The sequence below is a fragment of the Mytilus edulis genome, chromosome 4, assembly GCF_963676685.1.
Source record: "Mytilus edulis chromosome 4, xbMytEdul2.2, whole genome shotgun sequence".
Lineage (NCBI taxonomy): Eukaryota > Metazoa > Mollusca > Bivalvia > Mytilida > Mytilidae > Mytilus > Mytilus edulis.
The window spans coordinates 40,588,256-40,732,434 of NC_092347.1; the positions used below are offsets into that span (position 1 = coordinate 40,588,256).

The 144,179-nt window shown below is 31.4% G+C and overlaps 4 protein-coding genes across 7 annotated transcripts; 3 read left to right on the forward strand and 1 right to left on the reverse strand.

The window, feature by feature from the left end:
* The first annotated feature begins 2,320 nt into the window (after positions 1-2,320).
* On the forward strand, positions 2,321-7,731 carry LOC139521866 (uncharacterized). The gene is made up of 9 exons (XM_071315527.1): positions 2,321-2,706; positions 2,982-3,231; positions 4,134-4,248; positions 4,479-4,584; positions 4,969-5,198; positions 5,735-5,841; positions 6,141-6,258; positions 6,509-6,658; positions 6,951-7,731. Exons 5-9 carry the CDS (start codon positions 5,160-5,162, stop codon positions 6,969-6,971), a joined length of 435 nt encoding a protein of 144 aa, XP_071171628.1. The 5' UTR covers positions 2,321-2,706; positions 2,982-3,231; positions 4,134-4,248; positions 4,479-4,584; positions 4,969-5,159; the 3' UTR covers positions 6,972-7,731.
* A 9,265-nt stretch (positions 7,732-16,996) lies between these two features.
* LOC139521867 (anaphase-promoting complex subunit 4-like) lies at positions 16,997-96,490 on the reverse strand. Of its 2 annotated transcripts, none has more exons than XM_071315531.1 (27): positions 96,424-96,490; positions 93,076-93,221; positions 91,738-91,837; positions 90,989-91,196; positions 89,572-89,604; positions 88,942-88,986; positions 87,374-87,479; positions 86,662-86,769; positions 84,660-84,743; positions 79,752-79,847; positions 78,674-78,735; positions 77,352-77,394; positions 76,455-76,531; positions 74,891-75,043; positions 74,239-74,294; positions 73,501-73,547; positions 71,920-71,985; positions 71,167-71,235; positions 69,379-69,466; positions 64,871-64,968; positions 61,574-61,635; positions 60,700-60,729; positions 59,263-59,364; positions 57,733-57,825; positions 18,833-19,006; positions 17,867-17,975; positions 16,997-17,222 (listed from the first exon to the last, which is right to left on the reverse strand). In XM_071315531.1, the coding sequence occupies exons 2-27, from the start codon at positions 93,190-93,192 to the stop codon at positions 17,013-17,015; spliced, it is 2,436 nt and encodes an 811-aa protein (XP_071171632.1). In that variant the 5' UTR covers positions 93,193-93,221; positions 96,424-96,490; the 3' UTR covers positions 16,997-17,012. The 2 variants fall into 2 exon arrangements, with proteins under 2 accessions (XP_071171632.1, XP_071171629.1); XM_071315528.1 differs by having other exon boundaries at positions 96,351-96,479.
* On the forward strand, positions 33,062-53,511 carry LOC139521869 (uncharacterized). Its single transcript, XM_071315535.1, has 3 exons — positions 33,062-33,585; positions 48,405-48,918; positions 49,448-53,511. The coding sequence occupies exons 1-3, from the start codon at positions 33,520-33,522 to the stop codon at positions 49,801-49,803; spliced, it is 936 nt and encodes a 311-aa protein (XP_071171636.1). The 5' UTR covers positions 33,062-33,519; the 3' UTR covers positions 49,804-53,511.
* Positions 96,491-96,502: 12 nt separating the features above from the next.
* LOC139521868 (rho GTPase-activating protein 19-like) lies at positions 96,503-120,796 on the forward strand. 3 transcript variants are annotated; one of them, XM_071315534.1, is made up of 13 exons: positions 96,503-96,595; positions 112,767-113,000; positions 113,429-113,521; positions 114,021-114,230; positions 115,075-115,295; positions 115,840-115,926; positions 116,299-116,403; positions 116,892-117,056; positions 117,459-117,542; positions 117,895-117,975; positions 118,475-118,558; positions 118,998-119,303; positions 119,721-120,796. In XM_071315534.1, the coding sequence occupies exons 2-13, from the start codon at positions 112,775-112,777 to the stop codon at positions 119,805-119,807; spliced, it is 1,749 nt and encodes a 582-aa protein (XP_071171635.1). In that variant the 5' UTR covers positions 96,503-96,595; positions 112,767-112,774; the 3' UTR covers positions 119,808-120,796. The 3 variants fall into 3 exon arrangements, with proteins under 3 accessions (XP_071171635.1, XP_071171634.1, XP_071171633.1); XM_071315533.1 differs by lacking the exon at positions 96,503-96,595 and adding an exon at positions 105,133-105,288 and having other exon boundaries at positions 117,898-117,975; positions 119,721-119,944; XM_071315532.1 differs by lacking the exon at positions 96,503-96,595 and adding an exon at positions 105,134-105,288 and having other exon boundaries at positions 119,721-119,944.
* Positions 120,797-144,179: the final 23,383 nt, after the last annotated feature.

The window sequence follows — 144,179 nt, forward strand, 5'->3', positions numbered from 1 at the left end:
CGGAGTTTCACGTTGATTTTTAAACTTCTAGAAATGTGAAGTTTATAGAACTCTGAAGCGTGATGGTGCTTTGATCCATGTTGGTTAAACACCGAAGTGCGTATTTGATCACGCTGCAATACGATGGTGGCATAGTGACGATACCTGTTTAAAGTTATGCGTTGATGGTAACACTAAAGTGTATTGGGTTGCATAAACTATATTTTCCATGTTTTTCCATATTTTTCCATCTTTACATGTCGAAGTCAACTTCTTTGTTAGAAGCAGCTTTTCATGTTTTAAGGTAATCATCATGAATGCAACCCGTTTTAATAGTTCAGTAAAAAAAAAATCAAGAGTCGTAAAAAGGTCAAAGGTAGATCAACTCAATAAAGATAACCATTGGCGTGAACAAAGAAAACACCCACATTATTTACTTACAGTTGTATACTAGTATACAGTAAACAAAAACATTCAATATTTTTGTTAGAATATTTGTAAAATCTCTCGTCGCGATAAACCCTTTTTTAGTTACAACATATTTATTTATAGTGGATTGGGAAACAAGTTATTGCAATTTATATCAAACCCTTTCCACCTTGCGGGTGCGAGTGCTGCCTTGTAGCGGCATTAGCCTCCTCTTTTCCGAAATCTACCAGGGTGTATTTTACGTGCAAGAGATAAGACGTTATTTTCTAATGAGGTGAAAACGAATGCAAATTTTTACATTTTTGTTTTATAAGAATGCAGAGCAAACTGTTCTAAAAAAAATATTTGTGTTAACCTCATCGGAAAATAAAAATGAGCCTGAATCATATTTTGACAAAATAAAAACAAAAACTTGAAACATTTCTATACATCTTATGGTATTTATTTCATAAAAATCGGTCATAAATAACGTAGCATTTTTTTTTTTTATTACTGGATTTTAGTTGAAATGATTTTTTAAGATTAAACTCCCGTTTGTCCAATACATTTTATCTTCATGCATGTGTTTGTTTGAGTTTTCAGACTTTTTGGAAGGCTCTTTCTCTGTGTTTTAGCACTTATGCTTTTTTATACAAAACAAAAATTTTATTCTATAATTGTTTAAAATTTATTTTTCATTCAATGTCATCTACTAGTTCGTGTAGTTACTAATTAATTAATTATACATTATACACGGCAAACGAAAATACTTTCGAAATTTATAGTAATTAACATCTCGGAAGATCTCCTTTGAAAAGCTAAAGACACTTACATGTCAGACCGTTGTACCTCGGATTCTAATCTATAAAGGTTTTTTTTAAATTTGCGTGAAAACTTTTGTCCATAAGAAATTATTCCTAGGCTGAGTAAGCCCCTCCCCTCCCCTTTCCCCCGCATCTATATAAAGGGTCGATTATTGATGTGTGTGGTTTTGTTTTAACTGAGTGTTATTTTGATTCACCAGACCTTTTTTGAAGGAACATTTTCCAGCAAAATGTTAACTGCCTAGACGGAAAAGTATTCATATAAAAGACGTCATTTTGCAGAAACGTTTAATTGACGCCCTTGGAAATAATGGCTAGACATAGGGAATGCTTTCTTAAAAAAAATTAAAGGTCAAGATATTTGTGAAAACAGCCGACTCATTTAGTTTTGTAGGAACTTATAGTGTGTTGGCTTAAAATATGTTAATTTTGTATTATAAATGCACAATTTCTATTAATATCACATATTTCAACTTAGGAATTGGAAAAAAATAACGTTTGGACATAGTGGATAGTGTAATTTATTAAAATTCTACTTTATGAAATAGTTTGTTTTACATTTGAAACTTTAAAATTCTTGGGTTTGTTCAGAACTTTCTATTGAGTATAGTTTTGATACGATTTGATTATATTATAGTGATATTAATCAAATTCGAAATTTAGATTTACTTCCTCATAACACATAAAGACGGGTTCCTCTGCTGAATATTTCGTTGAGGACTTGCTTCAAATTTCAACCAACGCCAAAAAATCGGGTACGACGTCAGAATATAATTCTAGGTTGATGTACAAAATTTCGCAGATTAATGTTCAAAATTACAACGGATCATAGGAAAAAGCTTTTTATTCAATCTGAAAATGTTGCGCCAGACAAGGATTAATACCGTAAAAGTGAGTTTTGTGTGATCAATAAACTAAATGTAGGGTACAAAAATGTATATAATTTAAAAGTTAAAATAAGAAAAGGACGTCAAGGCCTTTCTGTGGATATATGCATGTTGATGGAATTTTTGTTGTATATGCGAATGATTGCTGTACTTAAATCATATTATTATATAATTTTAATCCGAACGCACTACCGTGCGTAACGTCTATGATAACTGATAAATTATAGCTATCAATTAAACAATTACTAAATAAATTAAAATTGGCTCATCATTCATCCATATGTGTCAGATATAAATACATATTCGTCTAACGGGATCAAAATGTACAGAGAAAACTCGTGCTCATGCATGGACCATTTGTTCAGAGCATACGCAGCGGGAAAAGATAATGGAAGAATCGGAAAAGTCCAAGAGACGACGAGCAACATCCGAATGTCAACGACGTTGTCCAGCTGAGGTACCTTGGCGACGTTCAGTAGAGTTGTCGCTTTAGTAGTAAAGAAGACGTGTATAGTGGAACTTAAAAAAAATCAAAAAAATAAACTATTCATAAAAATGGAGAATATTTCAATTTCAAGACTTGACTTAATCTTGAAGCAGTTTATTAGGTATGTATTTAGTTGTCATTATTTTGTGGATATTAACTTTATAAGTTTGTATTTTATTATACTGTTCTTCAAAGACTAAAAGCGATAAAAAAATGAACGTAGTTTGGCATGGTTTTCGAAGAAAAATGTACCAGAGGCTTCAGACAAGATTATAATGTTTTACTCGCTCGAAAATAAAAAAAAATTAGTATTATTGATAGTTTTACAGCTTTTCTTCAGTATAACTTTATTTTATTTATCACCAATTATTGATTATGATAATTATTTTCGTTTAGAATTGACCAGTATAAATGGTACTGTAGGCTTCTGAAGGAATATGCAATGGAAGCATTTACAGAGCTTTAAAACTGCTCTCGCGAAACGTCAATAAATCGACGGCGCCTTCACTCCCGTTGTAAAAAAAAAGCCAGAATTGGTAGCTACGACGTACCCATACAGATACAGATACAGATACAGTAAATGGAATGCCAGCACCAATATATGTAGCGAAGAGAATGGCATATTCCCAGGAAAATGACAATTTCGGTATTCTTGTTTATCATTGTAAGGTTACAAATATTGTTTCGAATCTAATAAGTTAATAATTTTCACCTTAGAGCATATATCTTTGAAATAATTCAAATATAATGAATTCGAAATGTGACCAAAAAAAGTATAAGTGATGATGAAATTGAGAATGGAAATGGGAAATGTGTCTTGAGAGACAACAACCCGACCATAGAATAGACAACAGCAGAAGGTCACCAATAGGATTTCAATGCAGCGAGAAATTCCTACACCCTTAAATTTAACATTTTTGAGCCTTTATGGCTAAAACCCGTTTGTAGTACTAAAGAAATTGTCCGTCTTATGTTTGGAATCACTTAACTTATATATTTATTTGTATGCTCATATATGATTTGGAGATGATTTCTAATCTTTGATTGTATAAACATAGTTTTTCTTTGGCTATCCACACTGATGTGTGTCCACACTTGTTCAGTTCATTGTATAAAGATCTATAAAATAAAGATAAAGAAAAAGAAACAGAAACAGAACATTGCTATAATTGAATATGTAGACAGCTCTGCAGTCTTTAAAATTATTTCATATCTTTTGTTTGGACTCTGGATTATTGATAGCTTGTGTATGTATATTTGAGGAATGACTGTAATATTTTTTCTGTCTATGAAGAAATAACATAAAAAATTTGGTGCACACTGAATAACCCGTGTATGTTATTTCGATTAGACAGAAAAAATATTACAGTCATTTCTTATCATTTAATTCTAAATTACATTTTAAACCGTAGAAAACCATGAAAAAACGTTGATGACGTCACGGTCACATGACAAAATTATGTCTATGGGCTGATAACAAAATAATGTCAGCCAATCAGAAGACGCGTTACATCCAAAATAAAATTATTATATATTATTATTTGACAGTTATGGTTGAAATGAAGGACTTGTTGGTGCCACTTTGTAATACCGCCTATCTTCTACACTGTCAGACACCAGAAATTGCTGACATGAAAGAAAAGAAACCAGACTTTGACGTGACGTGAGTACATGTGTAAGATGGATATACACCACAAATGGTATATTGTTAACGTGTTTGATTGAATATTATTTGATGTTATATATTAGCTAGCTTAAATGTTGTCAGAACTTTGCTTTAACAACACATTCAAGAAAAATATTTCAAATAATATAAAAAAAAATTAGATACTGATCGCAAAATATCATTGAAATCACCAAATTATTCTAACCCGCATTTCATTTTTCTTTCAGATTTGATACTAGTATTTGTCAAGATATTACAAACATGGAGAAGGAAGTGGGTCGTAAAATAAGGAGTCATATCATATGTCTTGAAGGACTCAGGGCTTTACAGAAAGTAAGTTACAAGAACTATACATGTAAATAAAATTAAAAAAATGAAAACACTAGACTGGACATAGTACGATTATATATTCGGTCATTATAAAACATTAAATGATTACATTTATAGTTTTTAAGCAAGTTGTCATCATTTAACTAACTCACCTTTAAAAAATGGACTTATGATCAGTATTGAGGAATCTGACACTTTATCGGAAATTTTTAAATGTATCATAAAGAGAAATATTGTGGGAAAAAAGTCCTGATGATGACGTCATCAAAACGAGCTTGGAAAATGTAATTGAAATTGCAATGTTTTTTAATATGCATGTAGTAAATATTTTAATGGAAACCTTTATTTCTTAAACTTATTTACAGTGTTTGATTTTTATTCTTCAAGGATTGTTGGTCCTGGGAAAAAAACGCCTGAAACACAGGAATAATAGATTGGACACTTTCTTGAAGAAAAACACAGATGAAGGACAAGCTGTTACTAATAAACGTCAACGCAAATATGATAAGCTACTATTAAAGCAAAGTGAGGCAGCAAAACGTTACAGAGCTATAATACTGGTTTGCTTCCAAGAAAAAATGGAAGATGAGAAGAAACTGAGGACTGCTATTTTGCAGGTAAAATGTGTTTAATATGCTCTAAACTATGTCCATCAATTTTCTGTTCACAGATAACGTTATTTTTCTTTAATGACTGATGGAAATCCTATTTATTCAGGTTGTCAAAATGAACACCAGACAATGAATTTAGTGTTGCCATTTAAAATTTGTTGTGCAAGTTTTTACTTACTACTTGTAAAAAATAAAATTTTAGTTACTAGTAACTAATCAAAGTTCAAAGGCGAAAGCAAAATCGTTAGTAAACCTTGACTCGTATTGACTTAGTGGAGGATCTTTAGGATAAATTCTTCCGTTATTCCACTGTCTGTACCAGTGCTATCGAAGAGGGATTTGGAAGGAGATGGAGGCCATCGAAAACAAATGCCAATAATTAATGGACCTGCAGCAGTCAACACACATTTTTGGCCAGAAGGAGCCTAACCAACTATTTGTTGCAATTCTTGTTCGTTAGTTACTATCAGGTTTCTTAGGTTATATTTATCATTTTTTTTGTTTGCAAATCACACATTTTCAAACTCATTATTTTCTTATAGAAAGTGGCTTCCATCCGAGAAAAATTGTCATCTGCCATGAAAGAAAGCTTATCCCATGTCTACAGTGACATGATACAGGCTGCATACATGGCAAAGGAACAAGACGGGTATGAACTTTCATTGTTTTTGTAATAATTTCCTCTAGAATAGTATGTGACAGTGGTAGAACTCATCTTATATTGATCTATATCTAGTATGCTTAAATATCTTGTTTAATAGTTGAATGTATTGCCCAATGGACAAATGTCTCAACTCGATGATTTCTATGAACCGTTAAACATATCAGGTCACTCTACAATGTTGCTTGACATAAATTTAAAGAGTACAATAGAATCAGTAAGACCTCCAGTTTTATGCGTGGAACTGTAAATAAATTTGATCTTATGCGATGATTTTTTTTTTCCAGATTTAACTTGGTTGATCAACAACTAACAGTAGTTAACATTGATGGCATCGTTGAGAAGTTATATGAGATAACATCAGCCACCTACAACACACCAGTACCTGAGGTTTGTATACTTCAAGTAAGACTCCGCGGAGTACTTATCTTTACATAAACATTATCATTCACACAGATACAAAGTAAGTTCAATAACGTCCGCATTTTTTTTTAAATAGGCGGATCCAGGGGGCTGGGGCCCCAACACCCTCTTTTTGTGGGAAACACATCAAATTCTTACAAAACTTTAACTGTAAAATAACTTCTATACTTATGTAATTTTCTCATCAGTTTTCAGTTGGAATGGAAGATAATTTGCAAGATTTGTTTTGTAGGATTTTATCCAAGCCACTGGATCCGACGAAAAGTTATCCGAGATATACTACAAGGAGTGTGATTATGAAGTACTGGGAATGAAAAATGGTATTTCAGAAAATCAAAGACTGAGAAAAAATCTTTGTTTGACAAAACGGAGAGTCGTAAAGGTAACTCTTCTTTCTTGTATATTTACAATATTTTTGGTTTTGGTTTTATTTATATCTTATGTATATGTTAGATTGTAAGTAACTGTTAATGAAGATAATTCGTCCAAATATTTCGAACTGTCGTTTAAGAGTAACTACATATGAAATTTACATAGTAGTATATGTTGGTTGTTATAACCAGATGAATACAGCTAGATTTAAAGTGCAGAGATATTCAAGCTGTTCAAAGAGAGTAAACATTTCAACTACAATTTAGTTTCATTTATTTAATATTTCATTTTAATTATTTTAGAAGGCTGTTTCTTCCACATAAATGGCGGAATTCGAACAAATCTAGTAACACGTGATGAAAAAAGAAGAGGGATTATCAACATCAAAACAGGTTGAAGGACGCCTCCGGGTGCGGGAATTTCTCGCTACATTGAAGACCTTTTGGTGACCCTCTGCTGTTGTTTTTTATTTGGTCGGGTTGTTGTCACTTTGACACATTCCCCATTTCTATTCTCAAATTTATTGTTAAGTATTTACCATCAGGATGGAATGCTCCAACCGAACGATTTTGAATTATATCCCGAACAAAATCGAATTGTTAAATCATTTTTTTTTAAAACTGAGAAAGAATTGTTCAGTTCTGATCACACAAATTACCTATAATAGCATCTTGATTCTTCTTACAGAAGAATACGCCATAAAAAAAACACAATCTTTTTTTAGTTCAATATGCAGAACCAAGAGTTTGGAAAAAAAATTGAGAATGGAAATGGGGAATGTGCCAAAGAGACAACAACCCGACCATAGAAAAAAACAACAGCAGAAGGTCACCTACATTTGAAGTAAAATTAATCAACGATTTTCCTCCTTTTAGGTTAAAGATTGCCAAATTATAAATCATGTAAGATTAAGAAGATTTGGTAAATATATAAGAAGATGTGTTATATGTATTTTGAAGGAGATGTGGTATATAAGTAAGGAGATGTGGCATGATTGCCAATTTTACAACTCTAATTACTTTATGCTTGTCAGTAAATGAACATTTTAGTTTGAAGTATGCATCTTATGGTTTTTTTTTTTTATTACAACAGGTTACCAAGTCAAATTAAAGTTGTCTTTAATGAACGAAAAGATTGGTTTTGGTTGGGTTAGACAAAATACACTCTTTAGACGGAAGACATGGGGGTTTTATTTCCTGACATCAGAAGATTTAACAACAACATCAACAATAGATGTGCCATCAGTATCATCACTAAAAGCTATTCCAACAATTGAATTTACCGACTGTTCTGACGATTTTAGAGGACAGGGGGATAATCCATGTGTTATAGCCGAGGAAAACGATAAGCACGAAAACACAGAAAAGAAAGAACAAGAAGATGCAGTTGTAGTGCCTATGATCGAGAAAAGTATTGCTTAATGTATTCACGAGATTAAAAAATATTGGTAGTTTGAATAGGAAAAAAACAATTATAAGCCACACGAATGTTTAAATTGAACATATAATTTTTAATTTTAATTAATCTAATAAAATATTGAAAAAAAGAACGATTGCGTTACTGTTAATGTAATCTTAGATTTACATATAAGAATTAGGAGATGTGATACGATTGTCAATGAGACAGCAGTTGGACCAAAGAATCAACCAAAGACCAAAGGACAATGATGTAAACAACAACAGATCAATGTACGCTTTCAACAATTAGAAAACGCATACCGTAACCGTATACTAGTATAGTAAGCAAAACAAGACCGTACCATCTTCAACAGCAAGCAAAATCATTCCGCATAGTATGCAATAAAAGGGCAAAAATAAGAATCTCCGGCAACAAGCGTTCAAAGCACAGTTAGCATGGTTAGTATCTTTGATTTTTTTGTCTCTGTTCAATATGTAGTTTTTTTTTTTAAAGTATAAGGCAAAAATGAGTTTCCGACAGTTTCCCAACACGAGATACTCAGCATACAGATAAGGAGATGTACATGTGGTATGATAGGCAATAAGGCCTATCATTTATCGTCCCCTTCCCGTTCCGACGAACCATCATCATTTCTTCCAGACCATACTCGCAAATGGTGTCAAGGAAGACCCGGGGATTTTTTGGGCTGATGCGGCGTAAAAAGTACATAAATCATTGAATTCACATGTTTAAAAATCTTACTTAAACTAGTTTAAAAACTAGAATTCATAACGTTGAAAAGCGGAATACAAACATACTGTTTTGTCAAGAGATATTATATTGGGTGACATTTAATAACAGATAATTTGACATTTAAAGTATCAATGAAGTAATAACATACAGTTTTTAAAAGGCGGTAATTATGTCGTTTTCTGCAGGTGTGTATACTTCTCTTGCAATGCTACCTTCTGATTGGTTGTTATGAACACGCGACTGATCTGTGACTTGAAATATTTTTTTACCATTGTTAACTGTCGTAACTGTATAAATATTAGCAACTGACTATACCGCTATATATTTTTGACATTTTTGACACTTCTGTACCAAACAGTATTCAGTGTTTACATTTGCTACATCAAGATATCTCAACTTTGTACTGTATCAGTACAATGCTCTGAATAATACTTCCGGTCAACAACATAGCAACCAAAAGAAGTCAATAAGAACCTAGAGGTCAACATATGATCTTTAACACTAGAAAAGTATTTATATAATACAATGTTTCAATCGAAATTGCTTACATCTCTATAAAACTAAGTAATGCATGTATTTTATTTTATTTTATTTCATGTGAATTGAATAGAGACTAACTTAGCCTGGTAAGAAAGAGGTGTCCGCCGCTGATCCGCCATCAATATAAAATTCTCTGAATGACAAAATATTTCGACTATGAGGCTCATATACATTTGGCTTGATTCAAATATTTTCTTAAAGCCAAATCCTCCACCCTCTTTAATATAACCTTATTGTGCTGGTACGGTTTAAAGCATTCACTAATTAACTCATGCCTTTTTTTTAATTTTATATAGATTAGACCGTTGGTTTTCCCGTTTGAATGGTTGTACACTAGTAATTTTGGTGCCCTTTATAGCTTGTTGTTCGGTGTGAGCCAAGGCTCCGTGTTGAAGGCCGTACATTGACCTATAATGGTTTACTTTTTTTTTAAATGTTATTTGGATGGAGAGTTGTCTCATTGGCACTCACACCACATCTTCATATACCTACTTAACCGTGGTCAGTGGAATAATAAAACATTTTATGTTATAAACTATGCCATATAAAGATAATATAGAATACTGAACGTCATTGGAAGAACATTGATACACTGTCACGCAATTAGATTTATAAGACAGCATCTTTACTGTCAGTTACATTGTAATTTTCAACCGAGCAGACAGTATACAAGTGTTTTCTCAAACATTTTATATTGAGTTTATTTTCTGAAATCAAATGTCTTGATTAAAACCTTTGATCAAAACTTTTTATGAACATGACTCTGTGTTATTCACTGTTTTCTTGTTTTGTAAAATGAAGAGTTGAGAGTTAAATAAAATGTTGTCTTGTCTTGCTTTTTTCCAGCTTGTATTTTATTTTATTTCAGTACCTAAGCGGCCAGCCAAAGCACGCCTACGGGTACGGGATTTTCTCGCTGTGTTGACCCATTGGTGGCCTTCGACTGTTTTAGCTCTTTGATCGTGTTGCTGTCTCTTTGACCCATTCCCCATTTTCAATGTTATCCTTTGTGTAATGTAGTCTTTCGTCTCAGATTTTTTTTAGGACACCTAACATGTTACGGCTTAAAATCGTCCAGTTCCCTTTTATTGTTAGGCGCAAAATATATTTGATTCACGATTCCCTCACATAGTTTTAAAGGTTAACTTACACATATAGCAGCTACATGTATTTAAAAGATTTTGACGAAACATTCATTAACATACCGAAATATAATGGAGTGCAGATTTAATTGATATATGTGATAGATTTAAATATGGTTGCAATTCAATATGCACATAAAATGTTTATTCAGTTAACCTTACAAAACATGATATATATTTCATACGAATGACAAATTCGTGATGTATAGGATAATATTGTGGTTTATTTAGATGAAATATAACACCACATGCACAAGTCTGGCACGAGTTGTTTATACATATACTTAAAATTCAAATAATTCATTACCAAATACTTTTACCTACTTTGAACCTATTATCATGCATTTAAAAAACATAAATATTTGTAAAAGGCTTATTTTTAATTATGGTATTGACATCCTCTCCTGAAGAGGTCTATTAAATATACTTTCGTTTATACTTTGATGGTTAATTCATCCAAATAGACTATGCTGTCGGGAATATTTATTTGAATATAAAAACGAAAACATTTTTCATTTAAATTAAGAAGTTGAACTATATCCCACTGTGTATATAGATATAATAAGATGTGGTATGAGTGCCAATGAGACAACTCTCCATCCAAGTCACAAGTAAAAGTAAACCATTATAGGTCAAAGTACGGTATTCAACACAGAGCCTTTACTCTCACCAAACAGCAAGCTATAAAGGGCCCCAAAAATATCTAGTGTAAAACCATTCGAACGGGGAAACCAACGTCTATGCCTATTGAAATACTTTAATAAGCGACTGTGTTTGATTGTATTCTCTCTTTATTTATGCCACGACGATAATTGTCCGGAGTTATTCTGAATTTCCGTCTTTCAAAGGTCGAACAATTTTTCGGATTGTTTTACACTACTAGTATGTCTGTAGATAATGAGCTGATATGTATGGGTCATATACCTCACGTATAATAATGAGTAAAAGTGTAAAATTTAGTAAAATATCCAGTCACCACTGTCTTCAAAGGGATATACTGGTCAATAGAGGGTGCAATTATTACTAACGTTAAATGGCGAGTTACAGATCGCATTCGAATATCATTCCATTGACATGCAGTAATAAATAATGTGTAGGCCTTAGGGAGCTACCATTTGATTTTTATGGGGGGGGGGGGGGGGGGGGGGGGGGTTGCTAGGATGAAATTTGAAAAAAATAGGCAGGACAGGAGTTTTGAGTAAAAAAAATGCAGGATGTGACACTTGCAAAAAAACAAAAAGTCAGGACGACAATTTAGGTAAAAAAAAATGCAGGACAAAATTTTTCATCCTAGCCCCCCCCCCCCCTAAAAATCAAATGATAGCTACCTTACGATTTTGGCAGCAGGCAAGGCGTTTGCATCTGTTTTCATTTTTTAATTCACGTTAGTGCCTGCGAAGTTTTATTACAAAACAAATGTTTTCATGTTATTCAAATGCTGTATTAACTTTATGTTTTCATTCGAATGTTTAGGACCGATGTAGGAAATATTCAGAACATATTCCATCCAGAAATTCTATAAGCACCTAACTGCTCATTGCAAAGGAAGGTTTTTTAAAATCATGTATGCGTAAAACGGTTAAAATGTAAAACAATGTATTCATTACACAGGGCTTTAAGAAAGAGATAATTTACAGATAAAAGATCATATTCTCTAAAAAGAGAATAGCAATTCTATCAGCAAAAACTCAACCTAAAGATTAGATCAGTATGCATGCAGGTGCTCCGAAAGAGGAATCCTGCATTGCATTCGATACCCGGATATAGAAATCTACAACAGATGGCAACAGCGAAAATCTGATTTAAAAAGGAAGACAAAATATTATCCAATTTCCAGTAAATCTTTATGAAGGAAGACCAGATATTATCCCAATCTATAAATCTTAAGACGAAACAGTACAAAGACAAGTTAAAAAAAATGTTGAAGAAATTTAGCATATACCATTTTCATTTTATTATTGGTTCAAACTAAAGGCGACAAAGAAGTAGCGTAAACTTAGCTGAAACAGATATATAACATTTAAGTAGAGACTGTTATCTCAACTTACTAGTATTCTTATTCAAAAATATAATGCAATACATCTGCCGAGAAGTTAGACTACTTCAACCACTGAGTCTTCTTAATTAAAACGAAAATTTTGAATTATTATTAATAAAGGTAAACTAACATTTTTTATATTATCTCATGAATCGGAGAGCTAAATGATACTATCTCTTTTATTTTAATTTGATCATAGTCACAAAATGACTGTATTGTAATTCTAGACAGCAATGTACCATCAGAAAATTTTATAAGCACATAGTTTTTTATAACATATTTTTTTGTGGTGTGATTTTTAAATACTAGTAAATGTAGCTTGATACAAAAAAAAATCAGAATACAAAGCTACAAGAATCCTCCAGCAGTCGAGTCGAGTCGAGCAAGCGAGACGGTTATTAATGATCGAAGACTTATGGTATACTGTATGTTTCCAAGTATGTTTTTCTGATAATACTGAACCCATTCTTTAACCCTTACTAGAAATATTGAATTGTCTTTATTCAAATGGTGTTTTTTTTGTAATGTATTCTTTCAAATGATTTCCCCTACCCTTCTAATTCATATTCATTTTCTCAATGATTTTGTATTACCTCTTTCATGCTTTGTTCTCTTTGTTCGTGCAAATAATATTAAATAAAATCAAGGTCTTTGCACTGTATTTACTCGTTAGTTCGTTGAAAAGAAAATTATATACTTTACAAGATAAAGAAAACTGATTGTCCAACATCTTACGATAAAAAATAAATGGGTATTCATATCTTTCATTACCCTGTCAGGAATTGAAAATTGGGACTAAATGATCCTGAAAAAGGTTCACTACCTATTGATCTTTTTAATGTTAATAAGCATTAAGAAAGTTCAGTATCTATCGATACATCTAAAGTGAATTAATATCTTTTCAAAGACGCTCTAAATTATATTTTTGTCGCGTTTCAATTATACATACCACCACGACTTTTTAATTAATTTAAAATGGTATGTTTCTTGTGCTATTTAATATAACTACCGTTGAGATTTTACAAGATAACGCGATCCTTGATCAAAAGTAATGAAACAGAAATACCCTTTAATTTTGTTAGATTCTTTTTTGTCGCTTGGTTGTTGTCATATATTAATGTTCATTTAGATATAAGTTGTTGTCATATAAATGTTTCCTGCTTTGTACATGTACCAACCAAACCGATACGTTGGGTCGTTTTTGCTTTACCTTTCTTAGCTCTCGTGGTAACACTGCCACTCCGTTATGACTCAAGCCTAAACAGTTTTGATCATACTTTACAGTGGTTCGCGGAGAAGAGTCAGTTCTCATTTTAAGGTTTCAGATTTAACACGGACGGGAATGAAACCAGCAATGTTGCGCATGTATGCCGAGCAAGAACCATAGGCAGTTTAGGCATGCTACTATTCTGTACAATCCCACAGGTCCTTTATCGTCGGATTCGGTACGTTCTATGTCCAACTTGATACTTGCTATTTCGTACGAAAACTGTGACAATTGTAGTATTATTCCCTGTCGAAACGCCTGGTCACAGTTAATTTGTAGTTAATTAAGTAATAGTTATTCCTAGGTTTCACTTTGTATGTCTATTTGTATCTGAACATGTAGACTGCCGAGACGTGTAGTTACTTCAGTAAATCTAAGTGAATGTCACACCAAAAAAAAACATCTGTGAGTTCCATATTTTATAGAATTTCAGATACTAGTACAATGATTCATTTTATTTTAGTTTCATTTGTTACGATTTTATGTTTGGTCCAGTGACAGGAGTCCAAGTTTTGACCAGAATCCCAGGTCTCTTCGAATGGTAATGGGTTTAAGAAGCTAGTATTTTAATACAGCCCCGAGGATGAGTACTTACATAATAATATATCATAAACTTTTAACCGAAAACGAGAAATTGTCAAGTATATAAAAAAGAAGATGTGGTGTGATTGCCAATGAGACAACTATCCACAAAAGACCAAAATGACACAGACATTAACAACTATAGGTCACCGTATGGCCTTCAACAATGAGCAAAGCCCATACCGCATAGTCAGATATAATAGGTCCCGATAAGACAATGTAAAACAATTCAAACGAGAAAACTAACGGCCTTATTTATGTAAAAAAAATGAACGAAAAACAAATATGTAACGCATAAACAAACGACAACCACTGAATTACAGGCTCCTGACTTGGGACAGGCACATACATAAATAATGTGGCGGGGTTAAACATGTTAGCGGGATCCCTTAAAATACATTTTATTTTAATTTAACTTAGTTCTGTCGGTTTTATTATAAGATCAAAGTAATAATGTTGAGCATAAATATTTGTAAAACTCATTTTAAAAAGTGAATTTAAAAACATTAAAAGCGTAAAATTTGTTCTTTTGAAGAAGAAAAATGAAAGATTATTAGATTTATAAATTATTTGTATACACTTGGTAAAAGTTACTACCAACACAAGCCTGGCACAAGTTATTTGTTTAAATGTACTATAAAAGTGTTATACACTCCCACATACCTGTCAGGTTCATTTGCACAAAAATGAATGTAATTCAATTTAAAAATCAAATTTTCTAGTATTTTTAGATAATATATAGCACTATCAATGACCTCCTTATAAAATGTGTTTGAAAGAAGACCGATCGTCAATGCATACCGTTCTACAGTTGTAATATCAAGGACATCAAAACTCAATTTATCAACTCGACGTAATCGTGCGCTGAAATACTTCTAAAAATTTTGCGTATTTGGTGTCCCAAACTATTTGAGTCAGTCATAAGATGTAGTATGATTGCCAATGAGACAACTGTTCACAAGAGGCGAAATGACACAGAAATTAACAACTATAGGTCACCATACGGTCATCATCAATGCTTAAAGCCCTTACCGCAAAGTCAGCAATGAAAGTTACAAAAATTACAAATGTAAAACGAGAAAACTAACGGTCCAATTAATGTACAAAAAAATGAACGAAAAACAAATACATTGTATGTAACATAGCAACGCACGACACACACTGAATCACTGACTCCTGACTTGGGACAGGCGCATACAGACGTAATGTGGCGTGTTTAAACATGTTAGCGGGATTCAAAACCCTCCCTTAACACGGGACAGTGGTGTAACAGTATATATATACAACATAATAACGAACTATAAAAATCAGTTGGAAAAGGCTGAACTCATCAAATGGATACAAATATAAAAATACATGTACATGTACAAAATATTCAGAGTGGGCGTGGCCGTGTACTTGTACATCCCAACAACAAAAAGACACTAAGTAAAGATATGACCTAACCTACTTAACCTGAAGTTGTCAATGTCTATTTCTAACTATGTACGTCATTCACGACATTGTTCGGCAGCACCTCTCCGACAAAAGCACCACATAGCGGATCATCCATATATACAACAGTTCCTTATTTTTCATATAACTTTTTTATATAAGTTTTATTTTCCGGATTTGTAAGGGAAAGGATGAAAGCAAATATTCATATGTTTATTTAACATACCAATGGTGGTAGACTTTTATTGTTACATGCTTTATTGTCTTGTATGTTGATATAGGAAATATAAAACTGTATTCATGATACTGTTACATGGTTAGATGTACTAGCTTGTACGAGTCACATTTAAACATATGTCTGCCATGGAAGCTGACACTGCATCTCAAATTCTGACACACTATAAATGGCAATGAAAGCGTCATATTGCATATAGAAAACTAGACGGGATCATCTCATTTTAAGACAAACTAAATATATATTCGTACTTATTGACTTGTGAGGTAAAGGCAACAGGTGGTGAAAAACTGAGGTATGGTATCAGTCCAAAAAACGGTACGGTGACTCAAATACTGATGCTCTAAAAATGGCAATTAAAGTGTCAGACTCGGGTTGCATAAAGATAACTAAACTTAACCATCTCATTTTTCAAACAAACTATAAATAAATAGCAAAACATATGCGTACTTATTGACTTATTAGGTAATAACAACAGCTGGTAGACTGTCACTTAGGTATGGTATCATCCAAAACGATGGTACTTCATGTACAAGTGACAACACTCTTCACTTTATTAGATGCAACTTAATGGAAATCAATGTTGATTGATTGAACAAACATGGATATTCTTAACTTCTCGTATTTACTTACATGAGCTTCTTCTCTTGCTCATAAATTATCAAATATACTACTTTTTACTCGATTTATCCTAGCATCACTAATGAGCTATTCAAAGAGAAAACGTGCGTTAGCCGTAAACAATTTGAATTCTGGTATCTATGTATATTGTGTTTATTATTATGTTTCACGTATCATAAGCAACACATACAATGTATGAACTGGAACTGGAAACTTTCAAGTCTCACATTTCAGGATCCCGAGTTCACACAAAGTTCAGTGGAGTCGTGGATTTCCTGCTCTGTGTATGATTTTATTGTATGAAACATATTTCGAAGTACAGTCGAGTAATAACTATATACAACGTTTTTATTACTAACTAAGTGGGCTAGAGAAACTTGTATTTTCCTTATTAGCCTCAGCCTCCATATCAGTGTCCTCGGGGGTGTCATCTAATGTCCTTTCCTGGCTAATGAGATTACCTCCCTCCTCTATACCACTACCATCAATCTCGTCATCTTCATCTTCTTCCTCTTCCTCAGCATCCATCCAGAATATCCTTACTCTTCGTCTTGATGAAAACAACTGGAAACAGAAAAGATCGATTTTCAACATTTCCTGTTAATTATATTACCTCTAGACTATTCATTAAGTGTAATATAACCAAGTTTGGTTCTTCAAGATTCTTGTATTTATTCCAAAATGCAGAAAATAAGCTTTACCTTACTTGGTATAAAAACAAAAACATAAGACAATATGGCAATATTTAATAGCTTGGTACCCCCAAGCTAAAAACCCCCCAATTACATACATGCCCCCAATCTTATGACAAGCATTGAAGTAGTATAAAGTCCCATGAGCAGTTACTGAGAAAGCATGGTCCAAACTGAAACGAGGCTGGGTATTTGGGGTCTGCAAGACCAAGCGGGAGCGCGCCAAATTTAAACCTTCGTGCTAAAAACAAATTTACAAATAAATTGAACACATTTAAATTCATTATTTGTCATAAGTCATCGTATCATTTAAGTGATCTACATGCAGTATTTATTGTCTGATATATTGCCTTCTCTTCTTTTAACAAGTAATTTTACCTACAAGAAATGTTAAACAGAACAAGAGTTACGAGATATAAATTCAGTTCAGAACTATCATGTACAAAAAGCGATAAGTGATATGGTATTGTTACACAATTCTAAACCATCCAAATCAGAACTTCAAAACAAACTTACCACAGTGGCTGTTTTCCGAGTTCCACTGACAGCAAAGCCGCATGCCTTCATATTCTCTAATTTTCTGAAGCAGTTACTTTCTATTGCACTTCCTACATCTATACAATTACTGTAATATAAATAATTCTAATACACAAAAAGACCACCTTATGTATTGTTTTACTTGCAAGTGGCAAGAAATCATCTAATACTATATCAGGTACTGTATTTGTTAAAACAAGTGTTGTTATAGTGAAACCATTTGAAAAGGCAACTAAAATTTACCCATTGTCCGTCACTGCAATACTGTTCTCAACAACACAATCAGTTTTGGAAATAGCTAATCTTACAATCTAAAAGTTGTAATCAAACGTTAAGTATATAGGTTGAAGAATTTCCACAGCAAAATCATAAATACTACTAAAACTACCTACTAGTTAAATTATAATAATTTAATTTTGGATGTTACATGTCTTCTGATTGGATGACGTTATTTTGTTATCAGCCCATAGACATAATTTAGTCATGTGACCGTGATGTCATCAACGTTTTTTCATGGTTTTCTACGGTTTAAAATAGATTTTATTATTAAATTATAATGATAAATGACTGTAATATTTTTTCTGTCTATTCGAAATAACATAAAAAATGTGGTGCACACTGTTAAATAACCCGCTACGCTCGTTATTCAGTGGGCACCATATTTTTTTTTTTATTTCTTCATAGACAGAAAAAATTATTAGTCATTCCTTAAATAAATAAATAGATTTGTTCAAACAAATATCCTGAAACTCAATTTCACCTAAACCATATTGTCTTCGTCTCGTCTCGTATGCTGAAAGCATGTACATTAGACTAAAACTTTAACCTTGGACGGAAGAACGAACAGACGATTATACTGGAAGACGTAATGAATGCCTCCTCTTACTACCTATCATGGGTTAGGTATGGAAATATCTTTACTAAAACTAGTCTGTTAGTACATACACTTGTGATTGGATGTCTCCATTTGTTCCTAGCACGGTGTACACGTCATCAGTGATGACAGACAGGGCTAGCTGAACAAGGACAGGCAGCTGGTCAGTTGTATCTTCTACCAATAACAAGGACAATGTCTTCTCGTCATAATAAGCTAAGTCCAAGATTTTATGATTGTTGCATCTGAAATCATACATGAAATATTCAAATCACAGGTAATTATCTTCTTTTTTTTTACTGTATTCCTCAATTAAGCCCTGGTCACAACGAACCCACGACATGAAATTTGGTCAAATCGCGGGTCATCTGTGATCGTCGTACGACAGTTGCACGACAGTCGCACGATATTTTCAGCATCGTGGCGCTGTCGTGTCGTGGGACGAAAATTGAACATGCACCTTTTTTGCTCTACGATTTTTTTGTCGTGTCACTGTCTTGTGGCTGTCATGAGAGTGTCTTTCCATAGTTGTGCGACTGTCGTGCGATAAATACATTGTCGTGGGAACCAAAATAAACCATTTAAATAAAAACAATTGTACGACTGTCGCACGACTGTCATACGATAATCTCACGACTTTCGGAAGACACTCGTTATACAGTCGCACGATTGTCTCAAGATTACCAAATTTCGTACGATGCTCGCACAATATTGATTGTTTGTCGTACGACAGTGGTACAATCTTCGTGCAACATATTTTCGTTTTATTTAAAAAAATACAATTCGGCGGGAATGTCCGTAGACTACTCCCCGTCCCCCGTCACAGTGACGACTTTAACAGCAGGGTCGTCTCCAGTAGTTTCCGAATAGCCATTTGTTTCAGCTTGTGCTAGGGGGTCCTCCGTCTGGTCAACATCACCCACGTTTACTGCAACCACATTTCTTTTCTGAGTTTTTCTTTTCGGGGTATCCTGGTTTACATTCGCTGTACAGTTATAATATAAACTAATATAACTAATACGAAAAACGTCGTTTATTTAGAACGAACTTATAATGACACTGAACAATATTGAAAGAAAATGGCAAATGCAACGCAATAAATCTAGCCTTCTTTAAATGCTAGTAGTTCGGAGTCAAACGCGCGAGTGACCCACGACTGTATTGCGACAGTCGTTCGACAGTGGCACGACAGTGACACGACAGTAACACGCGCGTTCCATGGCATGAAAACCTGAAAAATAGCCCCTAACAACTCACAATTGTCGTACGACTGTCACACGACTGTCGCACGACTCACTTTCGACAAACCCACGATAGTACAATTATAAGTCTTTTTTTCTGTACTTTACCCATCGTGGAACCATCGACATCGTGGACATGTCGTAGCTGATGTGACCACTCGAAATAATGTTTTGACATTTTGCACGACAGTACCACGACAACTATTTTATAGATCTTCCACGACAAAAAATCATACGATCTGTTGTGACCGGGGCTTTAAATGAAATATTGCGCATTCATACCAACTGAACGTGCTCACGACAAAAAGTGCACAGAAAAAAAAACGGAAGGTGAGTGAAAGAACGACGTCTCTTTCTCAGTTAAAAGTGGAGAAAAGTGATTTTTTTTAATTCTCATGAGATGCTTTCTTTTGATCATGATAATCTTTAGTTCAAGTTTCATTAACAAAAATCCCTAAAGGTTAAACAAAGAAATATATGTCTTAACAAACATCATTCCCTTATACAGAAACTGAGTGGTCGCTTTTTGTTTTACTATTCTATATTAAGGTAGTTGTTTCAGCGTTTATTATTTGACCCTCCCCCCTCAAAATTTTTTAAATATTTAACAGGGTACAGCTAGTAACAAAGAAATCCTTGACCATTACAAAAAAATGAAGAAAATCTGCCGCGAAACTAACGAATAAAGACTGACTTCCAATATAAAGTTACTTGGCCTGGTTGGCCTGGTCACTTCTATTGTTATGGTGTGAAAATTAAAAAAAATCGCTTGAATTTCATATCTCTTGCCATAAAAAGAGGTATTTTCACATAATAAAATAGGACCAATTATGTTTTTATGTGTTGGTCAACCTGTCTTGATTAACGTATTTCTCATATTCTTCTTTATAAAAGCAAATTAAATTCCTCGGTTTCCGGCATTTTTGTTATCAAACCAGCAGTTTAAGTATCAATTTTAATTTTTTACATAACAAAAAAAAACAAAACAAAGCACGCAAACAAAAAAGTTAAACAGTCAATTGCAAACACTAAATTCGAAGAAATGAGCCGGTGAAAACAGCAGTCCTTAAAGCACTCACGTAAAACACTAAATATTGACCAATTAGAACAACGAGACCAGATGACAATCCCGTGTGCATCAGGACAGTTAGTAGGCAGATTCTGCGCCACATGTGACAACCGTTGTCATGTGTCGCTCATGATAAATGAAAATTCGGATCAACTTCGTACACGTAATTCACATCCAAAAACGAGTTCACTTCTTCTTGTTGTGTACTTGTAACGCATATACCACATTTGTTCCGTGTACGAACATATATTATTTTACAGCCTAATTGCTGACACCTTTAACAGACATGAAATGTCAATGATAAGGTGTTTTCTGTGATAAGAATTACAAATTTGAAACTTTTCCCTGTATTAATTTCTCTTTCAGTCAGTTATTACATAATACCTACAGTGATGGTTCACTTTTGAGTTCAGACATCGTTTAATGATGCTGTAGGTAATACTAGTAAATGTATACTGAATTTATACGCAAGTTCGTAATCCCCTTTTCGACTTGAATACAACCTGCAGTCATTCGATTGCAAGACAATGAGGTGAAATGTAGATTTAATTTCTGTTTGGGTTGCAGTTCATATATAAAGTTTGTAACATCTCACTATATTGCACTTTTGCGATGGTCCCCTATTTAGAGTGGTTGTTTCAGAAGTGATAGGTTATTTTTAAAGGCAACTTGCAAACACTGTCGCATACACTACGATATAATATGAAAACGCCGATAAAAGCCATTCAGGTACACAGGAGCATGAGTGAAAGGTATCTATAACATATAGCATTTGTTCGGACAACACTTTATTGAAATGTGTATACAATGCACATTTATATAAAAAGTTATGTACAATTTTGTGCCCCCAATCCTCTAAAAAAAATCTGAAGGATATAGGAAAATGGAAGAAATCCGTACAACTCAAACATAGCGCATTACAAACTTAATAAAAGAAAGAAAATTAAGACTTAAACGAAAATCATAAAATAAAAATACAACCTAGAGGGGCATTATATAATTATTTTCGCCAATTTTGCATGATCACAATGTTCATATCAATATATTTTAACCATTCAATATTTATAACTGAACTTTCCGTGTGTAGCAAATAAAGAAACTTTTTATTATTGATTCAAAACAGCTGTCTCAGCAAATAAAGAATATATGGTTGGAACTGACCATATGCAAACTGACCGCGGAGATTATATTACTCCCATTGGTCACCTATATTGTCCAGATGTGAGAAATAAAAAAATATGTTCACAACATTTTCACATATTTTTAACATTAAATTACTATTTTCAAGTAAAAATTGGATCAATTACTTTTTATTCTAAGGTCAACCTGGCTAAAATGACCCTATGTGACTTATTCGACTGACCAGTACAATACTATAATTCGATATTGGAAGTTGGAGGTAATAAATCATATTGAATAGCGTTAGTAACAAAAGACTAAATTTCCATAAAAATATCCGTCGACATCAGATGGTCGAATATCTTAATTAACACGAAGATATACATGGTAAAATAATTTATGTCTTTAGAGATAATGGTCAAACATTCATCGTACACTAGGCTACAACAAATCACGAAAGATAAGAATATTCAGATGCAACATCTGTTTGTAAAACATCATAAGAAACAACAGAGGTCATTGAAAATATATAGCCTCAAACTCTTAAATACATGTATATTGAGATGCAGCCATATTTTTGCCCCGTCTAAACATTCAGTTCTTGCTAGGCCACTATGATTGGCGATTCTTGTTTATTGTTGTATCTATTAACGCTTTTGTCTTATCTACTTAATTAGGGTGTATACATGTTAAAAATGCAATATTTTGGGGAAATGTTTGTTTTTTTGGAGTATTTATTTCATATAATGAGATTTCATCAAGAGCCTTTTCAACTTCTTTCCTAGAGAAAATCCCAAATGTATCTGGAAAATTGGCAAGATAAGTTTTATTATTCATAGTTTTGTGTTTGTATTTGCCAAAGTGATACTAAAACTAGCAATAGTTTTACGTCTTAGGGCCTGACTTCATTGGTAATAGAAAACATAGAAAAATAACAATAAAGAACTTATCTATAATTCAGAATCCTACATAAAACGATGAATTTATTTTCAAATGTTTGTTTTATAACGTAGCTAGTTTCAGTGATTTACGGCCTTTCGCTAATCTGTGAAGCAGACCCAACGGTATCTTCTTTGTCAAGCATTGTTTTTAAACAATGAGTGAACATAGGCACAACAAAAAAACCTGAAAAGTTATATATTTCTAACTCCTTATACATTATATATCAATTCATAGCATATGACCCATGTTTTCAGAAAAGATTGAAAAGAAATTATGCCATTTCCTTCCTCTGAAAGCTTGTTTTAAGGTATTCTATCTACAAATTTTCGCACTCAGTCAACACGTTTGTTAACAAAATGTATGTGTCTTATTCATTTATTATTATTTTATCAAGGACTTAAAGGGTCAGGTCAACATGTATCATGGTGGAAATTCCAAATAAATCAGGCCGGGCGTTGGCAGGTTTGCCTAAGAGTAAGGAAATATTAGTATTTCGCCAATGAAGACAAAACACAAAGCAAAGATAGGAATAAGCTGACCATCAAAAAAAGTGGTAGAAATATTGACTATTAGCCTCTGCACTTCAGCTGTGTTAAATATGAATCTCTATTATCACAGAAACGTTTTCACGAGAAAACTAATCGCGAATACTTTATAGAATGCAAATTATGCTGTTCATACATAAATAATTAAGTCAGGAGTCAAAAAGTCGAGTTTGATTATTAGCATTTGTTTAAAATCAAAAATCATACATGTCCGGTGTCAAACATTAGAATATAATTAAATATTTGTTTTATATACACACACATGAATTGAAAAAATTATCGTAAGCCAATATTTATATGACCAGCAGTCAAAGTAAAACAAACATCGGCGGTTGGTAGATTTTCCTAGAAAGCATTCCACCCAAGGGATAACATATTTGTGCATTTAAAATCTTCAGTCAGCCATAAAAGCCATTCAAACCAGGAAACAACGTGACATACACCTTTTGTTAAAATTTTGATAGCGTTATACCTAGAAAATAAATTTTGACTTTTCTATGGAATGTTCTCGTATAACATATGCATAATAATTTATGAAACCATATCATAGGTACCATAATAAACATTACACTATGACTCAAAGTAGAAAGGTTCAAACATTTATCGCATTTTACTTTACACCATTGAATATATGAGCTTCTGCGCATCGAATAAAAATCGATCTAATGCAAGTGCCAATCAACATAGATATAAGAAGATGTGGTATGAGTGCCAATGAGACAACTCTCCATCCAAATAACAATTTTAAAAAAGTAAACCATTTCTGCTGTTGTTTTTTTCTATGGTCGGGTTGTTGTCTCTTTGGCACAATCCCCATTTCCATTCTCAATTTCATTATAGGTCAATGTACGGCCTTCAACACGGAACCTTGGCTCACACCGAACAACAAGCTATAAAGGTACATTTGTAAGTTTTTGACTTATTTTGGAACATTCAAATACAAAATAACAGATGAACTTTGGTCTGTTTTGTTGGGTTCTTAAATCTACTTAATTTTCAAACAGTTACAACCTTTGCATAGAGTTTTTGTCAACCCAAAAATTGTTCACAGTTATATTGGCATTAATTTGCATGCGACCGATTTATATTCGACGCAGATCGTATTTAGTATGCTGCTATTTTGTTTTGCATGACAGTGTGTGCGATAAATATCATAAGAATACAGGTGCTAAAAATATGTCTAATAAACGCGGTATTTATCACAATTGTATACCAAGTGTATACCATTCACAAACAAATAATTTTGTAATCATCGTAGTAAACAAATCCGTTCAACAGTTGTGAAAAACCTCCAAGATTTATTGCTTTTTAGGGGCTAATTAAATGCCCGTGATTGGCCAATTTTATGCAAATTAGAGAACAATCAAAAACAGCTGCATACGGTATGAGATCAATTTCGTTTAACAATGTCGTTTGCGTAAAACGATAGTTTCAATCCGATTACGGAACAATGAATCGTGAAAAATAATAACACACGTTCACAAGTCGTTAGATAGGATTTTTAATAAATTAGTATTTTTCACACCCGTTTATTTTTCGGCAGAATGAAGCTTTATGGTGATTAATACCATAGTGCGATTTACTGGTCATTATTTTTTTCCTTTTGAATTAGTAATAACTGTTACAGTTGTTTGTATTACTATAATTGCAGTTATTATTATCATTATCAATACCTTACTTTTTATCTTACCTCGGTTTTACCTCAAATTCAGAAATCACAAAAAAATGATATTTTTACACTTTCCTTAATTAAAAAATCAACATAAATATAGTTTAAACTATGGATGAACTTTACAAATATGAAATAACTAACAAACGCTCTCGTAATGAGAAAAAAGGTTAAACCAATGAAATGATCAAGAACAAAAAACAAAAAAAATATGCAAAACTTTTGGTGCCAAGACTATTATTTCACCCAAGAAAAACACTCGTTTATATTATGCATGAATTGCTTATACATAATATATATTCCTATTCATAAACATAGCTTCTAAAAAAATACTTCTGCATATGGTAATATTCTTCAAGTAATTGCTTATAAAGTAATATATTTCCCCTTCAATCATTTAATATCAAAATTATTTCTGCATATGGCATTATTCTTCAAGTAATTGCTTATTATGTAATATATTTCCTAATATATTTCCCCTTCAATCATTTAATATCAAAATTATTTCTGCATATGCTTATCACAGCCGTTCTGCCATTTAACCTTTCGTTGAATTTACCCACCGCAAATATTTCAAATTACATTACCTGATGCATATTTTAAGTGCAGTAAGTAATTTTCAAGTTTTATTGCATTATAATATGTTGTTCTCCGTATATAATATTTAATTCAATTCTGTGCAGTTTTTTTCTCTTCAGGTCAAAATCATATGTTCGCGAGTTATTTTGATTTTTTTTCTCCAAACAACTTATTGTACATATCATATATATTAGTAGCGCATCACTGCAATGTAATTTTCAGACTCGCTCAGCTCATCTAAAACTAATACAAAGTCAAAATCAAACGAACAGAATTGTTTTGCGTTTTTATCGCTATTTTCCCTTCTTCTAAAGTTAATAACCATAAACAATACGAGTTCTGAATATAAAAAGGAACGCCAAAAAAGCTAAGACGGTCCAAGTCAACTTTCGTAAGCTGATAAATTGGGCAAGTGGACCTCGATCTAAACTGTTAGAAACAAAGCGACAAAGCCAACTTTGCAAGAAGGGGAAGTTGCCAAGGTACAATATACATCAATGGTACTATATATATCTATTCGGATTTGTGTACTAGTGTGCAAAATATATCATAAATAAATATATACTTAATACTATACAATAAAAATATTGACAATAAAGTGTTATGGTAACGTATTTTCTTTATTTACATGTACAATGCAGAACATCATGGCAAAAAAAAAAAGGAAAAAAACAACAACACTGGGACAGTTGGGTATAAAGGTCCTACAGGAACGAAGGATTTTCGTGAAACCAATGATTTCGTAAACAAACTATTCTGCATATTCTGCATATTCACTAAACAATATAATCGTCCGATGAGCAACCCATGCTTATGTCGGATATTAAATATCAATGTATATTCTGCTACTGAAAAAAAATGATGGAAAGGGGCAGAAACTTGGTCTTGCAAAGGGCCACCACCTGTACCCTCGTATAGTTTGCTGCAAGGATATTTTTTTTTAACAAGACACTAGCCCAGCATATCATTATGATCAGACGTGGCTGCGTATTTATACACTCCGCAATCCAACAGGTCAGTCACAGAGGAGACAGAATCGATGCTTATAAGAAACTAGTTTAGCACCACTACACCTGCATTTGTCTGTCTTAAGATGGGAACATTGTCATTGATTTTAGATTCATATTAAACAAATGAATTTAAAAAAAAACGACAATATGTCTAAATGACTTATTGAAAATGTGTTGTTTTCAATCATACGTGATGGGTTTTTTTTTTGAGAATCTAAGAAAAAATAGATTTATAGTTAACCGTTATGTTACAAATAAACTTCCAAATAGTAGCCTTGTAGTTCCCTATGTTTTGTACATAGGAAAGAAAATATAAAAACAAAATTACAATTTATCAAAGTATACCCAATTTCTACATCGTTTTCGGGTACGCTAGCTGGTCTGCTTATTCTTAGCGAATTATTCGTGAATTTGACAATATAAAGTTGTGTTTGTGTTGAGTATGTTTTTTATTTTTTTTTATTAGATATATAGATTGATGTTTACCTCCAGTGGCGAAAAATGACAGGCATATATGTAGGTGAACATTTGAAGGAGACTGAAACGTTTAGCAGGATTTTGAATATGTTAATAAGTAACAGTCAACAAGAAGTCAGAAGCCTGTATTTCAGTGGTTGTCGTTTGTTTATGTTTTACATATTTGTTTTTCTTTCATTTTTTTACATAAATAAGGTCGTTAGCTTTCTCGTTTGAATTTTTTACATCGTCATTTCGGGGCCTTTTATAGCTGACTATTGGTATGGGCTTTGCTCATTGTTGAAGGCCGTACGGTGACCTATAGTTGTTAAACTTTGTGTCATTTTGGTCTCTTGTGAAGAGTTTTCTCATTGGCAATTATACCACATCTTCTTTTATTATATGGCAGTGTTTCTCTGCTTTGGCTAATTATTCTCCTCTTAATCCTAAGTGACACATGCTTAGCGGATAGTCATTTGTTTGACACTGCCGCGATTGGAACCAACGACCTCCAGCACTTGAGACAAGCACGGTGCCACAAGATCACCGAGACGTTATTGTTTAATAAGAACAAACACATGTAAGATTTTTAAAAACTGTCACTTGAATCATTATAAACAAACTTAATTAAATGCATCTAGGATAGTAACAGCTAGTTAAACCTGTGTTTACATGTACCAGGTGTTCAAAACATGGAAATATGTGCATGTTAGTAATATAAGTACTTTTAATTAAATTGAACATGTAAATGGAAGTTATTTTGCTGAATAATTAAATTAAAAAAAAATGAATATTATGCAATTGCAAAACGCATTTTTGTCAAATCTATTAATATTTTCCTCTGTTCTCAAATAAGGAATGTTTAGGTTAAAATTCCAAGTTTTCACGACCAATATTTCGCTTCAGGAGATACTATGAATATGTAGCTTCAAATCTTACAGTCTATTTTCAATAAGCTGTTGCTATGAAAGCAATGGTATGATATAGGATGTGTTAAAACCACACAACATCAGCGGGTTGTCAAAGTAGACATGAATTCAGATTGTACGGTAACACATATTTAGTCGTCGAAAAAGTAATCAGGTTCCAAACAAGTCGAAAAGAAGCCCAAGAGCAATGCAGACTTTTGAATTTGATTAAGTGTTGGTTTCAGTCATTCTTTTCCACAATCTTTTTCAATTATTTTTTTAAGTTAAAACTTCTCCCTCATTATATATAAGTTCCTTTAAAACTATCATGTTAGACAAAGAGACCCGTAAAGGTAATAGGCTGAGGTTAATATGCTCTGGAATAGAAAAATTTGAGAAAAGGAATCTGAAATCATGTCACAGTCCCTAACTTGGACTTGCAAGATGTGGTATGATGCAAATAAAAACAACTCTCCACAAGAGACAAAAATGACGTAGACATTAACAATTATAAGTCACCGAACGGCCTTCAAACCGTCTCTTCACAGAAACACATTTCTGCCTCATTGAAGTATACCGAAAATATCTTCTTTTATTCTCGTTCACCTAAGCGCCTTTATCCTGTACTTCACTAAGGTCGATACCTCTCAAGATTTGTATCGTCTATTGCCTCGCAAATTTTCCGAATTGAGAAAATGAATAAACTCTTTTCAAAAGATAACCTATTGAAAACCTGTCCAAGCTTAAAAGTGTAGTACTTTACACTTGTAAAGGAAGAGAAAAAAATCACTTAAAGATATGACTATAGTTATTTATTACCGTTGCATAACCATGTCTCCATAATATTCATGTAATATCCAATGAAACGATAGCAGACGTCGACAGATGTTCCTCAACTAACATCTTAACTAGGACATTTTAATGACTAATTCCGACAGATGCATCGGTAATGCCATTGTCTTTTCTTATGTTGTACAATTTGAAATATGTTTTAGTAAGTAGTGTTACATGGTTACACTAAAGTTGTGAATACGGATATGAAACCAGAAGTTATTCGCCATCTGAAGGTTGAATTAAGGAGTAGATTTATGTCTATTATCATATGTATAACTTGTTTGTAGTGTTGACATTTCCTTGGCGTATAATTCACAGTTTTGTGCCTGCATGTATGCGTGTATATCTCAGAAGTTTTTTTTCTCTCATTGAGACCTTTAACACACGTACTAATATAAATCTATGAAAGGACTCTGCGACAAAACTTAACAGCACACTTATCTAAAATAAACATGTTTATGATTATAATTGTTTTCTGAGCTCATAAAATTGTTCGAGTCTTCATATTCTGCTCAAACTGCACAAAACATATACAGTGATGTAAAATAAACCTTCCTTATACCTCCTGGAACGGTCATATCAATACTCTGTACGCATTTGCATGTAGAATGCTTAAGCATAAGAATTTACGCCCCCATGCATTCAGATCAGACGTGGCTGCGTATTTATACATCCCGTATAGCTCACGGTACTGACGCCCCTCTCGGCTTGTAAAAACTTAACCTTAACTATTCATAAAAGCCTTTTTTTGTATGTAACTTTGATACAGGTTAAATACTATAATAATCCTAACACCGACAGCTTATCCTAAGTCTACCTTATTAACCACATGAGGGATCTCGTGGGTTGTCAGCGGTCAAGTTTGGAAGGGCGTGGTTTCCATTTCTGTTTGTAACGAAAACAACACTTTATAAAGTTTATGCGTCCGAAGCGCTTGTCAGGATTTTACCGCGCTTGTCAGGATTTTACCTTCAGGCCACAATTAAAAATATTTTGGTTTGCCCAAACCCTACCCAAAGGTTGAGACAGTGGGTAGGTAGGTAGGCATTTTCTTTTTTTTTTTTTTTGAAAAAGAGAAATTGAAGTATCGGGTGTCTATTAGTCTTAATGCCTATCTGATAAAAAAAAACCTTCTTCAAATCAGGACAAAAAGAAGAATTGAGTAGGCAGCTTTTTTCTGGGTAGGTAGCGTTTGGGCAAACATACCTATTCTTTTTTATGGCCTCACCAGAAACACTCACAGCCGAATATATGAAAGCCAAGAATGTATAACAGAAACAGTTGAAGAAAAGATGCCTACAATAACGGCTTTACAAATAGCAGTTTTATTGGAACAACTTCCAGTTGAAGTCTAAATCAAACTATGAATTCAAAGATAAAAAATAAATCCAATATCTGGTCACTTGTCGCAGAGTTTTCTAATTATTGTATTTCTATTATCAGTACGGTGAATTGCAATAAGTATAATTTAATTCTTATCATTACAGTGGAATTTGCAACTCAATGACTAATGTATAAATTGATTAAGGTTATCAACAACTAAATTTTATCTATCTTTAATAGTTATTCAATTCTGCTTAGCGTCAGACAATCTAAGCTTAACGATAATTTGATTGATTGATTGATTTATTTATTGCAGTTTGCTTAATGTGCATTGAAGAATTTTTCATGAATATTCATGACGATAACTCATAAAACAATACAACAAATGGGTTGGTAAACTGGATTCCTGTTGTGTTCACTTGTCGCTACCTTCGTTGCATAGATTTAGATGGAATAGAAGCAGTGGCGGATCCAGGGGGGGGGGGGGGGTTCCGGGGGTGCGCACCCCCCTTTATTTTTGCCGATCAATGCATTTGTATCGGGACATATGTTTTGCACCCCCCCCCCCCTTTGCCCTGGGTGCCCTGGGTTAGCACCCCCCTTTCGAAAATTCCTGCATCCGCCCCTGAGAAGACCAGTTTAGTGGGTTGGTTCCTTACATTAGCTGAACCGAGATGAAGTGCGGGAAACTTTTACTGTTATCACAAAATGAGGGTATGCTGGACTGGGCAGAATTTAAGCCTTGCAACAGGTTTTCTTTGACAGGCAAAAATAATTGTAGCAATGGTTCTTATGTGTACAGAGAGAATTGTACTCTCTCAACACAAGTCATGGGGTAATTATTTACAAGTTATAAATGCTGCACAGCCAAACGGGTTGTATTGAAGCATACTTTTTATTGCTAGAAATGGCAAGTTCAGAGTACCATGACTTTATATACCACCAGATACCAGCACACCTCTGCAGCGACAATTTGGCATGACACATGATAGAACAGCTATCTGTGTACACCACAACCAGGCGGCGTATAATACGACTCTTACAAAGACAGTATGCTTTACTTTTCTTTTTAAACTTCAAAAGATAACTGCTATACTTACTAATACATGCTTCATCAGTTTCCGACAAATAAAGCAGAGACATAAATGTAACACCAAGCTCAGTAAGCATGCATCTTAATTGTCGATGTTCAATGCCGCATCTATTTATGTTTAGACTGTTTGAGACAAATTTTAAACATGCAGCTTCTAATTCGAATTAAATAAATGAATACTCTTTCGGAGCACCTAACACCACCCACAGTTTTTGGTCAGGTTCGTGTTGCTTTATTTGTCTATGTTTTGTTTTGTGTACTATTGTTTGTCCGTTAGTATTTTTCTTGTTTACGCATGGCGTTTTCAGATTATTTTTGAGTGAAAGTCCCTTTGGTATCTTTCGCTTCTCTTTTCAAAACTGGTCAAACTGGTTGTAAATTTGTACTCAAACATGACATGGGTGTTATTTTGGCAATTGGCCTTGGGTATAACTCTAACTCAAAAACTGAATTCGACTGAAAAATTGATGTAGGTCAATGTAAAACAAGAGTGCCGATTTCGCGAAATTGCTTAGAAATTCTAGAAAATGTTCACAACGGACTTTTTTTTATATATCGATGCTCCCTCCAGCATTCAGGATAGCCACAAAATCAAGAACCCCGTACAGTATTTGCACATTTAGTAAGTGTTTTAAATCTTGTTCTTAAGTAAACGATTTTCAACGACTACTTTTAACTCGTTTATACAGTTAAAAGTTTCACCTAGTCATTTGTGAACTACAGAGAGGCTGTTCTCAAAACATGACACTCATTTTCATGATGTTATCTGTAACATGCTGTTGAAGTCATTGAAGCAATTTACATCAATTTTTAACTTTCCAACACACATTTTTTTCAATAGGTACAAACAAATTCAAATATTTGATACGTTGCATACAGTTTATTAGAAAACAATGATTTACAGGGCGTTATCATGTTACTTCCTGTATAAAAACAAGGAAATTGTACAAGACTGCCATTGAGACAACACAGATTCCAATTGACGCTGATTTAAGCATAATTTTATATTGGTAATATTATACATGTAATGGTGTTTTACAAATAGATAAATACTAAGATTGGACACATACAAGTGCGTTCTTCAAAAAATTTGAATTTTAATTCCAATTCAATAATGACACGCAATTAAATATCACTTCTTAAGTTAACGATAATTTTATAACATATAAGGATAATTAAGTACCCTGCCCCCTGCCCCCTCCCGAATTCCTGAACGACGCAATGTACAGCTAAGGGTTTGTATAGTGTACAAATCTTTTGTACATTTAAGAGTTGCAAACCTATGGTATATAAATAGACACCGATTTCTCTTCTTCGTATAATACATAATAAACATATTTTTCTTCATCATATTCAATAACACTTATTACGCTATACTACTACTACTATTGCTGTTTTAAGCCCCGCCTATATTCTTTCATTTCATTTAATCCATACACGGTTGTAAGTAGTTGATTGACAGAAGGACAGAATTCACACCTGAACACACAGTTTAAATCGCAAAATGGCTCCACCTACTAATTATAATTTGTTGTAAAGTTCGGTTCAATCTTATGATAAAAATTACCTGGCTTATAAAGTAATACATGAAGGGGAAAACCAGGGATAAAGCTGGAAAAGCAAGTTCGTCATCTTAGGATCTAATAGATTACTGTTTATCATTTAAATATAGGACATCAAGTGCTTATCAACAGGTTAAACAACGTTTATAAAAGTGGGACATCTAATATTTAAGATAAACTAAACGAAATTGGGATTACCTTGTGTATATGAGATTGGTAAAAACACCACGTGAAATAGCACAAACTCTAAGAAATACATGCATGCTGCTCACGCATAGGCCATGGGAAAGGAACCAATTTCACCGCAAGACAAGATAACTTAAGACTTGCGAATGCTTTGAAGTTTATAGAAATGTAGTCAGTGACTTTCTAAAGAATTGGACATACTAAAAGGGATTTATAATAATTATGAAATCGGACATAGTGTCAGCATGTTTATTACTACTGGGAATGGCCTCTTGTGTAAGAGCTCTGGTAAGAATATATACTCGCGTATTGTATCAAGTACTGCAATTCTTTTGAAGAAAATCAGATTTTTCTACAATGTTTCAAATATTTAAAAAACGTAACTGGTGCAAAACTAGTGTCGGGTTTCACATTCGATGAAAGTTAACACCATTGAAATCGCCTATGCTGATTGCATATACGATCTTTGAAGTTTACTACTAGATATATTTTGCAGTTAGACCATTGTAACAGATAATTTGATGATAATTTGAAACCAAGCTATCAGTCGTATTGTTTGAATCATAAAATTAAGAATGGAAATGGGGAATGTGTCAAAGAGACAACAACCCGACCATAGAACAGACAACAGCAGAAGGTCAACAATATGTCTTCAATGCAGCGAGAAACTCCCACACCTAGAGGCGTCCTTCGGCTGGCCCCTAAACAAATATATATACTAGTTCAGTGATACTGGATGTCATACTAAACTCCAAATTTTAAATAATTTTATCTTTAGTAACAGCCTCCAAGGACATGACATGATAGAGCTAATGATGTCGAACATCGCATTAAGAGAATGTGACAGAAACATCTTCCCTTAGAACCCCCTGTGTGCATTGGTTGATTGTTTGTTGTCTTAAAGTCCAGTGGCAAATATTTTAATGTATATTTGGGAAGCCCCCTTTCTGTTGATGGAAATTATAGCGTAGACACACACGAAGTAGCGCCCAACAAGCAGCCTTGTCATACAACGGAACATGTTATAGTTGCTCGGTATTGTCACGCACAAAATAAACTGACTGACTAGACAGAATCTTGCATAGTTTAAAACAAATTGATAAAAACACGTACGCTTGTAAAGTACAGGAACAATGGTATTTTTATACAACTAATTTCATCCTGACAGACTTCTTTCAATTGGCAATAAAAACTCGAAATTGCACAAAATTACCCAATATCGTCAACTGTAATCCGACCCATAATCTATTAAGTAAAATACAAACACTTAAAAAGGAAGACCGCATCCAATTTCATTACACCAATGTCCTTCCAATAAATCGGGATAAAATTATACGCTTCACCCAAAATTCTCACGAATTAATCGTAAAAAATGTAATGATAAAAAGTAAATCTTAAGAAAAATGTTTAATGGGAAATATTTGCATTTCGTTAGATGTTATGATGTGAGTTTGTAAAAAACGAAGGTCACAGGTAAAAAATATGTTGTTAACATCAGGTAACCTGAGCAATTGCACCTAGCTTTTGATGGGACAATTGAAGTTACCTAATAATCCCACCTGCTTCCACAGTAAATTTCAAATTTTATACATTCAAAGAGAATCTTTAGTAACAGCTACTGTGCAGAAATACGTAATTAGGACTTCTTAATCTCGAAAAAGTATTATATTATGAAGCGCTATTCGTAAAGAAGTGAAAGACAGCTTTTGTATATTTGTTACGATATGCAAAGTCGTGTGTTTCTGTCTATGACAAATTCACGCATCTCTGTCGCAACCCAAAAGACAACAAACCTTCCATTTCATGTGCAAACAGTATCGTAAAAGGTAATAGTAGAGCACTACATGCCCTAGATATTTCAAAATTTAGTTTCACGCCATACTAGTCACATGTGCAGTGTTACATCATAAAAACCTGTACATTAAATTAAAATTCTCATTAAAATTTCCGTTCCATATCATTCACCACAAATTGACATGACGTCTTATGCATTAAGGTGGTATGGGTGTCTTCCTCCATCTTGGATTGTAAAAAACAGAGAATCAAAGGTCCAGATTTTCCATTAAGTTAGCAAAATTTGATACAGGAATGCAGATGTTTAATGTACATTTTCATTTAAAAGTACCAATTTACAAGAATATAACTTCTAAATATTGATATTTTTGCAAATGTTAATTATTTTTGGTTGTTTTTTTTGGTTTTTTTTAATGGCATTTTAAGGGGAGGTAACTCTAAAAAAGTGCATTTTCTGAAGGATTCTGTATGGAATTTTCCTATTTTGTATTTTAGCTGGAAAAACGTACGGTGACCCTATCTTTTCTTTTGATATTCTCAAAGCAGTGTCTGAATGCTATCTTTTCCTGAAGTATTTAACAATTCTATCATTTTGTTTAGTTTCTAATCACAAAATGGTGTTTTTTCCTGTATAATCCATACAAAATGTGTCATTTTGTCCCGTCCTGTAGCTTGAGAAAATGCGCGGTGACCTATCATTTTTATTATATTTTTCAACATGTATCAATAGATACAACGTTTTGGCAAAGTATGAACAAATTCTATCATTTTTATTTTAGACTCCCATACCACCTTAAATATCTTGTGTAATACTCTCATTAAAACAGCTTCAATAGTACTATAAAGTTGAAGGGAAAGAATCTTCAATGAAAAGTGTTCATGATTGCTTGGGATTAAAAGCCTTTGGGCTGGAACGACCTGATACCGTATAGGATGTCCTGTTTTCACTACTGGTTTATTCAATACTAACAATGCATAGGATATGACATCATAAATTTATTTACGTTTTCAGGAAAAAACGTCAAAACTCGTATTCGAATCTTTAATAAAGCAGGGACTGTCATAAATCCTTTCATGGCCACTGGAGAACGATGGAATCCATTGTTATCGTTGTATGCCGATATTGTAATGGCAATGAATTATTACATCAAACTTATCTTGCATTTTTTAAGGAGTTAACCTTACAAATGAACTAAAAACGTAAAATTTATGAACAAGATTGACGCGCGAGAAAAATATGTGTTTTTTTTTCATGTAATAATTCAAATCAAATACACAACAAAATGGAATCATAAAATAATAATTTTCCTTCAGTGTCAAGACTGATAATGCAACGTATGATACTCAGTGTACAATTTAAAGCTACTCGACTGTCTAATACAATATATAAACCTCTCTTTTCAAAATATTTATAATGCTCTCAGACCAGTTATACAAACGTTCGTGCCTATACATAATGTTTAAACGGCAAAGATTAACAACATAATGCGATTTAATTGATCAGCAAACATATGCAAAAAAAAACTCTTCTTACTATTTAAAAGGAAATGTTAATTCTATCTACCCTGCTTAAAGGCAATACACCAAAACATACATAGCCTTACAATTAATAGAAAAGTGAAATCTTTAAACTAGATATGTAGAAAAATTCACTCTGCAAACCAGAATAGAAAAGTGAAACTTTTAAACCAGGTATGTAGAAATGTACAATGAAATACATTTCACTCTACAAACCAGAAAATTCGTATCACAAAACATTAACTCGAATAATTCAGCGCCCTCTATCCAATACCATTTCTCGAGAATCTCCGTGATTGGAATATAACGACTGGATTATTAGGGTTAAACACAAAACATCTGTGAAAATGTAATAAAAAGTTGTGTTCCATGTTCATATCATATAGTTACCGAACACACAACAAGAAACGTTTAATATCTGAATGATTTGGTATAATGGTAAACTTGAAATCCTATCTTAAAGTTATTCAGATTGAAAAAAAACATAACCAGCTTGGGTTGAAGAGATTTACGTTAAATGTTAAACCCTTCGAATTTCTTGTAAACGATCATGTTCAATAGCAATTAAATAGAAAACAGAAGTTGCAAACTGAATTAAAAACCACTCAAGAAAGAAATCAGAATTTCCAAACGTTATAAAAGTATCGCTCCAAACAGTTTAAAGTGTTTTACAACAATGGCGGTTCACCCTTGACACACGAAACCCGAGAAGGAGATATCCGTTTGTGATATATATCGGTGGTCCTGATTTATCTTTTAGATACCTAGTGATTATGGTAAGATAGGTAACAGTCGCAAAATTGTTTTCTTTGTCCCCTTCTGGATCATTTACTCGCTTCAAACATCCGAATCCATTGTACAGTACGTTACAGCCATTCTTAACTAATTGGTTGTTGAATATTCACTAGCATTATGCTTGATATTGTTTGCGTTTGTCATCCTAACACAAAAGTAATTTATACACTTCAAAGCTATTATCCATACTTAAACTCAGTAAGCCTGTAGTGATATTTCACTTAGTATCCCGATATAAACACTGAAATGTTTTGTATATAAGGACTTTCACCGAAATAAATAATTTAAAAACAGCTAATACATGCCATGGTACATTTGTACATCAAAAGTATTCTGAACAAAGACTCTTGTCATAGTAAACACAGAACTTGAAAAAAAAGACACCTTATACATTAAAAGTACAAGTGGAATGCATATGTATGAAGATGTTTAAATAAGGGTATATAACGATTTGTTGTTACTTTTTAAAATGTTTTTCTTTTATTTCAAATTTTGTAATTATTTAAATAACTGGTACGAATTTGGAATAAAAATGTTTAAGATGATGGTATTACTGAGCAACTATAATAGCTGACCCATTTAAAATCGAATAATGTATTTTTAACTGCAATCGAAGGCACGTTAGTTTTTAAAAATCACAAATGAAACATTGCTTAATAAAAATACACTGTTGCAACTAGGAACGAGACACGGTTTTAAGAATGAAAAAAAAAAAAGAAGTTTTGATGTTTAAAACTTCAATCAATATATTTTATCTTTCAAGTTGTTTAGATGTATAAAACAAATCATCTCAATGTAAAAACATCTAAAAGATCAAACGCTTTCGGTATTTGAAAATAACTTTCATGGTTCCTAAAAAGTCATTATGACAGCTGAACAACTTTAAGAATTTTAACGGGAAATTCTTACACACGCAAAAACGACTATCACAACAAGGATCAAGAGCTCTTTCGTCACTCTTAAAATGTTTAGATAATATTTACATTTCTACAAAGCAACAATGTCTTCTTTATGACAGTATGGTTGGATCGGTACTGAACTATTCTTCCGAAATATGGGGTTTTCACCGTGCCAACGACATAGAAATTATTCATAACCGTTTTTGTAGGTTTGTTTTAAAAGTAGGTAAACGTGCTCCTATTAGTTTTCTTTGTGGCGAGCTTGGTCATCTACCTATGTATGTTTTGAGAAAACAATTAATCTTAAAATATTGGTTACGTATTGTTATGTATAAACCAGCTTTTGTATATGATGTATATAAAATTTTGTATGACGATGCAAATCATGGTAAAATTAATTGGGCATCTAATGTGCGTGATTTTTTATTTAGTCTTGGAATGAACCATATTTGGATTGATCAAAATAATATTGATATATCGTTTGATGTTATAAAGACACGCATTAAAGATCAATATCTACAAAAATGGTCAGCAGATATTTGTGACTGTGAGAAATTAAGTGTGTATAGAAGTATAAAGTTTGATTTTTGTCTTGAGAATTATTTTAGCTACATTAATAATATTAACATTCTTACAAAACTACGAAGTGGTACATTGAAACTTAATGTTGAAGTTGGTCGCTTCTCTGATATACCAAGAGAAATGCGTCTTTGTGTATGTTGTAACATGCAATGTGTTGAGAATGAATTCCATTTTGTATTGGTATGTCCAGCATATAGGGCAATTAGAATATTGTTTTTGCCACGCTATTATTGTTCATGGCCTACTATTTTTAAACTATCTTGTTTGTTGAAAGCTAATTCTAGATCTTTAACAATTAAGCTCTGTAACTATTTGAAGAGTGCATGGAAAGTTAGATCTGATATTATTGGTTAGCTACAACATGTATGTTATTATTGTATTGTTCTCTGTTACCAGTCTTTTGTCACATTATGTATATATTATGTATTGCCATAGCATGTTCTATATGCTTTTGCAAATAAAATATTCAATTCAATACCGTTGTATTTACTGTGTAATACAAAATCGCTTATCTGTTATATAATCCGCTTGGACTTATTGACAGTGCCATATGTTACTTAAAATAAAAATCTATGTTAAAACATATCTGTTTTAAGATTTTTACATGTTAAAATATGTGTAAAGTAATTCATCACACTGTATAAAAGATGCATTCGAAGTGAAAAGTCGTTATTTTGGACTGTAAACAATTTAGAGCTGGTCATATTGGTTGGGCGATTGATATATAAATGCTAGTCAACTTCTATCTACTATCCATACTAAACCTTTCTTGATTGATCGATCTAAAATAGGGAAAGAAAATAACAAAGAGAAAAAAAATGTCACATTAACCCTCTTCTTTTCTTTCTCTCCAATGTAAACACCTCACTATGAGACGTGTTTTCCTTTTTATATGCAATACTCATTTTGAATAAACGTTGTGCTAACAGGATATCAAATGCATATTGAATACTAGTATAAACTACTGCAACATGATACTAGTGTATTTATTAAATGCCGAATTGTAGGTTAGAAAAGATAAATGAGAAATTTACGCATTTCGATATCAACTTTTTGTACTTAAAAAAATATAAATAAATATGAACTGGTTAAAAATAGTGTACGATGATAATGTTGTGTCTAGCCTTTTTATTAGTACGACCATGGAAGTATAGTGACTATAATACTTCCATGGTACAACCTATCAGCCAAGATGCATCAAATTAGGTTTAAAATTTCATCTACTTTTTTTAAGTCTGACAGTAATTTCATTACTCAAATGAACAAAATATTTGTAATCGGAAAAGGTTAAAGTTTTAGTGGAAAGTCTGATTAATGAACCTGAAGAAATGACTCTAAAATAAATAAATAAAATAATAAAGGCACATTTAAGATAATATCTGTGAAAGATTAAGACATTATGGATACAAATGATTATTATTCACATCGCTTTAAGCAAAAAATATAACGCTGGGTCTTTATATATTTTGGCATTTATTTGAATTTTCATTTGCGTAGGCTACCTTGTTTAAACCGAATACAGGTTCAATGTTGTCATAATCTTACTTCAAACATTTAGTTTTGTGTTCTTTTAGGTTTTGTATTACTTATTTATTTTTCAAATTATCTAATCATTTATGAAAGAAATACTTTTGTACACCTACATGAAACAATATACGTCTAAAGTGTGCCACTGCAACTACTACTACTAAAAGTACATCTGAAATTTAATTTGCCGTCAAATCAAGGATTTAAATAGTTTGTTCATTTGAACTTCGCTTGTGAGCATTATTGAGCGAACATTAAAATGTCCTTGATTAATAGGAACACATGTACTGTCTGGTACTCTAGTAAAAATTGCCCATACAATTGTCTAGAAATTCAGACAGGGAAAAGGTGCGCAGAGCATCATAAGGACAACATTTTTTTCTTCTAAAATCATTAAACAGGAAAAGTTGAGATTCACGCTCTACCCACTGATTATAAATATAGGGAATGTGTAAATTCGGTTGTTGGTGAACATTTCAAAACGGGCTACTCATGATAAATATTATCTATTTGCAAGTCTTAAATAAGCACTGAAGAGTACATTTGTATCTACACCTTTGCAATAAACACTTTTTGGTCAAGGTCATAAACAGTTTTGTCTTATTAAAAACACAGACTTTTAAAATGGGGGAAAAAAATCACTAAACATCTTTTCAGACATGTTAAAGACGTTTCATCTTTTTAACGTCTTATGTCAAATAAAGAATTACAAATATTAGGAAATCAACACAACATAACGTACAGCTGTTACTAATGTTGAAATGAACACCATTGTCACTGGTCCACTCATCTCACACAGATGCATTTACATGCGACTAATTAGTTTCTAGACAATCATCTTTCAGTGGTGGATATCATTATCATTGTCCGATTGAAGATGGCTAAGTTGTCAACTATTCAATTATGGACCTTTAATGTGGTCAAAGATCGTTGTGATAAGCGACATTACCTAAATGACTAGTCTGCACTAGTCGACGGCTAACGCTATCAGCACTGTTGTTTCTTAAGGCGAAAATATCACTACCTCACGAAACCAACACAATGAAAAATTGAAAATTGGAAGGCGTTGACAAATAAAGTGAAATGGACTTCATTTTGTCGTTATTTAGTTTGGATTATCATCCTATTGTTAACTTGTCAATAAATATTTGTACTCTCAAATTTACGTTCGGGATGACTACTAATTATTGAGCAAAACATAACCTAAATACATTTAAACATAAAAATGAATGGCTGAGCATGCCTGACTGAGCTGATACTGTCGTTGTATCGGCTATTATTTCTGATTAGATGCACAACAAATTATGCGTTCATAATGAAAGGTCGAATCAGCCCAAGGACCTTTGTTAAGTAACGTAAATAGCAGATGGGTCAGCCTATTATGAAAATGTATCGACACTTGTATAACTAGTGATTATTTTTCTCTTCAATGTATTCAAATCTATCATTACAAGTGTCATGATACATTTGATAATTTCCACTTAAAAGTTTCCGAATCTATTTCTCAAAATGGTAAACTGATATATGTACTGAACACTGGTTTTTAAATTCCAAGTCATTTTGCTAGACAATGACTCGTTTTTTTAAGTCTCCCACTGCCTTTAACAAAGCTCACATATATTAATGTATACATCAAAGTACTCAAGAACAAAATTCAGCGCCTATACTTATTTTTAATTTCCTTCTATTGTAACGCGAATATTCTCAACCTTTCAGGACACCTGATATCTTATCCGGTTTGATTCTGACCCTTCCAGAGCACATGATATCATACCCGGTTTGATTCTAGCCCTTCCAAAGCACCTGATATCAAACTAAAGACATACCAGGTTTGATTCTAACCCTTCCAGGGCACCTAATATCATACCCGGTTTAGTATTGATGTAGTAGATAACATCCCCAATATGTTGCATTGGCTGTGCATTTATGACACTGATGATATTTTATCTATGGAACCAGTTGCTATGTCACTAGTCTAGTCCCTATACAAAGATTTGTTTACACTTGAATATCATTTATCTAAGTCAACTAATTTATAAAGCATATGTATTTGTTGGGGTCAAAGAGCACCATTTTACAACCAACTGTTACCCACTTTAATAAAACTTTTATAGAATTTGATTAACTATCTTGTCATTGAAAAGCTTTATAATACATATTTACTCACTATATATAAATCATTAAAAACTAAGGACAGGACAACGTCTTCAGGGAAGAAACTGACATTTTGTTAAAAATATTATGTATTGAAATATGTTGTTATTAACTTTTCCCAACTAAATCATCACATAATGACAAGGCATAAACAGTACTTAACAATTTGTATATTTCTCTACACATTAATTCATAATCGAATTTCAATTATTCAATAAAGTATTTAACCCAGTAAAATTAAAGAAATAAAAAATTCAATTAATTTGTAATAAAAGTAAATGCACGTACTAAAACCCTATAATTTTCTAATTCATTTGAACACTATTAAAATTCTTTCTATCATACAAGGAGTATATTTGAATAAACTATAAACACATCTTTTAATCCTCCTGTCAAAACTTTACATGAATGAACTTCCTGAAAGATATAGAATGACTTAGATATCTTTTAACATATTTTATCAACAGAGTCTCCTTGTTCTATTGTATATCATATGTAACTGTATAATTTATATTCTACATTAGTATCATTAAGTAATATCCTTTCCATTGAATTAGTCTTATTTTTAGGCTTATCTAAATTATTATGACATTGGCATATGCTTTTTTATACTATATTGAGTTTAGTCAGTTTTTAAAATCATGAGAATTTGAATATTTTTTATTTCATCTATCCTTTTTTTTTTTATAAAGTATAATGAAAATCAGTCCTGTTCATCACCAATATAAAAGAGCTACATGACCCTGCTTGAAACACCAGTAGTGAAGTTATTCCAAGGCCCATCATCTAAACAAGGACATTTCCCATAATTAAAAAAAAAAATCTTCGAAAATACCAGACTTGGACAGCAAATTTGCACAGGTTTAGGTCTTGAGTATTCATCATTAGTGATGCTGAATTGAAAAAAAGTATACAGGAAAATATTTTTAAAAAGAAAAACAAATCAACAGTTGTTACTTATTTGTAGGGAAACAAAATCAAATATTGGTTTACTTTAAGTGTTAAATAGTGCTATAATTCTTCATTTGACAAATATATATAGCAAAATTATGTTCATATTTTAATAAAGAAAAATTGTAACGATGCAACATTCATGACATAATATTTATACCATAAGAAAATCAACTGGCAGAAAATTCTAGAGCAATAAGTCAAATAAATAGTTTAATGAAAATATGAGCATCATTTTGGCATGTTGTCATAATTACCAAGATAGAAATCAAAACATCTAGATGGTAGCTACCTCTTTCTTCATATTATAGGAAACAATCCTCAGAGCCTATTGTTATAAGTATCAGATGACTTGAACAATTAAATTTATGAGCCAAAAAAAGACAATTGAAAAAATTTATCAGCTATAACGATTAATATTTTCTTCATACATAAGAAACAATGTCAGAGCCTAGTGTGGCTTGGTCAATTAAAGTTATGAGCCAAAATAAGACAATTGCAAAAAATTATCAGTTATGACTATTAATGTCAAACAATGATACAACAATGCATAAAGGAATTTCAATATGGATTACCTGTGAGAAATTCTAGATATTATATTTCACATTGTTGTAACTTTATTTTGAAATAAGATAGGGACATTGTTCTATTTGATATTAAACATATCAAAATTATAGTGATGATAAAATGTTGGCTGGCAAAATGTTCTTGTGCTATTATAATAAAGTATAGTAAACTGAACTGTGTTATTGATAGTCATATAATATCAAAAAACAATCTGTACATGGAAACATCTGTTTTATCAAAGATACTTAAGTTTTGAATTCAGAAGTTCATGCACTTAACAAGAGGCTGTCACAACGACAGCAAACCGGATTTATTAATATTTATTTGTGTCCTGGCAATATCACAAGAACCATTACTGATGAATGGTGAAAGTGAAAATCGTCAATATCAAATTTGACCTCCATTTTGTCATTAGTATCAACATATTAAGATTTGAAAAGCTTAGATTGAATGGTTCATGAGTAAATGCAACAACGTGAATGGAAATGCCATTTTACAATCTTTCAAGAACCATAACTCCTGAACGGTAAAAGTCAAAATCGTCATTATTGAACTTGACCTCTATTTTGCCATCAGTAACAACATATTAAAATTTGGGAAGCTTTGGTAGAACAGTTCATGCGTAAATGCACGGACACAACTGGAAACTTCATTTTTCAATCTTTCAAGAACCATAACTCCTAAACGGTAAAAGTCAAAACCGTCATTATTAAACTTGACCTCCATTTTGTCATCAGTAACAACATATAAAAATTTCAAAAGCTTTGGTTGAATGGTTCATGAGAAAATGCATGGACACGACTTGAAACACCATTTTTCAATCTTTCAAGAACCATAACTCCTGAACGGTATAATTCAAAATCGTCTTTATTGAACTTGACCTCTATTTTGTCATCAGTAACAACATATTAAAATTTGGGAAGCTTTGGTAGAACAGTTCATACATAAATGCACGGACACGACTGGAAACTCCATTTTTCAATCTTTCAAGAACCATAACTCCTGAACGGTAAAAGTCAAAATCGTCTTTATTAAACATGACCTCCATTTGGTCATCAGTAACAACATATTAAAATTTGGGAAGCTTTAGTAGAACAGTTCATGCTTAAATGCACGGACACAACTGGAAACTGCATTTTTCAATCTTTCAAGAACCATAACTCCTGAACGGTAAAAGTCAAAATCGCCATTATTGAACTTGACCTTCATTTAGTTGTCAGTAACAACATATTAAAATTTTAAAAGCTTTGATTGAACGGTTCATGAGTTAATGAACGGACAACATTTGATTGCCGCCCGCCCGCCCGCCCGCCCGCCCGCCCGACTGCCCGACCGCCCGCCCGCCCGCCCGCCCGCCGTACATCCCCAAATCAATAACCGACATTTTTGTCACAAAAATCCGGTTAAAAATGATTTAGGTTAGAATTTGCCTAGGTTTAGGACAAAGGTCATGTAAGGCAAGGTTTAAAGAAAATGTCCTGTTTTGACAAAGTTTAGAGCTAAAGTATAGTCATAGAATGACAATTATTATGTATTCGTGCTAATGCATCCTTGGCTTTCAAATAATCAAATTTGAGATGAAGACAAATTCAGAAAGGTGCTTTGAATGCATGAAAATTATCACATGTTATTTTCGTTTTTTATAAGTAATTTTTATCCTAAAAAAGAGGATTTTCCCCTTCAGTTTGTAACTTGATCTGTTTTCTCTTAATCGATTTATGACTTTTGAACAGGGGTATAATACTGTTGCCTTTATGTATGCTATACCAAATGGATATTAAACTATCATAAGTTGATGAAAATACTATTGGCAAAATAAGACTGAGCAAAACGAAACAATCAAATACTGGAGGCAATGTGTAAGAAAGATTCCATTAGGTGTTGAATTCCTCATATTGACTATTACACATGACTCATCAAACAGATTAGAGTGATACCTTCCAACAAGATAAGGGTGCTCCCTTTGATTAAATATTTGTTAAATTTGTACAAACACACTATAATTAATCAGAGGAATCTGGGCATACAAAGCCCACCATTTAAATCCTTTGTTTACAGAACAAATTTATTACCTACATACATGTCTGTATCATAAGGCAGGTTTAGACCACAGTTCAGAAGGAACCCAAATTGATCTTTCTAACCTTATACATTAATGACATACCAAGAACGATGATTTATTACTAATGGCAGTTGTGACTATGAAGAATGAAAATATTTGGATCTCTAGCTACACTTATAAATGTATGTGGCTCTATGAAGTGTTACCACCAACCCAGCAGTTAATACTCCTTTGTTGATTGAATGCTGACAGGAAATATCATTGATGATATCATTTTCATGATTAAGATATCAACCCAATGTTGACTGCTGTACCCTTATTTTTGACATATTTACTTATTATGTCTGTTAGTTTTGTTCACACATCTTTGTCATTATAATGGAGTTTTATGCAACTGTCATACCAGTGAGAGGTTTAGCTAGCTATAACACAAGATTTAATACACTATTTTTTACATAAGAAAATGCCTGTACCAAATAAGGAATATGACAGTTGATATCTATTCTTTTGATGTGTTTGAGCTTTTGAGTTTGCCATTTGTTAAGAACTTTCATTTTATAATTGCCTCAGAGTTATATTTGACTTTTATTCAAATTATTAAAAACAATATAGGTTTTCTACCAAATGCATTCAGAGTCTTGGTTAGATTTGGCAGATTTTTTTGGTCTTCAATCTTCAACTTCATAACCCATGTTGCTTTCAGTCTACTCTGATTTGAGTGCCAATAATGAATTGAATATAGATGAATGTTCATTCAGTGTTATTTAAAAATAATATGCCTGGTAAGAGTTTTGTTACCTTAAATAAAATAGAAACTCAAATCTTTGTATGAATTAACTTTTTGTCTGAATACAGATATGTCTATTAATGAGCACATTTATATTATCATGAATTATATAGAAACTATCAAATATTGTTTTGTGTTGACATTAACACCTGACCAATTTCATGTAATATTTCTATGGGAAAAACATAAAACACAAGACTAAAGTTAAAAAAACATTATCTTGAAATTGTTGCTGTATAACTTTTCAATTTATTTCAAAAGTGTTTTTCCTTTAATCTTGTGTGACAAATGTTTTTTTGTAAGCAACATATTTTCCCAGCCCATAGTTTGCAAGTATGCTAAATTGACCCTTTTGTCATGCTTTCTCAAGCTCAAGATATGAACATGATATTGAGACAAATATTTGACTGCACAATAAGCTTAACAAATTACTAAAAATATCTAAATCTCCTTAGAAACATGTCGATATGAACATGTGCTTTATCATTCTACCTCCTTTTGGCTTAGCGTGGAAAATACAAATATTAACCTCTGTACCCTGTATAAGCCCTGAAATATCAACAACATCTTGCAACTGCTACCAGACTGCACAATTGGCTTATAAATGACATCAATATTTGAATCTCCATGTACATGATTTATCTGACTTTGTGCTTTATCACCATAGTTTGTTTAATAAATGTTGATATAATTTGATTGTTTACATTAACTTACATTAAACGAACATTGATTGGAAGATCTCAATGTCATATAGGCCCAGATTTGGTTTAATAAGAGAATAAAATCTATATGAAGACTTGTGAAAAAGTTTATTGAAGTTTTTTCATCACTAGCTATTGTCAATAAACTATTCTTTGATCAAAACAAGTACTTGAATAAGTGTTCACATATAGAAGTCAGAGGGTACACAGTTTAGAAGGTTCAACCTGCTTATGTTTAACTTAAGAATTATTTTCATAAAGTATTTTTTGTCCCATTGATATTTTGTAACTCCTCTTTTCTGTTTGTTGTTCCCTTATATTTGTGTTAACTGTATTTCAATATACCAAATCTCTCTTTTTCTACAACTTTTTTACCTCATCCATTCATATGACTTCATTCCTTTCATTTGTGACTATTCAAGTATATGTTTTTTCCACTCAATTTTAAGATAAAAAATTGTGTTTTACCTAGATATTTTTAGATAATAAACTTTTTTTAATGTGTCAGCACATTTCCGTTCCCAAACAGATATATTTCCCTAAAGAGCAATCCAAAAGGAAACCATACACAATCAAACACACTGGATAAATCCTTAGCAAAGCTATGATGTGATCCTTTTTCCATCCCTTCCAATCTAGCATTTGTTTTAATACTGGCATGTCTATATATAAGCACACAGGTCGAAATACACAGCTGTTTTTTTTTTTGTAATTTTATGTCACAATATGTAAATGCTGTATATGATATATGTATTTTTGAATATTTCCAGATACCATTACCATCATTTACCAAGATGAAGGAACATTATCCAGGCTACAAACATGCAGGAGGTAGATACCACAACAATCATCTCATCGACATGATTGGATGTAAGCGTAAATTGTTATTACATGATACAAGTGCACTGAGACTATCATATTCCTTCAATAAAGTCGGTGGTGAACATTCATTAGGACATGACTTAATTCATTTATCTAGGAATGGAATAGACAGTGTAGTAGGCACTGATGGACTACAATATATTTACCACCCTATAGCATATGGACCTTTCCTAGCGGACAAATATGGCTATCCAACCATTTCAAAATTACACCAGTTTGATCCTGTCAGCACAAAGAAGAACTTTTGGGGGAAGCAAGGAATACTTAGAGTGATAACATATCGTAAAATTAAAAACTTGCCAGTTGGACATGTTGCATTGTGGGACTGTGATCATTTTCATGAAACAAAAGATTGGATTTCAGGGCATAGTTTGATAACAGTTGAATTCTGGGAGTCTCCAGGTAAGACTCAAGCTTTTCTGCATTGTAGTTCTTTAAATCAAGGAAAGTAACAGAACTTGTAGGATATTAAAAGTATAGTTTACATATAGACAATGGTTTAGTAATTTAAAAGTAATTATAACAACTCAGTTACAAAGATCAGAACACAATTTAAATGAAATGAAATGACAACAGTCTTCAACATCAATATACAGATAAATTACCTACAAAGATGAACTGAATGAAAGTGTTAAGAGTAAGGAAAACACCTTTAAACCAGGATTTTTATTGAAATTTTTACCATGAATAAATAAGTCAAGATACCACCACAAATATGAACAAATCAAGATGCTAATGTTTTGGTAAATAAAAAAAAAAGCTTATGGTAATTACCAGTACAAACAAAATCATATCATGCAATTAAGGAATTACTTACTTTTATTTAAAAATAAGATAAAGCAAATGATTTGAAATATTTTCATTGTAATGTTCTTTCTTTATAAAATAAATAATCTGTCATAGAACTAAATGTATCAATTCTTTCTTACAGATTCCAATTGTTCCAGTTCTACAACTAGATATCTTCATCAAATACCAGTTAAACATATCAAACAAGCACCAACACCACCATTAACTAGTGTGAATCATCAAATTCCACCCAATCGACTTCTTGGACAATCAAACCATCCACTTCCAGCAACATCAGAACATTCATCATTGAAAAACAATCCGCCTTTCAACCAGGGTAACCAAGCTCTTGCTCCAAATTCACAAATAGATTTGAAAACATTAATGAAAGATAAAACTTTTCGAAGGAAGTTCATTAAAAAGTATTATGTAAGTAATGGGCATTTACGTCATGCAAAACATAGAGGACTGTCATTGTCTAAAGAACAACTATCATAATCCAGACTATACTAACTGCTTTTTTTTTCTTGGGAAAGCAGAACTTGTGAGCATTTACATACATAATTGTCATTTAAACCAATACAATTTATGTGAAGATAACATTGACAACGAATTTCATCAACTTCAACCATGCTCAATCTAGTTTATGGCCAGTTAAGTTCCAGTCACTGATATAGTTTATCTACAAACTCAAACTATTGGATTATAATTGAAAGATACTTCTGAATATTTCAATGGTGAAACGTTTCAACAGGATATACTTTGATAAATTTGTATTCAATAAAGGATAAAAAAAAAAACGTTTTCAAAATACAAATTATTAAACTGAGTTTTACATATGATATGCATTTGGACAAAAAAAGGATTATTATAGTGATGAAATAATTTATACAGTACATCATCAGCTGCATTTGTGTGTTTTTTTAATTTTGTGTTCATTCCAGTAGCATTTATGAATTGTGATTTGGTATTGATGTTGTTAGCCATGACATAACAATATAAATGATAAAAAAGTACTAGTCATAAATTGTCAGTTTGTGAAAATGTTTATATATATTTAAAAGACATAAAAAGTGCTAATTTTACTTGTTATGAATATTGTCATTTTGTTATTGATCTCCATGTGCTTTTCTATATGTGTTTAATCATTATTTTAAATCTCCTTGTTTACAAATACACTGGACACTTGTTAGCATAAGGTGACCAAATTCGTTAAAATAAGTACCTTAAATTTGGTGGAAACTTGTCGAAACAGCTAAATGAAATTAGTTGGAAAATATTTTTCTTTGATTTTGAATCATTAGTTTAAAATAATTCTTTGTCATTATACAATGATACATAAATATACATCTAGCTTATGAGACATTTTTTGATACTTTGTATTATCTGTCATTCAAATTTCTATTTATATTTGGAAATTAAATCAGGATAAGTCACATAAGAAGCAAGGATGCTTTACATGTAGATTATGAAAAATTAAAGTGATCCAGTTGGAAATACCAACTCATCATTCGTTTCAGTTTTTACTTTTTTTTTTGTTTGCTCAATTTGTGTAGTTGTGTTAGTAACATTTGCATTGGGTTTAGCTAAATCCATTTACTTACCAAATGTGTTTAGTATTAAAATATTCATATCAAAAGTCTTCTTTCCAGAATGAAACCGTAAGAAGTTCAAACTTTTTGAAGTTTACTTATTTAATAAATTTTCAGGACAGTGTACTTTTCAAACTTTCTGCCCCCTTAAAATCAATGAAAGGATATGCACCTAAGTGAGGGTTATGTATTTATAAATTCTGATTTGTATGATGAAAGTTTGCTTGGGGAAAAAAAATATTAATTTATCTCATATCTCATTCTCAATTCATAATTTTTTTCATTTGAAAGCAAACACTTTGCTCATGACAGTTTAATACTGTCTTCATTTGAATTATAATACATATTTTTCTCGATTTTATGCATGATGAGTTTCTTTTCAAGTTCAAATCACTCAAAATTGTGACTGTCACCTTTAAAAAATAACATACTTTCAATAATTCACTCATACCAAATATGTAAATTTTTCAAATGAGAACACTTTAATGATGTTTGCATTCATATATACAATATTTAAATATATGAGGGGGTAAAGTACTATGTTAGCCATAAATTTGAACTACTTTGCCATATAAAGAAGAAATAAGATACACTATCCCTTACTTTAAATGAATTTAATGACATTTACTCAGCATTTTTCACAATTATACTGACAACCAATGTCCTTGGTTCTTTTCTGAATTGCATAAATGTTACACTTCAAAGAGGGGAGGCACAGCTTGAAAAATTGTTGAAGATAAAATGTAAATAAACTGAAGGAAAAACAGTCACTTGCAAGTTCATCTAAATGCTTTTGACATAAATTAAAAATTTCATTTACTTTTGTTAAATGTAATGTATAAAATAACTTACAATTAAATTTTATGTTCAAGGCATTTAAAATCGTGCATTGTGTTTTGGTCTTATGTGCATTAAAATGGAATAATCTTATTCAAATATTCCATCAACCACCCTATATTTAATCAGATAAGGTTTTAATCCATTTTAAATTGGTTCTTAAACAACACACCTTGTTTTGAAAGACACTTGTCACCATTTTTTTGCACCGCATGTAAAATTGTATAATTTTAAAGTATATTTCCAGGTGTTCCCTCTTTTACTCATTGTCTGAAGTTCATCAAAGAATTCTATTTAAAGGTTTGGTTTACAGTAGCTCCTTTGTGTCGACACTAATAAAAATATCCCTATAACTTGATAAATATCCATTGTGTATATATATCTTATCAATAATCTTGGAGTTTTTTTGGGTAAGAAAAAGAAACCATTTTTTTTTATGAATGAACCAATCTAAAACAAACTAAACAGAGGGAGAATAAAGTTTCAGCTTTCATATATACTTATTGTATAAACAATCCTATAAGGCTGAGTTTTTTTTTTAAATTTTCACAAAAAAAAACAGGATATATGCTGTACATCAATTTACTTTTGCAACTAGAAAAAATCGTGAATATGTAAAACAGGATCTTCCTTCAGAAAAATCACGATATTAAATTGCTCTGAAGTTGTGCTAAAGGGTTAAAGCAAAATAAAGTTTACACGATAATAAGCTGTTTTACAGTATACATTATTTTGATTTCGAGCTAGTTCTAATTATGTCCTAATTGCAAGTTTAGATGATGATTATTTCTCTTTTTACATTCATTACATTCTGGTAGCAGCATCTTTACCCTTAAGCTCTTATTCCCTTGAAAAAAGAACACACATTTTCAAAAATGACATTTGATATTTTCGAGCATATCATACTGCAAAATATAATCTATCATTTTGTTAAAAGTTATTTAATGGGGTATTTTTATGGCAGCTTTGTTTTAAATTTTTACACTTGTTATTTATCAGAATTCACATTTGATAGCAAGTCCTGCTCTATGTTTTCAACTTTGAACAGTAAAATAATGTTTATACAAAATATATCAGGTCTGTGTGAGAAATTATGGTATCTGCTAGTATCAGGAATACCTTTTACTCACAAAGGGTGTTTGTACAATTGCAACATTTTTTTCCCACTTTTACAAATGCATAGCTTTATAAAGTAATATGGAGAAAAAAATCCATCTTGAAATTTGCCAGAACCCAGTACTTGCATCTAATGCAATGAAGACATGAACAAAAAATTGTTTTTAATTTCCAACTCTAGAAATTCTTCAATACTTTATAAGTCAAGTTTATGGTATGATTAAATTTTGCTTTGAAATTTATATTATTGTGAAGAATTCTTCTATTTTAATTGATGTTTTTCTTTCAATGACTAATTTATGTTGGATCATCTAAATACAGGATTTACTTTTCTGTGAGAATATATCAGATAATAATTACTTTTATTTTTTAAATAAACTAATTGTTGTATGTTGACTATCAAATGAAACAAAACTTGTAAATTTAAATTGTTGTATATTGACCATCAAATGAAACAAAACTTGTAAATTTAAATTGTTGTATATTGACCATCAAATGAAACCAAACTTGTGAATTTTAATTGTTGTATATTGACCATCAAATGAAAACCAAAACTTGTAAATTTTGATTGTTGTTTATAATTTATATTGCTGTTGATTTGTATGTTTTGTGTTGTGAAATTGAATTTGATTAAATCAAAATAAAATGAATTTGAAATGAATCTGACATTTCACTTAAGCCTGACAGTAACCTAATAGCAATTGTCCAAGATTTAATGACTTCTCAGAAAAAAAAATCTCATCTGTTCATACCAATTATTAATCTGTTAGCTCCTATGGCAGTTTTTCATTTCTTTGCACTTCAAATAATATTGAAGATATAAGAAAAAGTGGTTGTCTCATTCAAGAATCTAATCATCATAACTTAACATTGATCCCTCAGCATGAAAATGTGGTCAATGACAATGAACATATTCCAGATGGATTGATTGATCTAATTATTGGTTGGTGTTTAAAGCCACTTTCATCCCTATTGCACTATTTCGTGGCGTTCAGTTTTCACTGGTGGAGGAAGACTACAGAAAGAAAACTGTGATCCTAGTCAATAAAGATTTGAGTCTAACACACCTGCCAAGTGCAGGATTTTAACTCTCAAACTAAGAGTTGACAGCTAGGCTAGTGATACATTATTTTAATTTAAGGCTACAAAGGTCCCGATTTTAGCTAGAAATATCAGTCTATAAGCCAAAGTATAGTAGACATGGATTATTGAGCACCATCTTAACAACTGTACATGCATATGGTTGGATCTTTTTTATGTATCCTTGTCATCTTTTGGAATGGGTTTCTAGAATACAAAGTCATATCCATTGTCCATTATCTAAATATCAATTCCAAAGAAAAAGAGGCTAAACTGTAGAATATCTGAAACTATTGGTAATGGAACTATAAATAGAAATTTCAAATAAAATGAGACAAAATATATACAAGTAAACAGTTTTGACATCTTAACAGTTAATTCTTTTCTTATACTACTCTTATTAAAATGGTAGTGACAAGAATTTTGATTTGATTAGCAGAGGTGGAACAAGATGTTTAGAATTCAGACAGTTTCAATAACAACTGGTCCAATAAGCTATGTTACTGTAGAGAAAAATATACTGTTTACAGCATAAACGATTTCTGAAAGGCAGGTCTTTGACACAATTAAAGACACAGCTGCCAGTTTATGAATGTATTGTATGCAATGATGAAAATGAAAAGACAGAGGTATCAAGACAATCTTATTGAGAGGCTTTTTTACTTTCATACATTTGGATTACAAGATGTGCATGGAAAAAGACATTATTTCCATGAACAATGATTCAAACTCTAAAGCTGCAAAATATCAAAAAGGAAAAACATCTTTTAATCACTGAACCTAATCAAAGTGCTGAATAGCTCTGAGGGGAAAGACGGCCATTGTTTCTAATTTTATTTTTATTTATTTTTTTGGGTGGGGGTGGGGTCTTTTGATAGTCTTCATATATAGAATGAAAAAAAGAAAAAAAAGAACAGATAGAACATGTAGAAAGGTTGACAATATTGAAATCAATTGTTGTTTCATGTAATTTCATTTTCTTAGTTTAGGATTCAATTTGGACCAATGGAAGAGATCTGCATCTTCTAAATCTAAACATTCGATTAAAGTTGATAGTTAATTATCTAAAATTCAACTGAATTCTGTTATTTAGCAACTACTACAACATTTTTTGAAATCTTAATTGTGTACCACTGAACAGCAGGCTAGAGCCATTTTCCATTTTTTGTGTACTCTTAAGATTTTTCATTTTTTTCTTAAAGTGAGGACTGAAAAATCTATTCATTTTTAAATTTCCATTGATAAAGTTCCCAGATACAACTCTCATCACAAGGATACAGGTATTAATAAAAACCAATATGATTGATGTAAACTGTGTGAAGCTTGTTTCCAGATCCTACATTTTGAAATATTTGTAAATTTCATGAATAAATAGGTTTAAACTACAAAATGCAACATTTTTAATTTAAATTTTTTTCCCATTACAATGATTATGTTGGTACACAAAATTTAGTTTTAATGGAAGACTACTAATCATATACTAAATGTCACATTTTAAGTGTTCAGATACATGAACTTTTATTTTAGTGGATAATAAATCATTAATTGAGGTGCTCCTGATTTGGAGGAAGATTCTCAAAACAGAGTTTTACAGAAAAAATGAAAAAAATTGTTTCTCTCCCCAATCTCATGTATCCCCAAGGCCTTTGTTTACAGTTGACCTACAAATTAAAGCATTGCATGTTGATGTTTGAATCACCTAGTATTCTACAGCAAACATAATTATGTTTAAATTTAAAAAATACCAATTTTTAATTTGTGCACGGACTCTGAGAATGATTTAAATAATCAGTGAAGGATATCCTCGCTTCTACGTAGTGTGGCTGTCCAACAATAACGTCGCTTTAATAATAAAATATAATGTAGGTTGGATATATTTAGAATATCTCGTCATACTGATTTTCCCGGATTGTAAAAGAAACGTAAAAAGTGTAAAGGAGAGCTCAAGATACGATAATTTGGCGAGAAACAGAAGGGAAATGTGTAAAAAAAAGTGTTTAAAGTCAATCTATTCATTTGTGTGTCTCCTTCTCATCAATCTCAGTCAGATTTGTTGGGGTGTTTCCACACTATAATAACACAAGAGTGCACACACTGAAATGTCTCGCCTTCTATACTAATCATTGATATTATGTTGATAGTCCTAAGTATAAAGCTAAGCTTTAATACAACTGTCACATAAACTTAACATTTACCAAGTCCAAGATAACTAAACAAAGACCAATGAACCTTGAAAATGAGGTCAAGGTCAGATGAACCATGCCAGGCAGACATGTACAGCTAACAATGCTTCTATACAACATATATAGTTGACCTATTACTTATAGTTTAAGAAAAATAGACCAAAACACAAAAACTTAACACTGTGCAATGAACCATGAAAATGAGGTCACGGTCAAATAAAACCTGCGCGACTGACATAAAGATCATAAAATATTTCCATACACCAAATATAGATGACCTATGGCATATAGTATTAGATAAAAAGACCAAAACTCAAAAACTTAACTTCGACCACTGAACCATGAAAATGAGGTCAAGGTCACATGACATCTGCCCGCTAGATAGGTACACCTTACAATCATTCCATACAACAAATATAGTAGACCTATTGCATATAGTATGAGAAAAACAGACCAAAACACAAAAATTTAACTATAACCACTGAACCATGAAAATGAGGTCAAGGTCAGATGACACCTGCCATTTGGACATGTACACCTTACAGTCCTTCCATACACCGAATATACTAGCCCTATTGCTTGTAGTATCTGAGATATGGACTTGACCACCAAAACTTAACCTTGTTCACTGATCCATGAAATGAGGTCGAGGTCAAGTGAAAACTGTCTGACAGACATGAGGACCTTTCAAGGTACGCACATATCAAATATAGTTATCCTATTACTTATAATAAGAGAGAATTCAACATTACAAAAAATCTGAACTTTTTTTTCAAGTGGTCACTGAACCATGAAAATGAGGTCAAGGACATTGGACATGTGACTGACGGAAACTTTGTAACATGAGGCATCTATATACAAAGTATGAAGCATCAAGGTCTTCCACCTTCTAAAATATAAAGCTTTTAAGAAGTTAGCTAACACCGCCGCTGCCGCCGCCGCCGTAGCCGCCGCCGGATCACTATCCCTATGTCGAGCTTTCTGCAACAAAAGTTGCAGGCTCGACAAAAATGAGTGACATGAGGGGATGTCACTCTGGTCAATCACATAGAAGCCGTCTTTCCCCAAAATATGAACCTTAAAAATAGTAACACAGACATGAAAATAAATGTCCATAGGACAACAAGCCCAACTTGCACTATTATATCCTCATGTTGAGAAAACTCTTAAATCTGGATTAAAACTTCTTTTTTGGCATTTACTAATGGATTATATCATAAAAAACATTTGATGTAAAAAGAACAATCACAAAATGAACTCCAACAAAAATTCAAAATAGAAATTCTGTAAGTTTCAAGTTGATTTAACCTTTCTAAATCCAAAATTTTGACTTGATCAATAAACTGTGAAATGTAGTGTCAAAACCCTCATTTGGTTAATAGTTTTAATTATTCGTATCATAATAAACATGCATACTAAGTTTAAAGTTGATGCAAGGGCAATTTCATGGAAATTACCATAACATTTACCTGAAAAAAAATGCAGACAGACACACAGACTAGAAAACATAATATCCCAAGCATTATTGTAAGAAAGTAGAATTAAGAAGATGTAGTATGAGTGCCAATGAGACAACTCTCAATCCAAGGTATAGAAATAAATGATGAAATACAACTTACGGCTGAAAGGTTTGATCAGAGCTGTCATTATGGTTAGTGTCATGTGTAAGTTGTCCTATTCTCACCGCTACACCTTCTGTCTGTAATGATGCACTAAACAAAACAAAAACAAATACTATACTAGAAAATGTACAGTGACAATTCTTCTTAAAACGAACATCAACACGTTTTTTTTTACATCATAAAAAAAAAGTCTTTTACACTAATGTATATACATTTTCACTCAATCAGAACTTGTCCTTCATAAATCATGCAATGCAATCCATTTTGAGATATTCCTCTTTAAAGTCAAGGAAAAACACAAGTTCATGATTATTTATAAGGTTATATATTGGAGTTAATATCTCTTGCTGATATACTTGAATTTCCAAGAATCTTACTCCTATAAAGTAACCTGCTATTTTCCTTTTTTTATTAACAAGATATTGCTGCTCATACAAATTTAATGTAAAATTATGCTGTGAAAGCACTTACATTCTCTTTTTGTAATATTATTATGATTCAAGAAATGTAAGCACTTGAAGCATTTATTATTTTTTTCTACATCATTTACATTCCTAAAGGGCATAATTTCTAACCAAAATAATTGATCTAGGCATATAATATGAAATATCTAGTTCCCTTTCAAAGAAGCTTAGAAAGCTTGATGAAAATTTTCCTTGTACAATGAAAGTTGTAAAATTTCAAACTATCTGCGGCCAAAATAGTTGCACTGCTAATATAAAAATTGCTTATATATAACTCAATATTATCAACCTCCAGACCTGTAAAAAAATTATGTTGTTCTATAAAAGCCAGGAACAGCTTGAAAATGTTTTCTATCAAAGGTCTTTTGAAAGGACGGATGGCTTGGGCAGCTGAGTTACAGAGCTGCTTGGCAATTCAATTAATGATAAGATTGTAATATCTATACACTTCAAACGTTACTATCACATCATAAACATGTAGAATCTTAAAAAAATTGACTAAATATGGCTATATATACCTATATTTTGCGTACAATTAGGTGTCAATGCCTTACCAATAATGATTAGTTTATACACATACATATTTGTATTCAGCATCTTGTAGCCAATTTTTTGGTTAGGCCTTTGCTAATAACAGGATATCAAATGAGGCTGTTATGGCAGTTTGGATTAAAATTAAGACCTTAACCAAATATGTAAAGTAAAAGTTAAACTAAATGACAGTAGAATAAATGTTTTGTTACATCAACATTGTAAAATGTATAAAGGGTGATAACTCCAAAATGGTTTGAGTGAAAAAGTCTTATCCATGTTTAATAGAGAAACAAAATATCAAAATTTGAATGGATTCTCAATTTATCCCATGGAATGAACATAAAGTGACATCTTCCAATCAATCAAGTACCACAACTCTTGAACGGAGTTGAAGTGAAAAATGTCAATATTGATCTTGACCTCCAATATAGGAACAATGGATAATTCCACTTCTTATACATTCTATCACCTGTTTTACAATTTCAACACAATTTTTTTCAACATGATCAATAATCTATTTATAACTTACCCTTTGGTACAAGTAGGCTGTCGCAGGATATAAAACTTGTCGCATGGTGCAGGACTGGAGGTAAATACTGTATAAACAACTTTCTTTTCATTGCATGTAAACCTAGAACAGATATCAGTCTGGGTTAACTGAGGACACAATTAATTAAACAGTGTTTAACTTCCATATACGCAATACCCGATTATGTGCAGTAAGATTACACAAAGCAGTATCTTCCTCTTATGACTTAAGGATTGCAGAATTTCTTCATTAAATACTGTGGATTCATTATTTTCATAGATTAAAGAAAACTTACAAGTTCGTGGATATTTAATTTTGTAGTTTTGCTGTAATCTGCAAACAGAACTATAGAAAAATTGTTATTCGTTGATTATAGCATTTCGTCGTTCACCTTCACCCAAAAAGTCCATAAAAATTATTATCCAACAAATAATAATGAATCCACAGTATACCAATAAATAAAATTACTTCAGTGAGAAAATCTACAATCAGTTTATGATGAGGGCTACCCAGAAAAAAATGTATGGGGGGGTTGGAAGGCACATTATATTAATAATACATGGGTGATGGGTATCAGAGCAACTTTTCACACTATAATGAATTATAAGTCTCAATTACAATTGTCTGGGTGGCGGGTGCTGACAAAAAGTGCCTTCCAACCCCCCTACATTTTTTTCTGGAATAGCCCTGAGTAATTAATCTGTTATGTACGCTGAAAACCAGTGTACAACCAGTTTAATTTTTATTTATGCTAGTTTTGCAAATGATCACTGTTATACACAAAAACACAATGGTTAAAGGATTAAATTATATTAATGAGGTTTTGAATACATTATAACTGTGAAATATTTCAGATTTGTAGGGCTAAAACAGTTACTATAACTTATTAAACCAACTCCTTTGCATGCTAGTAATATCAAAGCATGAATGTTCTTTATCTTCAGTACAATACTTAGTTTGAACTTTCCACAGAACTTTTACTTGAAAGTTTCTACCTGTTCAGAGAACCCAAGTTTGTGTTTAAGTGACATTTTTAAGGTGCTATTTTTTTAGTTTTTCAATGTCGTATTTTGTGATATTTATTTTTCAATTGTCTGAGTTGCTTCTGCAAGTAATAGTCTTGTTTGTCCTTTGACTGGAAAACTTTAATCATTTTTATTTTAAAGGGAATAACTAATGAAGCAGGAACTGATTTTCCCCCAGTTCTGTTGACTTGATTATTTACTTGGAACATTATTTTGTCAATTCTTTGTCAACAGATTTTACCTTTTAATTGTTTATGTGAATGAATGTCCAATTATGCAAGATGTGTCTTACAAATGCTGTGTGAAATGGTACCAAGTTTATAATACTAAATAACTTGGATTCTAAGCATGATGCTTTGTGATAAAGGCATACACTGTACATGCACAATGAAACAAGTTAACTATTACTCACTGGCAAGACTTCATCTTGAAATTTTCTTCACTGGAAAAAAAGGACAAAAACATGAATTAACTTGAAGAAGCTATTATATTTCAATAACAAGAAACAAGTAAGTAATGTCACAGATTAAGATATGTATTGATGCCATATTTATCATTTTATGTCTCGTTTTCAATAATGGGAGATAACTGTCTTCTCTAATACTTAATTTAGATACATTTAATTTTGTGGAATTGATTTTTCTTGGTTTTCAGCATTTGCCCCTATCAAAAAAGGTCAAATTATAGTTTTCCATTGAATGCATTTATAGTAATTCAAGCAGCTGTTAATAATAAGTTTTGGCAAAATTAATGATTTTATATACGAAAACTGAATTTGAAAAAAAATTGATGTTCATTCAGGAAACTGATATTGCAAAAATGTCTGTACATTTGAAGACATAGATTATTTCTCTGATGCTTTATGCATTGAAGCCTATTTTGAACCTATGAAACTAGGTTGAATCCACCATTTTTTTTGTTGAAAATACCTGTTCTAAGTCGGGAATGTTGTTTTCCATACATGTTCCATAAGTGTTTCATTTTGTCAGATTTTATGGACTCCAAGTTGAATTTGACTTGAAGTTTGGTATTTTTCGTCATTACTCTTTTAGATGAATTTTGTTAAATTGCAAGTTGAACCAGCATATGATTTTTCCACCAATTTTTATTTTGTAGTATAATATTCCTCATTTCTTTCTATAAAGAAACAGATCTATCACTTATAATATCCCTATTGGTTAAAGTATTTCTGCACTACCATCAGTTAAACTACCATCTCAAGTATCAAAACTAATGGTGTGTTTTGGTAGGATTCATAAATAAAAGCTTATTCTAGGTAAATCTACCTTTTATCCTTTGTAAACAGATCTATTGATGATATACAGGATAGGGACTGTCCTATAACTATCTGAAATGAAAAATTAGAAAATAATCAGTTTTTTTAAAGTCTGCTATTCATTCTAAATTCTAAATCAACATAGAAAATTTCCTGATGCGAAAAATTGTGACTGTATCAGGTTCACATTCATAATTTCAATAGTGATTTTCCTTTATTATATTTTTTAGATCACATTAATCTAATTTAATTTCACATATTGGTGAGTGGTCCAGAATTCCCAATAATAAATGCACGCATTTATTTCCAAAATTTTAGTAATCCTTGTACACTTTTGTTAAAAACCCAAATTATAACAGTTTGTTTCATGTTCTTTCCTTGTGTAAATAATTGCGACAAAGATAATACAATTAATATAACTAATTTATGTAATTCGAAAGTTTACAGATGTATCATTTAAGGTTCATATTTTATTGCATGCATGCACAAACATATGCATATTTAGAGAATGTAGCTCAATCAATTATTTCCTCAAAAACATATGCTAAATTCATTTATTATTTGACCAGTAAAACATGAAAACAAGTCTATTTATCTTGTAAACCTCAGCTGTCCAACAACCAATTTCAGAATGTTCTGTAAGTAAATGATTTGATTTCATAGAATTCAATTAAGACTTGTTCATATACTCATTTCTCTTTCTGTCACTTTTATGACAAAAACATGTGCCTGCATTAGGGAACAAAGTTTTCTCTAGTCGTTAGTCACATTACTCAGGGCCCAGTTGTTCAAAAGTGTCGTTAATTAATTACACGAAATGTTAAATACTGTCAATTTCAATGAAATTCTATCCAGCATGTTTTGACTTCACAAAACTTGAGATTTTCAGCAATTGTTGAAAAAAAATTCTTGCATAAATAATTTGAGATCATTCAAAGGGAGATAATTCAAACCAAGAAAATGAAATTCAAATCTAAAAATTTACTTATTCAATTTAATGAAATTTATATCTTAAAGTATATAAGAGGCACTTTACTAAAGTACAGTCGACTCTCGTTATCTCGAAGTCAGTCGGACCAGAGAATTATTTCGAGATACACGTAGTTCGACTCAAACGAAAACTGGAAGTTTGACAGACCAAGCTAAAATAAATCCTGATGAATATGGGAAGGGGATCGATATTCTGGTATCAGATCGATGGTCTTTCATTATTATGATAAAATTATTTTTACTTATTCAATTGTTTAAGCTACAATTTTTTCTATCCAAGAGAGTACTTTCCAATCGATCTTAGAGTTATTTAGGTTGTTAAAAGTTGACAAAAATTTTTATTCTCGATAGAAGAGATTTTAGAAAATTTAGATTTCTCTTCATTTTGTTTCATCTCACTCTTTCTTTTCAATAGAAAATACAAGATAAAAGATGCCGATTGAGTAGTTTTTAGGTGATCATCAACAGAAGTCTTAATCCTCACTTTTTACATCCCAGCTCCTTTGTTCTAACTGGGGTGATCTGACCCGGATCACCCCTACCAGATCACCCCAGTTTGAGTTTCTTTGTTATGCATGCTTTCCTTTGTTCTGTAACATTTTGGCGGGAATGTCAAATCCACTATAAAACTTATAATCAATTATACGGAAAAGACTATCTATCAAAATTCACGTAGAAAAAATCCAGTGTATATGCTGGGACCTTTAGCATATCAAGCCACAACACATCCCACTACACCAGGACGACTGGATACGAATTAATAGTTATTTGACATACTTAAAGGAAGAAAGATCTTTTTAAAAGTGGGGCGAGTTGTCAAACCTTTATTTAGTCACTGAGGTTTAAACCTTTTTCGTTAATAACATGAATAAGTGACTGATTGTTCAATTTGATTTTACATTTTTTCAAAAGTGGGGCGAGTCGGTAAACAAGAGTGGGGCGATTTTTTTATAAAGTGGCGATATAGTGTGGGCCGATTGGCAAGTGGGGCGAGTTGACATTATTTGATATCTACTCATCGTGTTTGAGGGGTATACATCATATAGTAATATATAAAGTATATTATAATGGTTGTGTGGCATTCTAAACTAGATTTTATGAATTGTAAATGGTTTTTCGTCTAATCTAAAACAGCTGGGATGTAAAATAGTTATCCCATTCGGACTTGGTGTGTCAGTGTTAGATCACCCTCTGGCCTCCGGCCATCGGGGTGATCTTACACTGACAAACCGCGTCCTTGTGGGATAACTATTAAATAAACACCCAAGCTCATTAGTGTAAATCACGATTAATTGTTTTGTAAACATTTTAAATACTTTGTCATGAACATTAACAATGTATCGCTAATTATTTATGAAAATTCTATAAAAGATAATCTCAGGTAAACACTCGTGGAAAATAGCATGTCATAAATCAATTACAGTGGTCATTGACTGGAAACCTATTTACACGTGTATTGTCAGATTAAGTCTTCAATCCATTTAAATCCCGGAGGTCATGCTTTGACATATTTGTATTAGTTCGAGATAAATAATGAATTTTGAATCCTTTGTTAACTTTGGGATCGTAAATTTAGTTCGACTCAACCGAAATTTCGACTCATCCAATTTCGACTCATCAAGAGTCGAAATACATACATTTATATGGAACAAAGTTCGGGACCACGTGAAAACTTCGACTCAACCGAAATTTCGAGTCAACCGAGTTCGAGACAACGAGAGTTAACTGTATAAACCAAAGTATAACTGATGCAATACTTTTACCATCTATTTGGGTTTTTTAAGAAAGTAACCAAGTTCAATTACCTCCCTTTTGATATGCTGGACTGATCAATATTCATTCAGTCTGTTAAAAGGGATTGGAATGGGACAGACAGACATATACAGCATTTCATTTACCTCCAAAAACATCTTTTTGGCAAAGTACTCCATGAATAATACTAAAAAAATCATTTAAATAATCCTCTATGGGGCTACTGCAAGGCCATTTTGCAAAAACTATGTCCAAAGACTCCAAACATAGGGTGTTTTAATTTCTCAAGATAACTTTATTGGTCTACAAGGATTTAATTTTTTTTAATTGCACCTCAAGTATAACTGTCCCAAACTTTCAAAGGAAAGTGTTTTTTTGTTGGGGTCTTCACAAAAACCTTCTGGAAAACCATGTTGTACAGCGCTGACTTTTTCAGTCCTAGGCAGGGATATTGTTTACAAGTTAACCACTGGGATATTCATGACTAGATTTTAAACATAGAACACAATTTTAATTAGAATTTAGTCTATTGATAACATCCCTGTTTTACTAGTAACAAACCTACAGATGGTTGAGTTAAAGCTGACTTGATGATTTCTTCTACTGATTCCTGAAGCTGAACCAGTGAACTTGAACTTTTAACAGGATAAACAATATCTGAATCTGCAAAATTACAAATAACAACTATTAGTTTATAGACTCTCAGCATTTATAATATCATTTCTCATTTTTTTTGCCATGTCAGTTTGTGTTAAATATCCCTTTGATATCTTTCATTTCCCTTTTCTTCACAAATAGGTGTAACAATGTAAAGAATAAAGTATAAATGTTTAGGTTTCCCTCAAATCTCTTTTATAATATTGCCTTGTTCAATACACTTCTTGATTTCCAATTTCTCTTTAAATATTATCTCTTGTAAAATATCTGTTTAATATATTTTCTGTGCTTAGTAGTATAGCTGAAAAGCATTGTCTGAAAGTTTAGACAGTATGGTTTATAGGCCAATGATGTATGATAGTAGTTATCAAAGGTACAATGATTATAATTTAGTACGCCAGATGTGCGTTTCGTCTAAATAAGACTCATCAGTGACGCTCATGTCAAAATATTTATAAAGCCAAACAAGTATGATTTGGAAGGTCTGCTGACTGGATGTTTTGTTATGGTCTAAATTGTCTAAGTTGTCATTCTAACTGCAGACATTGTAGTCAAAACTTCCTTTTCATATTGACTTTTATATTGTCATACTAAAATTAAGATTTATTTTATTAAAGTGTCACCATCCATTACAATATCAATATATATATATACACATAGTCATAAGAACCCAACATTTATGTAAAAGGATGCCAGCCGAAAACGACTTATGAGACACTATCATTAAAACAAACATCTAATACATACATAAAAGGACAGCTTTGATACATTTAAAATGTATTTCGTAAATTAAAAAAATAAATTAAAAATAACAAAACATATATAATTTCTAGATGACATGTTTTCGTCGATAAAACATATGATAAAGGGAACTAGCTAAAAGAGGAACCATATTCTCATTACACATAAGATAACGAAGTTTTTCAACATCACATAAATTCTCAAAATCAACATTTAAAAGACAGGCTTTGGCATATAATTCATGTCTGATATCAGAGTAAAAACAACAATTAAAAAGAAAGTGTTTTTCATCTTCAATTTGGCTACTATCACAAAAAATACATAAACGGTCTTGTAGAGGTTCTGGTGGTCTAGCATATCGACCTGTTTCAACTTTAAGTTGTAACGAACCAGCTCTGAATAGTGACAAAATACGTCGGTGGCATCTATTATTAACTATCTTTACATAAGGCTCCGTACCAATACAAGTTTTAAACAATCTATAAAATCTTAATTTATTACCATTGACATTATTTTTATCATTCCATACTTCATGGTGCCAATATTTTTTTTCAAAAGTTTGTATAGAGTCCCATACATTACTCATATTAATTTCATCTTCTACATTTATAATCAAACTATATTTACGAGCTAACTGTACAACTCTATAATCCCATGACGATTTTCTTCTAATCGCCCAGGTATGAACCTTTTTACATATATTACTAGTATTGTCACATTTTAGACGATTCCAAAGTTTAAAAACTTCAACTTTTAGTAGTGCATCGCCTGATAAAAAACCCATATCACCTCTAGCAGCTAAGTTGCTGCTTCTTTTGCTTAACCCTAAGAAAAATTTACAAGCATTGTTTTGCAAATTATTTATACAATTATGTATATTAATGCCCCATACACCGGAAGCATATGTAAAAATGGGTTTGACTAAAGTGTCATATAATTTAGTAAATACATCAAAATTCATACCACCAGTTTTACAAAATTTTGCTTTGATAACACCAAGAGCTCTATTAGCTGATTTATACAATTCTTTGGCAATTATAGAATAATCTGAAAATTCATTCAAAAGTACACCAAGATATTTATAACAAGCTGCATATTCAAGACAAAGTTCGCCACATTTGAACTGAGAATTACTTCTTAGTACAGATTTATTTCTAAAATGAACAATTTTGGTTTTGTTTTTATTTAGAGTTAATCTCCACTTTTTTCACCACTTATTTAAAATGTCCAACTGCTTTTGCAGTTTCTCTGCATCAGGTGCAATCAATGCAATATCATCAGCATATAATAACATAGAGACCATTATGTCATCTATTTGAATACCATAATTTGCTTCTTTAATATCTGAGACTAAATCATTTACATAGATAGAAAATAAAGTCGGCGATAAAACACAGCCTTGTTTTACACCAAGAGCAACAGGAAAAAAGGATGTCATAAAGTTATTTACTCTGACTGCACAATTGACATTACTGTATAAAGAAGTAATACAATTTAAAAATATACCGCTAATACCAATTTTTCTCAATTTAAATAGTAGACAGTCTCTATCAACGGTATCAAATGCTTTCTTTGCGTCAACAAAACATACAAATGTATCCTTTTTTGCATTTTTTCTACTTTTAACAATATTATCTAATACATAAACATGATCTGTACAGTTTCTACCTTTTCGAAAACCGTTCTGTTCATCACATAAAATTTCATTTTCATTAAGCCATTTATTCAAACGCTTATTTAAAATGTCAGCAAAAATTTTACATGGGATAGATAAAATAGTTATACCTCTATATGACATAGGATCGAATTTACAACCACTATCATTTTTTGGAATAGGATTAATAATTCCATTTAGCCATAAATCAGGCACTTTACCATTTTGAAAGCAGAATGAAATAAGTTTAAATAACAGGTCTATACATATGCTATTGCGTAAACTTTCCGCAGGAATATAATCAAAACCGACTGCTTTATTCAATCTAGTCCTATTTACAGCGTCAATGACATCTTGTTTTGTAACAGGGCAGTTCAAAGTGTCACAGTTCCTAGTCGGGAAAACATGATTATTTCCCTTTACCCAGTCTAAATGATTGTTATCAAAATTGCCATTATCACCAGAATTAAATAGTTTTTCATAATCTGTTTTCCATTTGTCCAGGACAACATCAACATCACTACTAAAGCCTTCATCTGTTTTTACTTTGAATGGAATGTTTTGGCGACGTTCATTCGCAATACCAATATTACCAATGTATTTCCAAAAGTCAGAGTGTTACTACTTTGAAACAGTTTAGACAAATTATCCTGCTCCTTTAATTGAAAGTTACGTTTAGTATTTCTATTTAGCTTATCGAACTGATTACGAATATTGCAAAATTCCTGTTTAAGTTGACGTCTCAGATTAGTGCAGTTTTTGCATTTCAACCACTGCTTTTCTTTAAAACACACTTTATTCCATAATGAGGTAAGTTCTTCAGTCCAATATGGTTTTCGAAGAGATTTCTTCCTTTTATTCGAACTTGGTCCTGTTGGGGTCTTCAATACGGGAACTGTGTCTTTCATCTCTTTTTCTATTAAAGTAACAAACTCTGTATATGCACTATTTATGTCTTTATTTGTGACAATGATACTCATGATGAGGTTCAAAATCGTTACTCAGAAATAGTTATTGCATTTCTCCGTGCTGCAGGTTATCAAATATTTGGTTTTTCCTTGTCAGCCAGTGTTCCTTGATCGCAGGTATTCATAATGAGATATATAATATTTGGTTTTTTTTCTAAAGTTAATAAATACGTACTGTTCCTAGATGCATATTTTGTTGTGTAATTTACTTTTATTAGATACTATCATTGTGGTAAAATTATATTTGCATATTTTGAGACAACTTATTGTTGCATTGTAAATGACATTAAATTTGATACAGTCTGTCTGCACAGTAAAATACATATTTTTAATTGAGTCTAATTTAGTTGCCCAAAAATACTAGTGTAGTTAAGACTGATATCCTTTACACACTTTAATTTGAAATCCTTCATAATGATTTCAGCTATTCTTTTTACAAATTTGTCCTCCATACTATGATTGGAAGCTTCTCTGATGTTTTTTTTTATCACATGAACAGTTAAGAACCGGGGGGGTTACTTCCTATATTTTTAGTGGTACGAGTGTGCCGCAAAACAGGGTCGCTTTTTCATGCTCTGCTGGTTAGAACAGGGTCCCTTTTTCATCTCCTGCTGGTTTGAACAGGGTTGCTTTTTCATGCCCTGGTAGTGAGAACAGGGTCTTTTTTTTAAACAAAGTATTTGTTTAGAACAGGATCGCATATTAAACAGTTAAAGGTACAGTCTAGAACCTAGGTCTAGAACAGCATCTATTTCATACAGTCTAGAACAGGTATACTTTTGCTGAGCGTATCTAGAACAGGGTATGCATTTTCTGAGCGTGTCTAGAACAGCGTACGTTTTTCAATATTTCTGTTTAGAACAGGGTATGTTTTTCAATGTTTTCTGGTTAGAACAGGGTGTGATTTGGCAAGTGCTGTCGGCACAATTATACCCGAAAAGATAGCCAGTAACTTGATGTGCTGATACCATGTAAAGTAATCATAAATCAATTGATAAATCATTAAAGAATGATAACACTACTTTTGACTCTGCTGAGCTACGAAAATGTTACCTCTGATATGAAGACTTGACCTCATGACCTGTATCCAGGGATTAGCCGATATGTGTGGTGGATAATGCAAATCTTCTTTTTTCAGGTACTACAACAATAAATCAACACATATAAATAAAATTGTTTAGAATATAACGGAATTTAATCGAAAAGTCTCCTGTTTACATTAACCTTTCAATAATTCATTTTCTTTCAATGTTTAATTTTTTAAAATTTTATCGAGGCCATAAAAAAGAATTTGTTTGCCCTAACCCTACCTACCCAGAAAAAAGCTGCCTACTCAAAATCTTGTATTGTCCTGATTTGAAGAAGTTTTGTTTTAATCAAATAGCCATGAAGACTTATAAACCATCGATACTACAATTTCTTTTTGTTGAAAAAAAAAAAATGCCTACCTACCTACCCACTGTCCCAACCTTCCGGTAGGGTTTGGGCAAACCAAAATATTTTTAAGTGTGGCCTGAATGATAATACATGTATCACTATTATCAATCTTCACATCATAGAAACATCTGCTCAAGCCAATAAAGGTTCTAAATAAATGGCCAATGTACCCATGGGACAAAGATGATGACCACACTTGCATATAACATTATATATAAAATTGATTAATAGATTTGAAATTTATTCATAAAATTATTCGTACATAAATGACAGTGCATCATAAGCCTCTAAAGGCTGGTTGGTATAATTACACATGTTTATTGAATGTTTATGTTTAAAACTGCAATATATTGTATTTCATGTATATGTACCAAGTTGTACTTTAATAATAAAAATATCTATCTATCTATCTATAGGGACACATTTCCCAAAGAAAAAGTGATGCTACCCAAATTCTAACTTGATCTAAGTTTTTCATAATCAAAGTGCCTTTACACATATTAGGGTATTGATTGCATTCATTTTGCAATGGGTACTCAAAATTAAACATTGCATTGGAAAATAATTTTATGAATTGGTTCAAATGCAATTATGAAAAAAGGAAGACAACTCCAATTTTATTTCACTTTAACGCTAATTTCCAAATGCATGTAGATTTAGACTTTTGTTAGCTTGCTTGAATTTATTGTATATTGTACAATAGTATTTGGGATGATGTCCAATCAAATTTAAATATAATATATACAGGTTTAACAATGCCTAAGTATATTGTTTGCAGATGTCAATTTTAGTTACAATACCTGAGCAAATGTTTATACAAACAAAGCAATCAAGACAAACAAAGTCTTACTCTACAAGCATTAGGAAATTAGCTCTAACAATGACATCATTGATATTTTTAGAACAGATTGTAAGTTTCATGATGCGTAATGTGAGATACATGTAATTCTATTGACAAATATGGTCACAATCATACACATTCTTTGGTAACTTGAGTATATACATCAATATTTCATTAACAAATTTCTTGAAATGTTCATTTATAGAATGTCTACAATTTGTTTATCTAGAAAGTAGTGATTTTAAAGTCTGGAAAATTGAAAACTGTAGTCAGCCAAATTATGGTTTAGATTGCATGAATGAGCTCTTTATCCACAAAAATGTTTTAAAAGTCTAAAGGATGAACTGAGACAAACCAGTAAATCCAGGGCTGTAATAATTAGTTATCCCTTTTTTTCTCCCTGTGGCTGTCAAAATTATTCAAGTTCTGCTCTTAACTCCTACCATGTGATGATATATGAAATATTTGCACTGGACAAACATTAACAGTCAATCAATTCAAGTCAACAAATGTATGTGCAAATAAAAGAAATTAACCTACAATATATATATTTAGCTGCATACCTGGCCAACCTTTTCCAGTTTGAACCCTGACCTCTTCTCTGTTAGTTCTGATATTGAATCTTCTTCATCCTGTGTGATGGAGAGAAAAAATAACATGAAAGTTATGGCATATTTATTCCTGATACAATATCTCTATTTACTATTGGAATTTTCCTTTTCCTTCCTAACTTGTTATGCATTTTAACAGAGTTCATGCACTAATCACCAATCATTTTCTGACAAGTTGTCCAAAATAATATCTTGATGTCCATTTGCTCTGGTTCTGTATTTCACTATGAGATTCTTTGACAAAACCTGGTAGATATGTTTTCTGTAAAGCTGTAATTTGTTTATATGACACTTAATCTGAATACTTCAATACAAAGATGTAGGGTTTCACATACAGCAAAATAATAGGTCAACTTTTGTGCTAGTGTCTGAATAAAACTAGAAGTGAGGTGTGATCTTATGCTAGGTGTGAAAGGCTTCATTTTTATATGAAGAACAGCAATAAGAGTGGTTCCTTTGCTATCAGTTTTGCAAATAAGACTATGGGTCTTTTGTCATAACTTAGCTTGCCATACCCCTTCTTTTCAAATTAAAGGATTAGATTTTCTGTTTTAATCAATACCTGAATACCTGAATAGCCAAGTTTTACTAGGACATGAAAAGTGAATGTTATAATCAGCCATATTAAAAAAAATAAGTTCATATGAACAAAAAATGAAAAAAATTGATAATTAGAAATAATATAATCAAAGACTTCATAATTACCACAGAAAAATGATCAAAGTTGTCTGTTAAAAACTGTGCTACAAAGTTGATATCGTGTTGTGTCATCTGAAAAAATAGAGTTATCTTTCTTAGACTATGAAAATCAAATATCAAAATAATAAACAATCCAAAAAATTGACAGAAAGCAGTTGACAGAATTCATAAAGTTTAAAGATTAAAAGTGTTTGCCATATTTTAATAAGTTCACAAGGAACATCTAGTGGTAAATTGGATGCATATGTAGGACAAGAACATCATGGTTCTGCAATATGAATAATTATGAACTCTGCATGTACCAGACTGACATTCTGAACTTGATTTTTTATTTTGCTAGTCCTCAAGGAAACAGTCTGCATAAATAAAATTTACAGGAAAACATGCAGTCTTAACAATTAACAGGTGCGAGATATGTCATTTGTATAGAAGTTGTGAACAAATCTATCAAACAATTAAATATCTGCCATCAACACCCAATGAAATAATTTCTGTCAGGACCTTCAAAACTTTCATAATTACCATTTACAGTAATGTTTACATCAATATTAAGTCATGTAACTAATGAAAATGTCTGTATTTGTGCATCATAGCAGTATACTGATATACTGATATTAGACAGCAAAATATTTGAGTAAGAGAGTGGAAACTTAATATATCTAATATTCACCGTGTATCATCAGTACACCGGATATAGGTACTAACTAAGCGGGCATGATCGATTTTGACCTTACAAGGTAACGAAGATCTTTGTTTTGCTTTATCAATATTCAATGTACATTTCTCAACATTTGAAATTCCTGCTCCCAAATAATGTTTGCATCGATTTTTTCCTATTCATAAAACAACTTTGATATTCAAATAAGAGCAACTAACTTGTCCATGCGCAAATAGTTGTGAAAGTCAACACTTGTCCATGCGCAAATAGTTGTGAAAGTCAACACCCACTTTCAATTTCGATACAGTTGTTGAGACATTTACATGTTTTATCTGAAAGAAACCTAATACAGGGCAACAGTAATAGTTACCAATCATAAACCTACCTGTGATTACTCCTTCCTTGAAACTCTTTGGGTAATAAACGAGTATGGAAATAAAGTTTTTGTGTGCGGTGTACAACAACTTAACTATGCACCGTACATAAGGATTTATGTGGTCAGCTAAACTCTGTACACAACGCTTCTTTAGGGATAAAATATCGAATAATAACATATGTATGAAAGATTTTAATGCCAATTATTGAAACAGCTATACTTATTACACACACACATTGACCTTTTATCAGAAAGAGAGTTGCAATGAATATAGAATTATATCGGATGAGACGAGAGCCAACTTCTTTTACAAGTATTTGCACATGCTTTTAGTAATCCCTCTTGTTTTGGGTAAATAATGAGACATCTCTAATCATCAACCTACGACCAAATCATTTCTTAAAACAGCAATTATGTTTAGATTGAAGTACATATTGATATTATTTGAACAAAACGAAGATTTTTCGTTACCGTGTAAGATCAAAATCGCTCACGTCCGCTTAGTTAGTACCTATATCCGCATTACGATGATATTGCTCTTTCAAGACTATACCTTGCTTAGTTCTGCTGGTACCTTTTCATCTGACAACTGTAATATTGCTAAAAATACAGAAAATTTATAACATAAGTTATATGTCAAATTCTACATGCAATACGAAAGCTTTTACAAATGCCTTTAACATTTTTAATAGTATGGTAAATTGAGTTATTTCCCTTGCAATGTATAATAATTACTGATAATTTTCACTGGTGCTCTGGTTTTTGGTGGGGGTTTGTATTCCTCAGTCTTTTGTTTCTTATGTTATGTTTGAGTACTGTTGTTTGTCTTTCAGTTGAGTTTTCGTTTTTTGCAATGGTATTGTCAGCGGTTTTTTTTTTTCTATTTATAGTTTGAATCTCCATTTGGTATCTTTCACCTTTCTTTCAATCTTATAATTCATCATAATCAATCATGTACATGTACTTTTAAATCATGATTATTTTTTTTATAAAATTCATACACTTTTATTTTAATCTTAACTTGGGTGAAAGTATAAAATGAAAAAAAAAAGAAATGTGGATTACTTCAGCATTTTGTTAAGAAAAGATTTAAAAATTTTGAAATTTGGTTAATTCCTTAAATCGTTCTTACAAGTTGTAGTAAGATTATGCATAAATATTTCATAAAATAAACCTTACACTCCACTGACAATGCCAAGGACAATAGAATATAGGATCACTATGTATCGCCTTCATGTCCAATGTCTCAGGAGAGACAAAATATTAATCATAAAAGGTCTAACATACTAACCTACATACAACCAACAGAAAAAAGCCTTGAAGTTCTTGATGCTGTCATCTATCACTCTAAAATTTAAATATCAATTAATTATCGACAATTTTTAGAGAAACTCAAAATATTTTATGTAAAACAAAAAATTCTGTTTTTCCTTTCCATATGCACTAGTTAAGTAGACAAGCAATTATGTACATGTAAAGTACATTGTTGATTATCTTAAGTTCATAACTATTTTTGTCTATTACATAAAGTCTCATTCTAAAAGTGAATATGCTAGTGTTCTTCTATTTTATCATAAAAATTCTTGCTATCTCACAAACATACTTTCTATTAGAAGTCCATCAACAGTCAACCACCAACCATGTAAGAATCAAAAAGTGTAGTTTATAAATTAATATTACTGTATGAAAATCAAGGGAGATAATAAACCACATTGCTGTACATACATTTTTACATATAATCAATTTCCTAGTCAAAGAACATGTCATGTATTATATGTTTGAGCTTGGATACTAAATTTAAATATTTTAAAAACACTTGTGAAAAGACACTCTGAAGAAACATGAATTTTCAAGGGGATAAAAATTTGTTGTTTGTCGTGAACATCATATTGCAGGGATAAGCGTTTGTAGTTTTCAGTCGCAGAAAAGGAATTCAAACTTACTGCTGTAGTTCACTGGTTTTTAATACAAATGATCCCACTGCAGTGACAGCTTCCTGTATGTGTTTTGTAGACATGCCCAGTACACCAAATCTATCATACCATTGTGACATACCACGTAACTCACTTAGGTGATACAATAATGACTGGCTTACACTGAAAGTACAACAAAAAGGCAATAGTTAAAGCAGAGAGATATATTTCATAATAACCAACTGATGACAACAAAAGAAACGACACAACTCAAACACAATTGTTACTTAAACTACATGTTGGACAAATAGGAAATTGGTAATACATTATTTTTTGTTTATAAATCATATATACAATTCAATTTGTTTGAAAGTCCTAAGCAGCAAGCTATGAATAGTTGCTTGTGACATGGAGGTGCCTGTCTAATCAGATGTCAATGTAATCTAAAATCAGTTGAGCTTTTAAAAACAATAACAAAAAAACAAAAAAAAACTTATATAAACTGTTATCACAAAATATGGCTCGCCTTTTTGTAATTTTGATTATGCAAATGTTGAAATCAAAATAGCAATTAATACCTTAACATCTTACACAAGTTATGCAAATGTTACAATCAAAATAGCAATTAATACCTTAACATCTTACACAAGTTATGCAAACATTCAAAGTCAATGAACCAAGACTGAGTTACATGGCTAAACAATCTCCATGTAAATAAGATGTGCCAATGCTAATACAACTGCATACCAAATACCATTAACTTATTATAAGTTGTTCTCAAATCTAAATACAAAAATTAACTTGTAAACTATATAAAAGTTTCAAATTCAACGAAGCACGAAGAGGGGGTAGGGCTATACAATCTCCATGGAAACAATACTTGCAAATTTGCATACCAAATATCATTGATTTCACATTAGCAGTTCATCTTAAATTTATCTAATCACAAACTAATACATGTAAACTAAGTTTTAAAGTCATTGGACTGTGACTGAGGGGCGAGGCCATATATTCTCCATGAAAATGAGATGTGCCAATGCTTATACAACTGCATACCAAATATGATTAACCTACCATTTGTGGTTCCCCATAAACTGACCTAATCACAAACTAATACATGATTACTTACAAAAATTTTCAAAGTCAATAGACCATGACTGAGGGGGCGGAACCAAATTATCTCCATGGAAATGAGATATGCCAATGCTTATACAACTGCATATCAAATATCATTGACCTACCAACCGTGGTTCCCCATAAACTGACCTAATCACAAACTAATATATGTTAAATAAGCAAAAGTTTCTAAGTCAATAGACCATGACTGAGGGGGCAGGGCAAAATAATCTCCATGGAAATGAGATGTGCCAATGCTTATACAACTGCATACCAAATATAATTAACCTACCACTTGTGGTTCACCATAAACTAAACTTAATCACAAACTAATACAGTGCTGACGCCATCCTCGACGCCGCGGACGCCGGAAACATAATACCTATGTCTCGCTTTTTGACTCCGTCAAGGAGAGACAAAAATTACTTAGCTACAAACCAGTGATTACAGTAATACATATATGCTGTAATAGACTTACACTTGTAGGTGATTGATGACAAGTTTCTGTATATTTGTATATGATGTCTCTATAGAGATTCCTAGTTTCTTCAATCCCTAAAATATATCATGTATATGTTAATTAAGTTGTTTACTTATCTCCCTTTAATTGTCAATTTTCAATGAATACTTTGGAGAAAACAATATTGCAAATACTTTTAATAAAATATAAAGGAATTATTAAAAAATGACTTTATAGTGAAGATTAAAATGTATGCACACTTATTTCATGATTTTCAGGTGGAACTATATATTTTATTCTGGCGTCCACTTAGCATAGATAGTAAGTTCAAAATTTGAGCTTGAACCAGTGCTACAAAAATAGCTTCAATAGATGGCTAAAAGTACTGAAATAGTTTATCCTTCTGAATCAAAAAAGTCTGTACTTTAAAAAAATAGTCAATGTTAACACATTAAGGTTTAATTTCAGTGTTTACAATATTTCTTTCCTACAAAGTATGCATTAAAATTGATGTTGTAAGGGAGATAAATTAACTCTTATGATAAAACTTGCAAACAATGCATTTTTTCGCCTCACTCAAGTAATAAACCTTATTGTCCGTCCCTATGCCTATATCATCCTGCTCTGTCGCTTCGTAACTCTCGTATCAAGGCTTCAAAATGAGACCATGTATTATCAGCAACGTCACAATGCGAGAGGAGACATTATCAAGATTGTATAGTATAGGTTATCAGTGTTGACATGTATGTTTTGTTATGTTTCATGTAGAAAATTTCTGGTGATTGATGGCAGATCTTTGAGCCATTGTTTAATATAGTCATTTTTTTGTTGACTGCCTCTAGGTTTCATTTGATGTTCTCTCCATTAAATTGCTGACTAGCATTTCCTTTTTTCTTCATTCCCTTATATACTGACCTTGTCTGTTAGTTCATGTAACAGGAAAGACTTAAGCTCCAAGCTAAAATTAAATTAAAAAAAAATAATTATGCAAGTATCATTACAGATAATTCCTAAATGCTTGTACAGTAAACTTTGGTAGGCTTGCTTGCTATGTTTGTATAAATGTTAATTCAATCTTCGTAATAGACCATTTTCAAGTTTGTCGGTCACCGGAAAAAACTTGTCAATTATGCGCACCTTTATGACTTCATTTACCAGATAGAGGGGATCGCCTGTATCCCTTCACTATAAACATTCATTAAGCGTCTTTGTGATCGTCATTGTGCAGGATAAACTAGAAATAATATTTGTTCTCTAGGTACTTAATCACAATTCCCTAATGACAACAATAATAGTGCTGGAAGTCAATTATGAGAACTCAATTTGCTGTATAATTCGTACAATATATCATTACAGTTTTTCAACCACTCGCTCAACATTGGAACGGAAGTGACGACACCCCAAAATGCAAGAAAGATGTTCACTAAAACCAATGTTTTTGATGGAAATGCATCGAACTCAAAAGTTGGCTATTAATATTTATATCTTCAAACAATATATATAGGCATATTTTAACCTTTATGTATCATATTCAAATTTGATTGGACATTACCTCAATTACAATTGTACAATTTACAAACAAATGAAGCAAGCTAACCAAAGTCTTACTTTACATGCATTAGAAATTTAGCTGCAATTACTCTCTTGTTTCTGATTGAGTATAAATCTAATAGAAACAATTCTAAAAAAAATGCTTATATAGTATAAATTCAACAATTATTTGAAAGAGAACATGTAGTAGGAAAATGTAATCTTCATGTAAATTGTACATATGCAGTTTTTAAGATCTGAAATAAGTAATTCAAGTAAAAACAGAAAATATTTCACTCTTATAATCATTAAATAAAGAGTACAACACAAATATATTATTTCATTAATTTTTTCAGTTTAAAGTTCTGTAGCAATTTAAAAGTTTCAATTTCTAGATTATTTACCCCCAAAAAATCTTTATTAAAATGCTAATGTTGTGAAATAACAGTGTTATTGCAATTCACAGTGTGTTTGTTTTGAAGAGTCAATAATATCATTTTCTTTGTATTCATTCATTTCCCTGCAAGTAATCTATTATTGAAGGACACCATACTACTCAAAGAAAATTATCAACCTTTGGCAAGTAATCGAAAAACACCATCACACACTTGTAAATGGAGTGCACCTTTTAATTTTTGCAAATGATATTTCTTATAAAGAATTGATATACCATATTTACAGTGTATATTACTTGAGCCTATCTTTACCTTGGTATCCCAAACAGCAGTAGTTCAAGGAAATCATTGCTGACTGTACCACTGCCTGTAGCCTGCAAAAGTATAAATTATCATCTATTATTCCAGATAATGAAGATTCAATGAGAACAAAACCATATCATAATGTTATTGTATACAGTAACTATTACTTATCAAATAAGTAATAAAATATTTTCCCTTGTAAAGGAGATATATCAAAAGACTATTAATTTGGTAAACTTAAATAATCCTTTAAAACAAGGCATATTTCCCATACGGTTTATGTTACGGCATTACTTCTATTTTGATTTCATTGAATTTTGGCTGACAGAGAATAAGTTGATTTGATTTTTTGTGTTTTAAAGCCGTAAGCACCGCATTTAGGCTATTTTGTGGCAGACAGAAAATAAGGGTAATATTAGTAAAGTTCGAACTTTAAATAAATGAAGAACGCATCCATGGTACACAAATGATGGGACATAAGTAAAGAACTGCAAAAGTGACACCACCCAAATTCCAACTTGATCTGTGTTTTATGGTTACAAACATTGTGTGTAAGTTTTATAACATTTTCTTGAGCAAACTTAAGATAGAGAACAGAAATTAATTTTGGGAAGTACACCAAAATATAAGATGTATAAGTTAGAACATAATTCCTGTGCCAAGTCAGCATTCTAGTCCTTAATTTATCAAATTCTAACTTTGAAAGAATGGTGCAATTGTATAAATTACTAATAAATGCATAAAACTGAAGAAAAGCTTTCATTCCAGACATTAAAACTTGACATCATCATATTACATACATGTATAATGAAAGTTACAAAAAATCCATTCCAACTCAATGTTAAGAAAACATGAATACAGCAATGGAAACCGTGATGTAGAAGTGTACACTTGTTGTGCTCTGCCATATTCAAGAGTTCCACAAACTGTTGTAGTTTAGACAAATGTCTTTACTTGTTCTCTACACAAAAAGGTTAAGAAAAATATTTTTTCTCAGATGCATTGTACATATGCCCTACCCCCATATATGAGGGGTGGCATAACAACAATTTAATCATAACAAATCTGTGAACAATGAGTTACAAACCTTTTTTTCTTGCGCAAATTTTAACAATTTGGAGTCCATCTCCATTAGTATATCTTCCCAGGATTCTGACATCTGTTGTACTGTTAACTGTAGGTACTGAAAAAGTAAGTGAATATGTCTTTATAAGCATGGTATATTTTTTTTGAAGATATGAATAAAGAGACAGTAATGGTTTAAGGTCAAGTAACAGTAAATGAACGCCGTCTAGCGGATTCCGCGAAATATTGCAACGTTTTGTATGAATTACGTCCCTTTGACCAGATTTTGCAATGTTAAAATTGCACCCGGCGACTTCTCGATGGGACAACGTCAACGGTAAATTTGACGGAAAGTATGTTACTTCTAGGAGAATGAACTTGTTTTTCTAAAATTAAAAATTGAAAATTAAAGTGAAAACAGTCATGAAGACGATCTTCAAAATGAAAATCAGGTGTTTGACTGGCGTCATGAACGTAGGGTGGAAGAGTTTGTATATCTGCCGACCAGTTAAAACAAGTGTGAAAACTGTTGCTCACTACTATTTCTACATAATTGTGATGAGAAAAACAGTATGGTCTCGGAAGTATTCTACAGTATATGTAGTATGTCAAAACTGTCCTTACAAAAACCCTATATTCACTGGGAAAAGACATCGTCTAGCAGAAAATAAGCAGAAGGGGGTGCAAGTCTGGGACATTAATACTAAAGTTAAAACTATGTATTGTACGGTAAGACGATATATCCCATATTTTGAAAATTATCACACCAGTAGGAACAAGCAAAAATGAAAAGGAAATGAACCACATAAACTAATACTGGTCATAAATTCGCCGCTGCTGTCAGTCAGTCATAGATGGCACTAAACTATAATACACTTAAATTAATTAACCTTGTTCACAGTTGGAACAACAGTTTAATATTTATACACAGTTTTTAAACTATAACAAATTAAAAACAAACAAAAATGATGTTTCACAATCATTAATCCATCGCTACGTTTTGTATTCTAACGTTGTTTTTTTTTTTGTAATGGTGTTTTCTTTCACGTCCGCAATTTCGATGTTAAAAATAGAACACAAATCTTTAAATAGATACATGTATAAATAGTATACATATGGTTTGAAGATTTATACATGGTTGGTATCCTAAAAGTATTGATTCGTATGGTTGTCTCCTCATAGGAAATTGTTATATATATATATGGGTAAAAATTATCCGAATAAAAAAAGTGTACCCTAGCTGAAAGTAGCATCTCAAATATAAAATAGAACTGTTCTCTCTATTTCACTCATAAAACTTGAAGGTTGAGAATGAGATTATATCGATCATCTCTATATCATACAACTACTATATATATACCTACTGAAAAATATGCACAGTGTCACAGACTTTCAGTACTTAAAGTAAAATGTAAATCCCGTAAGTAGTTAGTACTTTAATAAGACAGCAACCAGACAATAACACAAGGCCAAAAGAAAATTAAAAAGGAAAAGACATCTTATGATATGCATTTGTAAGGGGGGTAGGGGTGGCAGGGGTCCTGATATCAAAATGCAGGACTTTAAAACATGAAATCCTGAAGTCCCGAATTTCATAGAATGATAAATCCTGCCATCCAGAAAGGATCAATCTCGAAATCCCGTGCTTAAAAACACCCGATCCCGGAGTCCCGTTAAAGGCCGCCCCCCCTCCCCCCCCCCCCCCTCTAAAGAAACCGTTTTTTTTTCAAATGTGGGCAAATCCTATATCGGAACAGAGAAAAGTGTAAACAGATGACTTACAAGATAGTCTAAGAGATTTATGAATTGGTTACCCAAAAAATGACAAAGTTCAACTATCTCTCATTAGAGCAAATATTAATAAAGATCAAAACTCTGACCACATGCAAACAGACAGCAAAGTGAAAAGTTCTAGGATTCAAACTGTAGATGTTTTGCGGAATAACTATAAAGGGGGACAGACGGACGGAAGGACGGGCGACCAGACGGAATGACGGGCGGACAGACGTACAGGGGTAGTTGAGGGGGGCATAAAAAATATAGCTTCAATTACATCTTTTATTGCGTCAACTTGTAGACAGTAACCCTGATGATTTCTATTTTTAAGTTTTTAAATTTTTGCGTTCATGTACTTACAATGTATTTTTGTCTGAATTAGTTATTGTTTTAGATATGTATATTTATTATGAACATACATGTATCATAGTTTTTACAACATATAATTTCTGTTCAAAATGTTCCATAAAAGAGGGTCTGATTTGGGTTTACGGAATACAGAATAATGGACAAAAATTGCAGAAAATAAAATGGAAAAAAGAAAGAAAAAAAAAAGTATAATGGGGTGCTAAAATATAAAGAATAAAGAATATTGGTAATACTAATAAAAATTAACGATAATTATCCAGACTCTTACGATAAAAAGAATCTATCAATACGAAACACATAATCATCGTGCAGAATCAACACGTTCTTCGTTGGAAATTATGAGCATGATAACTTGACATTATGTAACAAAAATTACGACTTCACGAATTTTTATGGTTTTTTTTGGCAAAATGTTGGGTTTGCGTCGCTTTTACAGGGAAAACGAAGTCGGTGACCATATTTTTTTTTGATATCATCTAATTCGTAAGACAAAAAGGAAGAAAATATTAATTTAAAAAAAAATTCTATGGAGCGGTTCACGTGATTTATACCGGAAACCGAAAATTGTAGAAGAAAAATATAGATTTCCCCTATATATTCAATGTAATTTAGTACCCTCTCGGATCATTTTAAAAATGGATTTTTCATGAAAACGAAGTCGGTGACATATACTTTTTTTTACTTTTTCTGATGTATATTTTCAATATCTAGTTGAGTTCTAAATTTTTAAAAATCTATGGACTAGTTCATTTACTGATCCTTGACCTTAACATAATTAATTTTCTTATCTTCTTGTACAGTTTAGCATTTTCAAATATCTGTTTCAAAATACAAGTTCAGTGTATCATTTATGTCTGACCAAATGAAAAAAATGTCACACAATTTTTTTTTTGTCAGACAGAACTGTTAAGATAGAATATATAGTAGAAACAGCAAACCATAAAACAGTTTGGCACAGACTGCAAGTTTAAAATATGTGACCAGCCACGACATATCCAGGCTTATGGTAGTAGAACGTCATTGTGAGAAAAAACGCCGTTAACTATATGTGACTAGCCACTTCCAGGCTTAGGAGGGTACATTGTCTAAAATTTGCTTTTTGTATATTTATCAATATAATATTCCGAAACAAAACTCTCTGTCATGTTATTATGACATATTTGTTGTAATAGCAATGAAACGAGTCATTTCGAATACCGGTATGAAAGTGAGACTGTTATAGACGACTTTTATTTATTGAAGGCACTAATATATAAAATACAAAATTATTGTATTTATTGGCTCTTAGTAATGTTCAATATATAGCGTATTTGAATAAAATTTTAAAGAATTAGATTTACTTCAATACAAACAATTCTTAGCTCTATTTTAGAACATGTAATTTAAACTTGTTGAAATGAAGTTAGTTTAAAATTTGTCAAAGTAAGCTTTAAGAATTCCTTCTTATAATTTAGATTTATTATGCATGTCTCTATACATAGTATGCGACGCGTAACAGTTTATAAGTAGGTGTTCTCTTACATGCATTTGCTACAGTGCATTTGTTATGGATATATTTCAGACTCCATTTATGAAAGAAAATCTATAGAGCAGAGAATTTTAATTTTTGTTTGTATCAATTTAAAATGTAGATTCAAATATTTTTCACTTCAAACGAAAAAGTAAAACTTCTTCAATGATGTATACCGGTAGTCCGCAAAAAAGAAGCCAAGGAAAGTGGAAATGTCATGGCGGGTCACATATTTGTTAATTTGAATGGACATTTGTTTAAGTTAAGGGGCTCGCGGGTCTAAATCATTTTTTTTTATTTATTATAAGATTTCGCTATTTTTTTTATAGATGAACTTTATCTTATAGCTAATAGAAAAATAAAATAAAAAAGAGGGGTCACTAATCATTTACGCTCGCAATTTGCCTTGGAAAGAACCATACATTTTTGTAAAGGTACTTTTTTTCTGTTGAACTAATAGAGGAAAAAAGGGGTAAATATCGAAATAAAAAAAAGAACTTAATTACAGAAATCGCTTAAATTTTACACCTATTTAGTTAATGTAATAGCTTATTTGAAAAATAATAATAAAAAAAATAGGTCACCGATGAGTAAAAAAAGATATTTCGATTTTAATGCCAAAAAATTGCATTTTTGCACCAAAGGGAGATAATTTGGAGCTTTTTCAATGACATAAACATTTTAAAAGTCATCTGGGTCCAAACCCAATTGATTTTTTTAGTCATTTTTTTGTATCATATCATATAGTAATAACTAAAAGTACAATAAATAAAATTTGTTATGAAAAAAACAAATGTTTAATTTTTTGCTAAAAATTTTGTACCCACGAGCCTCCTTAAGTGTATTTCATTTGCACCATATTTATAGAAACTAGCAAGACAAAATTGATATTGGCTTTAAATGAAACCAGTACACTTTTTGAATTTCAAAAGCTAAACCAAACTAAAAAATTAAATTAGATATGTTTGAAATGAATCAAATTATTTGTTGGCTCCATCTTGTCCTACCATGAAGGATGGATCTATACAAGACATTTCTCTCAAGATATTGAATTCTTCTCTACAAGCCAACAGAATCCAACTAAAATTTTCAAAAAATTGAGCTTCATGGCTTGTTGACCCAAAGGTTAATTGTGAAGGATGATAAATCATATAAAAATAACTAGAAAGCTTTCCTACAAAGACTATTTTATTACAAATCATAATGGGAAAATTTTATATTTTCAATAATTGAAAAGAAGCCACACTTTTAAGCCAATATATAATAAACACTTACAGCTATTAATGATGCCACCTGTCCACATTTCAGTGCTAACATTCTTAGTTCTTTGTCTCTTGAAGCCACCAATGAGGTGTTGTACTGCAAAAAAAATGTTTTTCTGAAATAATTTTTACCATCATTTGTTATTTTAATATTCTGTTACAACATGAACAGGAACCACACTTATGTAGATTTATTCATTTTCACAAGTACTAATTTTGTGGATCAACGAAATCTTGCATCTTTGGGATATTTTTTTATTTCAAAGTTTTGTCAAAGTCTGACAGGGCGTATGACATTTGCGCCAATTTTAAAAAGTTTCATTCTTTCATTTGCGCGGATTTCATTTTTTCATTTGTGCAGATTTTTATTTGCTCCTAATTAGATTTACAGGTAAGTTCATACTTTCGCATGTACAATACCTATGATAAAATCTTATAAATTTTGTTCACTTAGGTTTAATAAATAAGGTAATCTTTATTGCACATTAAAACGAGCCGAGGAGTCAATTCTTTACTCATCGACGGTTATACACATTGGAAGGTCAGTGTCCTGAACCATAAAAAAAACATATCTTACTGATGAACCATAATATTGTGAAAAGCTACAGTTACCACGAATTCAGCTGACTACTGTCAAACCACAGAACAAGCATAATCATGTGGTAGATGATCGAAAGACGAAAGCTAAAGAACTACATCTACGGTCAAGGAAAAAGTCTGAAGATGTATCCAGTAGGCCTTCTTTTGTCTCCCTGTGGTGAGCAGGGGACAACAGTTATATACATGTTATGATTGAAAATTCATAACATTTGTACAACTGGCTAACAGAAGAGGTCTATAATGATAAATGAAAAATAACATGACTTGGATAGTGAGTTGTCTCATTAGCACTCATACCACATCTTCTTATATCTATTCACCTGTAATTTACCTGTAAAAATAATGGCGCAAATGAAAAAGGTTTTTGGCGCAAATGAAATGCAGATCGTTGCAAATGCAAAACGCCGGTCTGATAACCCAATGGCAAATTTATACTTTGTTGATCATTAAAATTCATGATTTACCTGTACCCACAAAATCAATGAAAATTGGTATACAACAAATAATAATGAATTCACAGTATTTAATCTTTTTTTATTGGTTTGTTGTCTAAGAATCATACTATAAAATTACTCATCAAATTTCCAACTTACCTAGTATATTTTTTAAATACAATTCAATATAAATTTTAAGACATGTTTGAAAGTTCTTAATAGTAATGTTTTATATCATTATTTTTTTCATTCTTTAACGGTTCTACATTGCATTTTTGTGACAGTCAAGATTACATTTTTCCCAATTTTTTCAAAAATGGAGAAATATGAATACTTTCATATAACTAACACAAAAGATCTTAAGTTAAATATGCAGCTATTGATTAAAATTTATTTTGTATTTAGCTGTGAAACAAGAAATTTGGATGAGACAATAGCATGGTACAAGTATAAAGACCATACTAAATCAGAAAAAAAGTTTTTCATTTGAATTGTTTTCCAGGACAAAAAAAATAATTATTTTTATATGTTTGATTAGATTGAAGAAAAGAAGAACAGGGTTCTCTACAAAATGCTAATTAAAATTTATAAACCAAGAATGTGTCAATAGTACATGGATACCCCACTCACAGACACACTATCATTTTCTATGTTTAGCGGATTGTGAAATCGGGGTCAAAACTCTAATTGGAAGTAAAATTAGAATGATCATATCATAAGTAACAAGTATACTAAGTTTCAATTTGATGAGACTTAAACTTCATCATAAAGTTTACTCTGAAGCTGGACAAACAGACGTACAGACAGATGGACGGAAAAACAAATGGATGCACAAACTGAAAAACATAATGCCCATAGTAGGGGCATAAAAAAAATTGCTGTGTGACGAAATACGTAAACTGCAATTATTTTTATTTGTCTAATCTCACAAATGCATCTAACAATCTTACAGCCACTTTTAACAACTTTTATAAAACTTACTGTCAATATTTTAAACATGCTTTTGTCATCTGACTCCTGGCTGACTTCAGCAACTATCACCAGACTTCTCAGATCCTGTGACACAGCAGCTGTATGGATTTTATCAATCTGAAATGTATAAAGTATTTTCTCTAACTCTTCATCAATTTATCACTTTCCACACCCATTGTATAACAAAATTTAATCAATGTGTGGTTCGTTTGATCTCAGTTCTTCATTGGTTAAAATCTGACTATGACGTCGAATTTTCTTGCTTTCCTCTGAATTTCCTATTGTGACGGCATGAAAAAAGGCGACCATGCCTGATGACGTCACATAGAAAGAACACATCTTGTTGCAGATCATTTGAAAAGAAGGAATACATTTGCCTGCATATTGTTTGAAAATCATTAGAGAAACAGATTCTACCACCAAATCTCGTGTAATACGATATTTATCCACTCTCGACAGTTAAATTTTAAAGAGGAATTAAAAGTGTAAATAAGACAGTCAACACTAAAATTCTTCCTCAAAATAAGAGTTGTTGAACAATGTCAGACATTACAGACCTTACCTTTCATTTCTATGGAGGCCTTGTCGAGTATTTTATTATGCACTTAATCAAAATAATGATGTATAAGCCACAAGATAAAGCAAACCCTACATCGATTTCAACAGTTCTGAGAAAGTAAGAAAATCTGCTATCAATACTCAATGAAATCCTTATACTCACTGTAACACCATTTATTTGATCTACTGCCATGACAACAATTGGATAAACACCATAGGCAAACATGTGTATGTCTTGTTTTCCACAGCTAGCTATCAAAAGGTTCAACCTGGCAATTAAAAACTTTATCATGCATTTTGCAATCAACAGATACAATATACTTGTTGTAGTTAAGATATAAGACAATCAAAAATATTGAGATGCTCAGATCAACAACAATGAAATTTCATTGAAAATAAAAATAAAATGAAAAGAGAAAGAAAAGAAGAATGTGTATGAGAATATTATTACTTGGATGGAGAGTTGTTGTCTCATTGGCACTCATACCATAGTTTCCTATATCTATGAATATCCATGCTAAAGCTTGAATATATGCATTGTTTACTGTGGATTCAATAATATTCGTTGGATACCAATTTTCGCGGATTTTGAGGGTACAGGGGAACCACGAATTTAAATATTCAACGAAATACCAATTTTCTGACGGCATGTATGCCAACTTTGCCAAAACCCCGAAAATAAATATCCATGAACATGCAAGTTTTACTCAAACCACGAAAATTGATACCCACGAAGTATGTGAAAATATTCATGAAAGCATTTGATGTCACTGCTAGTTTTTATAAGAGTTCAATTGATCTATTCTAACTTATTTTTGTGCTGTGTGTTATTTTCATATTTTTCCTGTTGTTTTTTTTAAATTTATTTCTAAGGCAAACATGCAATTTTCCAAGTTATAACTCCATAACTCTGAGCAGTAAGTGATTCACCGCCCAGATTACATCTCTGTCTGGGAGATTTTGTTCTTAGTAATGTGTATGACTTTGATAACATTTGCATGAGGCCAACTTAAGTAAGAGTGCAAAACAAAGCAGTGTGGAATTTCCCATGTTATAAAGGAGCATTACTCTAAAATGGTATATGACTTACTGCCCAAATCAAACTCTGTTTTGGTTCTTAGCATTGTGTACAAGTTTTATAAAATTTGAATGAGTAAAACTTAAGTGAGAGTGCAGAAACAAAATTGGGACAAACAGAACTTGGACAGAAAGTCAATGTAACATTTAATGCCCCTTTACCTGTTGGCCCACACATACAAAATATAAATCCCAATCAAATCTAAAAGAGGAGACATCTCCGTTTTGCAATTTTTAAATAAAGTCCTGATGAAATACACCTCCTTTGGACATCTGATATGTGTGTTGTTATTTGTATTTGGAATATCTTTCCCTTGTTTGTCAGAAATACTGAATTTTCTCCTAAAAGAAGTTTTTCTTCACCCATTAAATCAGAACCTTGCATTTTACAAGAAAGAATTACGGTAGTTAGATGATTGAATTATCTAACATCAGAGAAATCATGGACTAAAATTGACTAATAACAATATACACAATTCATATATGAGAAGAGGGGAAATCAAGTTGACGTTGTGGTAGGGAGTGAAAAACTGATATTGAGATTGTCAAGGATTGGCTATGTTCTTTTAACCATACAATTACCTAACTTCTTTACAATTACCCTAAAATAGGAATTAAAACAAACAGTGCAACATGAGGTATTATATATCTTACTCTTTCTGATCTTTTAACTTTTTACTGTCTTCCACATTTTCTTCTCTGCAAAAAATGCGAATTCTAATATATATTCAGTAAGAAAACAGAATTAAAAAAGAATTACATTAATTCCTTTTGTTTATGCGGATTGTAAAATTGATCATGGTTTACTGTTTGATTAATGGCAATGTATTTGAAAAAGTTATTTTTGTTTGGAATTTAATTTAACATTATGAAAAGCATTCTGTATTACGAGACCTGCAAAACTGGCACACAATGCATAATATGTTAATAATGTGTTGTGCTACGATCCTTCCAGGAAATATTTTTCTACTTTTCAAATATGCATATATATAATAAAATTGAGAATGGAAATGGGGAATGTGTCAAAGAGACAACAACCCGACCAAATAAAAAACAACAGCAGAGGGTCACCAACAGGTCTTCAATGTAGCGAGAAATTCCCGCACCCGGAGGCGTCCTTCAGCTGGCCCCTAAACAAATATATACTAGTACAGTGATAATGAACGCCATACTAATTTATGTATTTATTTTTTATTCTTTCATTTAATACAGAATTCATTATCATACTTTCCATTATTACAATGTTGGACATTTATCCTTAAGAATATGGAAGTTACAACTTACGATGCAGTTCCTTTAGTATTCAGTGGACTGTAGCTGAAATCATAATGATATTTATATAACATGCATTATACAATTGATAGAACTTTTCCTTGCAATGATGAATGAATTTACACAAAATAACCAATTACCTTGAACTATTAAGCGGTGGAATTTCAAATTGTTAACTTTGATAAAGGGAGTTGGTTTCTCAGTTTCAAAATAATTAACTTTTCAAAACACTAGTTTATATTGATAGGGGATTAATAAAGGAATCAAAAAAGCAAAAAAATATATAGGACAATGTGCTTGTTTTCGAGAAATTAGCCAATGAAATTTTGGCCAGAAAATATTTTCTCTTGACTTTTCATAGCTTATCATTGACAAGTTTAAGTTGTCAAAAACTATTTAAAATAATTAAAATTTTACAAGACTTTTACAGATGGCTAATCATTATACAGGTAAAAGATTTATAAAAAGAAAAATGGGGGTCAATGGGGAAATATTTTTAAGGCATTCAAATGGATAAAGTTAGAGGATTCCGAAAATCTGACAAAAATCCCAAAACATGACAAGTGAACTTCCTTAAAAAACCAATCAAACTCTAGGAGCTTAATTTTTAGCTTGATTTTTTTTTAAGGTAACTCATATCTAATCTTTTAATTGAAACTATGATATAATCAAACTAGGGGCTCTAAAGAGCCTGTGTCGTTCACCTTGGTCAATGTGAATATTAAACAAAGGACACAGATGGATTCAAGACAAAATTGTGGTTTGGTGATGGTGATGTGTTTGTAGATCTTACTTTACTGAACATTCTTGCTGCTTACAATTATCTCTATCTATAATGAACTTGGCCCAGTAGTTACAGTGGAAAATGTTGGTAAAATTTTACAAATTTTGTGAAAATTGTTAAAAAAATGACTATATAAAGGGCAATAACTCCTTAGGGGGTCAATTGACCATTTTGGTCATGTTGACTTCTTTTCAGGTCTTACTTTGCTGTACATAATTGCTGTTTACAGTTTATCTCTATATATAATAATATTCAAGATAATAACCAAAAACAGCAAAAGGTTGTCCAATTGATCTGTAAATTTCAGGACAGATAGATCTTGACCTGATTAACAATTTTACACCTGTCAGATTTGCTCTTAATGCTTTGGTTTTTGAGTTAGTTGGCCAGGTCACTGGATACATTTTTTAAACTAGATACCCCAATGATGATTGTGGCCAAGTTTGGTTTAATTTGGCCCAGTAGTTTCATAGAAGATTTTTGTAAAAGTTAACGACGCAGGACGACGACGGACGCAAAGTGATTGGAAAAGCTCACTTGGCCCCTTGGGCCAGGTGAGCTAAAAAGTGATACCTTATAGAACAAGAGTTATCTTAATTCTTTAATCAAATTTTTTTTCCCTTCTTCCTTAGAAATTATATTTACCTCTTAGATAATGGTAAAAGCTTGGGTAAAAATTGGCTAAAATCGTCTTCTAGGTATGGTTCTGGAGACCAGGTGTTTCCTTCTGGTATGGCTTGGTTTATCCAAGTTAAGCTAGTTATTTCCCCTTGTAATTCAATTGTGTGTAGAACCTCTGTATTTTCTATGTCATAAAGATTTATCTTTCCACAGGTATAACTCACAGCTAAAACTAAAACATGGAAAAAGGTTGTAAAAAAAAGTATCTTAAAATAGAGAATGTGAAATATATGTAAAAAAAACTATAAAGGAAGCTAAGGGCTGAACACTAAACAAACTACTTACTGCTTTGAAACTTCATTCAAAAATGTTTGAACAGTTGTTTCCATGCCTAGTCTAACACTATTAGTATGTGTACTAATATCAAAAAAAGTTGAAAAAAAATAAATGAAAGCTTTTTTCAATTTGAACCGCTGCAGAAACCATATCATTGGAGAAGGGTTTTTTTTAAATTTAAAAAGTAGAAACAAAGCAAGGTATGTAACTGGCCTTTGTCTTATCATACCCTCTCTTTTGAACTTGTAGAATCTGCACTTTAAAAAGTCAGCTCAACATGATGTCAAAGTACACTATTAACATTATGTATTTCACAATTTATTATTTTTTGTTGTTGTGAAAAACTATCAACTGACAAAAATTGGTACATGCATAAAAGTAAATTTGCAATGATTTCCACTATATCACCACTTCAGTTTCATATTAAGTAACAATACCTTTTCCATCAGGTCGCCAGGCAAGGCAAGTAACTTTGACATCATCTCCAGGAGGAGCCACTGACCAAACTTTCTGCCATGATAATCTGTGTAATACAACCTACAATAGCATATAATCTGATTATCTTACATGTTTTTCTATGAACCTTTTTAAAAAAATTTTGTTCTTTAGAACATGATAAAAACTAAATTAGGCCGTTAGTTTTCTCGTTTGAATTGTTTTACATTGTCATTTAGGGGCCTTTTATAGCTGACTATGCGGTATGGGCTTTGCTCATTGTTGAATGCCGTACGGTGATCTATACTTGTTAATTTCTGTGTGATTTTGGTCTCTTGTGGAGAGTTGTCTCATTGGCAATCATACCACATTTTTTTTATATTTATAAGTGTCCATAGGACATCATGCTTTACTCTCACTTTCAGTGAACCGCATTATTTGGGTCAAAATCATAATTTAGCATATATATCTAAAAAAGTTCATATTTAGACACAATTGTATCAACATGAATATGTTTATAGCACAACAACTACAGGCATACCATCAATAATAATGAACCCACAGTTTGAAATTTAGAAGTATTTCAATTAACAGTAACTTTAAATTCATTCCCAATTTCACCTATGTTAGCTTATAAAAATAAAAAATTAAGGATCTCCCATAAGATCTTTTTAAGTAAAGTAAGCTTTAGAAAAAATGTATATTTATAATTTGCAAAATATACACCCTTTTCTAGACCCATTGAGTCACCTTTAATTCTAAATTGATAATTCAAATATTTTCACATCACATGTCAATACATTTAAATTTTAGAGAAGTTAACTATAGTTTTCTGTTTATAAAAGAGAATAGGCAAACATCCAATGTTCTTCTAAAGGCATTTGAAAATGTTAAAATTCTAAATGGTTTAGAAGTACTTCTTTAAAGGAATTTGTACCTCTAACAGAATCTTAGGAATCATAGCTGCCAACATTTCAAAATTGCCATGGGGGTTTTATGTGCTAGATGGTTCCTTTAGTCCTAAAATAACCTTCAAGGGGGCCTTAAAATGTGTTTTGATGTTGTGTTTTTTTGGCTTCTTTTAAGTTTATACATTTACATACCTATAGCCATGGTAATTGATAGTTTTGTTTAAATTGTGGACAAAATGTCTCTTTCAAAATTTCCATTTGGGAGCTTTCATAGGGAAAATCCCACACAAATAGTGACAGTTGGCAGGTATGAAGAATTGATGAATAATAATATTATCAGTAATGTATTATCAGATTCATAGCTTTTTACATTTTGTAACTCTTAGTCTTGCTTTTATTTTGTTTACAAAAGTTAACTTCAGATATTACCTCCCCTTGAACATTAGAGAGTGCTACTAAGTCAAACTTTGGTGACCAAAGCATCAGATGAACATCAACTGATACATGCTTCTCATCCATTTGTCTAAAAGCTGTTGATTCTGACATTTCTGTTAGCTTTTGTTGTTTAAGCTAGTCTAAAAAAAATGCAAGAAAAAATTAAAATCTATGTCATTAAATTCATGACTATCAAATATTATTATAAGTTCAAAATGGCAATAAACAACACAATAAGAAATTAACAATAAATAGATTATGATGTTCTTTGAATGCATACATATGATAGGTTTACTGAAGTCAAATAAATATAATGCAAACTGGACAATCAATTTTGGCATTAAATATAATTTAAAAGTTCTATGATGATGATAGAATTATCTTAATGCATTCACTGAAACAATCATAGTTTTTTCAACATATGAAAAGTTGTTGTTTATGTTCACTGTTAAAACAGCTGACTTTCCTTATTATTTGTAGTTCATTAACATGTCAAGACTTTTTTGTGAATCTAATTTGTTTTAGTAAAAAGACTGGTTTAACCCAATAAATATAATGTCATTAACAAGTTAGGACAATGATTTTTTGTTGTTTTTGTTTTTCTGTGTTTTTACCTTTTTTCTGGAAGGGTTTCAATTTGTTGCTGATTTGGTCAAAAGAAATATCAAATAGTTTTTTTTCATCCTTTTAATATTCATATATCAATACACAAGTTTTCACAATATGAAAGTCAGGACAACACAAATGTGATACTGTCATGACTGGATACTTTTTTTTCGTGGACACCAATTTTTGTTGATAAAAGAAAAAATTTGTTTTTCATTGATATTTGATTTCATGGCTTTGCCAAATTTTGCACTCAAGAAAACTTGGACTCAGTTAACCCGAATAATTCAGTCGTTATATTCCGCTGATCTACGAAGGCTACATTAACGCCTGAACGTCTTCCTTGATCATGACCGTCAACCGGAATTTTCACACCGCTTTGCAATATGGGAATTTTGATTTAAATTGGCAGCTAAAGAAGGAGGAGTTCCGGATGTTAATTGATGTTAAATGATGTAAACTGATGTTAATTGATGTAAATTAATTATTATCGGATTTGTGTTAATTGAACACACATGTTTGGTAAGACAATTACAAGAGAGTTGCGCAGACTCATTATCCTGATCGCCGCTGATTGGCTAGATCTCTCACAGATAGCAGGCGACGCGGCCAATGATCATAAGGAGTTCAAGCCCTCGTGTGGGAGAAAATCGGACACCGAAAGGGCTTGAATTATTCGAGTTAGGACTCAGTTGAACATTTAGAATAATGGATTACATTTACCAAAAATATCCAAGAAAACTGCCTAAGTTACTTATTCAATGTACTGATATTTTGATTTGGAATAATATTGAACAAGTCTTTTCACATATTATGAGACTTCAAGAAGGCCATAAATAATCACAGGATTTATGCCAATATCTAGGCATATCAATTGAATATATAATGATATAAGAAAGAATTAAAATTGGCCAATCTACTACACACATGTATATATATTTTAAATCAAACTGATATTTTTTGCTAAATTGACTAGAATCCAGCATTTTGTTTTCGAATGCTTATTCAATTGTCTCCATAATAGTTTCATAAAATAGGAGTCACAGCTGATATTAAATAATAAATATTGATCTGTTTTTCCTGCTTCAAGTTGAATATTGAAAAAATTGCATAATTCATTCTCCAGTTTTGATAATGACTTTTACAGAAAAAAAGTTAAGTAATTTTTAGTCTTTGAATAGATATATATGCACTGTTGGTTGGGTCCTGTTTTTTTAAATTCAAGTAAAACTAATATTATTTTTTATGTCTGTCTTAGTCTAATATATATATTTTCTATAAAATTGAGAATGGAAATGGGGAATGTGTCATTAAGAGACAACATCCTGACCAAAGAGCAGATAACAGCAGATGGATATCAATGGGTCTTCAACCTACATGTAGCAAGAAAATCTTGCACATAGAGGCCGGCTCAATAAAAATGTGTTTTATTTCAGTGAAAATGGATGTCATACTAAACTTGAAACATATAAATGAACTGAAATAACAAATCATACAAGACTAACAAATGCCAGATAGTCTATGCTCTTGACGTGTTGCTTTGTATATATATACAGGGTAAATAACAAGAATAAGCTAAGTCAACCCAACAAATAATAAATCTATTGGAATGATCTGTTGAAGCGCAAAAAAAAACCAGATTCATTATCATGATTATATGGGGATGAAGTCCCCAATTTCGGTAAAAAATTAATAAAAAACAAAAAACAAAAAATCAGGAAAATTTCACGAATTTTTCATTCTACAAAGAACAAAATCTTTAACTTTTTTTTTCAGATCTACTTCCTGTTCCAGTCTTGTTTGCATGAGACTTTGAATAAAATGTATATTTATCAACATATCAACAAATATAGGACGGAATTAAACACCCAATCATTTTTAATAATTGTTTGATATAAAAAAAAACGTTACCTGATAACAGTGTTTCTTTGTTATAATTTGTAGATAAATATTGTAAGAAGCTACTGGCATGTAGTGCTGCTGGATTTAATAATCATGAGGAGGAAAGCTTCACGAGCAAGAGTCACACACTCAATTGATTGATTTTTGGTGTTTTAACACCACTTTAAAGCACTGCATTCAGGCTATTTCGTGGCTATAAGTTTTTATTGGTGGAGGAAGCCGGAGTGCCCAGAGAAAACCACCGACCTTCGATAGGAAAACTGACAATCCTAGTCAATTAAGATATAAAGATTGGAGTCGAGTGCATCCACAAGAGAAGGATTTGAACTCACAACCTCAATGTTGACTGGCTAGTGATTACAGTAGTACAGTTGTAACTACTTAGACCACTCGGCCACCAAGGCCCCTCATACACTCAAAAAGAGTCTGACTGTGTATTCAACGAAGAAGAAAGGGAAACAAGTGTAAGATCTCTATGATTTTGCACCAATAACTAACTTCTGGTAAATTATTAACTCGAATAATTCAAGCCCTTCCCGTGTCCGATTTTCTCCCATACGAGGTTAATGTAGCCTACGTAGATCAGCTGATATATAACGACTGAATTATTCGGGTTAGTAAATTATATATATGGTATATATCTGAGACTACTATAACACATTATGAAAATATGTGCTGAGATGTGACATCTTTCCATATTTTGGGTTTTTAGAAAAGATTTCTCAATGAATTTATATGCTGGAATATTATTTCAAACGTACATTTATGCTTCAAATTCTTTTTTATGTTTTAAAACAATGTATTTTGAGGTAAATTACACTTTCGTGCACTGACTCAGTAATTGTCAACAATACATGGGGGCTGACATCTTGGTATCGAGTTGATTAGCCAATCAACGTCCAAGATGCATTTTAATCATCCAATCGATCACACCGTTACTTTTTGACACGAAGCGGCCATTTCAACTTTTGAAAAATACAGATTTTATTAATTTCTAACAATACTGGCAAGTAAATATAAAAGTATACATTCTTACAATATTTTATAGATAGGAACTAGATTAATTTTCATATTTAGATGAATTTTCGTCTTTTTGATCAAATATAATGAGATTTCTATCGGTTCTTGATGTTTATAGTTTTCCGCTATTTCAGTATTTGGTCTACAGTACATGATATCCATTGGAAGACCATAGATGTAATAACATCTATGTGAAGACCCCTATCAATGTATATATACGATATATACGTTGATAGTGGGTCTTCCAATGGATAGAAACAAGTGCCTGTGATTTGGTCGGGGTTGTCTCTTTGACACAAATTTCCCCATTCTCAATTTTAATAGTCCGTGTAAAACTGTTATTTGCATTCTACCTCAGACTATTATACATTTGTACTAGTTAGCATAACAGTCCCAGGTTCAACAGCTTTGACTTTTTCCTAGCATACCAAATGAACTGATTTATATATAACAGCTAGTCCAAATAATTATGACGTCTTGTAAGACTATTTTATTTTTTTTCTGGGACGCCTTCTTCTCAGAAAAAAAAAATAGCCTTGCCAGACGTCATAATTATTTGGACTAGATAGAAGCTGACATTTTTTAATTTGTACAAGTATTTTCCTTGTGGATGATCTCTGTTGCAAGTCATATGCCAAGTGTGGCAACCCATTTCAGACATTTGTCATTTTCTTTTTTTTGTTACACTTAAATGCATGCACCCTACTGTATTAAGCTATAAGCCTTATTATATCAAATTCATATATATGATTTATTATGCGTGTCAGTTCCAACAAGGATTTGTAAAGTACACACAACAAAATTATGTACATGTAATACAAATCCTTGGTTCCAAAGATTGCTTTATTATACCTGATGTCCTTATTCAATGTCAGATGTATTGTACATGTAATTTGACCTGACATCTTGAATTAAAAAAAAAAAAAAAAATGATTTTTGATATTTGACCTAGCTGCGAACCATTGCACCATTAGGCATCCAGTTACAAAAAAAATATCCAAAGAATCAACATGTACATGATCAAGTCTAATGTCATGTTACCCTGGATACATTATTTATATTTGCTGTGAGGCCTTCCCAAAATAATGTTTATGAAAAGTCTTACAATAAACTGAAGCCTTTTTAGTCTTTGTTTTACATTAGTATTTTTTTTTGGTCCCTTTATAGCTTGCAGTTGGGTGTAAGCCATTGCTCCATTTTTGCTGAGCTACATGTAGTACACTTTGTTTGTTAAACATATAAAACATCTTAAGGTGCCAACTCTGTGTGCTTTATATTTTGAAAGAAAAACCCCTGAAAAATAGTGATACATGGACCCAGTATTCTGATTTAAAAAAACTTCTTTATTTCAATTTTGTTCTGTCCTAATTGGTTGTTGCTGTCTAAAGCTTGAATCTGACACCTGTGTATTGGTTTAATTAATGATCTGTAACTGTGGTAATTAAATGCATATCAGTGCTACTGTAATAGATCACCATACCAATCACATGATAAGATTTAATCATAAAAGTCAGGTGTAATTTTTGGACTCCAATATGCACATGATCATTGATGTATATGAAGGGAAATTAATTTGAAAAATTGCTTTCAAAGGAGAGAGTCTTGAGATGTATTTAAAGGATATTTTAGAAGATGAAGCCCAAGTTATTTCATTGTGTCCTTTATCATTGTTTATATATGAAGATTTTAGAAGAAGAAAAATATTTGATGAAGCAGAACATTTTATAGTCATTTTATGACTTTTGATGATAAATAGAAATTACAGTTTTTATTTACACATATTAATAAGAATCATAGCTGTACCAAATTCTGTATCATATAAGAATAGACATAGAAATGTTTTAATACGTTAAATAATGTTGTTATAAATATTTTCTATAATACACAAATTTTCTATAATTAAAGGTTTATGTTTTAAGTTGCAGAATTTTTCACTTTCTAATTCTAGCTACATTGTATATATATGAAGTATATTATAGGCAAATAATTCTTATAATTTTTTTACATTTTTCTTTTCCTTGATAATCATATAATTTCATAGGGCCAAATAAAAATATATGTGTGGTTCCAGTTACCCTACCGTCCATCCTTTTTGGCTTAAAAATAGCCTACCCTAAAGATTTTATTGTCATTTTTCATTAAGCACTGTTAAAGTCAGAATGTTGCTCCCATAGAGTAAATGTAAAAAAAAAACATAAAATAAAAAAAAAAATCCCTACCTACCTACCTTAACCTTTTTTTTTAGATGTAACTGGAACCACACATACTTTTTTATTTGGCCTAGGCCCTAATATTAATGTTTGATTTTATTTGGAACATGGAATTTATTAAAAATTTCAATAACAAGAAATCAAGCAAATTGCATAATTAAAAATAATTCCAAGTTCAAATAATAGCCTGTTAATTGAATATTTGTTTTTGTTATTTCAATGTTTGTTTAGCTAATACTAAAAATGGGATGTTCTCATATCTTTTTGATTACATGCAAATATAGAAGTGCATTATCTATGAAGCCATACACTAACTGTTCCTTATCATGGTATAATGTGAATAATCTTATGGCTGACGAATTGATAAATTAGAGATCATTTTAATTGGTATCTTTAGTATACATGTATACATTTATTAATCCTTTTATTTTTAACCAACATGCCATTTGAGCAAGTCTAATTTTAAACAGATTACAAGGTTCCCAATGTGTTATCTGTATTGTATATAAACATCCAAGTATTATTTATTTATTTATGAAGTACTGATTTGCTACAAAAAACTTGGGGATAAAGTTTGCATTATTTGTAGTACTGTTCCATGTAGTCAAAACAAATTTTACTGAAAGATAACTACAGCACTGCTTACATGTATATGTTGTTATAAAAACAAGATGCCTGAAAGATAGAATAAGTGCTTGGGTGGGATGGGCTACCCCCTTTTTTGTGTGTTTGAAATTTTTAGCAAATTTTCTTTGATATTTCTTTGCTCAATTTATATTCATGCTTTTAACCATACTTATGTATAATAAATATTTTTTATATGTGCTTCACTCCACTAAATAGAAAAAAGGGGGGTTCATAACCCCAAAAGTCTGTGGTTCATAGATAATGACCATGACCCTTCTGAATACTTATATACATGGATGATTTGTAGTGAAAATTTTAAAAATGTTTAATTTAACCAGTTCAGTGAAGTATACTGTTCAACAGTGCCCTTTTATCAAAATTGCAATGAAGTATTTATGCTCCCCTAGAAGACAGAAGCATTACAAAAGGCCATGGTGACTTTTTAATCATTATTTTATCATACATTGTATTTGGTTCTGCTTCAATTGATCTAGCTCTCACCTTGAGTAGAGATATTCTGATTATACAAAACCTCATTTGATCATGACCACAGACTTCAAAATTGGTATGTGTGACTTCTTTGCCCAGTCTGCACCAAAAACTTTTTCAACAACTAGTCCGAAGACCAATATTCTGACATATTTCTTATTGATCCAAGTTTTGCAAAAACTCATGATCACTAGTCCAAATTAAATTTTACTAGTGTGGGGCATCGGACTAGTGGCTAACCGTGCAGACTGTTTGCCAGCCACACAGCATCATCTACATGGCTAAGGAGAAAGACTTAAGACTGCTTGATAGCTTGGAGTCTGAATAATGTGGCAGAGTTGGAATGATATATATGTAAAAATGTCTGTTTTCTTACAAACTACTGTAAATCAAATCCTTTTCTCTTTTTTTTTTAAATCAACAGTAAATCAATGTTAACCTGTAACTGTAACATCATACAAGAAGCAAAGTTCTGCAGCTTTAGTTTTGAGTAAGAAATAAATATACTCTGTATGAACTATGTTCAACATGATATAATATTCCAGATTTTGTGATTTAAAAAAAAAATCATTTACAGAACGTGAGACGAAGGTTTTATTTAATTTTTAATTTTTTTAATAAATGGTCTAGACCACAGTTATTTCGTAGATATATTTAGTGTGTTAATACTGTTGTACTACTTTTGAGACAAATTATATCAAAATTATAGAAAACTTCATCAGCTCTAACTCAAAATGTGGACAATTTTATGTTAAGGGGGTCTTGAAATCTTTTGGCAGCTTCAGAAATGCTAATTTTTAACCATTTTAAGATGGACCAAATCACTACTTATCTTTCAAATTATGACCCAAATGTTTATACAGTGTAATTTTATCCCCCTTACTACTTGCTATTTGAGGCATAAAACGTGAAGAAATAAATTTGGAAGGGGTATAAAAAAATTGGCAAGTAACATACTGTCCACACTAGGGTCTAGATCCGTGGAGGACGAAAATCAAAGGATGATAACTGTATACTCGGACCTAATCTATAAAACTACAACAAGTATAAAAAATTTCAGAATTCAAACAATGTAATCAAAATTAATTCAGAATTCAAAAAATTTAATCAAAATTAATTCAGAAATCAACTAAAATTTGTACCATGCAATTGTCACTAACAGTACTTCCAAATCCAGAGTATATGTTTACCCTTCTCAAACTTTCACCAATTATTGCTCAACAATAAAAAAAATATGTGTTGATTTATTTAAAATTTATATCAAATCATTGAATACAGATGAGGGCATCAGTCAAAATAAAACCTTTTTCTGATGGAAGGTGTTATACAAAGATGTCTACTATGTCGTCTCTTATTAAATAATATTTGTTTATATAGTATAAAGAAGCATATGTGTTGCAGATAGCATCTTCCCTGTCATTTGTGTCATTTTTTTTCATTTGACATAGTCTTGTCACCTGTCTTCTTTATCAGCGTGTTTCTACATTTTTTATCAGACTCTCACACGTTCGTACAAATCCCCAGGCTAAAAAGTTTGACACGTTAAGCTTAATTTCAATGTAATCACCTTATTATGTAGATAGTTGTAATCTTATTATTTTTGTTCCTGAAATCTCTGATTATTAATTGTTACTAAGTTTCGTAACATAGAAGTGTGCTGTTTACCTCAATTTTTGTGTTATGGTATTTTTATGTAACGAGGAATTATCAAAATCTGGAATAATTTTGAATTCTGAGAATTGATGACAAATTTATGATGAAAACTATCCCAACTAAAGTGGGATAGCCATGCAACCAGACATGGCAAAGGTTAATTTTACGTTCACTGATTTAGATTGCATTATAAACAAACTAACCTCCCATGCCTAACCTTCCTAAATTGGTTTATTTTTTCAATTTAAAGTCTTATCCATTTTGCAAAATTCAAAAAAAAATCATTTTTATATATATGTACAATTTACCATGTTTACAATCTAGTGCATTAAAGGGTAGTTCATGTATCTGTAGTCTTGTAAAAGTTGTATCTTATTTTTTAAGTTCAAAAACATTGTAATTGGACTTTGTCTTTGATTATATTGACTCTTAGTCTTCGTCCTCAGCCAATATAATCTGTCAATCTGTTTATAACATATTGACCTGATCAAAAGTCCATAATTGATTAAAATCAAATACAATGCAATTATTTTTCATTTTAACAAATAGACATTTATCATGTTTAAAAGTGAAGAACCCTTTGTTTACTGGATATTTGACAATGTCCATATATATAGTTCATAGATTTTAGATTTAAAGTTCCCAAAGTTTGAGATCTGTATAGAATTATAAAGTGTAATTTGTTATATTTGCTACCTTGATGCTATTAATGTCATGTATTATTCTTCAATGAATACATTTCTTTCACTATAAATAATATATATATAACCATATCGTATGATAGCCAAATTTTCAAACTTGTATGGAAGTTTTATGCGAAGATTTTGAAAATATTAAACTAACCATACCGTGTATTAATTCTAAAAAAAATCAGAAGGGAAGAGAAATATAGATGTTAATTTTCTTAGCTTATAGGGAACCTTTATGACTGAATCCTCTCTTGAATAAATTGGGACCTTGATGGACGAGTGGTCAAAGTAATCACTAGCCAGTCAAAACTGAGGTTGGGAGTTTGAAACCCCGCTCACTTGGGTGCACTCGACTCCAATTTAATTAACTAGAATTGTCAGTTTTCCTATCAAGGTCAATTGTTTTCTCCGGGCACTTTGGCTTCCTCCACCAATAAAAAACTGGCCTCCACAAAATAGCCTAAATGCAGTACTTTAAAGTGGGGTTAAAACACCTAAAATCAAAAAATCAAAACTCTTGACTAAATCATGTCAGGACAAACTATTTTATTTTATTTTATCCTCAGACTTTTATTGTGTCTAAACAATCTGTAATAATAATAGATGGCAAACATGCTAAAAGTTGAAAACAAATAACTTGGCATGGGAAAAATATTGCATAATTGTTAGCTTTGGTAACTATTGTATGGCAATATTTGTCATTCATCACGAATGTTGACCCCTAATCATTATATAAACAAGGTTTTTATTATTACATCAGTACAAATAGTTAATTGGTTGATTTTTTGGCTTGGACATGCTAATTAAAAACATAAAAGATGATATTTTTCTAAAGGATATTAAACTCATTGTCTTGATTAATAGTTGGAGATAATCAACTTTATCTTGTAAATTTAATTAGCACTAATATAATTTAGCTAGATTTGATTTGTAATGTTGCTTTGGGCATAGTTTTGAAAGTGTAAATGAAATTATCTGATTTTGAGGTATTTTGAAACCAACCCTAACAGTTTGATGTTAATAATAGCTTGATTGCAGTTTATGTAATGATAAATGTGTTTCTAGTTATTAAATATAAATATTTGTTCTTGATACGACGAATGATCTGGGATTTGATTGTATTACTTTTTTAAGAATTACAGTATGCCAGTTTAAGTTATAAATTAAAATCTAAAGATTTAAATTTGAAAATGAATGGTTTAAAAGAGGGACTTTTTTTAATCCATATAAACTCATTAAATCTTTCTTATTATAAGATTATTACTAGAAATTAGTAAAATCCAAAAATGTTTAAGCATTTATTATCCATCATAAACTACCAGCATGATCAAAAATCTAAATTTCAATGCATATGACTATCACATTTGAAAAATAAATGAACTTCATCTTCTGCTTTTATTAAAGTATAGTATTAGCCTGTCTGACACTGATATCGAATGGTGCTCTATTGTATACATGCAGGGATAATTATCATAATTATAAATTATATCTACAGGTACATCATTGTTAGGATCAAGATTAACTTATTAATCAACTTGTTGATTTCACTTTCTGACCTGTCACTTTTTAACACTACAAGGAAAGTACAATTATTGAGTCTAAGGGCTAACTGTCAAGACTAGCACTTTAGTCCCTGGACAGAGGGCACAACAGTCCATTGTCTATCGAAAGACAGGTAAATCACAATTTCTTATCTAAGTAATTGACATTTACTGCAGTTTATTAGTCCAGGCAAGGTCTAGGATATATTTAGTAGTCTCGTGTCCTGGAGAGTAGACAGAGGCTGTTATCAGTTATTCTGCACTTAACTCTCTTTCAATGAGAATATTTTATGATTTCACATGGTATTTTTTTTTGGATTGCATAAATTTGTCAGTTCTTCAGGAAAAAGAACTTCTATTAATTTATCTTATGAAATCAGTTGCAGGTTTTCGAGAATAAGTGGCTTATTTAAAAAAAAATATGAAAATATGACATTCCTTTTCTTAGTCTGAATTAAAATGTAAAATGATCTTTTTTTTTGGTGGTGGAGAAAAATAATACAAACAGAGATATCTTACTTTTTATTTTGTTAAATCTGAGGTAATAATTTGAATATTTTATTTTTGTTAAAAATGTAAAAAAATAATTTTTGCAATTCTTTTTAAAAAATATTTTATTTCATAATCATGATAATGCAATGAAAAGAAAATTTAGTAGTGGTTAGACAAAAAGGAAAATTATAAAACAACATTTTAATTTCATTTCTTTTATCTTGTTCAAATTAGGTTTTAAAAGTTGAAAAGATTCGACTTTGAGGTCAACAAGAATTTCATTATAAAAGTCTTTGATCTTTGACAGTGAATGTCAAGATGATCTGTCTTCAATCATTAATTCTATTGTAATGGCTTATTTGGGAGTATTTGACCTTTGTACTGGTGGTATTAAAAAATACATATAACTTCTGAGGGTTTCTATAGGATGTTCTGAAAAACAAATTGCTCATTATCCTAATTCTATGTAATCCTGTCTTCTGGAAACATTTTTACAACTTTAAGAAGCCATGTGACTTTTGGACCAATCAGAATCAAGCTTGACCCTTTGATTATGATTGGCCTTGGGCATATGATCAGCTGTCTAACTTCAATGAGTCCTCATTCATCAATTTCTTTAATGATTAAACTTCAGTTAGTTGTGTAGGGAAGGCAGAAAACATACTGCCTGTTTTAATTTTAAGCTGTAGGAAGTTTTGTTTACATTGGTTTGTTTTGATAAATGTCAGTGTCAAATTTGAATTGAATTAGTTCAGTAGTGTGTTTTGATAGAAAGCTTGGATCATTATTGAAAACTGACATTAGAGCTTTGGTGTGTGTTTTGACAGACCACTTTCTTTCAGTTTTTGACATTCTGTTTATATTGGATTATACATTTGTAATGATTTAGTGTTGAATTTTGACATAGAACAGCAATGTTGTCTACACCAAAGTGTGCTGGTCGGGGCTTCATGTACTGTAATGTGCTAGCAACTCCAAGTAAGTTATTGAAACTTTTCACCGCTAAATTTTCAAGTTTGTTTTCAATACATATTGAGGTGTTCACTTGGTCATGAAATGGAATAGTTTTTAATGAACATTTTACTTGTATAATTTTTGCGGGTGAAATTTTGTGCCACTGTGGGAAAATGGGTTGAACATATATAACTCACATGTTTTATCAGAGACTATGGTTAATCTTTTAGTTGACCATAGGAAACAACTTGTTTTATGACTCTATACCATTGTAACTTGTATTACTGTATTACAAGAGTAAAGATGTTATATATGACTTTGGTTGTTTGAAAAAAAAATATTGTGTGTTTATAGAGAACTGTATATCTGACAAATTATAAACATTGGTAAGGAACTTATTTAAAATTTAGTACTATCTGTTATATGGTCAAAAGTGTAAATTATATAAGATCAGAATTCTATTTGTAGTCTTTTATAACATTGAAGTGATATTACTTCCATGCTTATAACCAGTGTTTTTCTTGATGAATATTTTTTAACAAATTTAAATGAAATGAATCTTATTAAAAAAAATGAATCTTATTAAAAAAAATGAATCTTATTAAAAAAAATGAATCTTATTAAAAATGAATCTTATAACAAAAATGAATCTTATTAAAAAAATGAATCTTATTTAACAAGAGAATAATTTTATAATTAAGACATTAAGTTAAAAATATAAAAAAAAATAACATTTTAAATATTATATATTTGAAATAGCTATAATTTTGCAGAACAAGTGATCTCAGAGAAAGATGGGAGTCTCATAAATGAATGCTTCATGTTGACACTTATATCATGTATATGTTATACATGCTGGAGATAGCTCACTCCTGGGGATTTTGCCCAGTGACCAGATTATTTTTGTCTGCTTTTAGTGAAAAGTTTATTTATTTAGTTTTCATTCCTATTATCTTGATTATTTGCATGTATGTGGACAATTCATTAGACCTGCCATAGACCTGCATAAATATTGTTTACATTTCTCATTTGTAGAGAAAGATAGCTAATATGATTTAATGAATTTCTCTTTGAAGTTATTACCTGGTGTTTTATTACACAATGTCTTATTTACCAGGGTATGTAGCTATCTTATACCCCAGGTATTCACACCTTCTTGTTAAATCCCCCATTGTCTGAAGACACCCACACCTGGGATTGTAAAACTAACTTTATGGCTATGGTGTTCCTTTTGGAGTACCTGTATATTGTCCTGTGAATTGGGATATAAAGGAAATCTCAGGTTTTTAACTATCCTAAGATTTTTTTTGTAAATTCAGTAGAAAAAGATATCCCCCTTTTTTATATGGTTTTATGGGAAAGAAGGGATGCCTTAATTTACACCTGTTGGATTTTTCCAAAGAATTCATCTAAATTATAATGTGAATGTCAGGTCATTAGTTTGGAGTGAAACGGGACTTCAAATTCTTTTGGAAATAATAAAGGGTTTGATATGTGATTGTATAGGATAATATTAGATAAAAGTGCCAGTTTTGATTTATGGCTGTGGTCTCTCTTAAACAAATGATTTCGGTGTTCAAGGATGATTACAACTTTAAGATCAGTTGAATTGACTTTTCTTTGCTTCATTATTCAGTACTCAAAGTTATCATCTGTTTTTTGTTGACATATTTCTTGAATATTTTAAGGGTTATTCTGATATTTCTATAACACTTTATACTGGGTTATAGAAATCTAAGGATTGTCTTAAATTTTTAATAAGATCCTAATACAGCTGTCAGTTTGATCAAATATTGATTTATTTGAAGACCTTCTATTTGAATTGTGAGAGTAAATATGTCTTCACTTTAACAAGAATTGGTTGTTTGACTTCATTGAAAAGTATTGAATGCATATATATCTAGAAACAAACAATGTGAAATGGTGCATACTCTTTCATTCCACTCGACTGACTAAGTGTCTTTTTTAACTTGAAGATTTCCTGCTATTTTTTGGTTCATTTTATTACTTATACAACTTTTAAAGATTTCAAAACTTCAAACATTACAATAAGGACGAATACAAATACATATTGAGTAATACAACAGTCTTACAATATAAACAGTAGCATTTAACATTAAGCTGAATACTAATTTGTGATCTAGAGCAATCCTTTGAAGTTTATTAAAGAGGAGATAACCTCTTTTGAGAATTAAAGGAGCTTTTTGTTTGTACAGGAAAAAGGGATTAAGTGGAGGATATGGATTCAAACATGATAAATCTTGAATAAGGACAGAATAGGGATGCTTTGTGTAATAAATTAATAGAGTTGGCCTTTGTCAGAAAATGATATCCTTATTGACCTAATTATTATAATAAGTTAAATTTGTTCAATCTTTTAAAAAGGGACTTAGGGTATATTTTCATTTATTTTTTGTAAAGAAAGTAAAACAATATATTGTCACATTGTGCAAATGTAAGTTATAAGTGTAAGTCTAGGTTGATGTGAGAATGCCTTAGGGAGGACTGTTTTGCCAAAACAATATGTAATAAATTAAAAAGTCTCATATAATTAATCATTTTTGAGGACAGTTGACATGTATTGAGGGGAAAAGTTTCGTTTTAAGAAAAGAAAATTTTGAATAATAATGCTTATTCATACTTTGTTCTTGTATTATGGAGATGTCTTCTATGAAACATTTGAATACATTTTTTTTTTATTAAATAAAATTTTTATCCATGTGAAAACGAATCTGTCTCAAAAATGTTAATAATAAAATGACTTCAAAAATTAAAAACATCTCATTTAAACTTGAAGTTATACAGAATTTGCAAAATATTACAATTTCTGTAAGAAAAACGTAAAGATAATAGTTGATGATTAAAGTATATATAAGCAAAAGAATTTATAGACCAGTGGCTATCAACAACTATTTCTTTAAAATCAACATTTGAAAATTATTTTGTCTGGGTATCAGAAAATAAGTAATTATTGAAATTTGTTTAAGGCCCAGAGAACTTGTGGATTTTTAACCTCCATGTCAGTGGGTGGGGTTTTTCTTTTTGTTATTAAAGTTTTAAGAATCATTTGTTGTTATTTTATTTTAAATGACTCAGTGTCTGAACTAGTTCAGAGAGCAAAATTTTAAACAGATCAGTTGTTAAATCTTTTAGCCATTAAATTAAACCCCTGGTCGGTGCTTTTCATCATACTTTTAGTCCTTGCTGGCCTATTGATTTGAAGCATAGAGACCAGACACAAATCAAATTCAAACTGTTCTTACTTCCCTCGGCCACCACAGTGTTGTTCATACAGTAATTTGTTTTAAATGGATAGATAATAAGGGTAGGAGAGGAAGACACCATTTATTTGCATGTCCACAATGATAATGATCCATTTAAAAATGACCTGTTGAACTGCAACATAATGGTCAAATTTAAATTTGAAATAAATTGTGAACATTTTTCTCACAACTTTTTGTTGTGTTTGTGGTGTAATTTGTTTCCAATGACAGGTTGATTTGTGTAAGGTGAGGAATTACACTATTTCCTACCATGTCTAATTTGAAAGGAGAGCTGGAATTATATGGAAGTACATTGCAATTCCCTGGACAAATTGGTTGAGAGATCAAAATGAAATGGATTGATTTTTTTAATGGTCTGGTTAAAATTGAAATTTTATGGACACTATGGTGTGATTCTTGATCTGTGGTCATCTTAAAGAGGCTGCATAATCACCTTTGATGGGACCATTTCATGGTAAATTCTCTGACCCTGAACTCCTCATTGCATGAAATATTTCTTCTGTAGATTATAAAAGTGATTAAAATTGGTCAGAAGTTTATCCAACTAATTTACCACTGGTTTGAGATTTAAGAAACTCATTCCAAACAACTAGGGAATGATAGCCTCAGAATTATAAGTGACAGTTGAAATTAATTAAAAAATTTAATTTCCATGTCTGGACAAGATAAATTGAGTTACGTGGTTTATGATGTCCAGTTTTATCAGTGGTCAATGATTTATGGACAAATCCCTTATCAAAGATTGACCATTAGTTTGAGATAAAGGACAAGTTTTGGCATATCCATTAATTACTTGAAATGCAGAAATAATCATCAATAATGCTCTTGATCTGTCTGTTCAAATAAACTTTGATTTTCTGCAACATAACTTCAGAGGTCAATTGATAATGAACATTTGGAGGAAATTTTATTGAAAGTCATGGAGGTGGATTTCATAAAAAAGTTGATAAATTGAAATATTTATTAATAAACATTGAAAAAGCGTATTAAAAAAAGAATGCAAAATTATTTAAGTTACATCTTTTATAAATGTTTCTTCAACTGTAAATTTTCAGATAGTTGGAAGAAGTTGATTTGAAAAATATTTCAAAAAACACCTGCTTCAGATAAGGTACTTGAGATACAAAAAAACTTCATGGTTGATATAATAGCAAATGCTTTTAATTATTTAAACATACACTCTATTTGTGGATTCTTGTAGGGTTCTTGGCAAATTATCTGGAAATTCAAAATGTTCCCACAAGTATAGAATTACTTTCTACAAATCTGATAAAAAAGATACAAGGATTGAAGAAAATTACAACAAAGTTTGAAAAAGCATTGCCCTGTGATGGCAATTTATTTACTTTTTAAAATGGTCAGATATAGTTATTTATAAAATCTCTAATGAAAAAAGTTAGTGTTCTGTGGGTTTTTTTGTGTGGGGGTGGGGGTGATGTCTTGTTTTCATATTTTCCCAATTTCTACATGAACTTGTCCTGATATGGACGAAATACTTGCCACTGTATATTAATTGTTTTAGATTTGTTATCGTCTTGGTTTACGTCACTGGATTTGCAGATAAACAAATATAATCACCAACCAATCATAATCGTGACACAACTTTTTCATCGGATGTTACAAACAATTAATAGATTTAGGATCTGATTACAGAAAAACATAAAAATGTTTAATTTTATATCTGCTTGTATATAAAATTTGTACTGGCAGGACTTTTTCCTTAAAGCATGGAAGTATTATTTATTGACAATATAATAACCTCCATGATCAAAATATGGGACTGGTTAAACAGCTATAAACATTGCAAACGTCCAGAAAGCAGCTGGCATTTATACAATTGATGGAAATGCTAAACTCAGCATCCCCAACATCTGTTTAGGGCCAATAACACCTGACAATCTCCAGGCCTAATTCTATTGATGAGTTACATCATCCAAAATAAGATGACCATTCTTTTCCAAAAAAAAATCAATTTTGGATATAATCTTATTAGCAGCACTATTTATGAAGTGTGAAACCACCCTGGAAGTCATAGGGTCAACTTGTGAAATTTCATTCACACTGACAATTCAAGCCTCATTATAGATACATATACTGGCCTTAGGCTATGAAGGTCTATAAAGCTCTCTAACTTCAAAGGACACTCTCATAAAAAGTCCATTTTACAGTTAATTAAATGATTTGTTATGTCCAGAATGATGACCATCTCTGTCCAGTAAGCTTTGACCAGAGGCTATTGTTGTGGACAGTTATGTTGATATTCAGATAGCTTTTCCCATAATTTAAATGTTTGATTTTATCATAAAGAGTATATAATTACAATTTTCTTCTGACTGTGTGTCATTATTTTGTATTAATGGGGGATGTCTTAGATTTGAGATATATTTATTTGTCTGGGGACTAACAGATGTAAATTTTATATTTCGTGGAAAGGCGATTTTGCTGTCCTAATGTGTCTTTTTTTTTAAAAGAAAGGTTAAATTTGTGCAGTTTTTTTTAATAATTCTGTATGAATAATCTTATTTTGAGAGATAAAAGATTTGTTAAAAGATGCCATTAAATTTGTCCAGTTTGAAAAATGGGTCAATAAAAAATTAGAACTTTAAAATTTTGAAACTATATATATATAATTGTAATTGATTATTGATAAAAGTACTTATCATTTTTGTGAATCTTGTGAAATTAAACAGCAATATATTTTTTATATATATAATGGGAATTTTGACAATTTTATTGACATGGCTGAAAAATTGGTAATATTGAGTTCATTTTTCATTTGCATATTATTTACAGATGTTTTACATTAAAATTACCATCTGTTTTGGAAATGGTTTATAAAATCTATTAGTTATTTAGAAAAAAATTACAGATGACCAAAATGCATGAATGAGTTTGTTGCTTGTTAAATACTTCTATCTGATTTTTCACATCTATCACCAAAGGTTAAGGTGGACATTAAGTTTTTTAATAGTTTTTACAGATGATACAAATGAATCGTTTCTCTAAGTCTAAATGTTAAATAATTTTATAAAGGATAAAATAAATTGAAAGTTTTCCTCTAGCATTTTAGTATCTAAATTTAATTTTCATCCATATAAATGTTCAGTATGACCAAGGATTTGTATAGTTAGATAAACAAATCCTTGGTATGACTGCAATAGTTATTTCTTTTGAAGTTTTACTTTCAATTTTTATTAATTTCGCACTGACATAAAAATTGCCAATGACTATGTTCTTATTGATTTTACAGCTGTTAAGTATTGGTCAATTGCCATTAGCCATGTTAGCTGACCATGCTAACCATTGAGAGTTAAAAATTACAAATGATTTATTTTTTTCAATGGCTCTGACTTCAGCTTGACCCTTTCTGTTTTATTCAGACCAGATTTTGATTGAAATCTGTTGACAATAAACTTGCGATTTCACACTGACCAGTCTTTTCATGGCATCCTAGGGTATTCAGTGACAAAAGTAATAAACAAAGGGAGAGAACTCAGTAGGGGGTTTACACAAACTCACTGTTATATGTTATTTTTGACTTGGTGGAATTGACAGTGTCAACAGTGATGGGGTATTGGGAGAGTCCATAAAAGCTAGAAGTTTTATAGACTCCATTAAACACAGTTATATTTTGTTAAGTGACTGGTCTAGTTGTGAAAAGTTAACTGGATTTTTTACCACTAGTTATCTTATCATGAACTGGTTGTTTTTTTCTGGATTGAAAATGACATTCTGTAAGTTTTTTAAAAAACATTATTACGATTAAATCAATATTTTAGTAGGACTGAAATTTTTCTATTTTTACATAAAGAAAATGAAATAAATTCAACAGAGAAAAAGATAAGAAAAACAAGTAATTATACGATCTTTAAAAAAAAAAATAATAACTTGATAAAATGAAGTTAATAAATTATACAGACAGCTGTAGGTTTCAATGTGTAAACCTAACTGAAGGATTGTTCATGATGTAGATTTTTAACAAATTGAAAAAGAAATGAAAACAAAAAGAACTTTTTGGCATCATCTGTAAATTTTTACTACTTTAGAGTTTTTCCTTCTTTTTTTTTAAACTTTTAATTATTGCAATGCTGCATGACTTTATTAAAATATAAGGACTATTTTGTTAGTATTTAAATAATATTGATGATTATTATTAATTACTGGTTTCTTGTGAATTTTTTTTTAGCTAGATTACAATGTTCAATTTTCTATTTTCAGCTTATGACATGTCTACACCTACCCTACGCCTCAGGCAGTCAGAGGCTCAGAAAAATGTCTGCAGACTTCGTAACTGTATGCCAGAAAAATTTCAGACCCTAGTACGTATGCACTTGTCAATCCATCTAGACTTGGATGGATCAAAACTTGATGAAATGTTTTCAGAGAGTAAACCAGTAGAAAGAACAGAAACAAGACAGAAGAAATCGTCAACCCCATTTTCTAGAAAGAAAAGTAAGAGTTATAAACTTAAAATAATCATTTAGTTATATGTTGAATTTGTAATGAATTGCAATATTGATGACAGATTCTAACGAAATGATGTCAGCAGTTGATCCTAATTTTTTGTTTATCTGCGTTTTTTTCTGAGGCACTTTGTGAAGCATTATTTTGTTTCTTTATTTAAAAATTGTACACAATTCAGCATAGTAAAAATAATATTGTTATGTAGAACTTTAATATAATCAATGGCACAAATTATCTCCCTAGTTGAATAATGAATATCATGGTGTATTCAGTAAAATATGAAGATATTTAGTCACAAGTAAAAATAATAAAGCTGATAGCTTAATAAGGAATACAAAAATCTTTATGGCTGAATGTAACAGAATTATTTATTTATTTTTGTTTAAATTTAATATAACACTGATTATTTTTTTCAGGTGATAAACAGGGTCATTTATTTGGTTCACCACTAACATCAGAAAATGTAGCCATTATATACAAGCTGATAGAATTTCTAGGTAGACCAGAAAGTAAGTATATATATTGTATATACATTATGTACACAGCCATGTATCACCATCATTGATGGCGATCCGATGGATACATCTGTTGTAGGGTTGTCACTGACTCAGACGTACTTATGAATATATTTATATATATATATATATATATATATATACGTTAATTTAATATAAAATAACCATTCAGATGTCTTATTTCTAAAAATGATGCTTTCACAAGTTTTGTTTTATTTGCCATTGAAAACTATAGTCAAACTATATGTTGGACATATACACATGAAGTATGATATGTTTATTCAGGCTTCAGTGGTTTGGATGGTCTTGTGTATTGTGTCATATTTTATGTTATTCAAGTTATGCTTTAAATGTTTTATTCTGCTAAAATATACTTATCATAACCTGTGTTTGAAGCTTGACGAGGAATGCAAAGTTGACAAAAGTTGATTCGCAAATTCTATAAAGTCCTGGTTTTTGCAATTTTTTTATTAAATAATTATATTTATTACAGATATAACAACAGAAGGATTATTCAGAAAGACTGGTAATGTTGCCAGACAGAGGTTACTAAAGCAATGGTTGAGTGATGGCTCTTTGACATCACTTGACGATGGGACTTTTTCTCATCATGATTGTGCTACAGTGCTAAAGAATTACCTCGGAGAATTACCAGATCCCTTACTTACAGAGAAGAATTATGAAGCTCATCTTCAAATTGTTGGTAAGTGATTTAAACAAACTTTCTGTACAAATCATAATATGGCCTGTCCCTTAGAACAACATTTGATGGTATTTTTTTCACATTGACCACCAAGGGATCTTTTGCAACTCCTATAGCAAGCCAGAAAAAGGTTAACATATTGTCTTGAAATTTTAAAATGGATCAAAAAGATAATTATCTGTGCAAGTAATTTTTGAAGTAGAAATCACAGAACTTTTTTTTTTACATACAATGATTAATAATCTTCTGATTGGCTGACGTTATTTTGTTATCAGCCCATAGACATAATTTAGTCATGTGACTGTGACGTCATCAACCTTTTTTCATGGTTTTCTACAGTTTAAAATGGAATTTAGAATTGAATTATAAGAAATGACTGTAATATTTTTTCTGTCTATACGAAATAACATAAAAAATGTGGTGCACACTGTTAAATAACCCGCTACGCGCGTTATTTCTTCATAGACAGAAAAAAATATTACAGTCATTCCTTAAATGTAAAACAGAGTGAAGATATCATTCAATGCATGGGACCCCACAAGGTGAAATTTGTTAGCAAAGCTAACTCATACATTGTATAACAATTACCCATGAAATGAAAGGTTTATTTCTAATTGTGGAAATTGATCTTTTGTGGTGAAATTTTTTATTATTATGAAAAATTGAATGCTTTTATCAAGGATTTGTATAGTACTATATAAATCCTTAGTTTTATGGATAAGATGCAATAAAGTAAAGAATAATGAAACTTTAGGAATTTTCATGTAATGTATTTATATATGCACTGTATTTTCTCTTATAACGTTTTTAATAGTATAAAATTGTTACATTTGAATTTTTTCAGAAATGGGATCAAACTTAGTGCTAGATAAGGACAAGGCAAAGGCCAGGTCAAAACAGTTGAAAACCCTCCAGTTGTTGTTTTTACTGCTGCCCCCAGAAAATTCCCTCCTCTTGGAATGTTTGATTGATCTATTACACAAAGTAACCAAGACGAGTGGAAACATGATGACAGCTCAGTCCCTCGGAACATTGTTTGCCCCTCATTTATTGTGCTCTAGAAAGGTAAGGACACTGAATGTATTATATAAGATTTTTTTTTAGTTTTTACACACTCTGAACATCAGTGAGGAAAAAGATTCACATTTTATTTTCTGTTTGAATATAAGTAAAATTTTAAACCAATGAGAAAAAAAGTCACACTAAGTTACTTAAGAGATCAGAATATGCTTAAATTGAGCAAGTTATACAAAATTGTCTTATTAACCATATACGAGAAACTTAGTTCCGAACTTTGCCAACTTACTAAAAATAACGAAGGGCAATAGAAAAATGTATGTCATTTGATATATTGGGACTCTTTTCACAAAAGATTTATTAAACAATAAAATTGGTTGTAAGTTATACTGAAATACTCTCGACAAGAATTTTTTGTGAAATGAGTTGATGCATTTTTCAAAAGCATACATAAATGAGCATCTTTATAAAACAGTATATATAGTTATTAAATAAACTAGTTCTGCAGGTTTTTGTTGTGTAATGCTGACTTTTATTTATAATATCATTTTAAGTGGTACACATTGTCATATCTTCCTGTTTGTTTTTTCAGTTAGGTGCTTCAGAATTACAGTGCATATCACCAGTTGTGTCTAAAGCCGTGGCTTTCATGATTGAATATGGTCCATCTATATTTAAGGTAAGAATATAAAACTATGGCAAAATATAACACACATAAAGAGGTACACAATATTTTAACAAATATTCACAAACTTTTCTGGTTTTAATATGAGATAACCATAACATTTCAGCTAATTTAAAATTTATCGAAATTGAGCATTTATAATGCATTCAAAAATTTCATACTGTCTGAGGCAATGAGATGCTTTGGAATGGGAATAAAACGATTTGATTAATTTTAAAGATTATCTCCCTTTAGTATTATTTATACCCTTAAAGTTACACAGCAGTTTGTTGCAAGGAAAATACATTGATAATAAAAGGATCCACTTTCAGATGTATCTTTTATATGTAGATATGGTATAAAAAGAACATTTTTCAATTTTTGTAGATCCCAAAAGAATTAGCAGTAGATGTAGCCAACTTTTGGAAACAGATGGAAACACCAAATAAATACACCAATAAAAATGAAAATAAGGAGAACTTGTCTACAAAGGTAAGTTTGGAATTCATAATTTTTAACCGGAAAAAAGCTAAATCTGGGAACATTTGATGTTTTTAAAAGCATTATAGGCATGCCGACATAGGTTGCAGTGATTTCAATTATTTGCTTCGAATAAATTATTCGATAGACATTTCATATCAAAAACATAACCGGTTAAAAACCCTTTTTTATGATATAGGAACTGTGAATTTTATTATAATTCTTTAGATACAATTTTACAGGGTTTTGTGGTTAAAGGTCAACCTTGAGTTAAACTGTTTAATAAACTACTTTTAAAACTTCTTTGAAAAAAATATGCAAAATTACTTTTAATTTATATCCATAAAAATGAATGAATTTATTGTATTCTGTTTACTAAAGTTATATATATGAAATAGATTGGAGTTTCTATCCTGTAGTATATAATGACAAGTTTTTTAAAACTTTATTGTGGCCTGATTTAATTAACAAATTTGCTAATGTTCACTACTCATTTTCAGAAAATAGCAACAACATCAGCGACAGCTATAGACACAGTGTTTACATTCGTAGACAGAAAGTCGTCTTCAGACTCTGACACAGATACACAAGTGGCACTGGCTAAATTGTATGCACATGTACAATCTATGCCTGAGTCAGCAAGGAAGAAAAAACTTCTTAAGCAGGTATGATATTAATTAAAGGAGATCTAGAGCAACAACAAGATAATAACTATCCAACAACTCTAACAGACAAGCAGGACATTCAATAATAGAACAAACATCTTAGATATATTTAGTTTAATACTGAACAAGAAACCCAAAGAAATGATCAATTATTTTAATTAAGTAGTATAGGTTGTAATCATTTGAACCAGTTGTTGTCTTTTAAAAGCTAAAGACATGTGTGCACAACTATTCAACTTTTTATTATAAACATTTTGTATTCAATTGATGTCTTTATACAAAGTGTGGATTTGATATGACAACATTGTATTATTTTTCAACCAGTATTACAACTTGAATAAGATTGTAGAATCAAGATGAATGACCACAAGTTGATGATTGAATTATTGAATTCTATTTCAGTTTAACAATGCTAATGGTTTGAATGAGAGTTGTGCTAAACCCAGGAAGCATCATAGGACTAGAACTTTTGGAGAACAAATAAAGGTAAGCTTTACACTATATCCTGTACGTCATAAACCATGTGTGGGTCAATTCTTTTCTTTAAATGTCAGATGCTAACAGATAAATAAATCAGTTAAATAAATCTTCAGTTGAATGGAAGCTGTTTAAGTATTGAATTCAATGTCAAACCAATTTGATGAATTAATGTAATATTTAAAAAAATATATATATACCAAAGATTTCACATGTCCTTCACAAGCTTGTGTGATAATGCTCATCAGTTGCTAATCAAAACAGGAAAAAAAAAGTTTTTCCCACAAGACACTAGATTTCATATTTCAAAGTTTACTTGGAATTTTTAAATTGTTATATAATATTTCCAAATTTTTTTCAGAAGAGATTTAGTCGACATAAAAGGAGAGGATCAAATGACCCCAATGAGTGTACTGCTGGCCTGCCATGGACACTTACAAAGGTAAGATAATAATAATTATTATACCTCATAAGGAGGAGGGTAGTGTTTTATATTTGTTTATATTTTCCCATCCTTGATTTTTACTAGGGAACTACAAATCTGAGCTTTTTTAAATTTGGTATCAAGCTTTATGTGAGCATGCTATACTATTTGATGCAATTTCACATAAATTGAAAAAAACAATTTCCTGTTTACAAAAAAACCTGCAACTGGTGTTTCATTTGTGAGCAAGATTTCTTGTTTAATAGTTCAGTAATTTAAATGTTTATTAAGTAAATGAATGAAAACATGATCTCCCAAAATAATTGATGCTGTTCTCTAATTATCTGGTTGTCTCTCTTGGCATATATCATTGCTTACCTAGATTTTTAGAAATTTAAGATTTGTCGTTACTTTTTATTTGTCCATAATTAACAACTATTATGAACGTTTGTTAAATTTTTGTCTCTTTGACCTAATATCACAGAAATATTTAATCATGGTCTTTTTTTCTTTCCAGCCAATCAATATTGATGAGAATGACAACTTAGATAGCGTGTTCACCAATGACAAACCTTCAGCAAAATTGAGAATACTGACAACAGTAAGTACATATATTTATAAAGTTGAAGATAAACTGTTTATGATATTGATCATCAAAGGTTTGGGTAAGGTTTCAGCAGTGACTTTTAAAATGTAAAATTATATTGTTTTCTTGAGGGTTTAAGGTGCTTTTTTTCTACACATAGTTAATGCTGCTAGCTGTTAGTTTAGTTCTGTGCATATATATAATTTTAGAATCAAACTTTATAATTGGTCTTTCATTTGTAATTGGATCTCTGAAAACTTATTGGTTTCCAAGTAAATGGACTTTTTCTTAGGCATGTTAGGGTTTGATTCCAAATCATTACAGTAAATCTATTTGACTTTCAAAGAATGCATATTCAAAATAAAACTTTCAACTTAAAGAATCATAAATCAAAAATCTCTTTGTCTTTATAAGATAGAATGTTGCATTTACATTTCTTGTTATCTTTTTGCAGCCAAACAGTCCTGCAGTTCACATTGTTGACCTGTGTAAATCACCGGCCACACCCAGAAACCGTACCCCTAAAGCACGGAAACGTCTGAGTAGTGGGAGTAGTGATGGCAGCATACCAGAGAAACGCCCAACACCAGAACCTATCCCGTCCCTTGAGAACGAAATACAATATTTGATCAAGAACCCACCAGAAACCAGAGTGTTACGATTTACACCAGAGCTTCATGGGAAGCCTGTTGCCATGGTGTCGCCACTGTCATTTTCACCCATCTCCAACACATTTAAAGACTGTCCACAAGTTATGAAGGTAATTAGTGATTTATTGTTAATCTTCCAAAATAAGAAAGCTTCTATCATATATAACACTTCACCTTTTCCTCATCCAACTGAAAAGCCCACATATGAAGTGAATTATGATTGATGTCCATCGTTCTTTTGGTTATGTCACCCTCTTGTACCACTTACTCCAATTAAAAAAATACTCAGGGATTTCTTCAGTCTTTGACCATTTCAGATAATTTTCAGAGTATGTTTTTTTATATCTGATATTTCTTTAAAGTTTCCAATAAATAAAACAATGATTACTGTATATTTAACAATGACAATGGTGTAATGCATTTTTTATCCTAAAAATTTGATATGACTTTCAAAAAAAAATTATTATTGTTGTAAACAGAAACTACAAAAGTTCAATATTTAAGAATCGCTTAATATTATTTTTCAGAAGGCAATGAATACACCACGATCAAGAGCTCCAGTGATGGCAATGACTCTCTCTCCAAGTCTGAAATCAAGAGAAAGTCAACTCTAGAGAGTTCTGATCCAGGGAGATAACTCAGTGACATTTAATAGTGCTAAAATATCAGGAGAGCAATGTAAAAATATTGTTAAGTTAATACTCAAAGTTTTATTATAAAATGTACATAGTTATTAATTGTATATACTGGAAAATTGTACAAAAATTTTAACGAGGAGAGAAAGACAAAAATAGAACATTATGATTAAATTTTTATTGATTTTCACAGAGTGAATTAAAATGTATCTACAATGAATAGAATATACTGTCTAAACATATCACAATTATATTATTTCTCAATACCTTTTGAAGTAAATCAGTGACTTCAATATTTCATAGTATAATAATTTTCTTATTGTATGCAAGTAAAACACTGAATGATGATGGTTGATTAAAACTTTACGACTTTGGCGCTTAATTTTTGTTCATAATTAGAATTACTCAAATTGTTACCAGCATTTTTCAATAAGTTTCATATCAAGATGGCTTTTGAATTAAATGCAAAATAGCTTTTTTTTCTTGCTGAAATACTTAAAAGCTTGTTGTATTATTTGTTTAGTCTGTGTGAAGCTTTTGTTATTGTTATGTGTGGTAGAGTTACATATATATGAATGTTTACTGTTCTGTGTAGTGATGCATGGCATCTTCTAATCGGTGTGTAAATGTATGTAATATTTGTTTATTTGTACGACTTAATTCTATGTTTCTTTAATGTAAAGAGGTGGAACATTTATATCTACTACTGCTCCTTGAACTTGATACCTGTAAAGGTTGGGTGTCATGTTCATAATAATTTAAAGGTCCAATTTACTATCATGTATATGAGGTTTTTTATGCCCCATTTATGGGCATTATGTTTTTCATGCCCCATTTATGAGCATTATGTTTTCTGGTCTGTGCGTCAGTCTTCGTCCATTCGGCCTGTTTCAGGTTAAAGTTTTGGTTAAAGATTTTGGTCGAGGTAGTTTTTGATAAAGTTGAAGTCCAATCAACTTGAAACTTAGTATAAATGTTCTTTCTAATTTTAATTTTAATGCCAAATTAGAGTTTTTACCCCATTTTCAGAGTCCACTGAACATAGAAAAAGATAATGCTGATGGGGCATGTGTGTACTTGGGTCACATTCTTGTTTTCTTGTTTACATATATATTTACTGCACAACTTGTTGAATAGATCTATTAAAGTATAATTTGAACAAAAATCTTTAATACAATGTAAATCAAACTTATACTGACCCAATTTTTTTGACAAAATTAACTCTATAAAGCATAGAGGGGGACACAAAACTTGTGTTAAATTTTTTTGCAATTGGTACAAATAAATACAACCTTTTAAATAATGATATAAATGTTCCACTTTGTGCTTAGACATTCCTTTTCTTTGTCTGTCTTTCTGCTTTCTGTATTCTTTAGTGCTAATTTCTACATGTACATAGACTTGTATGATATATCGTAAACACAAAAATGCAAATAATTCTTGTTGTGAGCATTAGAGTAGTTGGTTAAGCAACTAACTGCTTATGACATGACCAGATCAAACGGGTTATAACAATAGCATAGATAGACAAACCAAAAAGGTGTCAAAAGACTTTTAAAAGTGAATTTTATTTTGTTTGTTTTGGTCAAGGATTTGTATAGTAGGAAGAGATTCCAATCCTTTTACTATACAAATCCTTGTTTTGGTTAATACATATCAAGGTTAGACTTTATGAAAATTATATCAAATTTTCAAGAATTGACACTTTATATTTGTTTTTAGTATGTTTTTTCAAAGCTCAACTGCTGCCAAGAATTGTGTATCAATTCATTTATTATCACATATCACATATATTTGTATTTGAATATGAAACATTACTCATCACATATCACATATAGTGTTGAATATGATACACTACTTATCACATTTTGGTCACATATTTATCATGTTATCATTGTACCATGTCTTGACATGTAGAACATTAAAATCATGTAAAAAAAAATGTCTCTTTGTTGCTTCTTCATTTATAAATTATTCGAAAATATAATTCAAAAAGAGATAGTTGAGTTATGTGCTCCTTAGTATTTATTCCCCTGCCTCAAAGAGGGGGATATATAGTGATGCACCTGTTTGTCTGTCCATCCATTTATCTGCCAGTCACAAGTATAAAAATAAGGAGATGTTGTATGATTGCCAATAAGACAACTAACCACAAAAAATCAAACTAAATGGATGTAATAAATTATAGGCAACTGTACGGCCTTCAACCATGAGAAATACCCATACCTTATAGCTGTCAGACTATAAAATGCCCTAACATGAAAAAAAATGAAACAATTAAGGTTGGTTTCAAGACAATTATTAAAGTATTGATTAAATAAATCTTTTGAAATTTTAACACAAGGTCTTGGACCATAAAATACAGGTCAACTGATATTGATGGTTTACACATTTATTGTTCAAGCGTTTTGCCCCTTAAGGGGGCTCGCGGGTCTAAATCAAATTTTTTATTTAATATAGGATTTTGCTATATTTTTCTATAAATAAACTGTATCTTATACTTAATAGAAAAATGAAATAAAAATTATAGGGTCACCGTTCATTTTCGCTCACAATCTGCCTTCGAAAGAAGCATACATTTTTGTTAATGTCCTTTTTTTCTGTTGAACTAATAGGAGAAATAGCGGTAATATCGAAATAAAAAAAGAACTAAAATTACAGAAATCGCTTAAATTTTACAATTATTTAGTTTATGTATAGCTTATTCGAAAACAACAATAAAAAATATAGGTCACCGATGAGTTAAAAAAGATATTTTAATGCCAAAAAATGGCATTTTTGCACCATGGGGAGATAATTTGGAGCTTTTTCAGTGATATCTACATTTTAAATGTCGCCTGGGGCCAACACGAATTGATTTTTTGGAATGATTTTTGTACCATATGATAAAGTAACAACTACTAAAGGTAATAACTAAAATTTGTAATGAAAAAAAAATTTTTTTCTGAAAGTCTTATACCCGCGAGCCATTAACTACCTTTTAAAATAATTGAAATTTCATTGGAATGTTAATTAAAGTACAACTTGAAAAAATCTTATGAAATTTACACATAATGTTGTGGATCATAACAAACATGTCATGTTTGTTTGATGGTTTTGGCATTTACTATTGTGATACCCCTTTATCATGTTTATATATAGTTACCTTATAATTTTGATTTTGTGTCTTGTCTGTGATGAAAGTCGCAGAATGCTAAATATTGGGGATGTAAGTGTGGCGGAGACTATTTTTATAATGCTTTTTATTTCAGAATGTGGAAGACCTGGATTTTTATAAACTTTAGATTTTACGTTTTGGAGTTATCGGATTTTATTCATAAAAAGGGGGAATTTCCAGATTTCTGACTATAACTCAAATATGCTTTGAACAATTTTCTTGAAACTTTGGTAAATTGTTTATATATATTGACATAAGTTCCATTTCGATTTTTATTGGGACTTCATTCATAAAAAAAAGGGAGGTTTTCTAGTATTTCAGACAATAACTCAAAAATGCTTTTAGAAGTTATCATGAAATTTTGGTGACTTATTTATATCTATTGAAATAAGCTCCCTTTTGTTTTTGTTTATCTAATATGACATTGCGGCGTTATGGAACTTTATTAGTTGAAAAATTGTTGAAATTTATTCAGTTGACTATGGGTGATTATGCGCTCATGACACATCTCTTTATTAGTAAAAGGATAATTATTTTGTGGTATTTTGGATCCTTGCAAGGACTACATGTCCATCAGAGAGGGTTCACCTGACCTCAGCCTTAATTCATGTAAATCAGTCAATTAGGTCTATTTCTCAGATGCTTTAAGCAGTATGTTAACTATATTTGGTGATGGCATAATTGAAAGGCATACAAGTTCGACTGTGGATTTATTATTATTCGTTGAATATCATTTTTCGTGGGTTTCATGAGTATAGGTGAACCACGAATTCAAATGCTCAACGAATTACAAATTTTTTATAGCCTTTTTATGCAGAGATTGTCAAAACTACGAAATCAAATATCCACGAAAATGCAAGTTTTCCTCAATCCACTTAAATTGATACCCACGAAAATAAATGAATCCAGAGTATTTCAACTGTGACCCTATTTTCATGGTTCATTGGTCAATGTTGATGTCCCTTTGGTATCTTGTTTATTAAAAGTTTGTGTGTTTTTGGTGATTTTCTCAGATACTATAAGCAATAGGTGTACACGTCTGTCTGGTAAGTATCATCTGTCCTTGACCTCAGTTCCATGGTTCATTGGTTAATAATGATATAAGTTTTCATACTTAGGTTCTTTTCTCACATACTATATGCAATTGTTCAACTGCTATTTGGTGTGCTCAAACCTCCCTTTGGGACAGTTGTGCAACAACACAATATAAAAATCAATTGAAATGGGTCTGATTCATCATATTGACACAAATACGAATTTAAGAGTACTCACAGTTACAGAAACTAGGTCAAGGCCAATTACAACTAATAAAAAAAGTCATGTTTACTAGCCTAACATCAATTGGTATACATCAAATGGATTGAGTGTAGAGATGTCCTAAACGGTCTGAGAAAAACATGACCTACTGCAATGCAGAACATAAATATTGACAGAGTGTTGCTCCATAAATGTTCATACCTGTATAGGAATAAATTTTGAATTATATTTAAATTTATTCTGGACAAAATCGTTGTTAATACCAATTAATTTTCAAAGATCTTATCACAGTGTCTAACTGATAACTTTTTAGAATAAGTTATCTCAAAAGATTGATGAACTAACATGAATCTTATCTACACTTATTGGCTTTATAATTAACATTACTGTAAAACAAAATAGAATGAGATATCCCACCTATAATAAGTTTCTACAGACACAGCTAATCTTTCAAGCTAAATCTGAGTATCCATGAAAGGATTTGTCAACGGTTTGAAGTAATTTATGGTACTAGTAACTAAATCCTTGACTTAATAATATAATAATGATAGATATATTACACTCATTGAAATCTATGACTTCACTACAAACATGTGTATAGCGACAGAGTTTGAAAGTGAGGTTGGGCCAAACGAACATTGCCCTTCAAAAAGTGACAAATGACAATAGGAAACATAAAATATCCCTTTAGTCGCAAATTTTAGCAGTGTTTCAAATATGTAACTGACATATATAAATCTTGGAAAAGGTATTTATTGCTAAAGTAAGGTTCTTTAGAGTAAATTTCAGTAGTAAATCTATCGAATTATTGATTGCTTTTGCGCAAAAAGTTCATCTAGGTAATGGTGATTGTTGTTGAAATTATCGGATACTTATAGTTTCAACACGAAATCAGTCATAACTATTAAATTCAGTCTAAAAACATTGCAGCGTGTGCACGCTTGTTTTTAAAGTGACAATGAAAGCAGTGTTTTGACTTGAATGATCTAAATAGCGTTTTCTGAAAATAAAAATACAAACACTTCCACACAATCTTATTAAGAATTTTTTTTCATATTTAATTAAGTGGTCTTTTGAAAAATCTCATTGCAAATTTATTTGCTGTAACTCGTTTGAAGCCTTTTTCTGTAACGAAAAAGGAAAGTATGCTAGATAAACTTACTGGAAATGTGAAGATATGATTGAAGCTTTAAATTTTCTCCTGAACAACATATATGTACCGGCTTTTCGGCGATAAAGTGTATAGACCAGTAGTAAGTATTTCTATGGACACTAACTGTGCCCCTTTAATAGTAGATTTATTCCTGTATTAATTGCTATGAATCGCAGTTTATGACCAAACTCAGTAAAGACACGTCATTGTTACATTTGGTTGATACATTCAACAATACCTTCCGTATATCTAGATGATATTTTTTCGTTAAATAATCCAGAGTTCTCTAAATATATTACCGAAATTTACCCAAAAGAACTTACTTTAACAAAATCTAACACAAACAGCAGTAGTTGTCCTTTTCTAGATTTAGATATTTCAATTTTTTTAAGGATAACTCAAAACTAAAATTTATGACAAAAGAGACGATTTTTCATTCCCTATTGTTAATTTTCCTTTTTTAGACGACGATATTCCTTTGGCTCCATCATATGGTGTTCAGTCTATGGAAGAAGCGATTCGATAAAAGCTTTTCTTATATCAACGAGCGATATTGTCTTATATCAACGAGTTGCATTGTGGGAAATTTCAGACGAATGTAAGCATTTATACGAAGAAAGGCAGATTTCTCTGTATAAAGTAAGGACTCTTTTCTTAAAACAGGTCGACATTTAACACGACATACGTCTAGTGTATAATTTACATGAGTTATTTTATGTAATAACAAGTAAGGTGTATTTAAACGAGAAAATTGAATTATTGAATAAATGAAACATAAATGCACGATTTATCATTTGTAGATGTACACATTCTATCAATATCATGTAGCAAATTCAGTGGAATGCAATTGAGATGAATTCAATTGTTTGCTACGCCAAAATCACCTATAAGTAAACGATACTGCTATATTTTAAAATATCAATGCGATATTTGTCTTATATCATAGCGAGGATTTTTTTAATATCAAAAATTTATGAATGCGATACTTTTCTAATATAACTGCTATAGTTTTCTAATATAAAATGAATACGATGACACGTCACAATGCATGTCAAGAAAACTGCAAACATAATTCACAAACTTAGATCATGACCGGTTTAATGTTTTAGGATCAATATCACTAAAATTTCGTAACTGTAACAAAATTAACGCTTACATGAACTTATCATTTCAAAAATGTTTCTTGACCCTAATGATAGATGAAAGTGTTAATAATCTGTTCAGTCTATTGTTTTCAATCACATGGTTTAACCGACTAACTAACATGTTTAACCCCGCCACATTATTTATGTATGTGCCTGTCCGAAGTCAGGAGCATGTAATTCAGTTGTTGTCGTTTGTTTATGTGTTACATATTTGTTTTTCGTTCATTTTTAACCGGATTTTTGTGACAAAAATGTCGGTTATTGATTTGGGGATGTACGGCGGGCGGTCGGGCTGTCGGGCTGTCGGGCGGGCGGCAATCAAATGTTGTCCGTGCATTAACTCATGAACCGTTCAACCAAAGCTTTTAAAATTTTAATATGTTGTTACTGTCAACTATACAAAGGTCAAGTTCAATAATGGCGATTTTGACTTTTACTGTTCAGGAGTTATGGTTCTTGAAAGATTGAAAAATGGAGTTTCCAGTCGTGTCCGTGCATTTACGTATGAACTGTTCTACCAAAGCTTCCCAAATTTTAATATGTTGTTACTGATGACAGAATGGAGGTCAAGTTCAATAATGACGATTTTGACTTTTACCATTCAGGAGTTATGGTTCTTGAAAGATTGAAAAATGGAGTTTCCAGTCGTGTCCGTGCATTTATGCATGAACTGGTCTACCAAAACTTCCGAAAATTTAATATGCTCTTACTGATGACATAATGGAGGTCAAGTTCAATAATGACGATTTTGACTTTTACCGTTCATGAGTTATGGTTCTTAAAAGATTGAAAAATGGTGTTTCCCGTCGTGTCCGTGCCTTTTCTCATGAACCATTCAACCAAAGCTTTTGAAATTTTAATGTGTTGTTACTGATGAAAAAATAGAGGTCAAGTTCAATAATGACGATTTTCACTTTCACCATTCATCAGTAATGGTTCTTGTGATATAATATTGCCAGGACACACATAAATGTTAATAAATCCGGTTTGCTGTCGTTGTGACAGCCTCTTGTTTTTATATATAAATAAGGCCGTTAGTTTTCTCGTTTAAATTGTTTTACATTGTCTTATCGAGGCTTTTATAGCTGACTATGCCGAATGGGCTTTGGTCATTGTTGAAGGCCGTACAGTGACCTATAGTTGTTAATGTCTGTGTTATTTTGGTCTCTTGTGGAGAGTTGTCTCATTGGCAATCATACCACATCTTATTTTTTATAATTCTATTTGAAGTTATGATGCAATGACGGGATTTAAATGCGGTTGCATATACGTCTACCGACCTATTAGATTATAATCTACCGGTCACACTGCTATATACTATCCACCTTGGTAATATCGAAATAGACAAAAAATATCATTACTTAAAAGAAACATTCATTCAAACAATCCAATCCAATACAGCTCCAAATTACAATAAATAGTCAAATGGTAAAATCAATAATCCAAACAAATTAAAATGTACAAATGCTGATGTCCCGAACTTTGAAGATATCAACTGAGTAGCCTCAGACTATAAATTGGACAAATTCAGATACAACGAAAATCAAAAATCTTGTCAAACAGAAAATGTATTTATTATTAACATAGAAAAAGATATTGAGAGGGAAAACAGTTCTTTTTGGATATCAAAGACTTTTCCTGTTGGCAAATCGATATCTCTATGAACATAATCAGCTCGCCGCGTGGACGCTCTTTTACATCGCGATGACCGTGAGGTTATTCCGATGTATTGTTGCCACAGAGATTTGACTTTCGTTTTTGGCTAAAAACCGATCGTATAAATACGCGAACTTTTCTTAGTGCAAAATAACAATCCGTATCGCTTGTCATAAATTCATTTCTTCAATGAGTAATAAAAAAAATTTTAGAACACAAATAAATAAGATGTAAATGTCTTTTGACATTAGATATGTGTTATATCTTTTCTATATTCATACATTTAGATCGTTCAGTTGGAGGACTGGAAAGCAGTTATTTATGAGGGGAAATTTTAAAGATTTATAGATATAAGAAGATGGTGCATGAGTTAGAATGAGACAACTTTCCATCAAAGTAATAATTTGTTTAAAGTAAACCATTATAGATCAAAGTATGTCCTTAAACACGGAGCCTTGGCTCACAGCGAACACCACGCTATATAGGAACAAGAACATTACTAGTGTTAAACAATTAAACAGGAAAACCAACGGTCTTGTTTGTAAAAAAAAAGGAGATTCAAAAGTACAGGTCAGATTTTGTCGAATCAATCTGAACGAGGACAGTATGATTCATCTTTGTCACAAGTTAGTTTTATTGTTAACCAATGAAAGTCTTCCATGCGTGCGTTGCAAGCATATCGGATATATATTTTTTCGGTCCATCCATTATGAAATGCTAAATGTTATATATGTGAACGATCATTTTGATACTTAGCGATTTGAATACGGCATTGTTTATTAAACCCTTATTTGATTAGTTTTGCTTCCAAAACTAATTGAGAAATTTGTAAGATGTTACCAAAAACAATTTGAATTTAAGCAATAGTCTTAAATCTGCTTTTTTACATACAATACTACTAAGAAGTAAAATCACAAAAATACTGAACTCCGAGGAAAATTCAAAACAGAAAGTCCCTTATTAAATGGTAAAATCAAATGATAAAACACACCAAACGAATAGATAACAACTGTCATATTTCTGACTCAGTACTGGCATTTTCAAGTTTTGAAAATGGTGGATTGAACCTGGTTTTATAGCGCTTAACCTCTCAAGTGTATGACAGTCTCATCAAATTCTGTCATATTTACGACGATGCGTGAACGAAACAGACATAATAGGTAAAATTGTCAAAATATGGGTACAACAGTCTAATATTAATACTAATCGGTACTAATTTTGATATAATAAAAACACTGCTATGATATTTTAAAAGTATCGCATTGTTTATTTATGTATATAAGAAAAACACAGCACTTCAAATTTTACACGGACATAAACTTCAGCTTCTACTAACTAACTTCTCAATGTATATCTAGACTCTATTGTTGTTTATATCTGAACAATAAGTTTTAAAGTTAGTTTTTTTCTTAATTTTTAGTTTCCGAAAACAACATTTTCCGCATGGAATGTCTGCATATTTACAATTGATATTAGACAATATGGCTTTGTGATATAAGAAAAGTTTTTATCGATACGCTTCTTCCATAGACTGGTGTTGATATATCCAAACTCGTTCGTTATGCCCGTGTGTGTAGTGATGTCATAGATTTTAAAGAACGTAAGCAATACATCACTGGTAAATTATTAACTCAGGGATTTCGTTACCATAAATTACTTAAAACTTTTCCTAAATTCTTTCATAGATACAAAGATTTGATTAGTAAATTTGGTTGTACCTGTATGAAACTGATTAAAAACGGTATTTCACATCCTAAATTTTACGGTAATATTGTACTAAAAGCGCGGAAATCACTATGTGATCCTTGTGAACTCATCGAACCATTAAACAAACTTATTAGTAAAGGTTATCTTACCAATGTCGTAATTAGATCTTTGAATATAGTTTACATTGGCACTAATATCGATTTTGTCAACAGCAAATTAAAACGTAACTAAATTTGTGTTCTTTTCAAATGGGATGTATAAAGACACACCCCAGTTCATTTTAATATATAATATATAAAGAGGTTAACTCCTAACTATCCTACTGCCTGTCGATACATTTATTTTTGACATTGCACAAGTCATCTTATTTGACTGTCCATGACGTTAAAATACTAAATCGCTTGGATATGTTTTAGTTCATTTTAGTCTCTGATGCATGCTTTTTAATTATTAATTGTTTTTTGGCTTTTAACTAGCTGTCAGTAACTGCAAGTACTCTCAAATCGTTCATTCTTGTTTATTTGATCTGTTGATACTATTTGTAATGCTTTTTTTTGTTATTTAATGTTTACTTATTCAGGGCTATGTCTGGTCTATATACCAGCTTTGATAAGTGTTTAGTATTACTATAAATTTTCACTACTTTGTACTATGAACATCACAATTATTTATTTTGTATAAATATTTCCTTTCTACATTTGAACTGTACATGTATACCTCACAACAAAATTATTTTCATTTACCTGTGATTTTATTGCAAATAGCGGATTTTTTTTTCAAGGTTATTTTTTGTTTGTCTGAAATTGTTTCACATCTGACTATACTGTAACTTTAATTATTCAACCCATTTTTTATTTATTTTGTATTTACATTGTATCAAATTTATTCGTTCAGTGTATGTCCACTTGTGTTAATATGTCTTTTTATTGAGTTAAGCCATTTCAATTGATATTTTATAGTGTGTCTTTCTATGTTGGGATGTTACACTATTGTTTCAGATAATGGTGAAGGTTTGGTACCATTAAAACGTTTAAACCCGCTGCAATTGTTTGCACCTGTTCTAAGTCAGGAATCTGATGTTCAGTAGTTGTCGTATATTGATGTGGTTCATAAGATTAGGCCGTTGGTTTTCCCGTTTGAATGGTTTTACAGTAGTAATTTTTTAGGCTCTTTATAGCTTGTTGTTCGGTTCGAACCAAGGCTTCGTGTTGAAGACCGTACTTTGACCTATAATGGTTTACTTTTATAAATTGTGACTTGGATTTTTGTCTCATTGGCACTTATACCACATCGTCTTATATTTTCTATTTGAATTTTGGTTACCAATGAAGAGATTTTACCAATGGGATCATTACTAGATCACGTTATTCTAGTTTTTAATTATACTCCTTACGTGAATGAAACAATTTCTCATAAAATAAACCAGCCTCTTCTTCTTTATTTTACAGAAAACCATCAACTTAATGATTACTTTCTGGCGCATGCCTGGTTAAACAGTATTATAAATATTTTTTATTATTTTCTGTTTACATAATAATTATTCAATTTTTATATTTGTAAGTAATATTTTTTCAATTTTTATTTTTTATTTTTGGTATATTAAGATAAAAAAACAAGATGCAGATTATGCATGTAATAGGTATTTACAAGTGCCAAGGATAATTTCTCTTGTGAGCTTCTCCTAGAAGCACTCAGTAGAGGTGCTGCAGGCTATTTGTTCAGTTGATTTATTCCAGTCTTTTATGTTTTTGCAGAAACATGAAACTTTGAATCTGTCTTTCTGCATCGAGTTTTTCGGTGTGTTTGATCGTGGTTAGACCTGGTGTTTGCTTTTCTTTTAATTATTATGTCTGTATATGGTATGGCAATTTTGTTGGTGATGATTTTATGGAGCATCTTCAATCGGTTTTTTTGTCTTCTTTCTTGTAATGATGGCCAGTAAAGCGTGTTTAGCGTGTTTGTAACACTTACAGTATATTGGTAATAAGAACATTAGTATTTTGCTGCACGTCTTTGGATATTTTCTATAGAGTTATTGTTCTAAGTTGTGTAAAGGTCCCAAAAAAATGCAGCAGTATTCTAGTTTTGGCCTGATAAGGGCATGATATGCTCGGTCTTTAATGGTGATTATGTTTATTTTCAAGAATTCTTCTAAGGAATGCACGCGTCTTGTTTGCTTTAGATGTCATTGTTCTGAATGTGTTTGTTCCACTTTAAATTTGATGGTATTGTTTCTCCGAACATGGAAGTATCATATCGACATTGGGATAGTGATCCGGCGGCGGCGTCGTTAATGCTTCATACTTGATATTTAGATGCATTATGTTATGAATTTTCGTTTGTAATCTGTTCATAGTCCTTGGTCTTATTTTTATGGTTCAGTGACTACTTAGAAAAAAGTTAAGATTTTTTTTGTAATGTCAATATCTCTCTTATTATAAGTACTAGAATAACTTTATTCAGCATGTGCGAACCTTGTAAGGTCATTGTGCTTGTCAGACAGTTGTCATCTGACATCGACCTCATTTCATGGATCAGTGAACAAGGTTAAGTTTTCGTGGTCAAGTCCATATCTCAGATACTATGAGCAATAGGTCTACTATATTTGGTGTTTGGAATGATTGTAAGGAGTACATGTCCAACTGGCAGGTGTCATCTGGCCTTGACCTCATTTTCATGATTCAGTAGTTAAAGTTTAGTTTTTGTGTTTTGGTCTTATTTTTTTCTAATACTATAAGCAAAAGGTCAACTATTTTTGGTGTATGGGAATATTTTTTGATGTACATGTCAGTCTAGCAATTTTTAGTTTACCTCGACCCATTTTCACGGTTCATTGCTTAGTGTTAAGTTTTTTAAGTTTTGGTCTGTTTTTCTTAAACTATAAGCAATATATGTCAACTATATTTGGCTTGTGGAATGATTGCAAGGTGTATATGTCTGTCTGGCAGACATCATCTGACATTGACCTCATGTTCATGGTTCGTTGGTCAACGTTAAGTTTTGATGGCTAAGTTCGTTTCTAAGAATATAAGCAATAGGTCAACTTTATTTGGTATATGGAATGATTGTAAGGTGTACAACATGTATTTCTGGTTTTGGTTTATCGTAACTTGATCTCAATTTCTTGGATCATGTTAAGTTTATGTGATAATTGTAGTATTAAAAGCTTTATATTTAGAACTATCAACATAAAATCAATGACCAGTAAAGAAGGCGTGACATTTCAGCGTGTGCACTCTTGTATTGTCAGAGTATAACTGTTTGTGTACGATTTTATAGGAGAGATTTTATCCAGTTTAATTGTGGCTTGTTCTGATACTTCAAAAATAATTAAGTTTATTTAGTAAGTCGTATGTGTGGAACTGTATCAAAGGTTTTGGCGAAATCGATGGTGTTTAGATCGGTTTGCATATTATTGTTTTTATATAGGAAATATAGACGCTGTCCTAATGGATATCTATCATGTATTACTTCAGTATAGGGGTGAAAAAATTCTGGGGTAAGCATTCTTAGCGGACGAAAATTGCGTCCGATTGATGGAAATAAGATAAAATTCGATAAAATACGCGTTGGGGACACCCACTTTCCGACCAATTGTCTCAGTAGTTCTTTATGACTAGGCATTAAAGATGCTGACCTAACGAATAGCTATGATATAGTTATATAACGTTGGGGGAAAGAATTTCTGGGGTAAGCAATCATAAACGCCTAAAATTTCGCCAGTAACTCGGAAAAAAGTCAAATTTTATAAAATGTACACTGGGGTCACCCACTTGTTCAAACCCATTTCCCCGGCAGTTATAAAATTGAGAAAGGAAATGGGGAATGTGTCAAAGCGACAACAACCCGACCATAGAGCAGACAACAGCCGAAGGCCACCAGTAGCGAGAATTCCCGCACCCGTAGGTGTCCTTCAGCTGGCCCCTAAACATATGTATACTAGTACAGTGATAATGGACGTCATACTAAACCCCGAATTATACACAAGAAACTAGAATTAAAAATCATACAAGACTAACAAAGGCCAGAGGCTCCTGACTTGGGACAGGCGCAAAATTGCGGCGGGGTTAAACATGTTTATGATATCTCAACCCTCTCCCTATACCTCTAGGAAATGTAGAAAAGTAAACGCATAACAATACGCACATTAAAATTCAGTTCAAGAGAAGTCCGAGTCCGATGTCAAAAGATGTAACAAAAGAAAATAGATACAATAACAATTATACATAAATAACAACAGACTACTAGCAGTTAACTGACATGCCCTGACATTTTTGTGCTTTGTACAGAATATTACAATAAAAGATTGGATGTGAAATACCTGAACGTATAAGATGTCTGCATGTTGAGTTATATTTACGAATAATTTCCTTATACCGGTGATAAATTTTAGTAAATGTTTTGACCAGTTTGTGATATCGAAAACCCTGGTGTAATAATTTTTCAGTAATACATAAATACATAAAGTTCTCTCGCGAAAATCTAATACGTTGCTACATACACGAGCGGATCGTACAAGTTGAGATATATAAACACCATAAAAATGGATAATTAACGATAGGAAATGAAAAATGATCTCTTTTATCATATGTATGACTAGGGATTATAGACTCTGCTCTAATGGATAGCTATTGAGTAGAACAACAACGAAGGGGCACATAATTTCTTGGATAAGCATTCCTAGCGAACAAAAATTGCGTCCGAAAGAGGGAAATAAGCTCCAATTCGATAAAATACGCGTTGGGGGCACCCACTTTCCGACCTATTGTCCAGGTAGTTCTTTATGGCTAGGCATTATAGACGCTGTCCTAATGAAAAGCTATGATTTAGTACTAGAACGTGGGGGTTAATAATTTCTGAGGTAAGTTTTTTTAAATGCCGAAAATTTCGGCCGTAACACGAAAAAAAGTCAAATATGATAAAATGTACACTGGGGTCACCCACTTGTTTAAACTCATTGACCCGGCAGTTGTGTATGGCTAGAGATTATAAACTATGCTCTGATAGATAGTTATTGGGTAGTACTACAACGAGGGGTCACATAATTTCTTGGATAAGTATTCCTAGTGGACGAATATTGCGTCCGAAATATGGAAATAAGCTCAAATAATACATAAATAACAACAGACTACTAGCAGTTAACTGACATGCCCTGACATTTTTGTGCTTTGTACAGAATATTACAGTAAAAGATTGAATGTGAAATACCTGAACGTATAAGCATGTATAAGATGTCTGCATGTTGAGTTATATTTACGAATAATTTCCTTATACCGGTGATAAAATTTAGTAAATGTTTTGACCAGTTATTTGATATCGAAAACCCTGGTGTAATAATTTTTCTGTAATACATAAATACATAAAGTTCTCTCGCGAAAATCTAATACGTTGCTACATACACGAGCGAATCGTACAAGTTGAGATATATAAACACCATAAAAATGAATAATTAACGATAGGAAATGAAAAATCATCTCTTTTATCATATGTATGACTAGGGATTATAGACTCTGCTCTAATGGATAGCTATTGAGTAGAACAACAACGAAGGGGCACATAATTTTTTGGGTAAGCATTCCTAGCGAACAAAAATTGCGTCCGAAAGAGGGAAATAAGCTCCAATTCGATAAAATACGCGTTGGGGGCACCCACTTTCCGACCTATTGTCCAGGTAGTTCTTTATGGCTAGGCATTATAGACGCTGTCCTAATGAAAAGCTATGATTTAGTACTAGAACGTGGAGTTTAATCATTTCTGAGGTAAGTATTCTTAAATGCCGAAAATTTCGCCCGTAACACGAAAAAAAGTCAAATGTGATAAAATGTACACTTGGGTCACCCACTTGTTTAAACTCATTGACCCGGCAGTTCTGTATGGCTAGAGATTATAAACTATGCTCTGATAGATAGTTATTGGGTAGTACTACAACGAGGGGTCACATAATTTCTGGTATAAGTATTTCTAGTGGACGAATATTGCGTCCGAAATATGGAAATAAGCTCAAATTCGATAAAATACGCGTTGGGGACACCCATTGTCTCGGTAGTTCTTAATGGCTAGATATTATAGACACCGTCCTAATGAATAGCTATGATATAATACTAGAACGTGAGGGTAAGGAATTTCAAGTGTAAGTATTATTTAAAGGCCGAAAATTTCGCCCGTAACACGGAAAAAATTTGATAAAATGTGCACCGGGGTCACCCACTTGTTCAAACTCATTGCACCGGCAGTTCTGTATGGCTAGGAATTATAGGCTCTGATCTAATAGATAGCTATTAGGTAGTACTAAAACGAGGGGAAACAGAATTTCTGGGGTAAGCATGCCTATTGGACGAATATTGCGTCCGAAAGATAGAAATAAGCTCAAATTCGATAAAATAAGCGTTGGGGGCACCCACATTCCGACCCATTGTCTCGGTAGTTCTTTATGGCCCGACATATTAGAAGCTGTCCTAATGAATAGCTGTGATGATATAGTACTAGAACGTGGGGGTAAAGAAATTCTGGGGTAAGCATTCTTAAAGGCCGAAAATTACGCCCGTAATACGGAAATAAAGTCAAATTTAATAAAATATGAACTGGGATCACGACCTATTGTCTCGGTAGTTCTTTATGGCTATGCATGATACACGTTGTCATAATGAATAGCTATGATATAGTACTAGAACGTTGCGTATTGTATTGAATTTGGTTGGATTTTCATCTTTCGGACGCAATTTCCGTCCACTAGTAATGCTTACCCCAGAAATTCTTTGCCCCTCGTTGTAGTCCCACCCAATAGCTATTTATTAGAGCAGAGTCTATAATCCCTAGCCATACAAAACTGCCGGGGCAATGAGTTTGAACAAGTGGAAAGTAAAATCACAAAAATGCTGAACTCAGAGGAAAATCAATTCGGAAAGTCCATAATCACATGGCAAAATCAAATAACAAAACGCCTCAAAAACAAATGGACAAGATCTCTCATATTCCTGACTTGGTACAGGCATTTTCAAATGTAGAAATAATGGATTGAACCTGGTTTTATAGCTAGCTAAACCTCTCACACGTATGACAGTCGCATCAAATTCCATTATATTGTCACCGATACGTGAACAAAACAAACAGACACAATAGGTAAAAATGTCAAAAAATAGGGGTACAGCAGTCAACATTGTGTTATCATCTTAATAACTATAAAAAACAACAAATGTAACGAAGAAGCACAAAAAGGAATACATCAAATTTAACATCCTCATTTTGTTTATATTATACGATTTAATTTATCTATGTAAAATGCACCCATAAAGGATGGAGGGTATTAAGTTCTGGTGTAAAATTGCGCGTTTGAAATTCGCATAGGTAGACATGAAATAATTTTCTCGTTCAAAATATGACGGGATACATAAATACGGTCACGTAAAATAGATAAAACAAAAACAGACTTAACAGTAAAAGTAATAATAATAAATAAAATAATAGTGTGGTTCAAAGTATGACGAGATACATAAGTACAGAGTCACGTCAAATGTATATCACAAAAAAACAGACATAACAGTAAAAGTAATATTAATAAATAAAATAATTTTGTCATTCAAAGAGATTGAGTTGCGGCCCCTGAACTAAGGTGACGGGTGTTACAAAGCTCCGAAGAAAAATAAGCCTATTTAAAGATTTCGAAGAATTTATGGTAAAATACTTGTATGTGTTGAAGACAGTAGATAGTAGTACTACTCTATAGAAGATATTCTGCAATATTTCGGGATAAACCCCAGTAAATTAATTTTGTCAATGTGTACTGACAAAGACGACCCAAACAAAGAAAAAAACATGGCTGCCTCCGCCTCATATGCCGAAGCAGCCAAAGGTGACAATACACAATCACAATCATCTGATGATAAAATGACCGGAGTAAAACCGATTTTTCTGCTTGAAGAAGATGTATTCGGAAACAATCTTGTAAGTTCCAATGGTCAGCGTTACTTTTTAACTCACTGGGAAGTTTACCATGCAATAAATGAGCAAGTTCCAGTAAAATCATTGTCTGGTCTACAAAGAGTACGTGGTATATGGAGAATATACTTTGACAACGAAATGGACAAAAAAGACCTGTTGTCCAAAGGAGTTACAATCAGAAGGATTTCTGTTACCCTGTACACTCGAAACCCAAAAATTACTTTTCGTGAACAGGAAGATACACTCAGAGTAAGGGTAAAAAACATTCCCCTCTCAGCAGACGACAACCAAATAATAAGAACACTAGAAACTTCTGTCAGTAAATGTGAGGTACTTACCTGTTATAGAGAGAGGCTCCGAATAGACAACAAGCTTACAAATTGTAAAAATGGTGACCGCATATTGATATGCAAAACATTTGAACAACCCTTACCTAAAACTATGCAGGTTGGGAAATACTGGGCCAACATAAATCATTATGGTCAGCCCCATACAACCAGGCCAAGTACAAAATGCAGCAAGTGCCTTGAAGAAGGACATACAGCAAGAGAATGTTCAAATGGCTGGAAATGCAATAAATGTTGGCAGTTTGGGCATAAACAATTTGAATGCACGGAAAATATTAATTCTGATAGTGAGGTAAATGATGATGGTGATGAAATGCATAACACGTTCAACAAAGAAAATCATGATGATGATGATGACGATGATGATGAAAGCATTGATTATTGCGCAGGTGAAAACAATCAGTCTCTTGAGGAAGGAAATTCCCAAAATATTACAAAGCCGGCAATGAGTATCGAGGAAAAGAAGAAGACAGATAACAATCCAGAACAGTCTCAGTCAGTCCTTGATACTCAAAGTGTGTTGTCTAGGAAACAACAAAGTCTAACACCAAAGAACAACAAAAACACGGGTCACAAAGAGAGCATAACAAGATATTTATCAACAAAAGGAAGAGATCAAGACAACACTAACAATACTTATGATACTCCTAAGCAGTTAAGAATAAAAATCCAAACGTTGAAAAATCTCCTGTGACGCCAACTGAAAATCTTCATGACGCAACAAGAGATGCAAAGAAGCCAAAGAAGAAACGCTAGATTAATTATGATGATATTAACAATACAAACTTTAGATAGAAATACTTTTAATAAAAATTATATATAAACATTAAAAAAAATGCATTGCTATGTTAAAATGTCTCACAAACTAGTTTGTACAGCACTGTTTTTATTTATATCATCCAGTATTTACTATCTAAAATGTTTGATCTGTAAATTTGATGTAAGCTGTATACTATTGCAGCAAGTTGTGAAGAAAATAGAAAGTCTAATTTCAACAGCCTGTTTAACTCTACTGAAGTTAATTCTGTTCGAAATGTGTAACCTGAAAAAGAAAAAGAAAAAAGTAAAAATAAAATATGAAGATTTTGATATAGAACAAAGGAGTATTAAGGTAGTGAATTAATTATATTTAATAAATTTGAGTAAAACAAATCTTTTCTATTCAAAGCGAATTATAAATTGTCAAAGGATAATAATGTTAAATTCGTTTGTAAAATATATAAGAAGCACACATTCAATACTTAGATTAGCTTCAGAAAATGTTTTTAATATTTTGCCTAACAGAAAAAGCTCTAATATTAATGATTTTTTTCAAAGTGTGCACTTGAAAAAAACAGGGTATTATATATCACATGATTTTGTCATAAGAATCTTATATGTATATGTATACTATTATGTATGGACATTTTTATACCTATTAATACTAATGATATACTTTATAGTGATATGTATTGTGATCATATTATTCTATCATATTTATGATGAAAAGAGTACTGATAACTGCATATGGTGCCAAACAGTGCCTAAGTTTACATGCATTATTTTGTTGGTTAAAAAAGTTTGTCAACACGTGCTCGTGTTTACATACAGTGTCACGTGGGCAAGCAAATATAGGTCATTCGACCTTGAACGGACTTTTAAATCAATTTCAAAATTCTTGGAACTTACAATAAGAGCTACTGACGAATGTCCTAAATGGTTGTCTATTAAATTTTATAATATAATTGATAATGAGTGTAAATTATTAAAACAATGGAAACAATCATCAAAATACGATGTAGCCTTTAACATCAGACTCAGCAGAAGAGTTATTAATAACAGCAGGTTAAAATCTAAAACATACGTAAAGAGACAAACAAATCTTAAATACATAATGTGTCACAAACTGAGATCGAAAAATAGAATGTTCAGTTTTAAAAATAAAAATAAAGTGAAATTTATGTCAGATTCTAAAGACACAATACCGCAAGTAAATCATTGTTTATATTTCTGTGAAAATAAACAACTCAAACTAAGAAACAGAAATAAATGTAGGATAAACCGTAACAAAACATTGCCGATAGTAAAAGATACACAATTGTTTAAAGGTACATCGTTAAAATTTAAATCCGTAAGAATCAGTGAAGCGTATTTTGTAAACACTCAGGAAATTTACCTGTATATGAAAAGAAAAACCCATGTAATACCGTTCAGTAAACTTACATTTAAAAGTAATAAAAATGATACATATATAGTAAAAGGTTTCTGCAAAAAAATGAATAAAAAACCAACTAAAAAAGCAAGGTATAAAAAAGATATACAAATGTATAGCAACAGATGTATATTACATATGGAAAATATTTTTAAAACGATGATTATGAAATGGTACATACCAGATAAAATGCTCAATCTTTTTTTTTCTTTTTTAATCCAAAATGAAGAATAATCTACATATAAGCACGGTCAATGCCAATGGCCTGAAACAACCTGAAAAAATAAGTAAAATTGTAAGCTGGTCAAATCAACAAAAAAATGATATTCTATTATACAGGAAACCCATTTTACAAATAAAATGAAGTTTACATTAGAAAAAGAATTTGGTGAAAATCTTTTTAGAAGCGACGGGACAAGCAATTCACGTGGGGTAGCGATATGGATAAAAGATAAAACCAAATTCAAATACATAGATGAACATAAAGATTTAGAAGGGAGAGTCATTCTAATTAATATTGAAATCGATGAAAATAATTACACATTAGTTAATATCTATGCACCCAACAGATTGAGAGAAAGAAATAGTTTTTTTAAAACAATAAAGGTGTTTATTAATAAATACGGACTCGGGCAAGTCATTCTAGGAGGCGATTTTAATGACATATGGTCACTGCTAGATACAAAAAATAAAACCAAATCTTCAAAAAAATTTGATAAACCTGTAACAAGTTTAAAAGGGCTTATAAAATCATGTAAACTTATTGATATTTGGAGAAACAAAAATAAAAATACGAGACAATTTACTTGGTGTAGGAAAGATCGAACAGAAGCGACCAGAATTGATTATTTTTTTGTTTCTAAAGAAGTACAAAAGAATTGCAAAAGTTGTGATATCAGACCTATTGTCCAAAAAATAACTGACCATAATGCAGTGTCACTCAAAATAAATACTGAAAGAGGAAATAAAGGCCGGGGGTATTGGAAGTTAAATGCTAGCATAATGGACAATGAAGAATATGTTTATGTTATTAAAAAGCTTATATCTAAATATGAAAAAGAATTGACCGACTGTGATGATTTGGGGATTCTTTGGGATAATTTGAAAATAGAAGTTAGAGATGCAAGTTTAGACCATTGTAAAAGAAAAGCTAAAGTAAGAAAAGATGAGATAAATGTTCTAGAAACAAAGTTGAACAAACTAAATAATGAAATAAATGATAGTACTGATATAAATAAAACATTACAAAAAGAAATAGAGAATGTTGAAAATAGATTAGATAATATGTATAAAGATAAGATTAAAGGGCAAAAAATAAGGTCAAGGGTAAAATGGTTTGAAGAAGGTGAAAAAAATAGTGCATATTTCTTTGGGCTAGAAAAGTGTCGTCAAACAAAAAAAGTTGTTACTGAATTATATGATGAAAATGGTTTGGCTACTAAAAATCAAAATAAAATTTTAGAGTTAGAAGTAAAATACTATAAAAAAAACTTTATGAATCAACTAATCCCTGTGATAATGAGGTTAAGAAGTATATAACAGAAACAGAAATATCAAAACAGCTAGATGAATCAGAAAGCAATCAATGTGAAGGGGAAGTAACTGAGAAAGATGGTACAGAAGCAATGTTTAAAATGAAATTAAATAAATCCCCTGGCCTAGATGGTCTGACGGTGGAATTTTATAGGCAATTTTGGAATAATTTAAAAAATATTATGGTTAAAGTATTCAATAATAATTATGAGAAAAAAGAACTTACCAATTCACAAAAAAAAGGTGCGATTTCCTTAATATATAAAAAAGATGACCCGCTTTCATTAAATAATTACCGTCCAATTACACTACTCAACATAGATACAAAACTACTGGCTTATGTGTTAGCACAAAGACTAAAAAAAGTTTTACCATCTATTATAAGTCTAGACCAAACTGGGTATGTAAAAAATAGATATATTGGTTTTAATATAAGGCAAATTCAAGACATAATTGACTACTCAGAGAGATTTAATATAGAAGGAGCAGTACTATTTCTAGATTTTAGTAAGGCTTTTGATTCTTTAGAATGGATCTTTATGACAGAAACTCTCAAAAAGTTTGGATTTAAAAGTGGATTTATCAGATGGGTTGAAACTATGTATAATGATATTAAAGGGTGTATTTTGAATAATGGGTGGGTCTCAGGTCCATTTAAAATATACCGCGGTATTCGACAAGGGTGTCCGATTTCTGCTTTACTGTTTGTTATAACTGTTGAATTAATGGCCATAAGATTAAGAAAAAATAAAGAACTAAAGGGATTAACAATAAAATTAGACGGACAATCTTGTAATTTAAAAATCTGTCAATTAGCAGATGACACAACATTATTTCTTCAGTCTCGTAAAGATATAAGTCTGGCTCTCAGTATAATAGAGACATTTGGAAGTTTATCAGGGCTGAAACTTAATAGGAATAAAACAGAAGGAATATGGTTAGGGAGATTAAAAAACAGTAAGGATAAATATGAAAATATAAACTGGACAAATAAACCAGTCAAAAGTCTAGGTATTTATTTTGGGTATGATAATAAGGAATGTCAAGCATTGAACATCGAAAAAATCTTGGATAAAATTACAAAACTTGTAGACAGATGGTCAAAAAGAAATTTAACATTGCTTGGAAAAATTTTAATTGTAAAAGCTCTTCTGTTACCCAACTTAACTTATTTTGCTACTAATAGTATTATTACTAAAGATAAGTTGCAAATCATTAACAATATATTTTATAGGTTTGTTTGGAATGTAGGAAAAGATAAAATAAAGAGGTCAATATTAACGAAAAATTATGCTGAAGGAGGCTTAAAAATGATTGATCTGGAGTCTTATATAATGTCAATACATATAAAATGGATTAAAAAAATAATACAATCAGAAAATGCTAACTGGTCGGTGTTGCCTAAACTATATCTGAATAAGTTCGGCAAAAATTTGCTAATCTTTAAGATAAATATAAGAAACATAAAACTGATTGATAAAAAAAATAAAAAAATATGGAACAATACACCACTATTCTACCAAGAACTGATAAAATCATGGATACAGGTAAATCTGAATGAAACTAAAAATAATAAAATATGTAACTTTTTAGAGATCAGAAAGCAAATTATATGGGGCAATAGTATGATAAAATTTAAAGGACAATGTTTGTTTTTTGATAAATGGATTGAAAGTGATATTCTATTTATAAATGACATAATTGATAATAGAGGACAAATATCAGAAAAAGTAATTAATTTAAAACTAAAAAATAATTATATTGTACGGCCAATATAGAAATAAACAAAATGTTAAAAAAAGTGTTGCAAATCTTGAAATAAACAACATTAACTTTTGGAAAAAAACAGAATGTATGTTCTAGAATGTTAATATTGTGTACTTGTTTTCAATATTTAAAGTGGACCAGTAATGTTACTATAATATAAGTATATGTGTCTGTGTACAAAATATGTATGAAAACACACGTAGATACATGTACAATGTATGTGATTAATGCATCTTTCTGTAAAGGTTTATGTATGAACATGTATGTATCCACATGTATGTAACTATAGCATATGTGTGAATGAATATAGATGTAAGTGTGAATGCAGGTATGTAGGTATGTAAGTTATATATCTGTATGCATAAAAGTAAAGTATAAAAATAATTTGGAAAGAAAAGGGGGGATAAAAGTAAAGGTTTATGACCATGTTCAACTAGTAAAGTGAAGACTTACGTAAGTTTATGCATACCACTTAAGAATTTTACTTAACTAGGGAAGTT

Excerpts from the sequence above, each read along its gene's own strand:
- LOC139521869 (XM_071315535.1), top strand. The coding sequence starts at position 33,520 with ATGAAATCGGACATAGTGTCAGCATGTTTATTACTACTGGGAATGGCC. Across the intron at positions 33,586-48,404 it reads CCTCTTGTGTAAGAGCTCTG|ATACCATTACCATCATTTAC; the intron begins GTAAGAATATAT and ends GAATATTTCCAG. Across the intron at positions 48,919-49,447 it reads TGAATTCTGGGAGTCTCCAG|ATTCCAATTGTTCCAGTTCT; the intron begins GTAAGACTCAAG and ends TCTTTCTTACAG.
- LOC139521867 (XM_071315531.1), bottom strand. The coding sequence starts at position 93,192 with ATGTCAGAATCAACAGCTTTTAGACAAATGGATGAGAAGCATGTATCA. Across the intron at positions 76,532-77,351 it reads TACATGAACTAACAGACAAG|GGATTGAAGAAACTAGGAAT; the intron begins GTCAGTATATAA and ends GATATATTTTAG. Across the intron at positions 60,730-61,573 it reads CTGTTTACAAAGGATAAAAG|TGAAGAAAATTTCAAGATGA; the intron begins GTAGATTTACCT and ends CTTTTTTTCCAG.
- LOC139521868 (XM_071315532.1), top strand. The coding sequence starts at position 105,225 with ATGTTGTCTACACCAAAGTGTGCTGGTCGGGGCTTCATGTACTGTAAT. Across the intron at positions 117,976-118,474 it reads TGCCATGGACACTTACAAAG|CCAATCAATATTGATGAGAA; the intron begins GTAAGATAATAA and ends TTTTCTTTCCAG. Across the intron at positions 119,304-119,720 it reads ACTGTCCACAAGTTATGAAG|AAGGCAATGAATACACCACG; the intron begins GTAATTAGTGAT and ends ATTATTTTTCAG.
- LOC139521866 (XM_071315527.1), top strand. The coding sequence starts at position 5,160 with ATGGAAGATGAGAAGAAACTGAGGACTGCTATTTTGCAG. Across the intron at positions 5,842-6,140 it reads ATGGCAAAGGAACAAGACGG|ATTTAACTTGGTTGATCAAC; the intron begins GTATGAACTTTC and ends TTTTTTTTCCAG. Across the intron at positions 6,259-6,508 it reads CTGAGGTTTGTATACTTCAA|GATTTTATCCAAGCCACTGG; the intron begins GTAAGACTCCGC and ends TTTGTTTTGTAG.